A 143,576-nucleotide genomic window follows, 5' to 3' on the forward strand; every position below is an offset into this window, starting at 1 on the left:
TTGTAGGTTTCTGTTTGCTTTCAAAAAGTAGCATACCCATTTGCTATTTTTCTGAGATGTCTATGTTCTTCTTGGTAATGCCTTGCTTGGTTTTGTTTGTTTGTTTTCATCCAGGCCAGAACTCCAGACAAATGTTTGATGAAACCAACTGTAAAATGTGACAGCAGTTCTCAAACTGATACACATATCTTGCCTCCAACCATTGTGACATCCTATGAGTGGAATGAATGGGAAATGAGAAGAAAAGCTATAAAATTGGTTTGTATTGTTACTGCCAGATTTTCATTGCTGGATAACAAAGTTCAGAATGAATTACTGTAAATTTTTGTTCCTTGCAACATACATCTAACCTTATTCAAAGACACACACTTGGTTACAACTCGTTCAATTTTTTTTTCCCAGGTATTTTCTCCCCTTATTTCTAGACTTTCATATTCTCTCAGTTCTCCCATATTCTTCCCCAGTTTTTATGACCAGTGCTTCCACTGCTAAGTCTATTCATTCCAAGTTTTTCAGTTGCTTCCTCTAAGGAATAAGAATGTGTTTATTAGCTTGAATTCTGAAGTTGATTCTCTACACTGAAATAAAACAGTTTGAAGCTATTACTATATACTTAATGTGTAAAAAAAAAAAAAAGCCAACAAATCAATGACAAACAACAGGTTGCAGAAAGGTAAAACTTTATTGCACATTAAGTAGTTCATATTAATATTCATTACCATCAAGTAAGAGGAGGAAAATATCGTAACTGTCAGACAGAATGGTTAGTCATAACTTTGGATGTGTTTGACCCTGCAGAGGCTTTCTTTGTGCTAATATATCCATCCTGGGAAGGTATCAAAGCATGAGGCCTCTTTCATATAGGACTGGAGTGGTAAGAAATGCAAGTAGGTTTTCTGTTGTATATATAAGCCAGAGGAAATGTTTGTTATACTATCATGATGATTTACTTATGGATTGGAAAGCAGTCTGACAACAGAAGGTTGGCTGCATACATGAAAGCTTTTCAATATGAATATCTTTAAAAGGTTCTTTCTAGGGTTTGCCAGCACATGCAGAGGCCCATGTATAGCACCTGATTTTCAGAATTCAATCAAAATGAACTTGTGAGTACAGGGAATACTGCAGTTACCAGTATTCACTGGGCACAGAATACTGCAGGATTGACTACATTTTTTCTGTCAATTCATGCACTACAGAGGTCTGTGGCCTGCTGTGCTGCTTATTTCTTCTCTGTTGTTCTTTTTGCCATGGAATCTTCAACATTATAAAATGAAGCCAAAATTCTGTACTGAGAAGTCTTGCCAGTGTTAACTGGCTTGTGAAGGGTTCTAAGTAATAGTTGTTCCTGAGGTATGTAAAGAAGCCAATTAAGTTACAAGGAGCCTGGCTAAAAGCCTCTTTGCTTCTCTAATGGACATAAAGTACATAAATAAATGTAAGATGTGGTCAGTGATTTATTTTAGGATAAGCAAAAGTGGATGTTTCCCAATAGCTGGGCATTAACACCATTCACAGGCAAATGTGTAGCTCATTAGTTTGAGATACATAAAGTACTTTAAAGTACTAAGGATGTTTTAGCCTCAACTGTCCATATGGGAGATGAGTGATGCCGAGATGAAACAAAAAATCCCAGATGCATAGAATCATAGAATCATAGAATAGTTAGGGTTGGAAAGGACCTTAAGATCATCTAGTTCCACCCCCCCTGCCATGGGCAGGGACACCTCACACTAAACCATATCACCCAAGGCTTCATCCAACCTGGACTTGAACACTGCCAGGGATGGAGCATTCACAACCTCCCTGGGCAACCCATTCCAGTGTTTTTCTCTAGTGACTACACTGAATCTGTAATATGGAGCTGATATAACATTTAGAATCAAGGTGCTAAAATAACAGGAAAACTTACCAATGTGTGAGTTTGATACTTTAGGGGAGCATTGGACATGTTTTGGGGTTTGTTAGAAAATGAGCTCATATGTCTTAGTTTTCTTCCTGCTGTTCATAGTTGGCCAGAAAACTCACAGTGATAGTGATGAAGTGTTACAGTATAACATCATTAGAATAACTATTTGATGTCACAAGTAAAATTTTCAGCTCACATTTGTTTCTCTCTGCAAGCAGAGTTCCATGCAGTAGCATGTATCTGGTTTTCAAGAGGGGTAAGCATAAAAGAGAGACAGTATCTCATGCCTGCTTTTGTTTTAATTGTCATAAAATCCTTTGAAAAAAGGACTAAAATACTGTCTTTATTTCTATGCTATCTCTTCAGAAACTTCTTTATTGTTCTTTTCTATATTTTCCTTGGTGACACTGTGCATAAGATTCTATTGTAGATTGAAATGTGTCTAAATACAGGTGCTTTAACTTCTGCTCTAGCTGAGAGGGACCTAGTTAGTGGACTCTGGAGGACATTTTGACTCATCCCAATACAAACACTGAATTAGGCCAACTTAATCACTCTCCAGCTTCCTCTGACTTCAGTCTGCTGACTGGACTGGACTGGACTCCAGGGACTTTCTCACTTATATGCAGGGGCCTGGATCCCACCACGAGAGTGTATTTTTGTATTTTGATGACATTATGTCATAAGACTTACAGTGTGTACATCTGCTGACACAGAAGGACTAAGGAGTATTTTGTTGTTTCAAGTGCTGACTTTGTAATATTAACACTATGAGAAGTGTCTTTTGTTATTGCATATACAGCAGTTTCTGTGATTAAACAGAACTTTAATCATAAATTATCTTAACTTTTGCCCCTTGCCAGGGGATTAAAGAGCACTGTCTTGAAAGAAGGCATTTTTCCCTTTTATGTGATACTTAGTGACACCAACCCCCAAACCTCATCGCATTTGGTAGAAACCAAAAGACTTGATCCCGTAGTTGGCTTATCCACAATATTGTGCATCCTGATTGCAGATGCCCAGAGGGACTTACCCAAACCTGACATTGTGGTCAGGGTGGTTTCAGACCTATTGAAATTAATTTGAAGTACTGAAGAGTTTACCATGAAACCAGTATTTTATTCTAACAAAACAAAGTCTTCAGCATTTAACAAAATACGAAGCAAAATGACTAAAGGAAAATAGGAAAGCAGTAAGAGGCTGGCTTAAAATGGTGTTGGTACATACATACATGTGTGCTGCTCACACATCCAGTTAGTTCAGGAGTTATCAAATAACAGTTGCAATTGTGTATTGACAGTGGACTATATTGCAGGTTTGGGAAGCCCAGAGATGTAAAATACACAAACACACCTAAAATATATTAGTGTTAAAATGCCAAAGCAGATTTTGCTTAATCTACTATTTTTTGTGTCTTTAGGCCAATTTGCGCCGCAAATTAACTCATGCCATGCAAACTGATCTCAGCAATATGAGAAGACAGAATTGCACCCAAGTGTACTTGCCAAAAGATGTTAGCACCCAGACTAAGCGTGACAACTCAAGCAATGTACCCAGACCACAGATATTCCTGGAAGGTCTCCGAGGACAATCATCTACTACTGATACGGTCAAAGTAAACTTAACAAGAGCAGTAGATGAAACCTAAGTGAAAATGAGAAATCTGAAGATGTATATTGAATGTATAAATAGAATTCTCTGCATATATCTGAAATATGATAAAAAAGATTTTACTGTGTCTGTTGATTCTGGGAACAGTTGATTTATTTCATTTCTCTTATCTGCTGGGGCTGCTGACTGGCACCAAGTGATAGACATTATAAGCTTGAAGCACCCACATTTTAAACAGCAATTTAGAATCAAGATGTTCCTAAAGATTTTAGCATAAACTAACATGTAAATGTGTTGTGTGTGTTCTTAGATTTTCTTGAGGGTTTAATACAATTATTTCTTGATGAAACACTGTTGCTGAGAGCCATGTCTTTGGTACATGGGAAGAATAATATAAGACAAGTAGTTTCTATGAGGTAGGAGGCAATGCTGCAGCTCCTGTGCAGGCATAATTCCCGTTGGTGTGAAATGAGAGCAGCACCATGGAGAAGGTCTTGGGGGTTTTGGTTCATGAAAAGCTTAATGTGACCCAGCAGTGTGCACTTGTAGCCAACTGTGTCCTGAGCTGCATCAACAGGAGCGTGACCAGCAGGTCAAGGGCAGTAGTCTTGCCTCACTGCTCTCATGCAACCCCACCTGCAGTACTGCATCCAGCTCTGGATCCCCCAGCACAGGAGGGATGTGGCCTGATAGAGCAAGTCCAGAGAAGGCCACAAAGATGCTCAGGGGGCTGGAGCAACTCTCCTGTGGAGACAGGCTGAGACTTGGGCTTGTTTAGCCTGGGGAAGAGAAGGCTCCAGAGAGACCTTATAGCAGCTTCCAGTGGCTTAAAAGGGGCCTACAAGAAAGCTGGAGGGGGACTTTTTACAAAGACATGTAGTGGGGGAATGGCTTTAGACTGAAAGAGGGTAGATTTATATTAGATATTAGGAAGAAATTCTTCACTGTGAGGGTGCTGAGGCACTGGCTCAGGTTGTTCAGAGAATCTGTGGCTGCCCCATCCCTGGCAGTGTTCAAGGCCAGGCTGGAGGGACCTTTGAGCAACCTGGTCTAGTGGAAGGTGTCCCTGCCCATGTCAGGGGGTTGGAACCAGATGAGCTTTAAGGTCCCTTCCAACCCAAACCATTCTGTGATTCTATGAAATAAAACTGGCATGTCGAGAGTCACCTGAATGTCACAGCTCCACCCCTACAGCAGAACTCTCAAGAAAGTAAAACCAGCAAAAGTAAATCACTCTCAGTCCTTGGGCCTCTCCATTCATTAACCCAAGTGTTTCTGCAGGGTAATAGGCATCACAAGTGTAGGCCAAGGCAGGGAGGTGGGGAAAACTGACTTCCTATGGCTCTGGCAGCATTTTAGGTCTCTAGCAATTTCTGTATTCACCAACTAAACAGTGTGATGGTGAGCACACTGAAACCCTAGGACCTTATCTCCAGGGTACCTTTTCAAAAGCTCTGTTTCACTTATGTTTGAAAAACTAAAGCACAACAGGAAAAGGTTTTCAGCTTTATTTCATTGTGGCAGGGAAATATATGCCAGGCCTTATCAATGCAACTGCAGCTATTATTTCTGCTTGTGAATCATGAGCTTCAAGATGAAACATTTCAAATGCAGGTAGGGGATACTTTAAAACAGAGATGCTTTTCACAACAACAAAGAGCTCCAGAAGCTGTTATCTGCAAAATGTCCAGGTGTGCATCTGTGATGGCGCACGATGTGCTAGGGTTTCCAAATCTCTTTTTCAGTCAGGTGCAGCGTGGTGTAGTGTGGTTTCCACTGTTACACAAGCCTGTACAATGAAGCTTGAAGATCCAAGCTGCTGGGTGACTCTCCTGTGGCATTGTGCATGACAACATTCTCCTTTTGTTTATCTGTCTCCAAGGAAAGGAGCACAGAAAGAACTTAGCTAAATGGTTTTCCACTATGTGGTTTTCACTTATGTGAAAATAAGCTGAGCACTAGCAGACAGATGTGCTGCTCTTCCATGTTTTTAAATTACGAGTTGGCACCAATTTTCAGTTTTATTATAAGAAATAGGAATGCTATTAGCAGCTGCAGCTTCTTTCTCATCAAGAAGAAATACCCTATTGCTGCTTTATTAAATACTTTTTGTTGTGACGTCTGTATTTTTTATCATTATTTTGAACCCCTCATGTTAAAGTTCTTATTTTGAACCAACAAACTTCTATCTCAAGAATCCATAAATACATTTATTGTAAAGAAAACTGAGGAGTAAAAATCCCTTTTATTCTGCTTGTTCTTTTCCACTGGCGAAGATACTGCATAATTTAAAATACTGGGGAATACAATTGTAATCTACATCTTGGTTTTGGTATGGCAGAAACATGTTGGTTAGCTATGAACTTACTCCCAGCTATGAGAAATGTGTGTGTGAACTCACAGGTGTTTACTGCCAATAAAATAGTTGAGAAAAAAGGGAGAGGTTGCTTTTCAAAATGCTTTAGTCATGTGAAAGGAGAGACAAAGTTCAGCTGATGCCCACCGGAACTTGGGTTTGGTTTTTATTTAATCTGGTTCTGCTGGTGCATGGGTGAGTGTATTCGTGAGGACAAGACCATACACATACAGTGCACAGACTCATGGCCTGGGCTTTGGAAACAAAGTGACACACTTGCAGTTACCAGGTTTTATTCTTTACAGAATTACAGAATGGTTTAGGTTGGAAGGGACCCTAAAGATCACCTGGTTCTAACCCCCTGAAATGGGCAGGGACACCTCACACCAGACCAGGCTCCTCAAAGCCCTGTCCAGCCTGGCCTTGAACACTACCAGGGGTTTTACTTAGGTACTTCTGATCAGAAAATGGAATAAAAAGGACTACACCGACTACTCATATGTAGAAGTTAAATGCAGACACCTAAAATCCAGATGCCAAATGAAAACAGAGAAGACCAAAACTCACCATATGGCTTGTTTTGGAGAACAGCGTTAAATTAGCTCCTGCTTGAGCTCCACAGCGATTAAGAAACAGGGGAAGTGCTATTTCCTGAGCAGGCTGAACTGAACTTCACACAGGTGGCACTGAAAGGGACAGTCCCATCTCCTCCTTTGTTTCTGGCACAAGTTCCTGCTACTTCCCCATCAGCACTACCACCCTTCACAGCTGGGGTTGGGCTTTTCATCCTTCTCGGGTGTTGCTGTTTGAGGAGTACAAGACTGACACACCGCACAGCCAGCAGGAGATACGGACTGCAGCGTATCACTGGGCTTCCTTAAGCACCCCTGTGCGGTCCGCAGGCACCCATACGGTCACTACCACCACCCGCGGTGTATGACTGCCCGTGCCCCTGCGCACACTGAACGCGGAGCCGTTCCCAAGCCGTTCGGGTCTCCCCACCCTCTGAAGCGAGGCTCGTGCTGTGGTAGCAAAGCCGCTGCGCTGTCTGTCCCTCACCTCACCCTTTGGGGATGGCCTCACAGCTTCGCCCCTCCAGGGGCTCGGCAACCACCCCAGGCAGGCCTCGCCGCTCCGAGGTTACCTTCGGGGTACCTTCCGACCGGCTTTCCCGGTTTGTTTCCTGTGGAAGGGCCACACTCGGTAAAAGGGGAGGGTAACCAGCCCCGGCCGGCGGGGCAGACAGCCACCGTCCGCCAGGGGGCGCCCCACACACAACACGCCGCCTCTCCGGCAAGGCTTGGAATTTGGGGAAGACTATCCAAGCGGACGGGCCTCCGACTCGATGGTGAAGAGAGGGAGGCGGGGCGCTCTAGGCGGCGGCGGCGCTGCACTCTATGGTGTAATGGGAGGAGCGGCGGGCCACGGCGGACGGCTCTGGCCCGGCCAGTTTGGCGCCTTCCGCAGGCACGATGTCGCCGCCGAAAGGTGAGGGCAGAGGCGCTGGTCAGTCAGGGGGAACTGTGGCTCTCGGAGGGAGGTGCGGACATAGAGGGGGGGCAATCCCGCCCCCACCCAAGATGAAGCGGGACCCGCGAGCCAGCGGCTCCCCCCGGCTCAGGGGGAGTGGAATCATCCTCCCCGCCGGGGGTTGCGGCGGCGGGCGCCACCACCGCGGTAACGGGGGGGAGAGGGAGAGCCCCTCTCCCTCCACGCCTCCCTTGTCGCCCTCTCGCTGTCCGGCGGGGCTGCGTGGCGGAACCGCCGCCTCTCCCGCTCCGGTGTGTGTGAGCGGCAGGCCGGCGGGGCAGCCCTGGGCGCCCCGGCAGCGGCTGAAGGTGGCTCTAAGGGCGACGGTGCCTCTGTGGGCCGGTACCTGCTCTGGGGGTGTTTGAACGTGGTGAAAGCGCATCGTTTTCGGGGGTGCTGGTGGTGGTGTGGAGACAGACCCCGCCGCTCCTCGGAACCCTCCCTGCAGGTCACTGAAGCCACCGCCGGCCCCTGGCGTCCGCTGGAGCGTGGGCAGCGGTGCCAGAACCCCGGCTCTCCCGCAGCCCTGGGGCAGGCAGGGTGGGCTTGAATGCTGCAGGAGGTCGTTGCCTATCCCTCTGCTTGCCACCCCCGGTAGCAGACTCAAAGGAGAGGGGAGCCCCGGGAGGACACGGGTGGGAGCAGGAGGGTCTCTCGCAGCCTATGTAGGGCCGGTTGTGAGATGCCACCGCTCCAGCCGGCCTCATGCTGTGTGTGCACCCCGTGCCTTGGGCTTCCGTTTACAGTAGCGGTTGTGTGAGCTCTGTCGGAAGCCCACATGTGTGTCCTGAGGCTTTTGGCCTGTCTGGTCCGTTTTGCTGGAAATCGTTCCATAGAATCACAGAATCAACTCCGTTGGAAAAGACCTGTAAGATCCTCAAGTCCAACCATTACCCCACCACTGCCACGACCACCAGTAAACCATGTCACTAAGGGCCTCATCTACACGCTTTTGAACACTGAGGAATGGTGATTCCAGCACTGCCCTGGGCAGCCTGTGCCAATGCCCGACCACCCTCTCTGTGAAGACATTTTTGCAATCTAAACCTCCCCTGGAGCAGCCTGAGGCTGTTAGCTGTTGTTCTGTCACTTGTTACTTCGATAAGAAATCAGCCACCTCTGTCCATTTCATTCGAGTGGAATTTCCTGAAGCCAGTGAAAGAAACTTTGAGAAAGAAAACAGCATCTTCTCTCAACTTTAAGCTTGTTTTCATTTCTCAGCTGGTTTAAGTTCAGACTTACCAGCAAGAAGATACAGGTACCCCAGCTAAGCTTTCCTTCAGCCCTCAGTGCTGCATTGGTACTGATGCAGACAGGTGAGCCAGGCTGGAGAAACCAACCACAAGCAGCTTTTCACATAATGCTATAACTGAAAGGGTGGTCAGGCATTGGCACAGGCTGCCCAGGGAAGTGGTGGAATCACCATTCCTCAGAGTGTTCAAAACCATGTAGGTGAGGCCCTTAGTGACATGGTTTACTGGTGGTCTTCGGCAGTGCTGGGGTAATGGTTGGAGCTGATGATTTGACAGGTCTTTTCCAACCAAGCTGATTATATGATCATGATCATAGCTTTGTTATATCCTGCTGCATTTAGTTTACAAACCACTGCCAAACTGGGACATTTGTTTATTTATTTATTTATTTTCAAAGAGTAGTTAACATAGGCAAGGCTTAAATTTAGTTTTAATTTGGTAGTGCATAGACTTAAAATCTTGACGTGTGAAAACACGTTGTCATCATTTCTGTTAGCATTAAAACATCATTAGAAAATGTGTTCTTGTAAGGTTGGACTGGGTTAACTTTATTTCCTGGCTGTTATGGCCTTGGGTTCCCACCGCCCCTCCCCACAATCCAAATGTAATTTAGAGACAGATTACAACTTGTAAGTCTCTCTTAAGCATTGTTAGTCCAAAAACTAATTGGCTCTACCTTTTAAAAGTGGTTACTGACGTGGGTGAGATTTTTATCTGTAAGGAAGTAGCTAATTTAAACGATGGCAGCAGCAGGAGGCATTAACTGTACCTTGCAGAAATGTTATGCAATACGAGACATCACTGACTGGAAAGAAAAGTGAACCCAAACATCAGTTGCACTGAATTCAGCAATTCATTCCCATATTAAATGAACAAAGTTATTACAGATCTGCCTGGAGCTTATCTGTTAGCTCATTCCCTAATCAGCACAGGAATATAAATTTATGCCAATTAGAATTATGTTTCTTTGGAATATTCAGATAATGGCCTGAAAGATGCTGCTGAGTGACCAACATCCAGCCATCAGATGCTGTATGTAATCAAGAACAATTTACCAGCTTGAAAGATGGTTTTGTAGACACTACCTATTTGCTAATGTCTCATGTCACAAAGGTCATACCTTTGTGCAGAGCAGTCCTGTTTGGGGTTGCCTCTGTTCTCTTTTAATGGTAGGGATGCAGTCTGAGCTGTTCTCTGAACTGGTCACATTCACCCAATGGAACTTTCAAGCCACAGAGGAGGGCAGCTGTGTGAAAACTGCCTTTCACCAGCTGGCCTGGGACTGGCTGACTCCCAAATTATGCGGGATAGCAGTTGATCTGGGGCAAAACTGTTACAAGGATTGCTACTGTTGTTCCGGTGTAGCAGAGAGGAAGATACTGGGGATAACTCCAATGGTACATACTCATTGTATGGTTTAATTTACTTCAATAAGTAAATAATAACCCCTTGTGACAGGAGGGTTGGAACTCGATCTTCAGGTCCTTTCCAATCCTAACCATTCTGTGATTCTAATAGCCTCTAGTGATTCTAATAATCTCAGTGTTTTCTACTGTCCATAATTTTTCAGGAACACCTTTTGTGTCAAGTTCCACCACTGTTCTGAGCAGAACTCTCTTCTGCTAACTCAGGTGGAAAATAAGGCTGAAAGAAATGCTGCTTTACTTATCAAGAGTTGCTAGATTGAATCCCTTCTGTGCTGATACTTCTCTTTGCTTTTAATAGTCTGCCAACGCTCTTTGTGTCAGACTTCAATACGCTACGTGGAGAGAGAGGGTCAGAGCAAGCTTTTACTGTCAGCTGAAGAGCAGGAAAGGAAAGGAAGATTTTTTGATTACTATTACATGAATATTAGTCTATGACTAGTTTTCTAGAATGGAGGATGATTGTGAGGGCAAGAGGACATCTTATTTTCAAACAGCTACCGTTCCTATGCAAGATGCTTTGAGAAGGGACTTTAAAATTTGACTTAAACTGTTTATAGGAAGCATTTCACAGCACTAATTATTGTATGCTGCCACAGCAGTGTTTGACACAGTGCTCCAGCTGGAGAGCAACCTGTTTCAGTCCTTAAGTTAAAATGAAGGGCATGCTGAGTGGTCATCTTTGTTTTCTTTCAGAAAATGTCAGCTTACTCTTCAAGTTGTACTGCCTCACGGTGATGACCCTGGTTGCTGCAACATACACAGTCGCGCTGCGGTACACAAGGACAGTGGGGACAGAACTGTACTTTTCAACGACAGCTGTGTGCATCACTGAAGTTATCAAGTTGTTCTTGAGTGTGGGCATCTTGGCTAAGTAAGTGTGGGAATGCCAGTCAGTATTTTGAAAACAAATCCTTGCTTGTAACCTCAGATTCTCAGATAGTGAAGTACAAATACATTTGAGAATGTGGCTGGATAGTGATGCTGTGGAAGAGTCATTTTAGAGCGGGTTAGAGCTTGTGACTTCTCAACTGAAACTGCTTTGTAAACACCACAGTATTCAGGTGTGTCCTTTCTGCATATTTTCTATTTTTGTATTATGCTTTGGAATAGTTTCAAAATGTAAGCATGGATTATCCGTGATGTTTTGGGTCTTCATTGGTGTAGGTGAAAGCTGAACTGTGAGCCGTCATCTGCTGAGTTATACAGAATTGTAATGTTCCTGCTCATAAATTTCCCAAACAGTGTTGCAGACAGGCATTTTGCTGTCTCTCTTAAGATGGGGAATCGATGCTGAAAAACAGTGGTCAGAAAATATTTAGTTTCTCTAATCCCAAACTGTTGCTAAGAACTAGAACTTCAGTCCACATGTGAGCATCTAAAGTAGGGAGGCCCTCAGCTTGCTCTTTTTCCTCTCTGCTTTCATGTGGTACATTCTTCTTGGAAGAATCTTTATATTCTGTACTTTTCCAAAGCCCGGTTCTTGCTGTTGTAGTAGAATTTGTACTCTTAGGGTCCCTGCTTATCTCTTTGTGGCTTTTGGTACATCAGAAGGCTGGTTGTTTTGTGCTGAAGAATCATAGAGTCACATGGTGTACTTCAGGTTTTTATCAGAACATGTCTACTTAACATCAAAACAGCATTTTAACTTGCTTTAGAAATGAGACAATATTTGGATTTGATAAGGCAGCTGTGGCAAGCTGCCTTTTGTTTAACCTTTCATTAAATGTAATGTCTTAGAAAAGGCAAGTGTGACCACTGGCAGATTTCTGTTTTCCTTTTTATGCACCCTGGGCTTCTCCCTCTGCCAGCACAAAATGTTGGCAAGAGGGTCTCTGCCAATGAGTGGTTCTCCTAGTGTTGTCACCAGTGTGGATCCTGATCAGCCCACTTTCAGGAGATTGTAGCAACCCACATTTCTCAATAGTGGTGGTTACTTTTAATTTGGAAGTCTATTACATTTTTAGAACAGCTCTGCACAGCCAAAGATCCATTTGGCCCATCGTCCTCCCTTTGACAGTAACCAGAAGAGGATGCTTAGAACAGAAGTATAGGCAATAGGACAAGCACTTTCCTTAGCTGTTGGCAGAAGCTTGTGGATTTCCCAGCCTGGATGTTATGTGCACACTGTGGCTGTAGCACCTAACAATCCTGTCCTCTGTGAGATTGTCCTGTTTCTTTTTGATCTGTTAGTCCCTAATGTATCTGTGAAATGACCTCTGCAGTGTAACTACATGGTATGTGAAAAAGTACTTATTAATGAGCACTTAATCTAGCAGTGTCACTGGATTCTGTCTTCTTGGGTTGACAGACATCAAGAATAATTCTTCTCCCTTCATTTTTATTTTCTTATCTCTACAGGTATGTTGTGTTTTCAGAACTCATTCATTTTCTAAGCTGAGAGTTCTACTCTAACTTTTCCCTGATCATCCTAGTAGTCATCTCCACAGCATTTCCAGTATTGTTAACATCCTTTTCGTAGCAGGATCCAGAGCTGCATGAAACATTCAGGATGTGAACATGCCATGGCATTAGGCAGAGGGGTTTCTGTCTTGGTCTCAGTCCCTTTCCTAAGGATTCATAATGTTCTGCTCATTTCTGTGAATGTAGCTGAGCCTTGATCTGGTACTCTCATAAGGCTACTCACATCTTTTTTCCAAATGCCTGTAACTGGTTTAGAGATGGTTGCTGTATTACGGAGTAGTTATTTCCTATGATTCTCATTTATTGACAACTGAGCTTTATTTGCCAATTAAAATGGGATGAATCTGATTCACTGAGTTGTTGAAGGTTATAATATCTATTCTGATCTAGTCAGACAGTGGGGTGTTTTTCTCTGTAGTGGGGAGAGAGATGGGCACCAGCAGACACTATTCGTCAGGCCATGCTCAGCTCTTAATGGCAGGATGTCTCGGTTGCTGGTGGGTCTGGGTGCCTTCCTTTGCTGCCCAAGTAACTGAGCTGTTTCTCAGATGGCCAAAGATCTAGTGAATTCTGCTTGGTGTAGTGAAAGAACTACTGAAAGTTTCTTTTTGCGTATCATGTATAATTGAGTATAATCAGCAAAATTTGCCAATTTCCTAGTAATCTGCCATTTTAGCTCACTTACAAATATGCTCAACAGCACAAATTCCAGCATAGTTTCTTTCAGTGACTCCTTTGCAGCTTCCTCCAGTTTCAAAGTCCTAACCAATTTGTCTCACCCCAGACAAGGTGCCTTTGTAGTTTAAAAACCAGTTAGGAGATAGCATATGATCTGTTTTTTTCTGTACAGAGGGATACATTTGGGTGGGTACTTTTTCCTTTTTGAACCAGCCAGCACTGATAACTGCAACGTACAGGATACTGGGGTATGACTCTCATCTTGTTCCGCCTGCAGAATTTGTTTTCTTACATCCTTACTCCACTGTGTTTACTTTTAAGGTTTCTCCTGGAAGGCACATTGAATGGATGAATGCCAAAAGATTGTCTTTTAAAAGAGGTGTTTATGATAGTTTAAACTGGGTTAATTGTTTACTCAGCTTCCCATATGTATTTGAAGTCCAATTCAGCATCTGGTAATTACATTGTCTACATTCTTAGAGGGTACATAATTAGCAATGGATGAAGAAAAGTAAAGGAAATTTGCAAACTCTAGTTTTAACTTCAGCTTTTCTAATGAATGAATGTTTCTGTTGCAGAACTGTTATCAGTATCTCACACATTCAGACCTATGAAGAAAACAGAGTACGTTTTTTAAGTTGAATCTAGATCATCATCAGAAACATCCAAATCAAGCTAATTTTTTTATTTTCTTATTTTATTTTGCAGTGTAATCTGTGGGCACCTTATTTTGCATTTTCAGCTGTTCACAGAGGCTTGTTTTAAATTCTTGTTTGTGTAGATTTATATCTATCTCCACATGATCTTTATACTGAATTCAACTTACAGTTAAAGACTCTTGACAGGTGCATGCTTCAGAAAGCACACCCACTGCAAAGATGAACTAGTTCATCTTCTTACTCTCGAAACCTAAAGTAAAAATGGTGCTTACTGGGCACCTGTTATTCTTCATTGCTGAAATTCCATGCTGGAAGTCAAAGTAGACAGACACTACTGTTTCTGCTGTGACTTGACTTTAAATCAGCTAATTCACTGAGCATGGTCTGAACAGAAGGCGGTATAGTTTAAATACTGTTTTGTTGTTTAACAGTCTCCCTTAGTATCAGCAAATAGAAGAAGCCATTACTGTGTGGTATTTTTTGACTTCTTAGTCTCACAGAGTAGACCTGTATCTCTGATAATTACATGTTATTTGCAGTTAGATATTTCAGGTAGAAGCGCTTCAGTCCAGCTGCACTTGGTATCACCAGGAACTCTTGCTTTTCTTGTACGTCTCTAAGAGAGAAACTCAGATGAAAGGGTCATGAGAAGGTAGAGTACCTAAATCTTTGGAGAGAAAAAGTTAAGAATCCAGAGCACAGAGTCAGGGGAACAGAAAATATGCAGGAACAAGGTGGTTAGTGAAGGAGCCTGGGGCATAGAGGGATGGCTAATTTTGGTAATTGCTTATAAGAGTTTGGGGCAGGTAGATGACATACATTTGTGAAAAAGAAAGAAGCTGGGTTGTGGTTGAAATGCGGGGAACTGGGCTTCTGGAATGCTGAGGAGAATGAGCCATTTGTTCATATGCATGTGTAATGGAAGCAAAAGCAGTATCAGTATTTCAAAATACTGATTTTGGAATTCAAAAGCAATACAGGTTGCAATACAGGTTGCAATACAGGTTGCATGTTGAGAGGCCTGTGGGAGGGGCCAGGATATTGGTATTAGTCAGTGACCAAGCAAGAGAGGAATGCAAAGGGGGGACACAGGACTTGGGGAGAGATGGGAAGGGAACTGGAGGACTTTAGTGGCAGTGACAAGTAAGCAAGAATGTCAGATTGATGTGCCAATGATAAGGGAGAACTAACAGTGCAAAGGTCAGCTTTAATAAGCTGAGGAGCAAGCTGCAAAAGGGGACAGAAGCAAATAGCAGCATGTTTTTCCCCACTGCCTGCTCTTTCACATGCTGTAATTGCATGTGGGAGATGTGTGAAGGTGCAAGGTGACAGGGAGCTGCCACACACTCTGCCAGAGACCTCTTCAGATGTGGGCTGGTGCTGGTCCAGCATCTCCTGCACCACAAGAGAGAAGAGGAAAATGGGGCTGGCTGAGGAATGAGAGGTGTTTCCAGCTCAGTAGTGTGCAAGGGTGCAATCTTTTCTGTCCGTGAAATCTCTTCTGCTGTGAAGCCTGGTTTAAAGGGGATCTGGAAAAGGACAGGCATTCGACATCACACACAGCTGTTAATATCCCCCCAAAAAAGGGTGGAGGGGAAACAACAGCCTTCTGTCCCACTGCCTGTATGCATAGTGACTTATTCTACTGTTTACAGTGTTCACGGTTGTTGTTTACTTTATTACACATTAATGCATCTAACCTCCTCATTCCAGAATGCCTTCCTCACCTTCAGGGGTTTCTATTTGTTGATAAACTCACTGTTTTTCTCTGTTAATATATCTTTAATAAGCAGATGGTAAAACTGATTGTTGAGAACAAATTTTCAGCCTTCCCATAGGACTCATTGATTTGATTTCTGTTTCCAAATATCAGTTTAAGAGAACCCTCTATTATACTTCATTTTGCAGAGAAACTGGAAGTCTGGCAAGGTTAATAACATCCTTAAAAGAAAATGTATTCGGAAGTCCTACAGAACTGCTAAAATTAAGTGTTCCATCTCTGGTATATGGTCTCCAAAACAACATGGCGTTTGTGGCTCTTAGCAACTTGGATGCAGCAGTCTACCAGGTAATACATGTTTTTGTCAGTAACTGGTCTGTAAATGTGTTTCCTGTTCCATGAGGCATGCGTGCTAGGTATTTGTCTGCCTACCACGTGGTATTCTCTTTAGCCTTAATGTTAAAAGTCAGATGATGCTTTGTTATATTCAGAGCATACACTGTTTTAGAGCTGTCTGTTTTAGAGCTCTGGTTTGCTCAGCTAACCCACTTACTGCTGGAGTCGCTTCAAAGTCACCTTATTGTAATCAGCAATGATACCAAACCCAAGGCACCAGTAGGAAGTCAATATGAAATAGTATTTGTCATTCTGTAGTTGAATTCTCTATTTTGTTTTCTTGGTTTGGAGGAGTTTATAAAACCACATCCTCTAACTTATATTTCCACCTTCTTTAGGTGACATACCAGCTGAAGATCCCTTGTACAGCTTTATGTACAGTCCTAATGCTAAACCGTACCCTTAGTAAGTTGCAGTGGTTCTCTGTCTTCATGCTGTGCGGCGGTGTTACCCTTGTTCAGTGGAAGCCTGCTCAGGCTACAAAAGTACAGGTAAGAGTTTACATTTTGCCACTTCACAATGAAAAATATACTGGATTATACTTTATATTTCACTTCACAGCAGCTGGGATTACAATGAGGTTTATTATATCCCACAGAGCAGTGTCTGTTTCTTATTTCCAGCCACTTTATCTACAATATAACCATCAGTCTGCTCATTCTTTTTCACTTTTATTGCATACCAGTTGAGGCAGGCTTGTGGTATTGCTCCTGTCTTGCTGGTTGGAAAGGCAACTGATTGCTACAATTAGTCTAAATTACTACAGTCATCATAAGCAGCCTAATGCACCATCATAGGGGTCTCTGAGTAATATTTCCAGCAGTTGGCCCTGGTATCAATTGTAGTTGTTGGAGCAGAGAACTTGAATCAAAGCACTTGGCAAAATCAGGAGGGAAACTCCAATGCCTTATGGGTGTGGGTATGTCATTTAAACACACCCTTCAGAGGCACTGACCTAATCCTGTTCAAGGAAGAAACAAGTGTCTTCAGCAGCTGAGACATAAGCAACAGGTCAGTGGCATTAGTGGGAAGGGCAGGTCCAGCAGCTGGGAAGAAAACCCACCTCGAAGGAGACAGACCTGTGAGCATGGCAGGGGTTGCAAAGGGTACACATGGCCAATGAAACATCACACGGCTACCCCAGGCTAATTGAAAGGACAGCTCTAGCTAAGCAAGTACATTTTACACTGTAATGAAGTGCTAATCATTTTGCTGTACTTAACAAAGGAGCTCTGGAATTGATTACTGTAAACTACTGAAGTGTTGTGTCCTTTTTAAAATAACGGTTAATGTTGCATGCAGGTGGAGCAGAATCCGTGGCTAGGGTTTGGAGCCATTGCTGTTGCTGTGTTGTGTTCAGGATTTGCAGGTATAGTATTATTTCTGTATGCAGGGTACATTAAAAGGACTGCATTAATGATGTTCAAACCAGAACTTTCTACATTAGTTAGCTGTCTTTGTTGATTAAAAAATAAAAAATTACCCCCCTACTCATAACTACCTTCTACATGCAGTAATTATGGAAGACTCATGACGTGATCACTCACGTAAAGCAAATAACTAGGAGCATGTACTATTGGTTTTATGCAGTGCAGTTTAGAAGGCTGGTTTGCATGTGGAAGCATCTTTCAAATGGTTAGAATAATAATGTAGGGAACATCCGTAATGACTTGGTACAATTAATGTACATCAATTTTATAAATTGGGCTTTACAGTGAATAGCTGCCTTATGGTGATTACACAAAACAGGTGCATTCTTTTATATGGGGAATGGTGGGACTTCTTGATCTGTTCTTGCACTTAGCTCAGCCCCGGAATACATTTTGTCATGGTCCTGTAGGTAGTAAATCTAACTGAGATGCAGAGGGAGCATGAGAAAGGCAGAGAGGAAGGTGAGTACATAGACTTCATGAAGGAGGTCTGGCTTGGTTTTGTTCTACAGCCAGCATTTCCCCTTAGAGTAGTTCTTCCTTGGCTCCTGCAGAAGGAGACAAGAACTTCAGGACAAGTGAGCTGGTGCTGAGAAATAAGGAAATGCAAATTACTACTTAATTTGAAATCTGGCTCACAGGGGCATATATCTCTGTCTGTGAACTGGATTCTTCCCCTTCAGTCTGTAAGAAAACAAGGTACTATCACTCACCTCTAGTACTGTACAATCCTGCAAAAACAATCTTGTGCTGTGCATACACGGTCATTACTTGTGGAAAACATTCTGGTTGAGAGGGGAGGAAAGGAGGAGTGTGTTGTTCTTCTTTAGTGTCTTCCCAGTGAAATGGTAGACAGCTTTTCTTCTAAAGGTCTGCAAATTCAGACCATGAAAAGGGCTGATGCAGGCAGCCTTAGAGGATTTAGACACAGACAGCTTTCTTCTCCCACAGAAGGATCGCAGGTTGGGTGTTTCCTCACCAACAGCTGTAACTTTGAGGCAGCTGGGAGGACAGAGCATTTCTTCGTGGAGCTCCTTGTGCCCTTGGGGCTTTACATGTTGAAAACATAAACACTGTTCAAACTCCTTTCCTCTACTTCCTTCCCACACCCACATGAAGAAGCCATTTTGGCACTGAGCCTTCAGTTTCTGGACTGACCATGTTAAGTGTTTTATATTATTCCAGCAAAGTCTACAAAGTTATGTGGTTTTTGTCCCTCAGAGACAGAAGTTTTTTCTTCAAGCCACCAATCCTGTGATAATGTCCAAGCATCTGGCAGACCAGCAATGCTTATAAAAGCATTCGACGAATATATAATGGCAGATCCCTTGTAACTTGAAATAGTACTGAAGAGTAGTTTCTCCTAAACAGCACCCATTCCTTCGTCTTGCCTAGTGGGTGATTTACATGCATTTTCAGGTATCTGAAAGCATAGTTCCATTGCTTTGCTTGCCCTTACCTTAGTTTATAAAATTTACAAGTATGGTTGATACTCAAGCCAAATCTCTGGTACCTGATTACATCTGCGTGTGCTTTGTGGGCCTTCTCAGCAGGCAGAAATCTCAAGATAGATTCTTCTGGGTTCTTCTAATCACTGCAGTCGTTAATGATGCTGGGGTTTTGTTGAAGTTAGACTTCAGAAATCTGTATTCATAAGAGATAATAGCATGTTTCCTTGGTAGATTTTTTATTATTTGTACCCCTGAAATATAAATCTGTTCTCTCATTTATTCCCCATCCTGTATTAAATTATAAACTGCATTTTTCATGAATAAAAATGTAGCAAGACCTTCCTTGAAGCTACCTCAGGGATTTCGGGAGGTGTGCTTAGGGCTTCTGACTCCCAGATCTTCTCTCTCTGCCATCTTTGTCAGTTCTGTATACTTTTCTGATACGATTATGAAGGCTCTTGGGCAACATTAATCAGCAGTAATTAGTCAGGAGGGCTTACAGCAGAAAGTCGTGGAAGTAAGTGGCTGACATGATCTGAGTCCTGCAAGCTGCTGTGTTTTCAAATCCTGAGGAAATTCCAGAGATAAGCAGAGTCCTGGTGTGGGAGCAGTGGTTAAAAAGGCAGGTAGCAATGGCTTTGTAAAATGTCAGCCTTTAAGCCTGACATACACCTCCCAAGTAGAGTAATGAAAAGGTATTTGGGGAATTTCATTGAGGCAGAGCATAAAAGTAATGCTGAGCAGTGTGGCACTGTGAACAAGAGCTTTAGATTAAAATGAATTCCATTTCCTCAAAACCAATCTGTAGTTTCAGTTAGCAGGAAGTGTTGGTTTTGATTTGCTCTTGTAATCCCCTGAAGCTGTGGTTTCAGAATGTGGCTGGTCTGCCAAGTACTTTGCAAGCTCAAGGCTTCTGAGGAATTCTCAGTCTCAGCACTGAGCTAATACAGTCCCACCCCTGTTTTCAGTTTTTTACTGCTAAGTATTCCAGTGGAGGGGAAAAAAATTGTTCTCCATCATACTGAAATACATAAATACTGCCCGGGCTATAAAATACCAGTGCCAGGGTGAAAGGTTTGGTTTTCTTTCTTGGTATAGAACTGTACAGAAGAAACTGCTGGACAGAAACCTGGCAAATCAAACAGAAATGAGGTGTAGTTTCAATTGTCAATGAGTTGTTATAACAGCCATAAAGAGAAATAGTATCTGTTTTTGACGTTCCATACCCATTAAAATCCTGTTGTGGAAGACATACGTTGGCAGGATGTGGTGTTGGGTCCTTGACATTTGGAGCAGTGTGTAGGACAAGATGATTGCAGTAGAACCAATGGTTCATGGTTCATAGTGTTTGAAGGATGGCACTTCATCTCACTGAAACCCTTTTTATTCTTTTCTTTTTAGGAGTCTATTTTGAGAAGGTCTTGAAGAGTTCAGATACTTCCTTGTGGGTGAGGAATATTCAGATGTACTTATCTGGGATTGTGGTGACTTTATTTGGTGTGTACATGTCAGATGGAGCCCAAGTCCTTGAGAAAGGGTTCTTCTATGGCTATACATACTACGTCTGGTTTGTCATCTGTAAGTATCTTGTGGTTTTAGGATCTTGTTACATGGTTTTACTTTTTTTAACTATGATATAACTGATCGCACAAAGCTACAAATCCAATCTGATGCATTTTTTAATGTGCTTTGAGGGATTTTATTTAAAAGTATAATTTTCTTGGAAATTATTCACTTGTCCAATTTAAAATTGTGCTGAAGCAGCAGTCTAAGTGATCATCTTTAAATTAGTTATATCTGAGCTACTAGATGCTATGCAGACATCCCATTTTGCTGAATGTTGCATTAAATCATCAATGAGGTCGACCTAGCCTAAATAGGGAGTACACCACTGGAGTAAAATGCATCATTTGGAGAGTAACCTACTGCACCTTTACTAACAGAAACCTGTTTATCTGCTTTCCAGTTCTCGCCAGTGTAGGTGGCCTCTACACCTCGATCGTTGTTAAGTACACAGATAACATTATGAAAGGCTTTTCTGCAGCGGCAGCCATTGTTCTTTCAACTGTGGCATCAGTTGCCCTCTTTGGCCTCCAGATAAGTAAGTGCCTTTTTGCCTTTGATTTGACTGTAGGTGCGTGTTTCCTTCCTGGCCAGCAGGCTGCTTGCTAGTGGGCTGTATGCCATTCATACCAAAGCAGTCTTTTGCATCTCCTTTGTATTTTTCTGGTTTTAACTTTGTCTTCTCCAGGACTCCTGTGCACTGGTGTATTGCATAAGGTGCCTGATGATCCTGTGCTTTCAGAGGCATTCATGGTTTGCTCTTTTAGAGGCATCCTACAACCTCAAAAGGAAAGGTTCTTTGTGTTTTAAGCAGCTTATGAGCTCATACAGCTTTATCATAGAATGGTTTGGGTTGGAAGGGACCTTAAAGATCACCCAGTTCCAACCTCCCTGCCATGGGTAGGGACACCTTCCACTAGATCAGGTTGCCCAAAGCCCCATCCAACTTGGCCTTGAACACCGCCAGGGATGGAGCAGCCACAGCTTCGCCAGGCAAATTGTGCCTGTGCCTCACCACCCTCATAGTGAAGACTTTATTCCTTGTGTCTAATGTAAATCTACCCTCTTTCAGTTTAAAGCCATTCTCCTTTGTCCTGTCACTCCATGTCCTTTTAAAAAGGCCCTCTCCAGCTTTCTTGTAGGTCCCTTTAAGCACTTGAAGCTGCTGTAAGTTCTCCCTGGAACCTTCTCTTCTCCAGGCTGAACAAGCCCAAGTTTCTCAGCCTGTCTGTATAGGAGAGGTGCTTCAGCCCTCTGATCATCTTCATGGTCATTCTCTGGACTCACACCAACAGGTCCACATCCTTCTTATGTTGTACACTTAGCCACTGACCACAGCATTTTGAGTGTGACCATCCAGCCAATTCCTCACCCACAGAGTGGTCCACCCATCAGATCTATGCTTCTCCAGTTTAGAGACAAGGGTGTCATGCAGGACAGTGTCAGATGCTTTTCACAAATCCAGGTAGATGATGTCAGCTGCTTTTCCTTTATCCACCAATGCCTAGCCCCACTGCAGAAGGCCACCAGATTTGTCAGGCAGGATTTGCCCTTAGCAAAGCCATGTTGGCTTTATTCATGAATCACTTTCGAATGCAGTTTAGTGTGTGATACAGCTGCTTATCCAAGACTGCTGTTGGTATTTTATCATTTCTTGTTGGTTTTAGTACAGCCAGTACCAGTTTAGTTCCTTGGCTTGCAAGGGCTTTATACATCCCTGTTAAGTTGTGCCTACTACTGCATTAACTTCTGCCATTTGCTGTGGACATCACCACATGAGAGCAAGTCAAACAGGAGCTGGGGGCTTGACTGATACGTGGTGAATATTTTTGAGAGTAAAGAGCAAATTGCTTTGGGCTGCTCTGCAACCACAAATGATTTTCTCTCTGATCAAATCTGTGTGTTTCCATACCTAGTAGCTCCTGCTCAGGCCTTTGCTCTTTAGGTCTGGGTGTGTTTTGCTTTCCTGAGATAATCCAAAGATGGAACTGGTGATCTTTCTGAGCAAATGTTATTAATAGTGTTTCTTAATCCTGGCTAGATGTGGAAAGACAAACGGTGTTATCACACACTCTATCACACCCACTGTGTCTCTATGATTAAGTTTATTGCAATGTAAGCCTTCTGGATGGTATCTGGAAGTGCAGGAGATGTTTTACACTTGCTTTTCTGACGACCACCATGTTCTTGCTGATAGGAGACTAATTGAAAGGGTGTGGGGATTGAGCAAATGCTTGAGTCCTCAGTGACAGAGGATGATCTACATTCTGTGAATTATTAACAACTCATTGTCCTGTTTAATACTGTCATTCAGATATCATAATTTATATAGATTAATCTTCTGAAGGTTTCTTCTTCTACAGAGGTGTTTATTTAAACTGTTTTGTCTCCTTCCAGCTGTTACCTTCTCCCTGGGTGCTCTTCTGGTGTGTGTTTCTATTTACCTCTATGGATTACCTCGACAAGACACCACAAAAATCCAGCCATCAGAGACAAAGAACTCAAAAGAGAGGCTTGCTGCTGTGTGACATTGTCCATAGAAATGGACAGGCAGGCAAGAGGGAAAAACTGGACTTAAAAACCTGCATTTTTTTAAATTAGCCTTAAGCTAGTCGTGGAATGGTTGAAGTGGGATAGACTGAAAGCAGAAGTTAATTCTGTTTTACATGGGGAGTTTCCAGTGGCTGACACTGAGGCTGCATCACAGCCGAGGAGCCGGATGGGTGTTTTACTGAAGACATTCTTCACTCACAGTGAACTGGAAAAGCCCGTTTACAAGGAAAGAAGAATGAAGGAACTGAATACTCAATTGTATATAATGTATATAATAGAAGGAAATTAGTTCTTTGTGTATTTGATAAACTGTCTTGCCCTTTGAGGGCAGAAATGCCCAAAAGCTTCATAAAAATCTATTAAAAAGAGCAATCACTGCCAGCATTTTCTCTTAAACTAGTTGGCAGTTGCAGTTTGATTAACAACAGGAAAAGTTTCTTTTCTGAGTGATACATATGAGATGACCTAACTATACCAGGAAGAACCAAGCTTCAACCACCACTTACCTATCTTGAAGTGATTAGAAGTAGTGTTTGCTGTTTGGCTTAAAAAGCCAGAGTGAAAGACTGGTGCTTTTCTCAAGTCCTAGATTTTCTTAGACTTTTCAAATGTTTCTTATACCTGCTGTAGCTGGCAGAGGGATTTTCTCTTCTGTGTGTTTTCTCAAGCCCCAGTTGTACAGGGGAAGGTTCATGTGTGTTCTTGTATCCCTGGCTTAAGTACGAATGAGTCTACTCATTGTCAGATGAGATTTTTATCTGTACACTTTCTCTCTAAACCTCTTTGTGCATAGCAAGTGATGCTTGAAAGGACTTCCTGTAATGAATGTTAGGCTTTGATTTAATGTAGGAGTGCCAACTATGTAATTTCAACCTCCTCCCTCATTTTCTGAGGCCTCATTTAATTCAACCCTTACAGAAACTGCAACTCTGCATTGAGGGAAAAATTAACTGGTGTAATTTAGGCAACTTATCCACCTTCAAGGTGGAATCAGAAACATGACCTAGTTCATATCCTGGTTAGATTCCTTCAGGCATGAATTAACCAGATGGATTTTACTTGAAAGTGGGGTACATTAAGCACAGCAAAAACAAACACTTAAATTCTGTTGCAGTAGGAGAGGGCACTCCTCTCCGACTTTTGCCAACTGTGCAGCTGGAACAGTGTGCCACCCCCATGCTGCTCTGAGGAGTGAAGGCTTTGGTGGTGGCGATATTGTCAGTCACCTGCACTACCTCACATGTAATGCCCCACCTCTGTTCAGTGATGTGATGGCTCCGTGTGCCACGTCTGACTGCTTGTACAGCGCTGAGGGAACATGGCAGGTCCTGTTCCACCAGCTGGGCAGCAAATCCTCTTCTTCCCTGTTGTCAGATCAGTGACACAGGGAGAGGTGAGGAACAGGTGACAGCTGGCAGTTGGACTTGGCTAAAGTTACAGAATGGAGAGTGCAGTACAACACACACGGAATAGGTCTCTGGCCTGATCTGACTCAGTTTGTTCCAATATACAGAGCACCTGCAGCTGATGTACTACTAGGCCTAAGTACACAATGGCAACTGCAGAAGGGGAGAACTTTGATCACTTAGGGCAGCACACTTAACACCACTTCCTCCACCAAAAGGCTGTTATATTTGCATGGCAAATAGAGAGCAATTCTCTTTTATGGGAAATACCACGTAGATTAATGTCTTAAGTATACTACTCCTACCAAGTGCCTGGGAGAAGGTGACTGTGCTCCCCTGGGCTCCCCTACATGGCAGTCAGTGTGATGGAGCATATAAACCTTCAAGAACACGGAGAGAGGTTCTAGACTGCATTAGCAGGGACACACAGGAGAGTATTTATACCATCTTAAAAAACCCTTTTACTGAGAGACATGGTATACAGCCTCGTTACATTTGAGTTACAGGTGTGATGCCAAGAAGTTTCATCCCGTTGGCTAGAACTGAGCGAGCAGCTTGAAAGAGACAGCACCTTGCCTGGAAAACAAGAAGAGCCATCAGCTTACCCTATTGAACGGAACAGAATGTGCTTCTCAGGACAGGAGTTAGGAGCAGCCTGTCAGAGGTTAGAACACTGTGCATCCTGTACCCATGCAGAGCACTAGGAGTTGAACCTACACATGATCTGAGTAACACACCAATACTGGCAGAATTCATACCCGCTGATGATAGCCCATTGCAGGGTCAACAAAGGGACACTTCTGTCAGGGGCTGCTTTTGAAGTGAAGCTGAAAAGGAGCATCCTGCCCAGCCCTGTACCCTCAGGGCAAGGTAACCAGAGGACCTGCCTGCAGATGAGCTAACAATGACTAGAGAGGGAAAAATCTTGCCCAGCAGCTTTTACAGCCTGCAGATACTGCTGGAAAACCTCCCCTCACCGTGCCTGGGTTAGAGGCTGTCAAGCAACTGTGAGCTGATTTGAAAATTTCACTTTTCCTTATCAATGCTTGTCTTAGCTGTTACACAGCTGGCTGTTGGGGGAAGGCTCCATCAACCCTGCTTCAGAAAAACAGCTCTTGAAAGCTGTCACACTGTAAGATGTTTACAATTTTTTTACAGGATAAGGCACTGAGATTTTCCTTGTAGCTTGGACTGGCTTAGTCTGTCTTCAAAGGCAGGAATACCCACAGCACCTAAGCTCAAATACAGAGCACAGCTCCATCCATTCCACTGAACTGAAAAACTGAAGTTTTCCCCCCACCACACAGCTCAACACTTAAATGTGATTTTGTACCAAAATCAGATACATACTTGCTTTTGAAATAGATTAAAGAGGCAGTGTAATTAGTATATCATTTACTGAGCTGTTAGATGGTCAAACATTGCCTGGGAGATGAGTAGAAAATAATTTTTATATACTTGGAACTGCAGATTAACAGCTGTCAGCCTCTGCTTTAGCTGGAACTCCCATACTTGGGATATGGAGGTGGCAAGAGGGAGGAGACTGAGTCAGTTTTCTTCTCAATCTCTTGTTTTCCCACATAACCACTAAAGGAAACCATCAGAAATTCACCAGCAAGATAACTTGCTCAAATGTTTACTTCTGACTGGCTTTGGAGCAGCTGTCCTTATGGAGATTGCTGTTTTGGGAAGTTAGGCATAGCAGACCCAGCAGTGACAGCAGTTCCTGCCTTCCCAAAGCAGAGCCTGCCTGCTGGATGATTAGCCTGCAGGTGTGTATTCACCCCAGTGAATACACAGCTACGCTGGCAAAGCCCAAGGGAGCATTCATCTTGGAAGGGACACCCTACTCAGACCCCAGCCACAGAACAGCCCCGTGCTGTGCCATACCTGCGCTACTTCAGGGGCGCTGCCTTTCACAGGAAGGGTTTTATGTGCCACAGCTGCAAGATGGCTGAAATGGAAAACACAAGGAGAATGTTGAGAACAAGCAAGTTTCTTGACCAGAGGAGGGCTATCGGCCACAAAAAGCAGCAGAACTGGAAGAGCCACAACTGCAGCAGGCCAGAGACTTATCTCCACCTGGCTGAAGGAGGGCATGGTTTTCTGTAGTCTGCATATTATCAGGGCATGCCATCAACACCTTCATGCTTGTAAAATAACCCCAAAACAATCCACCCCTGACACCTTCACCCCCCAAAAAACCAAACCCCAAACCAAAACCAAAACAAACCAACCACACCCACACAAAAACCCAAACTGGGCTGGAAAGATCCTCAAAAGCATGTCCTGTCATTCCCAAGGTGTGAGATTCCTTATGCAATTTTCCTTAATTCATTAAGGCTTTCCCCATACACATGCCTACTACTTGTTCCAGGTCTTCTCCAGTGTTTCACAGTGCTGTTAAAAGAGACAGGTCCCTATGGAGGCAAGTTAATATGCTGCATAACTTACAGTAGTATGCTTCGTTCATCTCAACACACAGGTTGAGATCAGTGATTAAAGGGATTTGGACAGAATTTCCTAGCTGAAATTTTGAACTTTGAGAGCACTTTTATCACTTAAATCTGCTCTTTAAGACAGGATTAGTCTGAGTTCAGACACCGAGTTACAGCAATGTGATCCTTTTTTGTTGAAAGCATTTAGTTTCTGCCTCCTTTGTACCTGGTTCCAGCCTCAATCTCTGTTACATTATTTGCTAGCCTCAATCTCTGTTACATTATTTGCTAGCCTACTTCATACCTTACCTGCTCCAGAGAAACTGTCCCACAAATTTACATCTTCCCACTGCTTTGCTCTTCAAAGCAGTGCAGATGTGAGGATTGCAGAGCCAGCTCAGGAACACCTGTCTTTACCAGAGATAGATGGCCAGTATCAGCAATCACCTTACCTAAGTGTGAGCAGGTAGCTGACGATGTGCTTGGGTTGCAGATCCTGAGAAGATTGATACAGAACCTCATCATACCTGTGAAGAAAGAAGAGGGTTGTTTGGTGTTAAAGGGATTGAAAGGTGAACTCAGATAAAAGGCTCATCAGACAGCTTAAGTAAGAACAAATACAACTGCAGAGTTGACATGAACAATCTTCCCAACCATGTAATTAGTCCAGAATTGATTATTTCTTCCTCATTCACTTATTAAAGGAGATCACTTGTACTTCTCATCATGCAAGCACTGTAGATGGCAGAGCTCAAGAAGGCAGGCTAGAGCAAAGAGAATACAAGAATTGTATTTGCTCCTGGAACACTGTCTGGTTTTACATTTCAACACTAACTGTAAGTTCCTAGCAGCAAAAAAAAACCCTATTAAATAAACAAGGCAATCAAAATCGTCCCTTAGAGGATGTTGCATTTACCAAATGCAGATTAGAATTTTAAGCAGCTAAAGGACTCCCTTCAGCTTGCAGCATTAGAAAATACAAAACCAAAGTGGATTTACATAGTCCTGGAATAAAATCAACTTTTGTAAGATGATATTAAACTGGATTATACAGGCAGTCATGGAGATCCATTTTTTCTTCTTCATGTGTTCTGCTGTCCACTTGTACATATCCTCTTTTTCCCAGCCTGCAAAAAGCTACCAACACTTCTGGGGCTGAACAGATTTCCAATTAAAGTCAGGAGTGAACTTCTTTGCTCAGCTTTCAGGCCCATCCTGTGAGAATGAAGACCTTATGCCTGCTGCAGGGGCGGATCAGGTTTGAGATCATCTTAAAAACCTGAACATGCACAAGTCCATGGGACCTGATGAAATCCATCCATGGGTCCTGAAGGAGCTGGCAAATAAAGTTGCAAAGCCACTCGCCATCACATTTGAAAAATCGTGGTCGACAGGTGAAGTTCCTGACAACGGGAAAAAGGGAAATATAACCCCATTTTCAAGAAGGGGAAAATGGATGACCTGGGGAATTACAGACCAGTCAGTCTCACCTCTGTGCCTGGCAAAATCTGGGAGCAGATTCTCCTGGAAGGCATGCTAGGGCACATGAAAAACAACAAGGTGCTTGGTGACAGCCAGCATGGCTTTACTAGGGGGAAATCCTGCCTGACCAATTCTGTAGCCCCATTCTATGATGGGGCTACAGAACTGATGGACAGGGGTGGAGCAGTTGATGTCATCTACCTGGATTTGTGCAAAGCATTCAACACTGTTCCACATGACATCCTTGTCTCTAAATTGGAGAGACATCAATTTGATAGGTGGACCACTCGGTGGATAAAGAACTGGCTGGATGGCCGCACTCAATGAGTTGTGGTCAACAGTTCAATGTCCAGCTGGAGACTGGTAACAAGCCGTAAGGAAAAAGTTCTTTACTGTGAGGGTGGTGAGGCACTGGAATGGGCTGCCAAAAGAAGTGGTAAATGCTTCATCCCTGGCAGCGGTCAAAGTCAGACTGGACAGAGCCTTCAGCGACATGGTTTAGTGTGAAGCATCCCTGCCCATGGCAGGGAGGTTGGAACTACATGCTATCAAGGTCTTTTCCAACCCAAACTATTCTATGATTCTATTCCTGCCAGCACACCCAAGCTGAACATCCCTTCCCCGAGCTTTTCCTCCTTTAAAGGCAAACTGCAGGAAAAGTGGGAGTTAGCTCTGATAGTGAGGGTTCAGTGGTCACGTAGCAGCTATGGCAGCAGGGAGGGAGCACTCCTCATTCTCTTAGTAAGCTATAACATCTCTTGCTTATGCATTCAGCAGCTTATCTTGGTCAGCATGTCCCAGGTGGGCACTGTTCAAAGAGGAAGGATGCCTGCTGTTACAGAAATGTACTACAGACGTGAGAGACAAAAATCAGGGGAACCTCTGCACTGTCTCAGGGACAATGGTATTTTGTTCCTGGTATTTGTAAAGAAAACTAGACCAACCTGAGAAGATGCTGAAGAACAGAGATGGCATCTGGCTCTTGCAAGCACGCCACATTAACGTCAGTTAGCTGCTTATTCCCATGCATCTCTTCTAAACTAAAATGTAAGAATAAAAAAACAAATATTGGATTAAAAGCTCTTGTTAGCAAAGCTGGACAAGAAAAACAGTAATTTGTATTTTTAAAGGAAAAAGGGTAGGCATCTTTTGCTCAAGCTGAGTAGAACATTGAGACAGACTTGCTGACTTCAACCCAAGATAACAAAATTTGTGCTAGCCATTTAGGATCGACAAGATTAGAGACTAGGGACAGGAAAAGACTAGGGAGGACTTACTATTCCCAGTAAGGATACCTCAGCACCATCAATACCCAGATGATAAGGGAGTAGAAAAGGAATGGACTACAGAGAGGGATCAGGCTTGCATGTTCTCCCTGAATACTGTCTTCTGTTACTACTGCCTCAGATAGAATACCAAGCTGGTACAGGCCTTTGGCCTGATACAGCAAGGTACCTAACATGCTTTTATGAAACCCGTATCAATGTCTGCATTAGAAATGCTCTGAGAGATCACTGCAATCAATACAACTGTTCAAACTGGACTCTTCTGAAATTCTTTTTAGAAATAATTAAATATGTCAGGTGTTTGACCTGAGTCAAAACAAGTTGGTTACAACAGTGAGAAATGAGTGATCGAAAAAGAACCCACTAGCTACAGTGGTAGCCTAAAACATCTAAGTTCTGTGATGTGGTATATCTTACAAGTACAGCATTTTGTTTTTTAAATCAGTTTCCTTAATCCTAGGGCCACCATTCTTCATCAATGACACCAAGCACACAGAAAGGCTGTTCCTAAAACTGAAGAAGTACATGGACACTTATCTCAACCCTGTGGAAATGAGGTAGAAATTTCATTTTAATTGGTTTGCTCTTCTGGAAAGCCTCGGTGATTCCTATGATAAACTTACACCTCTGCTGCAGAGTACATATGTATCATACTTAGGGAAGGAGTTAACACGACCAATTGACAAAGAAGTTAATAAGGTTAAAACGTATGTCAAACTATACTTCTGCACACAAATGCTCCTCTTACCTATGGAGTCTGGCATGGGTGTACTGCAGGAACACACCTGTATCTCCACGACTTTGAAGAGCTCGGTCCCAGCTAAACTGATAATCAGATGACAGAAGGCCCCGGAAGTCCTGGGAGAATAAATTAACATCCCCTGGATATGGCTCTCCGTCTCCATTTTGAACTTTTCACAAAAGATGCAAACACCTCGGGAGGCAACTCAGACTCACTTGAATTATCAGTGCTGCAAGGCCAACTTTCTCTGCTGTCTCTATAGGGTCTTCTATCTCTTTGGTTGCTGAAGAGGAACAGAGAAAAAGGACTCATAAGTCTGTAGCAGCATAATGGCTCCCTTGCTCAGATTGGAGATGCCAATAAAACAGCAAATCTTCCATAACAGTGAACTAGCAATTTAGAAATTGTCAGGATACAAACAGCAAATAGTCCAGGATATAAATCCTTCTTAAAAGCTGGGATACAGCTGTTTCAGATAGGCTTTTTTCCACTTCTCCTAGTATGTGTAATGCACATTTTAATGTTGAAAGGGTTCATTACAACCGGATAGACTACACTGAATTCCTCTTCACAACTGAGACAGACAATCTCTAACATAAGGAAAAGAATGACAGGGCAATTCAGATTTTATTTAAAAATTGATAGAAAACATCTCCAATTGATGTGGAGGCATAAACAGTCAAAGAAATGGCTAATGGAGCATTCGGATGTCATTTTGGGAGTATTCACACCATCCACCATAGATATTTAAACTGCTTATACTCAGAGAATCTGAACTGAATCATAGAATGGTTTGTGTTAGAAGAGACCTTAAAGATCATCTGGTTCCAATCTCCTGCCACTGGCAGAGACAACTCCCACTTGAGCAGGGTGCTCAAAGCCCCGTCCAACCTGGCCTTGAACACTGTCAGGGGTGGGGCAGCCACAGCTTCTCTGGACAACCTGTGCCAAGGCCTCACCAACCTCACAGGGCAGAACTTCTTCCTTCCAACCTAAATCTACTCTCAGTTTGAAACTACTGTCCATTGTCCTATCACTATGGGCCCTGGTAATAAAGTCTTTCTCTGTTTTTCTCATAAGCTCCCTTCATACAATTAAAGGCTCCTCAGAGCCTTCTCTTCTCCAGGCTGAACAAGCTCAGCTCTCAGCCTGTCTTCATAGAAGAGGTGCTCCAGCCCTCTGATTGTCTTTGTGGCCTCCTCTGGATTTACTTCAATACGTCCCTCTTGAATTGTCTGCCCTAGAGCTGGACAAAGGACTTCAGGCGTGGTCTCATGAGAGGAATAGAGGGAAAAATATGTGGGGACAGTTCACAGCCCTGAGAAGTCTCTATGAGTGGCTATTCTCTCAGCCTTTCCTCAGGATTTACCATGTCTAATTTAGGAAATGGGAAGTAAGGCAGGAATTCAAATGTAAGGGGAAAATTTCTACAAGCACAGGTAGAATTTAGGAGCTAATGGATAAGCTCTGGTTATGCTACAGTGCCACCTGAATACATTGCTTCTTTTAGCAGTTCTTCTGCCTACTAGCTGTGCTATGGAATGTGGGTCTGCACCTCTGCTATGTCAGTAAAGTAAGTTTGCTTTGCACTTAGCTATGCCACTAACCTTTAAACTGAAGTTCTAAGCGCCATCTCTACAGTAAAACTAGTTTGAATATAGGGTGGTCACCTTTGTATCATTCTGCCTGCCTGCCTTCCTCTTGTCCACTCTACAAGCAAAATTATCTGGATTAAAAAAGCAGAGGAGGCAGAACAACGAAGATGCACATTACCTAACCTGTTTGATTCATCCAGCACATTCAGTAACTCCAGAAAGCACAAGAGGGGGCAGCATTTCACTGGGAACTGCTTGAATCTTTACTGTGTCAGAAGGAAAGGGCTCTAGAGCCACAGCCCCAGATGCAGGCAAACATCCCCTTCAGCAGTCTGGACTGCAGAGCAGCGACCTCCTGGGGCCTCCAGAAATACTCCTGAGGCTGGGAAGATGACAAGGCAGTAGCTGCAGACAAGCTACAGTCTGTCTTGCCAGAGAAAACTGTCAGAGCTACAAGTCCTTTGGTTGAAATCTGACTGCTCCCTGAACTCCAGCCCCAACCACACCATTGACTAGTTTGTCCCTTCAGAAAAAAAGCAACTGTTGTCCCGCAAAGGCAGGTACTTCCTTCACCGTGCAAAAGTGTGATGGAATAATGCCACTGGATATTAAAATCTGCAAATCTGTAATTTAGGGAAGCTCACAAAGTAGCAAAGGATTATTTTAACACTCCTTATACTGTGGGAGATACAGAAAGTGCACAGAGCATATCACTGCCATTAATTTGAGACAGGAAAAAGTGAAGAGTAGAACAGAAGACACAGTTTTGATCAACACAGAAAAGAAGTTAATAAGACCTGAAGTAGCTAACTTTTTGCAGAAGCCATGTTTTGTAACATCCTTGAGCGAACTTCATTTAAAACATCTTCGAGGAAAACTACTTCTCCTCTCCGAGTCTTCATCCCTTGCACTAGACCAAAAGACACATGCTGGCACCTGTGGTGAAAAGCAGCAGGACCTAAAATTACATTTTAATTAAGAGAAATGTTTGCAGTGTGTTTGTTCGGAGCTGGATTCTCTATCAGGAAATAGCAGTAACAGCTGAATATACAGTGCTGTGACGTGGGAAGCTCGGTGATAGAATCAGTAACTCACATTTCAGCAACCAAAGCTCCATACTTACTATATAAGGGGAAAATTATTATCAGAATTATGATAACCTGGTCATTTCTGTGCTCTCGGGAACCTCTTTTGCTACCAGCTTTAGTACAGAGGACTCCATGCAATAAACTACAGTAAAATGAGGAGAGGCAGGATGCAGACAGATCAAATTACTGTGGCAACACAGATCTGTTAATAAGATTAGAAAGGGAGTCATAATAATTCTATTGTGGGCACATTAAGCTAAAAGTGTAATTAATCATTGCTAATAATAAAACTTCCATTGCTCCTGCTCACAATAACCCCAAGCATTACTCTGGATCCATAACCCAGGGTAATTTTAGTGCAACTTTAAGCACTGAGAAAGGAGGCAGACTAATATTCCTGAAAGCTAAAACCCTATATTTAACCACAAAAACATGCAGTCTATCAGAGAGGAGTATGATTTAGTCTGCAGATCCATGACTGACCTTTGCTCAAATTGCTAACAAGGCCAGTAAATACAGTGAGTAACAGCGGGGATACATTTCCCTGCAATAAATATTTCAAGCCTGAAGCTTGACGCAAACTCAGATTCAAATTGCTGCTAAAATGCTATACTTTAAGAAGTAATAATTTAATATATGATCACACAATACCCCAGAAGCTATGCCGTAATGCCTCTGAAAGATCGTTTCTCTTTTTCACATTAAGCAGTTAAGAAAGACCTATGAAATGAGAGGGCTGGTTTTCACAGCCAGAGCTTCACAGTTAAAGCAGACCAGAGGTATGGAATGAGAAGGCTGGTGTCACATTGTACACAATTCTGAGGGTTTGTTTTCTGATGGCTGTTTTCCCTCCGTATTGCTTTATTTGGGTCCTACAGGCCAAACATCTGCTTGTACTCTATGGTTCATAATTTGCACAACATCAGCACACCTTGGAGCTTAGTTTCATTCAAATTGCCCACATGATGTGTGCTACAGCACAATGTTAGGTGGACAAAAGAGCACTCTAAAATTCCAATGCACATACTACCCATTCTTAAACAGAAAAAAGGTATATCAGTAAGATTCATAAGTACATACCTTTCTGCCCAGTCATAACCCATAAGCTTCAGTATTTGGAACAAGTGTTGAAAGTGACTGCTTTGACTTTTATCTGTCTAAGGAATGGAATAGGTGCATATCAGAAAACACTTCAAATCTGACAAGGATTAGCTTTCAACATACAAACACATAACACCACAGAAACTGTGCTAGTAAATCACTGCAAGCAGAATTAAGACCTATGAAGTCAGGACAGACTTGGAAAGTGCAACAGCTGAAATCTGTGGCAACAGGATTTTGCATCTGGTTAGAAAAGTAATTTACTTTTTCAAAAACTATTATTGAGGGGAGCAGTCTGCAGTCTCACAGTGTGGATTACATTTAATTCTGCATATACGTAAGTGTTTTCATCTGCTTGGAGTGCAACATTCAATGGAATCTTAGTTACCTCTTTAATAATACATGTCACCCATTTTAAATGTTTTTAGCATTTGCTTTATCATTACATTTTTATGAAACAAGTCAGATTTTTTTTAATATAAATTACTGAATGCACTGATTTACAGCACTACAAGTAAGAAACCAGTTTGATGTTCTTTTAAACAAGTGGACCTGATGAAAATAAGATGATCTTATGAAGTAAGACTCAAGAGCCTCTATCTAATTTTCTTGTAGCAAGATCAGGATTCTGAAATGCATTTGTATTTAATAATTAAAGACTAAAATCACTGGTGTTCTCACTTACACCCTGTCCTGGGTTTAGCAGTAGCAGTCAATTTTTCTCCTTAGTAGCTGGTGCAGTGCTATGTTTTGACTTTCAGCCTGGGAACAGAGCTGATAACACTGATGTTTTTAGTTGTTGCTCAGTAATGTTTACTCTGACCAAGGACTTTGTGAGTCTCATGCTCTGCCAGGGAGGAGGGGAAGCCAGGAGGAAGCAGAGACAGGACACCTGACCCAAACTAACCAAAGGGGTATTCCATACCACAGCATGTCATGGCCTGGGAGGTAACTGTAAGTTACCCAGAAGGGCATCATCTCTTCTGGGTTGGGCTCATTTCAGTGGGTGGTATCATATTCTCTTCCTTGTTATTTCCCTTATCATTATCATTATTGGTGGTAGCAGCAGTGGTTTGTGTTATACCTTGGTTACTGGATTGTTCTTATCACAACCCATGGGAGTTACCTTCTTTCGATTCTCCTCCCCATCCCTCCGGGAGCGGGGAAGGGGAGGGAAGGAAAGAAAGAGGAGGGCAGTGAGAGAGAGACTGTGCGGTTGGGTTTAAACCACGGCACACCCATGAAGTCCTAACCCAGGACAAAGTAGTGCCACAGAACAGCAGCAAAGCTCAGCCAGGTGGCAGCTCCACAGTTCTGTCCCGCAGACTCTCCTGTCAGTTTATGTTATTGCCTTCTCATTTTATGATCCACATTCTCAGCCCTCAGAAAGCCAGAAGTCATAAAAGTACTAACAGTGTCATAGAAACACCTCTGCAACCTATGCAAGGTTAAGAGAAACAGGACTAGACAGGCTAATCTATCATTCCCAACTGGAATGAGACATTGATAGTAAGGGACACATTGGTTGCATCACAGCCCCATTTTGCCACGTATCTGGTTGGACTGGGAGCAGAACAAAGACACCCAGGCAAGGAAGTAAACAGTTACTGGCATTCAACTATAAACAACCAGCCAACTCAAGACTATTGCTTCCACACTAGCTCACCCCATTCAGGCAACATTCTCATTTGTACAGGACACCTACCCAACTACTTTCTTTCTTTCTAACTGTTCCTTTTACCTTTTTCCCTACTACCCTCATAGTATAACCAACACAAATAATTAGCTGCCCATGTGAACTACACAGGAAACAGTCTTCTTAATTCCTAATGCATTGCACTTAAACAGCCACACTGCTCTCTGATGCCAGTGAACATTTCAATCAGGAGAGGCAACAAACTTCCCACCAAACCCAACCAACTCACCCCAAAAAATATCCCTGTTCTATGACCACATGTGGGAATGGTAAGCTACTGGAAACTTCCCGAAGACTGAAAGTAAAAGGAAGAATGTAACTTAACTAAAAGTCACATGTTAAACTATCCATGTATGTAATTTCATGGTTACTGATCTCTCCTCTTCCCCTGAATCATGGTATTTGCCCCATTTGAAAAAGCTGTACCAGAGAAGATACATGGGCATTACCAAACACACCACAAACAACATGCATTTTTTCCATGTTAGTAACTGACTTCACCTAAAAGAACATGGTTTTCAAAATATGATATTCTTCTAAATCTGGGATAAAGAAGATGTAAAAGCATTGTGAGATACGTCCTTGGTAATACTGGAGCAAAAAAGAGTTCTACACAAATGAGGACATAAACCTGCTACTCATTCACATTGTGTGTGAATTCACAGGGTGAGGTGTCCCTGCCCATGGCAGGGGGGTTGGAACTAGATGATCTTAAGGTCCTTTCCAACAGTTACTGTTCTACGATTACTGATAACTGTTGGAATTATTAAAAAGCAAATAAAATCAAAATGAGAAATATAACCAGATTCTCCATCTACAACTGCTTATCTGTCCAGACTGATTAAGCTGCACTTCATGTGCAATTTCTACATAATGAAATCAAGGCACTGTTCAAAGCTGTAAAAATTTACATTTCAGATAAGATATTAGGACTTCAGATTTAGATTCATTTTAGATCATTACTTTCTAAATTAATGTTTTACAACCCTTTGTAACACTAACAGCTTTTCCTCACTTGTTAAATATTAATTACAACATTTTATATAGTGTCAATTGAGTGCAGGTTTCTTTAACAGCAACTGCAATACATTTTTGTAATGGAGAATAACTCCAGAACTGATTTTGCAACCATTTTGTGCATCCATTGTGAACTGAAACAGAACCAAGAAACACTGCCACACTGAGGCACAGCTGCTGGGCAGTGAGGGTGTCTATTTCCCTGCCAAAAATACTATGTGCTGAAGTCACATTGCAAGCAAGAGCCCCCCTGGATTATTGGAGAGTCAAGCTTGAAAGCGTTCAGTCAATCTAGAATTACTTACCACATAAATCATGGTATCACAGCTATGCTTATTCATTCGGTCTATAGCAGCAGCCAGATCTCTGAAAGAGGTAATAAGAAACTATTTGGATTTTCACTCAAACATACTTCACTCGCTGCCTCTTGGGAAAAGAAGCTACTCTTCTGCTGGGGAGAGGACTGCCTGATTAAAGATATCTCTGTAGGGATTACACAAAAAAGAAGACATGTATACTTTCTTTATGATGTGTTTAAATGGTGGAGGCTTTTTGTAAACCACTAGCTATGGAAATTACTGAAGAAAGTATTTATGTGCAGAGCTAAGTCTGGTCTCTGCCTACCGGCACTATCAATCTACTTGGACTTGAGAGAAATTACCTTCTCTTGGAAAACAGTCAGGCTAATCTTCACACACACAAAGTAGTACAGAGAAAAAACACCTTGCTCTAGACCCTTCCAGGACTGTCACGGGAGAGCCATCAGCCCCATGTCCCAGCCTGAAACCAGCCCCAGAGGTCACCAGGAACAGCTCTCCAGACCACCTTCTGACTGAGAGACATTACTGCCTAAGGGTCATGGGACACATGGGATACAAGGGAAAAGCATTTTGCAATTGTACAAGACTAATTATGGGATGCTTAGGGGAGTAACCAAAGATAGGAAAAGATAGGGAGAAGGTATCAAAAGGACAAATGGTTTGTAAACCAATTGCTCATCAGTATGGTCATCTGGTTGTGCCCTACACCGGATCAGCACAGTTTGTCCTGTCTTTGCATTAAACTCCATTTCAAATTTTTCCTGGGCAAGGGGGTCTGTCATCTGCATTCATGCATGTTTGGAGATCTGAGTATCAGTAACTGTAGTTGCAAACTACAGCTCGGAGTAGGCCATGCATCTGTGGTGCCAGCAACTGAAAGGACTGGAACTAAGTGAAATTAGGTGATAGCAACTGAAATCTGAGCATGGGTCAGTTACAGGGACCAAAGTGTCTCTGCTACCAACAACTGGAGTGAGGAAACACATACCCATATGTGATGGACAGCAAATATCATAGACTCATAGAACAGCTTGTGTTGGAAGGGACTTTAAAGCTCATGTAGCTCCGATCCCCCTGCCATGGACAGGGACACCTTCCTCTAGACCAGGCTGCGTAAAGCCCCATCCAACCTGGCCTTGAACACTGCCAAGGATGGGGCAGCCACAGCTTCTCTGTGCAACCTGTGCCAGTGCCTCACTGCCCTCACAGTAAGGAATTTCCTTTCATCTGATCTAAATCTACCCTCTTTCAATTTAAAGCAATTCCCCCTTGTCCTGTCCCTACGTGCTCTTATAAATACCAAGCTGAAATAGCTTTGCTGTGCCTGGAAGCCAACTTAAGTGTGTGCTTTCAAAGATGAGGAGTCGGGGGGTTGACTGAGACCTGTCTGTTTACATGTGTCTATATGTAGGAGGCAGCAGCAGAGGGTGAGGATCCAGGGCCAGCTGCTGGATGGACTGCGTGTCTAAGCTCAGTTACTAGAGAAATACACTGTGCCTATAGTAGCAACTATAGTGGGGATGTGGGCCTTGGGGCTCACATGCCTGGGTGCTAGCAACTGAGGAGACCTGGAGATCCTGAGGCCAGCTGGAGTGTTGAAGCTCAGCTACCGGAGAGTTACACATTGTGCATACATAGTCTGTACATACAACACATATGTGTATTGCTTACGTAGATAATCTATATCACATACATAGGTGTGTGTATATAGGCACACACAAAATACATGTGTATTTCTTCACACTAATAAATTTTCATCCTACTGAGACAGAGAGGAAAGAATGAAGGCAACTGTGCTGAGTGGTTTTGTCTGTGATGCCCTCTTTGGCTGGCTGTGGGTACGTATGTGCATGAGTTTGTGTGCCTACTGGAAACAGGTGCTCAGCCTTACTACTGGTTGAACCTGTGGGCATGGATCTGTGGCAGCCTTGCCTCTGTCAGGCTACAGGATTCAGCAACTCCCCAGTGTTCAAGATCGACTGCAGCATCCCTGTAACACCCTTGCCCTGAAAAGGCTGTACACACTTTACCTCAAGGGCTAGACATCTGATTTATTTACATTAATGGCACAAAGAAACAGTTAAGGCTTCCATATTAAAATACCCTAGTGGAATTTTGATAGTGATGAGAAGGCAAGAAAACAGTGCTAAAACTGATGTTACACTGCTGATGGTCCACTGAATCAATGAAGACATGGCTGAACAAGCCATTTTCTTCTGCATCACACTGTCAATAAGCATTTCAAGCAAAGATGTTTCTAAAATCTTAATTATTTGGCAGGTATTTATTAGATGAAGAGATCCCAGCTTTGTTTTCAATTTCAGTAGCTGGAGAAAGTATGAAGATAGAGGAGATTTACTAGCAGACTGCTTGAGGAGAGGAAAAATACTTAAAGGCAGTTGTTTTTCCTGAGCCATTTTTATCCCATCATAGTTACATTTTTAGTTCCAGTTACAATTACTCATTAACAAAGGTGTTCTATCCCAGAAATAAAAAGCTTCCAAATCTGTACTATCAGCTACAAATGTACTCACATACAAAAGCTTACCAGCAAAATAAGTGGCAATAAACACAGATGGGCTTACTTGCCTTGTGATATAAAGAGATGTCCCATCACTACGCATGACAGTGGAAAACAGTGAGAGGTCTTTCTTTTCAGAAAGATCCACAACTCCTGTTCCTTTTCTGTAAGTTGAGAGAAAACACAGAAGTAACTGCAAACCAGATCCAATATGCAGGTAAGTTCAGGCAGGGCAAGCAAAACAAAGCCTATCGATATGGAACACACACACACACAGCCCCCTTTCCCCCCCCCCCAGCCTGCCCACATTCTGGTGCCTTCCATGACTACAGTTTCTATCCCAGTTCAGCCAGGCAGCTCCTTCAAGGCAAGAACCTTGCCTAACTCTGCTTGTTAAATGGCACATGCAGCTAACAAACTGATTTAACAGCCTAAAAGGCCATTAGGAGTTGAACGTTGTCTTTGTACCTGCTTTATCATGGGCAGGCTTCTGTGCTAGAAAATTCAAACTTTATTTTTCACCAACTGCACAAATCCTACTGGTGTTTCAGTAGAACAGCTACCAAAACCATCTAAGGAAAACTCTACCCCTTAGATTAGGTACAAACCTCACTCGTCAATATCTCATTTGAAATGCAACTGAGATGTTAAGTAAACTACACCAATAAATGGAATAACGAGTTCATACACTGTTTTCTGAAGGAGTCCTTTATCCTCCAGCATCTTTAGAACTTCCTGGGACTTCTCCTGGTAAAATGACTCTCCGGAATATTCATCAAAGTGCACTCCTAGACGCTGCAAAGTTCCAAGAATATCAAAGAAGGGTGACATTGTTAAGAACGAGACTAATAATTTCTTCACATTCTGTCAGATGTAGGTTTGTGTCACAGGTCACATAGAGTGCAAAGATCAATTTTCTTCCAGGAAATGTGGCTTCACTGGCAACAGGGATGTTTGGGTTTTGATTTTATCCATTTTTGCATTAAAATTAATCTCCCTCAGTTGAATAAACGGTGTTGGATATAATGTTCATGAGAAATCAGGCATAAACCGGATACAGCAATTAGTGCAAAAACTCTGAGGCAGGTCTCTAACTTGCTGTGCTGGAGGCAAACCACTGGACTGCAGAGTTGCTGCTTAGACATGAAACCAGTCTTGTTTTAAAAGGATACTAACAGACATTTTACAAAGCAGGAGCTGCTCACAAGCATTGCTGAGCACACAGACATGACCATTACTAGGAAGGCTGAGGGTACACCTAGGAGAGATAGTATGACCTTAACTGTCAAAACTGCCTGAAATATAGTAGTACAAAAGACAAGTTGCTTAACTGAGGGCAACAAAACTGTCAGTCCAATAGCTTGATATTTACTAGTTTGAACAGAATTGGGAAAGATCCAGCTGTGCCAGCCATTATGTGATCAATGAGGAGTGACCATCATGATGCAGCTGCATACACAGCCCAGTACCCCCTTAACCTGTCAGGTCAGATTTCCACTGGGATTACAGAGGAGCTCTCACTTAGGAGATCTTAATTTACAGTACTTGGCAAGAACCCAGTGATATGCTTCAGGGAAGAAATTAAAGCACAGCCAAGCAATCTGGATTACTGAGGAAGGGGCTGCCCACTTAACTTTACAATCAAGGATGAAAGAAGACATGACCAATTTCCACAAATATATCAAGAGGAAGGAAATGGAAAAGTGCAGTTTTAAGTGAAGAATAATACTAAAAGAAAGATGTGGTATAAAACAAGTCACAAGTTCTTTGGAACTGCAAGTTAGGAAAAGTGTCTAAGCCCATTAAAACTGGCACCCATTCCAGAATTTCACAGCAAGAATGTGGGAAAGAAAAACATGTGCTTGTTTTCAGACAGATTCAGTTGGTTCTTGAGTAAGACTATATAGTATTAATACTAAGAAACTGGATTCAGTGACAGAAGGTGTTCTCACTCCTGTTTCCCAAATTCTCATGAGATTAATTCTGTGGGCAGTGGCACAAATATCTACCACAAAACAGTGGACACTGGCTTCATTCTTGAGATTACAGTATGCAACAGATGGCTGTATATTAGCTCAACTCAACCTGCAGGTAATATATGCACTGATTACTACTGTAAACTCCTGCTGCTATAATTTCTTATACTTGATTTAATACGCAACATACACAGCTCTGCACTATAACATTAGATCAGAAATGTGAAAACAGCTATCTCCTAATAAAATTTATTGCATGGAAACAGTTAGGGTTAGTGGGTTGCTGCTGGCTACAAAGATAAAGCAAAACTGAACAACATTTATCTAATACTGATTTACTTTGTTGCTTAGCACCATACTCCCAGCTTCAGGGCTTCTAAAAAGGGAGAATTAGTCTAAGGGCCAATTACATGGACCCCATTCAATAAAATGTATCCAGGGTGTCAGCAACTAAAGTGATGGGCTGTTTGGATGTTAAATCAACTACTGTGCTTTTCCAAACAGAATGAGGCATAATCTGGAATACTGGGAAATATCTTTCCCACAACATTGTAAAGTTTACTGGAAAAGCAATTAATTGACAACATTACAGCAACCTCTGTCCCTAAATCAGTTCACTGCTTGTCAGCCTCTTGGATGGAAAGGTGCTGTGTACTGTCAAGTAGACTGATGGAACAATAGATTACAAAAGACCATTTTATCAACAACACAGAAAAAAGCAGTAGATGATCTGTACCTTATAAATTCGGATGTATTCCTCAATACTGAAGTCTCTAAATTGTTTCCAAAGTGACAATGCCTGCTCATCATGTTCTTCCAGTTTTCTAAAGAAATCCTTAGCCAGCTTTTTCACGTTTTCATCATCTGCTTCTTTGTTAATCTGCACATACACCTAAAATATAATGGCACTGAAAATGTTGAAGAAGTATAATCCTCTCCTCCAGTAAATATATGCAAAGTTCTACAAGAACAATGCAAATACATTTAAAGATGACATTTGTAATGTCAAAATTTTAAAGACATTTTAAAGCAATACGTTTCTCATTTAAAGGACAAATGAGTAGTCCGAACTCCATTAGGAAAATGTGCAGCTTATCATGAAACAAGAACAATGTCATAAAAATTCCTTATTGGTGTTGCTATTGTCCTCTTCATAACCTTGAGACAACTGCAGCAGCAGAACACAGAAGAACTAATTTATGCATGAAAGGGAAACCATCACAGATTTTTAAATTAGAGACTTTTCCTCAGAGGACCACAAAGTTGATATTTATAACAACTGCACTACCTAAAAATGAGATGGCAGCTGAAGCAGCAAAGTCCTAGCTAGAAACCCAGTTCAGATCCAAAAGCCACTTACTTATGGTGCTCTACACCCATACTAACACATACTCATAAATACATATACCCTGCTAGTATGATTTCTCTACTTCAGATACAATAACAATAATGTATTAGACATCATGAGAGTAAGCTAGTTTCATCCTTCAAGGTGAATCTTGTCCTAATGTTTGATATGCAAGAATGTTATCAAAGCAGGTCCACATTATGATTTCCATACCAACACAATTCAACAACATGCAATAGTACCGTGTGAGACAAGACTTTAAGCCCCACTTAAAACCCAAGAAAATGATTTACTAATTAAAATACTTTTTAAAAACAGGTAAAAATACAACACCAGGCAAAAGTAAAATCACTTCAATCAATGAGCAACAATTATTTCCAGCAGCTTTAAAAATTGTCTATTACCTCATGAACACAGAGTGTTCAGCCTGGAGAAGAGAAGGCTGCGTGGAGACCTCAGAGCAGCCTTCCAGTATCTGAAGGGGGTCTACAGGGATGCTGTAGCCCTACAGGGACTATTCATTAGAGACTGTAGTGATAGGACAAGGGGTAATGGCTTGAAACTTAAACAGCAGAGGTTTAGATTGGATATAAGGAAGAAATTCTTTACTTTTAGGGTGGTGAGTCCCTGGAATGGGTTGCCCAGGGAGGTTGTGAATGCTCCATCCCTGGCAGTGTTCAAGACCAGGTTGGATGAAGCCTTGGGTGATGTGGTTTAGTGTGAGGTGTCCCTGCCCATGGCAGGGGGGTTGGAACTGGATGATCTTAAGGTCCTTTCCAACCCTAACTATTCCATGATTCTATATAAAACTCAGCCATTCAGTGGCTCAAATCAAGCATATGAATGTCCACATTTGGCCAGACGCACATGGAGGCACTGTCAGTTTGCTAAAAGCATTACAAACTCTTGTATTAGCTAACTCTGCCTCTGTACAGCAAATTGGGCTCTGCTGTTCATTAACACACTCCTTTATATCTAAAGGATAAATATTCAGCCAGACAATAATTCCTTGCTTTCCATATGCATCTTGAACACCCATGGAAGTGTTTTTAAAAATACTGTGTAAAAGCAATTAAATTAACTAGTCGCTACACCATGTATTTTGACCCAAATAGTTCACTGCTGCTTAACTGTTAAGTCTCTGTAACAGTTTTGATTCCCAAATCCTTACACTCTTGATAAAAAACTAAATAATCCTAAAAACTTCACTCCTGCAATGTTCAGCCAAGGAGTTTGCCAACAATGCCTTGCTCGAGTGGGTTCTGCCTATTAAAGAAAATAAAAAGAAAGAAAAGGAAAAGCTTCCACAGCAAAACTCTTGAACTTTTCCCCTTCCTTTTATGCCCCAAGACTTTTAGAGATTTAGAGGCAGTTCTGCTGACAAGCCTCAAAGATTAACGTTTGCTCAGATCTGCCACAAGAAAGAAATTTAAAGGGGAAATTTAACCCTTTCTCAGTAGCTTTGTGCATTCTAACACCCCCCTGCCTCAAATCTCTGCTGTTATAAAGCAAAAATACTGCAAAAGGCATGTTTGCATCTGGCTCGAGCAAAATAAAAGGAGCAAAGATGTTTGAAAAGGTACATCTGAATATACATTTATTTATATGAAAAGTGCGGAAATTTTCAAATGAACTACAGGAAATATTAATTTCACACAAAAGCAGAAAAAATCCAGCACTTTGAAGCATCTTGGTATTTTATACAAAATAGGAATGCAGCTGAACAGTTAGAAATCAGGAATATTTGAGAAAAACATGCTGGTGGGCATGGTGGGCAACCAAAAGAGCAACCTCCTGAAATGAAACAGTCCTCTCTACAGCTGGAAGGCATTCCCCGAATGCTTGTCAGCTGAAACTGCACCTCCTAATCCTTCTGGCTTTCACACTGATGGAAGAAAGAAGAGCATTCTGCAGAGCCAGCACAGTATTCCAGAATGACAATCTCTTCTCCAGCTAAGGCTCCATCTTAGATACAAAATGCTTTAAAGATCCTTTTGCTCAATGACAGTGAATTGTGTACTGAGCAATGGAAATTAAGTATTATGTATTCTAAAAACACTAGCAAGAAAAGGATTTTTACACCATACATGCAACTTTGGTAACCACATACTACAGCATCTGATGTGAGACTCCATTTCCACTTCAGTCACCTCAGTGAACTCAGTGGTCCCCTACGGCCAGTTAAGATGGCTGATAGCAGTCAAGCCAGCTGGTAGTAGCAGCAATCAATGCAACCTAAGTACCCATATGATTACCTCCTTTATGAGAGGTATTTTTCAGCCTAATGAACCCTATCTCTGCTGCCACAGCCAAGTAAAAACTCTCTCCTGCCATGGCCCAGGCTAGAACTGGTACTTCAATTAAGGTTGTTCAAATCCAACATGAGTCTCATAATGACCCTGCAGAGCATTCTATACAAAACTGACAACCAAGTTAAATGGACCATCATCTGAAATGCCTAGTTGAACTTACCTCAAAAAGATGTTGCAAAGGACTGGATTTTAGCTTTTCTTTGTTGCCAAAGCACTGGAAACCAACACCCAATAAGCCTTGAATAACAATTAAATACAGAGTTAGACAACAGCCCAGAGTATTGTTTTGTTGAAGTCTAATCTTAACACTGTACATAATAAAACAAATGCCTTTTTGAACAATATAATGGTGTATGCTAGAAAAAAAAAAACAACAAAAACAACAACAGCAAAAACCCCCACAACAAGTCAAAAGCAAAACCTTTTTTCCACTGCATGATAAACCCCTGAAACTATAATAACTAGAAACTAGTAAGAAATACTGTGTTGGTTTTTCAGTTCCTCATAAATGGAATTTATGTTTCTGAACTTGCAGAGAAAACTATGTTTTACACAGTAAATAAGTGAGAAGCAATACAGTGGCAACTGTCCAGTAACAGAACATGCTCAAAACTCCTTGTTTTGCTTCCTCCCTTAATAGTATTATCATTTCAAGGACAATACTGGGACACAATATGGTATTCCGCATACCACACATACAGTATTTTCAAGGAAACTTTTTGCTGAATGCTGAGAATATGCAGCTCTTTTCACATATCCAATTTGGCTTCAGCACTTTTTGAAAGCCATCTGAAAGGGCAACAAACCCAAATCATAATCTAAATCAAAAGAGCTCATTAACTCCTTCAGTAATCTAGCAGTGTTAACCCTGCAGCCTCCTAAGATTATCTGAGGCTGCTTTTAAGCAGCTCATTCCTTTGAGCTGACAAGGACCAAGACTGATGTGAAAACAGCATCTGAGGAATAGGTATGCTTTGAAAACCACTCTGCAACTAAACAAGCAGCACTGTCTCAAGAACTTTCCCTCTTGGAAACAGTGAGTGCTTAGGAGCCATGTCAGACTTAGGTAAGAAAAACATGTCAGGGTTTAGCAAATAAGATTAGTTTAATCCTATTTAAAGGGAGTTTCTTTAAGGACAGCTTGTTCTATGAACAATGAGAGCTTGATTTCCTAATGATCTCTCTTGGATATTAGCACACCTACACATTCCACTTTTTGGTGCTGGCTTCACACTCCAGCACCTAGCAAGCCTGACAGTTTTTATTCTACCCAAACACATCCTTCCACACATTCCTGTCTTCCCCAAACTATCCCCAGCGCTTGTTATACTTGCCAATTATTGGCAAGATGTAGCATGTGTTGGGACTGATTCCGACTTAGATGTGCTGACTGGTTAGCCGGCAGGCTAAACACAGAAGTTAACTTTCTCTCCCAGAAGGCATTACATTGTATTTCTAGCCCTACCCAGCTGCCAACTGTCACAATACCAGAAGAAATTTGTTCTCTGAGACATTTTTCTTTGTCAGATCTGGCTAAAGTTGGCCAATGGGTTCAACATTTATTAGGAGAGAGTGACAGGAAGACAGATGGACAGATAGTATGATTGCATAAGATTCGTTACCTTAAGAAACCTGCCCCAAAACTTCCTAAAGGTTGAGGAATTCTCTGCCACGTTTCAGCAAAATATGTTTTCAATTATTATGTTTTAAAGTCTTTGACAATAGGAGTTGTAATAGAAATGCTGACAGATCATTAATTATAGCACTACTTCTGGGAAAGGACCATTATAATAATAATGCTATACTACAATTTTGTGAAGCATGACTATATTATTCGCTGTAAAACCTGTCATGTGTGAGCTGAGCCAGCCCAAACAAAGAGCACCCATTGTGAAAGAAACAGTTGGAACTACTAGGTCAAAAGCATTATTCTAACACCTGTGTGCTGCACAACAGGTACACATGTCAATAGCAGGCATTGTGATCTTTATAGCTTCAGGAAACTTAGTATGAAAATACACGAAATTCCTGATATTAAGATTTTAGGAGTACAATTTTTCAAAGACAGAATAAATGAGGTCAGCTGAAAAGCCCTTTAACTACATTGCATTTCATAGCTTAATTGTCATTGCCACATTTGTTATACAATAGTATAGCCATAAAACCATGTCTAAAGGGCAAAAATGAATGAAATATGCAATGATGAAATTTACTGAATTTTAGAAGAACTCATTCTGCATTCAATTCCTATGAAGCAAATCCTAAGTGAAGCAAACCTCTGCTAAAAAATACTGCTTGATCAGAAACAGAATCAGAAAGGATGAGTTGTGAAGGAAGGAAATTAACAAAGGAAAAAATACTCTGTTGCTGCTCTCACAGTCATAAGAATGTTATTCTCTACCATCTAAACCCAAGGAATTTACTCTTAAAGAAGAATAGGTGGAACTGAATATATTTCAGTTAGGTTATCTATGCTGATGAACCTGAATATATATATAGGGTAGACATAGGGTATTTATCCTAAATTTTTAACCCAGCTCTGTTCATAAAATGGATTCATTAATGTCCCCATAAACAGCAGTACCAGTGAAACTGGGCTGGAATGAGCTAAAGTGCCCACTTAGTACATACTGCACTTTGTGTTTGCTATTTAAAAATAAACATATGGACACTGTTTTCAGAACCTACTGCAAAAGACGTGGGGGAGTTTTATAGGGTTCACAGGTGTCCCAGCTTTCAAAAATGGGGAAGTGGGCAAGACAGCTTTTTTTAAATGCCTTTGATATGTCAAAAACAGCTTTTGGGGGCAAATTGGAAAAGGAGAGGAGAATGTGGATCAGTTCAAAATGCAAGTTTAACAACAGAAATCAGTGAATTTGCGAATTCTAGGGGTTAATCAACAGTCATATCAGAGCAGTATTTAGAGATCCAGCAGTCAGACATAAATGATCTCTGGCCAGGCAATAAATATCAAGCTATGCTAGGCTGCACACAAGAGGATTTTTCAGTCCTCACTTACTTGATGGACATTTCAGAAGAGGTGGGAGTGTGTATGTGTGCGCATGCAAATGCATATGCATGCAAGATGGATAGCCTTCTATGGCCTATTCACTTGCATATTCTTCATCTACCCACCTCTCTATTGCTACATTTTAAAGGGAAACTGAATATCCTGGGGGAAGTGTTGATGTATCTTTAAAGATACAAACTCCCCAAGCCTCAACCTGCCAAAATACAGTTGCTGTGGGAGGTAATTACGCTCTGAATAATGAAGTAGTTTCTAGAGGGAACAACAACAAAAAAAAAACAGATAAAACATACAAACACAAAGACAACCTAATATAAACCACACATTTTGTTCTAATTATTCTATTGTTGTGTGTGTGGCATAAGTAAGGTAGCAAGTTTACTTTTCTACAGCTCTTCCACATGCAAAATCTGAATAAGACAGTATCACAGCAGACAGGCAACAGCTATGGTAATATGTACACATTCTGTCTGGAGGCAGCAACAGAAGTCTGCTGAGCTGTGAGAACTCTAAATGTCTAACAAGGACACTCAGAAAATATTTATACTGCCCTTTAAAAATAAACCCCAAATTACATATATGTAATCGGAGAGAGAAGCTACTGAGGGACAGAGGGCAAATTTCCTCCTGTTATTTCTTGTACAGCAGCACAGATCATACCGCTGATGTATCAGTCTGGATTGTTTTGTTCCTACTTTAACGAGATTAACTCTACAGTACATGCAAAGAAACACAATATTACTGTTTATGAGCCCAGAACTAATTCAATGGACCTGTAAAACCCAAGGCTGGAAATCTAGACCACAATATACAGTAGGAAAGAGAACAGGAAAACAGGTATTAAAACATACCGAACTGCATGCCCCAGTCACCAAGGTAATTCATTCTGATTACTTCATGTCCCAGTGCAACTTTGAGATTTGCTATAAAATTCCCTAGTAAGGAGACAAAATCAGTGGTATCATTATTATTCAGATGCAGGTAGTCTCTCATTACAACAAAACAGTTTTCTGGTTTTGTATGATCTGTATTCAAAAGCAAGAGGAAAAGCAATCAGATGAACTACTCTCAACTAAAAGCAGGAGCATTCTGAGCAGGAAAAAAAAAGGCTGTGCATTTGAAAGGTGCCATAAAGTGTCTCATACAACAGTGATAAAAACATACGCATGTATGTGCATGCACATACTGAAAAGTATATGAATACAAAAAACACTTTTTAAAGTCATCTTGTACTCTCACAAGTATATAATTGGTGAGTTATAACTCCCATCACAGTCAGGTAACCTCATACCAGGAAGTTAAGCAAGTATTCAAAATTCAGCAACTGCTGTTAACTGTGACGGTAAGTAGAGAACATCAAGTCCTGAATCTCTAAATACTGCCAAACAGTACTGAGCTCTGCACTTTAACACACTGGTTGTCTGGTATGCTCCAAACTTACCATGTCACATAAGCATGTAATCTTGCTTCTGTTATTACAGAAAAACCCCTTAATCTTTCTCCCAAAATTAGCTACAACCATAGAATTACCAAGAAGAAATACCTATATCCCCTTCTCTATTTTCCTGTTATTCAAGGGTACCTTTAACTACAATACTGATGTAAAAGAATACAGAAAGCTTTGCTGCTGCTGCTGCTATTATAACATCATAGTGTAGCTTGAAATTACTTTCAATTCCATTCTCTATAGCCAATTCATCCTCTTACTATTAGACTGAACAACAGCACTGATCTATAGGACTATTTTTGAAAGTAGAGTTTTTTTTCTATAGCAAAGAGTCCAGAATGGAACATAAAAAGGCCAAAATATGTAATTTCACTCACCTATCAGTCCATGAAGAGGCTGAATTATTAACTTTATGTAATTAATAACTATACATTATACACTAAATATAATTAAAACCTAACACATTATTAGCTGGTGTAGGATCTTCTGCTAATAACCTAACCTACTAGTTTTTATTGTGAGAGAGGGAAAGGAGGGAGAAATAATGTTTTCCATATGCCATTACAGTAGCACACCATAAACTTATTAATTATTCCATTACAAATTATAGCAACTGTGTTAGTAACACTGGCATAAAGTAATTAACATATAAAAGCAAGCTTTTTGCAAGACAGCCACCAAGACATAACTATCTGACTGCTCTGCAGTCCAGTGCAAATTGGAAATTCAAAGGACTCTCATAACACCTCCATGAAAACTGCCCAGGCAACTTTGCAGAATAATTTTAAACTACTTTGTTTAATGTTCACAGTCATAAAACTATATTAGGTGTGACTTAATAAATCTGCCAGCACCACACCATGCTCTTTTCTTCACTGCATAATGAGCAAAAGGTTTTTAATTAGCAACTCAAGCCTGACATAGTCACTCCACTAGAAGAGTGAAAGGTTAGAAGTGTTTCCCATCAGGTGGAACAGGAAAACAAGCCTCTTCAGAAGGCAGTAAGATGCATACTTACCTATTATTGTGGATCGCAAATGTCCTATATGAAACTTTTTGGCAATATTAGGGGAGCTGTAATAGATTTTTATAAATAATGTTAGTTCAATGTACAAGACTGCCAAATAGCTTAGTCAAACAAACTCAACTCCTGCATATAGCAGAAGAACTGAAATAAAACTGCCATTTCCAATTTTTCCTTAAAATTCTTTAACTTCTGCTTTATCTCACCAGCTTTTCCTCCAGTATCAGTTAAGAACCAGTGTTGTAGGAAATAAAAAACCCACAAACAATCCCACAATAAAACAACCCTCCAAATCCCAACTATACTAGTGACAAAGGACTTACACTATCTTCTCAGTTTTTTATATATTTTGGACATACGGGTCTTTCTCCCCACACCTTTGCTAGAGATGTATCTAATACCAGGACAGGTACTGTGTATTATATCATGTACAAGAACCAGTAACTAAAAATCACATGATCTTCTACCAACAATTCCCCCACCTCAAAGGAAAACCACCCATAACTGTACCCACAATTGTTTGCCCTGGATAATAAAACGGAACCTCAGCTATGGAAATCCATCCTCCAAATTAAAACAAAGTGCTCACTTTCTGTGACTACAGAAGTCTGAAAAGCGAGTATAAGTGAACAAAAATATTTTTACATAAAGAGGTCAGCCACTTTTTATTTCGTGCACAGGCAACTGGAAGCAAAACTGCACTGGACAGCAATTTTGGGGCCAGCAACTGAGAAGATTTAGCAAGAAAAATGGACAAATGCCTGGCTGCCTTCCCCAGCCAGGAAGGAATGTATTAAGGGGAAAAAAGAAATGGGTTAGTGGCTGACAATTCAGGTCATGTTTCTTGATAACAAAATAAAGGGAACCTACTGAAAAACTGAGTGCTATTATGCACTTAGTGAGAATATTCTTGGTGCAGGACACTGTGAGACATGAACTCTTTAAATACCAAAAAAGTATTCTGGGAAAAAAACCTTGATTTCCTAAATATAACTTATATTCTACTTGTATCAAATACATCTGAATATAACACTGTAAATATGGTTTCATTTCACAGGCATCATACATTACAGCAATGAATATCACTCAGCAGACAAGGCAGTTTCTTCAAAGAACTCATCACATGTCCTTACCTGAACTCAATTACTGCTTTTTGTCTAGGCACTGTAGAGAAAAGTTCACTTTTTACTCCGTACTCTGAGCCATCTTTCAACACCTGCTGCAACACAGTCTAAACCACAAGGAAGATTGAAAAATTATAATTTAAAACTAGAAAATATTTTTCAACAGAAAGCTTTATCAGGAAAACTGTTTCTCAATCACGCAAGAGACTGATCCCAGAGCCTTTATTCACAATAGCAATTAGATGGCTGATCTGCCAAGGAAGCAGTGTCACCTGTGCAGATGAAAATGTCCCTATCTTTTGAAAGCTGTATCTGATCAGTTAAAAAAGTTGGAGAAATTATAGGCAGAGTTTTTGGTGAAAATCCAAGCTTTAAAATTCTTCTACTTACAGATACTGAACTTTAAAAAAAAAATAGGAATAGCACGTGTAGAAAAAACTTCAACTCTGCTCTTATTACAGTACCAAAGAAGGTAAGCTAGACATATACATAAATCATCTTTTCTACCCATAGACTTATTCTTACCAGTGAAAGTTAAAGCTAGGTCTTATATCCTACTCTCCCCTCAGTGACATAATGCAAAATTACATCTCCTAATTCCACATCTCCTAATTTACTTTAATGCACCTGAAAGACAGTACTCACCTTTGCTAATAATTCCCTGTTTATCGTGAAGTTCACTGTTCCTGGACCAGTACTAATTTCACTCACTACAGCATCACATTTTAGCTAAAGGAACAAAGCAAAACAAATTGGGTGAAAACTGGTAAACTGGAAAACTGTAATTCAATCCATTATAAAAATTAATTTGATCCATTACATTAAATGTTATTTATTGGCTTGAACCAATCACAAATAGGCTTATACTGATGTTCTTCTTTACTATTACAATTGCTCTTCCATGTAAAGGTGTAGGTCTAAATGTCCCAGATCCATTTAATGAGCCACAAACAATAAAGGAGAGACAACTTGCAGCTTTCTTAAACACTAGGAACAGCAGCGGTTTTAAAGTGACAGAATAGACACAGGAAAAAACAATGTTACCGTATGGTAACAGTTATTGGAACAGATTGCCCAGGGAGGATGTCAAATCCTTGGAAGCTTTCAACACCTGATAGGATTTCAAAACCCCTCAGCAACCTCATCTGAAAATCCTCAACAACCTGCACTAAGGAGGAGATAGGAACAGATAACTCCTTGAGGTCCATTCCAAACTGAACTATTTTATGGCTCTAGAACATCTCTAAGTTGTTTTATAACTTCTGGTTGTACATCTGGAATTTGAAAGTCTGGTCTGTCTGTCCCACAAACAGGGCCTATGTTTATCCACTGCCACTCTAGTGCTGGATTTTGTAGTCTTTGGTTTTCTAAGCCACTGTATACTCAATTTCTTTCTCAAGTGTTGGGCAACAGTACAGACCACAGCATATCCTTTAGATACCTTTCTGACTTCAACACTATTATTTACTCTCAAACTGTTTGAAAACAATAATTCCACAAGAGATAGAGACAGGACAAGGGGTAACGGGTTAAAACTTAAACAGGGAAAGTTTAGATTGGATATAAGAAAGAAATTTTTTACCATATGTTAGAGTGGTGAGGCACTGAATGCCCAGGGAGGTAGTGAATGCTCCATCCCTGGCAGTGTTCAAGGCCAGGTTGGAAGAAGCCTTGCGTGGCATGCTTTAGTGTGAGGTGTCCCTGCCCATGGCAGGGGGACTGGGACTAGATGACCTTAAGGTCCTTTCCAACCCTAACTATTCTGTGATTCTATGATTCTTAGTTTAACTAAAACCACTTCTCAAATTCTTTGTGAAGATTCTGTGTGCAGTTACAATAGATGCAATCATTCAACTACTCTGACCCACACAGATGCTTTGGAGAAAAACTATTTACCATATAATGCCTGTTAACACCTATAAGTTCATTATTGCATAAATATATGATTCAAATGCATTAGCATACCCTTTCAGCTAGCTTCTCAGCTTGAAGATGAAGGTCTTGTGCTAAGCTCTCATTAGAAGTGTCTTCTGTTACAGAAGCAACAGAAAGCTGGAAATCAGCAACATGCCTGAAAAACAAAGGAACATACCAAAAATCCTGTTGAACCAAGCCTACTTGCCAGAGATACCTGAAAGTTCACTATGTTTACAAAGCTGAGATAGAAAGCCAAATATTCCTTCTGCTCCAATACAAATAAAAGTAAATATGATGAGAACACCATCTCAGAATAAGCAACAGTTATGGTTGTTCATAAATGCAATTTATTTGCTAACATCATTAAAACACTCAAGCAGGCCACTGAAAAAAAAACTGTAACTTTACACTGGTTCTAAGCAATTTCACATCCTGATCATTAATGCTGAAACATTTGCATTTAAGCACCGCCTGTATTTCAGCAATTATGTTAATTTCAAGCTTGCTTGCTTGAAAAAATACAGCTATTTTATTAGATTTATCTTCTATTTGGATTGGCATATTAGCTTAGGTTTGTTTTTTTTTCTGAATTTCTTTCCCCTATGCCTTGTTAAGCTCTTGCAATAATAAACACAACAATAAAATATGACATTGTAAGATAAAATGTATATGCTACCGTTTTTTGGAGACAGGAACTGCAGATATGGACTTTATTAAATTTTCTGTTGGCAGATCCAAAACCTTTGAAAGCTAAATTTGAAAGAAAGAACAAAGTGGCTTAAGCAAAAACAAGATCCAAGTAAAACACTGCTCCCTGTTTAAATGCTCATGGGGGATACATCATTTATGTTTGAAAGCAAGTTTCAACCCAAATAAACAGGCAAACATTTATTAACTATTATAAACAATATGCAATACACCGAATAAAAGTTAAAGGAACCTTAGGGAAGCATGACAAAACACCCCATATAGCTCATTGCTTGTTTATTTACCTTCCCCCATCAAGGATCCCAACAAACCCCCGCTTGCCTTTACGAACTTATCTCGTCTCTACTTATTTGGCTTATCCCGCGCCTAGTAAGCAGGGGACAAGAAGGCCCAGGCCATGCGAGGGCCTCACTAATTAAGCTACTAAATGCTAGCTTCTTGCCAAGGGAACGAGTCCCTGGAAGTCACGGGTTTCAACCCGCGGGGTGGTGGAACCTGTAGCCTGGTGTGGAGCTGGTGGCGTGTGAGGCCCCCTGGAGACAGCGGCCGCCCGAGAGGGGCGGAGCGCGGCAGCGATAGGAAGCCCACATCGAGCCCCTCCAGCAGCGGGCCGGACATACTGTAAGACGCCTGGAGAAAGTGTATGTGTGTGGAGGGGGATCTGGTTAAGGGTGTGTGGGGAATGTCTTGGTTATGGCGCACCCCTGCCTCCGCGCAAGCTGCGGGAGGAAGCGGCGTACCTGGGAAGCGATGCTCCTCCGAAAGGAACAAGCCGCCATAGTTGCAGCTCCAGGCGGAAACCCACACCTACCCCCTCCCCACCCGTTTCCGCCCGCCTAGGGGCGGGCTGGGTCGTACCATTCTCAGGACAGGGGTGGAGGAGGGAGGGAGGGAGAGCTCATTGGTCCCCCTTCAGGGGGAGGAGGTGCGCAGAGGCAGAGGGGGCTGTCTCACTGTGCTGGGGCAGAGGGGTGTTCCCGCAGTGCGCGTGCGCGTCCTGCTCTGTTGTCGGCGGGGCGGTGCGTCCGGTACTGTGGGTGTTTGTGGCGCGAGAGGGGCGACATGAGCACGTGTTCCGTCTCCAAGGTGAGGGGAAGGCGGAAAGGAAAGGGGAAAGGGAAAGATGGGGATCGGGGGCGGCCGCCGGGTTCGCTCCTGCCCTGGCACTGCACTGGGCCGAGCACCATGAGGAACAACGTGGCTGTGCGGGTGCTGAAGGAGCTACCCTGTCCCTTTGTCGCGATATGCGGTTGTCCTCTCTCCCGTCCTTATCTGCTGTTCTCATTCCCTGTGCCCAGGCTCCTGTGTGCCCCATTTCCTGCTGTGTCAAGTCTTGGCGGCTCTTCATCCCTGCCCAGGTGCCCGCTCGGTCCCGTTTTACCTTTTTTCTCCTCACAGCAGGTAGTCAGTCCTCCTGCTCTGCTCGTCTGTCCTGTCAGCACACTAAAACCGCTCATACTCGAAGTAAACCTCACAGCAGTGCTGTGGCTGTAGGTATTGTCACTTTTGGCTCAAGTCTGTTGACATTGCCTGCTGCCACTTTGAAACGCTCATTGCATCTCTCCTCGGAACTAATGGAATGGAGAAATAAAAGCAGAAGTGCTGTTACTCACAAGTAATGTTAAATATTTATTACTGCCTTGATATGAGCTGAAGGCTTTTATCTGGCCTTTAGTTGGGTTGGTAGTAAGCACAGGGCATTCATTCATCAGGGTGTCAATATGTAGTGAGACTGTAAATGTTGTATTGGCACGTTTAATTTGTGTTCTGTCTCACTTGATGCTATAATGAGCAATAGTAGTGGTTTGCAGCAGAAGGATGTATTTTATAATTGGAATACTCCTGTCCCTTATATTGTTTTGCACTGAATCGTGGTGTGCAGCTGTATCCTTTGGTGTGGAAGTTGCTAGTTATTACTTTCATCAGTAAAGGGAAGTACTTCCAAAGTGAAAATTCAAACCAGATGTATTTCCCTTAAAAAAATGGCTGTTGCCTTTAACTAGGTAGTGAAACGTGTCCCAGTGCCTTGCCCTTGTGTCTTACAATATCATAGAATCATGTAGTGGTTTGGGTTGGAAGGGACATTAAAAGTCATTCAGTTCCAACCCCCTTGTAGGGAAGGCCACTAGACTGGGTTGCTCAAAGCTCCATCCAACCTGGCCTTGAACACTGCCAGGGATGGGACAGCCACAGCTTCTCTGGCTAGCTGTCCTCACAGTAAAGAATGCCTTCCTAATATCTAATCTAAATCTGTCCTCTTTCAGTTTAAAGCTATTCTGCCTTCGCTACATGCTCTTGTAAAAAGTCCCTCTCCAGCTTTCCTGAGGCCCCCTTTAGTACTGGATGTCCTCCCCTGAGCCTTCTCCAGGCTGAACAAGCCCAACTCTCTCAGCCTGTGTTTGCAGGAGAGGTTCTTCAGCACTTGGATTGCCTTTGTGCCTCCTCTGGTGTCACTCAAGCGGGTGTCATTGGCAAACTTGATGAGGGTGCACTCAATCCCACTGTCCATGTCACCAACTAAGATGTTGAACAAGACCGGTCCCAACCAATCTTTTATATATATGATTTATAGTTATTTTTGGCCAACTCCAGCTGTGCCAACTCTCAACTTACTGTTCTGTTGCTTACTGTTCTGACACGTTGTGTGTAGTGAAATTGTTGCAGAGTGTTTAGGATCTGTAGAACAGCCACAACTTTTGTCCAGCTGGTTTTAGATGGTTGTTAATCTACATTGTAGCATGTAAATTATCTGAAGGCATCTGCAATTCATAAGGCTGTTTTTCAGAGAAGCTAATATTCTGATTAGTGTTTTATTGCAATCTCTTATTTGCACAAGAAAGAAAATATAATCTTCAAAGTCACCCAACAAAGTAGTGCCTGTGATCAAAATTAAATATACCTCTGGAGTTTTAGTTTCACTAGGTCAATTATTATGCTAGTTACTGAATTATCCTAGGCTGAGTACTGCAGTCATTGCTTGTATAAGCATCTTGATTGAGAAACAGAGGATTCGGCCAATTTCTCTCTCTAGAATACTTGTGTGTTTCATTCCCTCTTGCTGTACAGCTACAGTTGGGGAATGCATATGTTTTCTGATCCTTAAGGAATTATTATAACCCTTCAAAAGAGATGAATTTTTAAGAAGATGGAGGGGGAAACTTCAGATTTTCTAAAATAAAATTAAAAAAATCTTCCAGAATTCAAAGCTTGATTCTTGTGCTTTATATCCTCCTCCTTTGTGATGAGATAGATCTACCTGGGAGATTAATTCTATCTGGAGGGCTTTCTTGGAGCCAAGGTTTTTATTTGTCCGAACCTTTTCCAAACCATTTGTCATTCTGCTTCTAAGCGTCTTTTTTAAGTTGGGATGCCCTTGTCCTCTGTAGCTAGGGTGCATCATTGGCTTCTGTAAGTGACTTATTAATACTCATTACATTATTCTAGATCACCTTTTTCTATGTATCTCGGTCTCTTGCCTTTTTTGTTGTTGTTTTTAACTGCAACTGTACTGAGAAAACTTTATTGATGTGTCCCCAGGGGATCATTTCCTCTTAATTCTAAACCTGTTGGAGGGTGTAAGATATTTAAAGATTCTGCTGCTGTACTAGTTGATGGTTGAATTGAAGAACATAATAGGAAGATGAAAAAGTTACTCCCAAATAAGCTGGGATACTGTTTCCATGGGGTTTTCAGCTTGAAGCAGGAATATAAAGGGGCAACATGCAGATCAATATCCTTAAGATTGTAGTTTAGTTCCAATTGTTGGTTTAATGGAGCACTGAAATTAAAGGAGAATAAAGTGGCCTGAGGAACCAGTCAGATTGATGTTCATATTGAAGTTTGTATTTTTTTTTGCTGTTTTCTAGGGCTGCTTTGTTTTTAAACCAAGTCCCAAGAAGAGAAGGGTGTCTCAGAAAACAGGTCAGTGCATTTTGGTATTTATTTCTATGCTTGTGGTGAGCAGGTTCACCACATCTGATTGAGTTCTGTCATAGCTGCTTGAGGATTTTCGTTGCACCTTGATGTCGATATTGCTGAAAACTCATTTTCTGAGGAACCCCAGCAAATTATTGGCTAGTGTGAATGTTTTTTTTATCTTCAGCAATGAAGATTAAATAGCTGTCTTTGTCTCTGCACTTTTTTTTAACAAGAGAACTTCTTTCGATGTGACTAGTAAATTGTTTAGTGGCAAATTGTTTATCTGAGTGAGCCACCTTTAAGCTACAGGAGTTAGAAATTATATCCCATTCCTAAGTCTCATCATATGCTTGGCTGTTTGCCTAAATTTCTTGAGAAAAGAAAGAAAAGCTGTTTGTGAAGATCCCATGGCTTCTGTCCACTAGTATTTATTATATATATTTTCTCCAGCCTATATGCAGTGTATACAGGTCTCTTGTCATTTGAGGAGGACTGAACAGGACTGACTCTTATTGGAGCCACAAATAATGCTGCTTAAATAGTTGCTGTTAGAGATTTGGTTAGGAAACTTACCCTTCTTATTCCCAGGTTAAACATTTGGCAACCAGAGCTGTCAAAAGATGCGACAATTTGTATAAAAAAAAGTGGAGAAGAAAGTCATAAGGCCAGATTTTTGTGGACATCACCACAGGCTCATTCATTACTGTACCACCTGCTTTAAAAGTAGTCTCAAATTATTTTTCAGTGAGAGTTGGCACATTTGTAGCTCAAGGAATGAGTGGCAGGAAAATACAATCCAGGCTGTCATTCCAAGTCATTGCAAGATGAGTAAACCAACAACCAAAACCTATGCACTTAAAACATATTGAAATTTTACCCCTTACTGGATATTATGTTTTAATTTTTGCAAAGTTAGCAATGCTTGGGTAAATCCTGCTAAACATGTTGTTAGCAAATGCTATAAGATAGAAAAATAAATTTGGCTGAACTGCCCCTAAATAAAAGGCAGAGGTGAACTAGTTTCGCTGCTCACAGCAGTTGGTTAGAATGGTGTTCTAAATAATCAGTGCTTTGATGTGTGTCATTAAATGTTTGGAAGCCCAAACCTGTTGAGTGTGAGGTTTCAGTTGTGAAACTTCACAGTATCACTAGTTGATAGTGCTCTCGCACCCCACGAAAGGCCTTCTGTGCACATTTGCACCTATAGCTTGAGTTTTGGTAATATATATGTATTTGCCAAAATGCTAATCTACCAGTATGACCTCATATGTTACCTGTAATGTGGTTTCCTTCAGCTGGAAAGCCTATGACCTATGTAATCAGAGTGGGTTATGTATTTTAAGAGATTTTTTCCTTAGGGATGCAAATGAGGTGTCAGGGGAGACAATGAAAATAGAGGGTAAGGAGTGCTTCTTGTGTGCCCATCAATTGGTTCTTTGCTAGAGATCAGTCTGGTGCTGATGCTCCATTGAATGGCCACCAAATGGACAGTATTGGATAGCAAATTAATTTTTTTTATATGCATATGCTTAGAAAAAGTAATGGTTATATTTAATATATTTACTGTTGCTGCATAGCAACAGTTAACAGGCCTTCAGTTTCTGTGTGCTTCCAGGTGGTGTTAGTGAGGCCTTAAACCTACCCCAGGCCTGCTAAATGTATGCTGGAAGGATAAGAATGGTTGGTTGCAAGCCAATACCCTTTTTTTTTTTTTTTTAAGAGAAACGTAAGCTCTGTGAGTATGGGAGAAAAATGACAAGAAAAAGCTCATTCAGTTATGGAAGTTTCCATTCAGTCTCCAGTTTTACTCCCAGCTCTGTTGTTTCTCCTTGGTTGGAAGCAGGTGGAGAATTTCTGTACTCACATCTGTGAGGCAGAGCAGCACCTGGGAAGCCAGATGCATTCATAAAATGTGCCAAGACACTGTTTTATCAAAAAGGGTCTGATTCTTCTTTTCTTTTTCATAAAAAGTGTATATAGAAGTGAGATGCAATTTTGAGATGAGCCAGAAATGTAGGCGTAGTTTGTGCTTAAAAGTTTTGTTGGCATAGTTGTGTCAGTTAAATGTATTTAAAAATAAATACCTTTCATGTAAGTTGACAGTCCTTTCCCAGTATACCTTATTATTTTCAGGAAATTGGTGTTATCTGCGTCTTCCCTGTGGAACAGAAAGAGTTTTCATGTATTTATTCTTGCAAGCCTTCATATCTGACTGTAATAGTAAAGGAGGACTGAATATTTAATAGGTGAAAGAGACCCACAAAACTTTCTGAAGCAAGGGAAAGATTTTTTTTTTAATTTTTATTTTAATAATAAAGGCTCTTTGCTCTGATTTAGCCTTTAGATCATGTGGCAGCCAGTTTACCTTTTCCCTGCATATCCGGGTAACAGATTCTGCTTGTTCCCATGCTTATTCTGTCAGATACCAGCAATTAAGTAACTGGTTAAGAGAAAAGTTATCTCCCTCAGATATGTATGTATTTTAAGATGTTCTTGTTTCAGTCAGATGCTTAATTTTCTTGTTAGCAAAAAATGTTTTGTTTCAATAATCTCATTTGTGCTTGCCTTTGCTTTCTCTTTCTAGCTGTCCATTTCAGTGAAGGAAAAAATGATTTGGAGGATAGTGAGTTGCGGTTTTATACTTGTCAGTCGTTATGGAATCAGATCAAATTGGAAACAGAGGTGAGTGTTACATCACATACTAAACCGGTGTTTTGCATTTCTAACAATGCTTCTTTGCTTTGCTTCTTTGCTTCTAGAGATCTTGTTTTACACACTTAAAAGGCAGATTAGCTAAAGCAGTAAAACGGCCAGAAGTACTGACTGAGACTGAAATTGCTGTCCAGAATATCCAGAGTGATAATAAATCCATCAATTAAACATTACTTTTAGCCACAGAACTACATGCTTCTAATACTTCAAGCTGCTTCTTCTAATTTTTTCTTATTAATAGTTCTTTTTATTAATTCCTGGCATACTGCTGTTCTCTACCTTCAATTCAGTTACATACTTGCCAGCCCTCTGAGGATATTAGGCTGCTCTTGAGCTCAGTGTTACAGAGTTCATAGCAGCCTAGAATTCACAGTGGATTTATGTGACTTACAGTTGCACCAATGTCAAATACTGAATGACACAGATGCAAGTATAGTCTATTGAACTAGTACAGATAGTGTCAGTGGGGTTGTCTGATGAGGATCAGAGTTAGTTACATACTGAACTACAGCCTCCTAAGTGTTGTGTGTTAGATGGCATGCTGCTGTTGTGTCCCTATAGCCAGCTGGCTTGCACTATGGGTATGAGTAGTTGCTTCCGTACAGCAGGGATTTCCTCCTCTATTCAGTGTCAAGGATTCTGGGCAAGTATTCCATATTCCTCTACCTGCTGTTGGGCTCTAGACATTATGAGATTTTTTTTTTCCAAAGTTTGTTTTGGGATGTGAAGTAGAAGCCAGCTGGATGTAGCTTAAAATCTGGACCCTTGGGCTAAACTCATAAATTCCTTTAATTCTGTTCTTACTATTCCATGATCCAGCTCCCTTTGACTAGTCAGCACCCTTTTCAAACCATAACTAGCCAGTCTGTGCAAAGCAGTGCACTAAACTGCAATGGTGCTTGTAGAGAATGAACAAAAGTTTGTGAAGGTATATTTAGTAAATTCCTGGCAACTGCTTCAGCTTCACAGGTTAGCTGCCAGCATTGCCAATAATGTTGACAGCTGCACCAGAAACTGCCTTGTCAACTACAAAGTGGACTACAGCAAGGATGGCATTCTGTGTACCTACTTCTGGAAGACCTTTGCTTGGATCTTTTTCCTTTGGCACAGTGTTGTCAAGGCTTTTGAGATAATGCTTTACACTACTGAAAGTGGCTACAGGATTTTCAGGTTGGAGAAGTGTTGGGATTTTTTCCCTAGTGCACTGAAAGGATTTTTTCCAGAGCAGCAGGCACAGCCCATCATAGTACAAGACTCCTTTAATCACTCGGAAGCACAGTGTCATTGTCATCTGGAAAATCATTGTTCTTTCTTGTTCAAAATCTCCTACCCTTGTTTTCTCTGAGACTGCTAGGAGTTTGCCAGATACTTTCTTCTGTTATTCCTTCTCCTGATGAAAGACAGTTCATCCTACACTGACAAATTGATATGGGCTTTGCCTTAAGAGTTTGGTTTGCCCAAAGGCAGATTGCCTGCTGTACCTGGAATTTTCTTTGTCCAGCTACGGGGGTATCTCTGATATTTTTTCTCTCAAATTTTGAATTATCATCTTTTTATCCTGCTGTTGGCAAACTTGGGGTGATGATTGTTCTTACATCTAAAATAGTGTGATAATTCAGGTTGAAAGTCTGTAGTCTGAACTCCTGCTCATAATAGCGTCATCTGTAAGGTCAGACCAGGTAGGTGGAAGTTTTATCCAGTCAGGATTTTCTTTCTTACTTACTTTCAAATTGGTGTAGTAAGCCTGAGCTGTGGCAGAATACATATCTACTTGAGGTGTTGAAGAGTGAAGAGGATTTCACCTCCAGGTACTTTGCTGTGGAGCACTCTGGACCTTTGTATGTCCATCATAAACTGTGCTGTGATTGTAGCAGCACCATCTGTCATCTGCTCATGACATTCTTTCAGGCTTCTCACAACAAGAAACGTTGGCAGAAGTACTGCAGAAACTGTCCTTAAGTTTTTGGAAGGTGGATTTTGGAGCTTTTCTGTTTTCAGTATTGCAAGGTAAACCAGTTTTGACCCTTGCTGTCACCAGTGGTCTTGCAAATGTTCTTATTATGATGCATCTCACCAAAGGCTTTCACATTCATTTCCTGTATGGTGAGGAATTCCAATTGCCAGTCTACCTCAATCTAGGTTAGAAACAAAAGCCTAAGTATAGGGTTTATAATATGGTAATTTTAGCTCTAATGTGCCAATAATGGTTTTCAGACCACGCAATAGATAATCTTGACCAAACCTAATGTAGCTGCAGGAAATGAACTTTCAGCATGACTTTGCCAGAGTAAGCAGTGCAAGTAAATGAGCTGGTCCCTTGAGATTCAGAGCAGCCTGGCATGCTTTCTGCAACACTACCAAAGTAGTGCCAGCAGTGAGTTTGTTTTGATGAGTAAAGACCGGTGAATTTTAAGAAAACTTAGCAAATGTGTAGTGCTGTGGCAGCCTGAATTACATCTTCACAGGTGTGCATTGGAAGAAATAATATATAATGTAACCATGCTTAGTAAAGATTCAGGTTATTGTTTAGGACAGCTTAGTGAAAACATGTACAGTAATGATCAGAAGAAGCTCAAGGTCTGATGACTTTTGAAGAAACAGCTCAGAGGAGGTGTGGCAATACAGGAGGTGTTAAGATGCTGTTATAAAGCTGATGGTGTAAATTCTTTTTAAAGTGCCATGTTACAGTTTCTTCTAAGTTGCCATAGAATTTACTGTGTGGGAGCTCAGAGGTGTACAATCAACATCAGAAAGGCCAGAAGAATATTTTATAATAAGCAGAGGGTGAAAGGACTAAGATTATTTTGTATACAGTTTTATCAGGAGAGCAAGAGGAACTCCTCTGTATAATGGAAATGGAGCTCAAGCTTTTGAGCAGGCATCATGTGCAGTCTCCTGGAGATGTCCCCTTAACTCCTTTGATAACTGTCTCATCAATGCTGCTAGGAATGGCCTCTACCACTTAGTTTAAATTTAGGTTCACTGCTGTGTATGTCACTTCCTTGATGACTTTATTGGGGGCAGGGGTTTAATCCAGTTTTTAACATCTGTGTTCTAGAGTATATATTGATATGCTGAATTTAAGAGTAGAGGGATGTTTTCTTGTGTGTTCTAGCAGAAGGAATACCTTGGATTAGAGACAGATTTTCAAAGGCACATACATAATTCAAGAAATACATAATGCTGCCACTGTGTCTCCTTTTAAAAGTTTTATCTTTTCCTGTTTTCTCTCAACTTTCTATATATTCCTATGTATACATATTCTTATATGAAAAATATCCTTGAAGGTGAAAAGCCAGTGTAGCAAAGGTAACAGTTATGTATTTTTCCTTATAAAACATACTTAATGCTTTCCTTTTTCTTTTGTTTTGTTTTTTCTCCTTCCATCCTGAATTAGATTTGGAGAGACTGAATGTTTGCTTTCATGTAAATCTCTCAAAAAATGTTTTGTAAGCCAAAAGAGAATAATAGCAATTTTCATGAACATTCTCCATAAACTAATTATATTGGTTTATTCCTCCTATGTAATTTACACTTTGTCAGATGTTGGGATTTTTCCTCCTCCTTTGAAGCTTGTGGAGTGACAGCACAGTTAAGCTCATTTGCTTTCCAAGTTGAGGCATTTGACCAGAAGTTCCAAGATTGGAAATGGCTGTGTTTGCCACACAGTGAATAAATTAACATGTTCATAGTTCACAGGAATACTTAGTATTACTTAAAACTTTACCCTGGAGCTTTGAGGATTAAAAATTATGCAGGGAAGTGGTAGGAACAGGAAGATACTCTTGTGTTTCTGCATCTTCATAAATAAAATCTCTCTGTTTGTTTACAGCAAATACAGGAAGACTTGAATAAGCAGTTACTTGATAACCTAGTAAGTTTTTTGGGGCGATCTCATTCTGAGTTCCAAGGAAAGACAACAGACTGGACTTGTCGGATGAAGTCCAGAGAAATCCCCACTGCAGCTCTTGTCTTAGGTAATTTTTTAAGGTACATTTTGTTGTATAAATATGCTTAAAAGTGTCACAAATATCAAGGAAAAATACAGTGGTGACTTCTAGCAATTATTGTGAGCAATATAGGCATAAGAAATGTTAACAGAAGAGGCTGGGCTAGGAGAAGGAAGCAGGATAAGACCTCTTTCCCCTTTTGTGCATAATAGCATATGCATAGTAAGTTAGCATCTTCCCTAAAGGTTTGTCTTAGGCAGCTGCTAGTGATGTAGAGGGATTTTTTTTCCTGAGGCTCTGGAGATGGTTTGATTTTGTTCCTGTTTCTGCCACAAACACACTTAGTGTTGGCTAATGGTGGAATTACATAGCTTCTGTATTCCTGATACATGTTCTTGCAGTGCATCTTTACCTGTAGGAGAGCAGTGTAATTATCTTGGAAAAGGAGATGGTTAAGAAAATAGTGGAAGATCATATTACTGAAGTTGGTAAAGTTTGGAATTGTTTGGTGCTTTTCTTCCCTCCCCCCTGCTTTTTTCAAAGGGTTATAACAGCAATCCCAAACCTGGTTCAAGGCAACCTGACTGCATTTTCAGTGCATCATTTTAGGGAACCTAAAATCAGGCCTGTGCTTCAAGTTTACTATGTAGGCACTAACAAAGCGTGAAAGTTAGTCTACTTTTGTGGGCAGTAGAAAGTGAGAAGCTCCTGCTCCGTAGAAGCTGTGAATTGCCTTCTGGAGGGGCTTTTTTGTTGTTATTGATTAAGGATATTAATATTTACCTCCTTACATAAGCCATGTGAGGATCCAGGTCTCGGGTGTATGCAGTGTTTTTCTTTTACAGAGGGTGAACTTTGTTTTCTGGTCCACAGGCCTTAGATGACTGTGGATGGCTTTTGAGGGTTTGTACCCCTGAGAAATATCTCTTAAAAAACATCCAACCAACAAAAAAAACCCCTCCCAAACAGTGAGGGGTTTTTGCAGAGGTTCCCTGTTTGTTGTTATCAGGTAGTATTCACATGTGTTCTAATCTTGTGCTAGTTTTTCATCTTTCATCATAGATGATGCAATGCTTTTCATTCCTTCTTTAAATATTTGAAGTGTCTTCTGGGTTTTGTCTGCTGTTCAGTTTATTACTAAATCATGGTGGTCGCAAATCACAGGAAAAAATGCCCTTAAAAATTTGTCTTTTTCTAGGTGTAAATGTTACAGATCATGAATTGACTTTTAGAAATCTCTCAGAAGCCCTTCAAAATATTACTCCTTATATAGCCTTGCTGGAAGCCAAAGATTGCCCAGGTAAATACTGCAATAGCTTTGCTGCTTCTTCTGAATAAGTTAACAACTAACTAGAAATTCTATCTTGTGCACACAAATGTAAGAATAATCTTAAAATCACAGAATGGTTTGGGTTGGAAAGTACTTCAAGTTCATCTGGTTCCAACCTGTTCCCATGGGCAGGGATGCCTCACACTAGACCAAGTCGCCCAAGGCTCCGTCCAACTTGACCTTGAACACTGCCAGGGATGGAGCAGCCACACGTTCTCTGTGCAACTTGAGCCAGTGTCTCACCACCCTCACAGTGAGAGGGACCTTCGAGACTTTCTAAAGATTTGCTCAATCCCATGTTAACGTAGCAGTAATGCCTACTACTGTATTTTAACAGTTGTCCAATTCTGTTTAAAAACAATGAAGATTGAAATACTGCTTAGTTATAGCATAAACATCAAGAGCATGCTGCTCAGTCCTTGGCAGATTGATGTTGTAGGTTGGCTTTTCTGTTGTTTAACTGGATAGTATATGTATGCATTCCACATTTTAAATGCTTACAGTCATGTTATTAAAGTGGGGAATGGGTAGAAAAAAATGTTGTCCCAGTCTCCTTGTTCTTTTTTTAATTTCTTAAGTAAAAAGACCAGAAGTGTTTCCAGCAGCATCCCCAGATCCATGGATTGGCTGCATTGTTTTAGTTTTATGTTTTAGGTCACTCCAATGGCATGTGGCTGGAGTTCAGGAAAGGTGTAGGGCCAACATCTTGACCCGAATTGTTGCTATCTAGGCAAATTAATAGCATAATTTTTCTTGCATTAGCATATGTATCATGAATATTTTCGAGCTTTCTGTAGCATGAGATGTGCATTCTGGGTAAAGAAGACACAAAATCGGGAAAGTGAACATATAATAAGGGATAATGGGATGATTTTTTAGAGTATGAATTGAATAACCAAATGTCTTTACTGTGTGTCTAAAAATGTGAAGGCATAAAAAATCTGATGCAGAAGCTGATGGGGCAACTGATGAACTGCTCTACTGATGTGGTCTCATTGGAAGATGACGACTATGTGCAGGTTTCCCAGAATAGAATACGTTGTTCAATGAAATCTGTTGTCGACTGGTATGAGAGTGTAACAAAGGTATGTTTTGGGGTTTAACTGGGAACTAGAAGTTTAACATGCAGTATCAACTTCATGCCAGGAGTGCTTTTCTCCCAGGAGTGCTGAGATGTTTGTTTATTAACACTTTATACAAGAACAGCCATCCAGGGTAAAGGCACCCTATTGGTGGTAATGTCCCATTCTGTCACCTGCAGCCCAAACTACATTGGCAATCAGTGAGAAAGTAACTTTCAACATGTTTTTGCATCTTTGTGTTTAATACAGCTAATGAAATTTAAAGTTTTGCTTCTGTCGTGAAGTTAAAACTGATTTTATGATGACTTCTTCACAAGCAGTGTGTGTTTAAACAAAAGTTTAGTGACCACATTTTTATTACTGGATAAAGATATAAGAAATGAGCAATGTCTCATGTGTGCAATGTATGAATTTCATCAGTTCTGTCTCACAGAGCTATTCTTGCCTTTCTTGGTATGTGGGATTTTAAGATTTGTTTATGCTTTGTACTTCATGCTATGCCAAACAGAAGGAAGAAAAATTGCAATTCTGGATGCTAATAATAAATACAGCTGTAGCACAAAGTCGCCTCATGTCACTTTCAGACATTATAATATTGTAGATGTGATTCAATCTTTTTATTTTATTGTCTTATGGTTATTAACGCATAACAAATGGCTTTAAAGAAAACAGATTCTGAAACTCTGAGCAAAAAAAGAACTTCCTCTGCAAAACACCAGCAATCTCCTCCAGTTGTAGTTATATTCAAAGACATGGAAAGTTTCACCACAAAAGTACTTCAAGACTTCATAGTCATCAGCAGGTAATGTGAGCTGAAGTTTAGTTCTTCCACTCTTTTACCCATTTTCTATTTGCAGCTGGTTTGAAGTGTAACAATGAGGCCAGTGGAGAATTGGAATCAAATATTGATGCTGCATCTTTGCTGCAGTGATTGTGCAGAAACTTATTTCTGAAGTTTTGGGGATAAGGTATCCTAAGGCTAACCTGGGACTCTGGAGCAGTGTGCCAAAGGGCTGGGTTGAGATATTGGGTGGCTGATTTAAGTCTTTACATAAGAATATTTATTGGTACTAGTTGTTACATAATTAGTGATTGTGAAACTAATTTTTCAAGATGCCTAGATCCTTCTTCTGTAGACTTTTACAATTGTATGTCTACTGATTTAATGCTGTTTAAGGTCACTAGCTTACTAATGGTAGGATATAAAACTTACCCAGAGAATTTTTGTGTCAGCCAGGATCTGTAATGGGTAGCTGACTACTTCAGGTGCTCCTGTGCTCCTGTCAGTCCTTAACCTGTCTTCCTTAATATAATTTCATGCATTCTAACCAAAACCCATGCTGTTCTCCAAAAAGAGCATCTTACATTCAGTCCCCAGCTTGAAACTACAGGTGCAGCAAAATTGTGGCTGCAGTTATACAATGCAGCTGCAGCATGCACGCCTTACGTTACCTCTCGATAAGGCTAGGCGATTTCTCTTTCTGAGAGACCCACAAAACCCCCCATTTTTCTACTTCAGATCTGGCAGATGGGCTCTCTAGGGAACATTTGAGGAAGTAAAATCAGAAATGCATGATAATCTGGAAATAATTAGGGGGTAAAGCAGGGGGGAATAAGATTTTATTCATTAAGTGTTGTTTTTGATTTTTGTGTCAAGGAGAAATAACTGAGTATACGGAACATAGCTGAAGTGCTGTTCAAGTCTGTCTACTATTTGCAAATACACTTTTTTGATTGGTTTTGTGTCCCTTCAGAAGGAAAGATTTAGAGGATTCAAATGAGCTTATAACTAAATATTGTTTTGATTATAGTAAACAGAAGATGGGTAAAATAGAAGCTTGGCAGAGTTGCATAATACATTGAAAACAGGCCTCTGAGTAGTGGTAGAGTTGGATTTATTCTCTCCATTTCAGTCTGAAAAATGTTTAATAAAGGGTGAAGTTGGGTGAATATGAGAGGTTCTTCTGATTGGTTCATCACAAGATTCAGTATCTTGCCAATATTCTTAGGTTATCAACAGTGGACAGTAATAGATGAAGTTTATCTGTTTTATGTTTAAGCCTCTACTTAATGAAATAACTGTGGGATAACAATTAAAATACCAAGGTCAAAAAGTTGCTGTGGTGAAACCAGAAAACTAGAATAAATTGACAGTTTTAGCCTAGGAAGATATTTAAGATAACAGAATTTGTATCTCCTTAACATGATTAAATGATGATTAAATAATACTGAAAGCACTGCATTTTGAATAATTTGATGCTGTTCACAAGGAATACAAGCAATTCAATCCTGATTATCAGTTCTCAAAGCATATACTAAAAAAAAATCTGAAGATGAAGATTAAATCTGAAGAAGCTGGAATTCTTTATTTTTTAAGTCTAATGAGAACACAGAACATTAGGGGTGTTTCATATTTATTTTACATGCATTAAATGGTGCAAAATCTGTACATTTTCTGGAGACTGTTAGCTCGTTTATGTCTCCTTTATTTCTTTGGGAAAAAAAAGAAGATTCAGTTATCTGAATATAACTTTGGGGGCATATAGGAGCAGTACGATACGCTAACTGAAAAGATGCTTTTTATGTCATTTCTTGAAATTTGAATCCTAAAATATAATTTAATTTCCTTTTCTGCTTTAGGACTTTAAATAGCTTCCATTCTTTTTCATTTTACTCTACATCAAAACCCTTTTAGTTTACTGGCAACAAATCTTTTAATTTACCCATTTCTGCGTCTTAGCTTAGTGCTGTAGTAGGAGCATAATACACTTGTTTCATTATTTTCTATAATGTAACTATTGTGGTTTTTTCTCCTTTCCCCCTTGATCTAGTCAGCATATCCGTGAATTACCTCTAGTACTGATTTTTGGAATCGCTACATCTCCAATGATTATCCACAGCTTACTTCCTCATTCTGTTTCCTCTCTGCTGTGCATAGAGCTTTTCCAGTCCTTTTCCTGTAAGGAGCACCTGTCTACTATAATTGACAAGGTAATTCCCTTTCTGAATAGGAGTGTTTGTGTATTCAAACACAGTATAATACATGTGGCCTTTAGGTTTGTCTGAAGCTTTTGAAATGAAATCTGTTCCTGAGAGCTGTGGATTTTTGATATTTCTATTCATAGCTGCAAAGTAGCTTAATATTGACATCTTCTTTCTCAAGTTGAGACACACTCAGGTATCTGCTTCCATTTGCACTGACATTGCCCACGTGTGCTTCGGCAGTTGCACATTGACATTCCCACCTCTTCATTAAGGCAGTACTTTGATTTGAGTTTTACTTTGATTCAGAAAAACATAGCTTTAAACATAGAAAAATATAGTTCAGCTTGAATTCTGCTGCTTGTCAAAAATTAGCAGAGTTTTCCAAATGATCAAACCACGTAGATGCTGTGCCTGTACAATTCTCAGTACGCCACTTTGTGCAGGATTTCCAAAATCCCAATTACACATGCTGAAAGTAGTGGTATCCCTGGTGGTTAAAGTACCCCCTCCTCTGTTATTAATTTTAACAATAAAGACAAAAATAGCATTAAACAAAACTAACTTCAAGTGTTGCATATTAGCAAAAGGTATTTACAAAAATGTAGTGAAATGATAAACTGAAAATCAATCTTTGCATGGATATTTTAGCAGAAGTATTGTTTTTAGAAGTTAGTGTCTTTAGTATCTTGTTTAGTTGAATGCTGACACATAGTAAGAGTTGTATTAAATTGTGTATGTAAATTTTGATGAGTTGAATTCAGGAAAGAATTCCTGTTGTAGCTACTTTTCCTTTTTGTCTCCCTTAGCTGCTTCTAACATCCCGGTTTCCCTTTAAACTGGGTGAGAAAGTTCTGCAGGTTCTCATCAACATATTCTTGTACCATGATTTTTCTGTCTGGAATTTTATCAGAGGATTTCAGGTAGGCAATGGTAATAAGAACTTACTGGCTTATATAGATCTTCATCTCTAGATGTAGCTCTGTGTCTGTGTCTCTTTCAGGCCTTTGTGGATCATTGACAAGAGTTCTGCAAAGAATTTGTAGTCCCTGTAGTCTGTTCTAATGCAGGATTGTGAAATTGTTTCTTGCCTGGCTCTGTGTGTGAACCTGTTAGTAAAACATGCCCTTTTAGTGTCATATACCTTTAGAGTGTTTCAGATTGTTTGATATCTAAGATTCAGTGATTACACATGGCCAAGAGAAATATCCTGTCTCTAGCACCTTTTCCTACAGACAGACCTGCCTGGCCTTTGGTAGGTTTCAACTCCTCTTATTTGAACGAGTCACCAGGTTTTAGTGAGCCCATGTTGGCCTGACACGAAAATACAAGTCCTGTCTCTGACAGGATATGTCTGTGTCTTTGTGCCTTAAAAGTATTCAAGGATGAAGCAAATTTGGATCAGATTTCCTAATTGATAGGTACAAGGAACCACCATCATCTCGTTATGTCTAGCAGTGATGTTTTCTGACAGCAAGCATCTTTCCTCTTTGACAGTTTTCATGTTTTAGTTCTTAGTGAGGTAGTCTGATTGGGGGTTTGTTTTGTTTTTAAGAATAGATGTGTGGAGTATATGCTACTATCCTGCAAGGCTCTGATGCTACTTCTAGTACAGCTGAAATCAGCAATAAAGCCCGTTTGTGTGTATGCACAGTGAGAGCTTAGCAGTGTATTTGAAATGGTACATGAAACAGAAATTGAAATTAGGATGTGCAGTAAGTTTGCTTCTGTACAGTAGTTGCTTTTAGTATCTCTAAATATACTCTTTGTTATTTGTGAGCATTGGAGCTGAATATATAACCTGAAGAATGCAGTAGTTCACAGAACTGAATAGAAAATATTTGACAAGCAATAGTTAGCATCATATAAGAGGAGGGAAGGATGAGGTATTGAAAATGAATAGTGCATACAGCAAGAAAGGTAATTATGTGACTGTATTAAGAAGTGATTGATGTGTCCTGTAGTGACTTACAGAATATTTATCAACTGTAATGAATTCTTTTTTGAAGGAATACCATTACTACCATTGTAGTATATGCACTGTAGTAATAAGAAAGCATTAAAAGGTAGATATAGCAGGGAGGATAAATTTTATTAACTTCAGTGTTTCTTGCTTTGTTTTTCAGCTCTGTATTGTTGAACATTTCTATTCCGAGCCTCTTAGTGTACTGTGCTGCCAACTGACAGACGCTAAGAAGAGAGTAAATTCTTTATCACATGAGCAGTGCGAAAATGTTCGAAGACTGCCCTCTTTTAGAAGGTAAAAGGCTAAATAAATTTTGGACAATCTTGTATTTAGTCAGCTTTTTTTTAAAAAATAAATATGTAAATTTAGCTCTGTGACAACTGGATCATTTGTGCATGTGTTTCTGTTGCAAAGGGAAATTGATCAAAAAGAGGTCAGTTCTAAATATTTTCATAATGCCTTCATCTTCTGGTCTACAGAGTTCAACTTCTGTGATGTGTAATCACTTGAACTTTTCCTCACCCTCTTTTTCTTAATGCAGAAACAAGCTATTATGACATATAATCATAAGTTACTTTTGAACCTGTTAAGCTGCCTTGGAGCACGATCTCTAGGGTTTTGGAGAGGCCTTTCAACTTGCTGGATTTGACTGTCCCTTTTTGAATCTTTCCAAAGATATCCTTATAGCATCATAAACTATTTGAAATTTTTAGCCCTGTAATCTTTAATCATACTTTACAGTATATTTTTTATGTTCTTGTTTTTTTTCTTGCCGTCAGATACGTAGAAAGGCAAGAAGCAGAGAAACAGATTGCACTGCTCACAGCAGACAGCTTCTTAAAGGTAAAATTTCAAGAATGTCTTTGGAAAGCACAAATAACTTTCCCAATATATTACTTCATGGAGTGTAATAAAATACAAGACTAAGATGTATAGTTCTGTGTAACATCTTTTGTACAGTACATACTGTGCTTCATGTGCAGTAACGGAGAATTGGGATTGGGAGGTCAGAATTGCAGATCTCTAGGGCTGCCACGTTATACTGTTATACAAAACTGCACGACTTATCTTACATCAACTTTTAGCTATGTCTAGAAATATAACTGTTTGAAAAGAAGGTTATAAGCTTTATTTATGGCCTGGTCTTTTAATGCTTACACAGATTGACTTTCTTGGAAAGTCAGTGAAGTGTTTGAAGAATGAGTAAGTAATCTTGGAGGTTATTTCATAAGCTTTTAATCCTCCATACCCTCTGTGTAGTTTCTGATTGATCTCAGTGGGGCAGTCTGGGTCCTGAGGCAAACATTCACACTAAATGTCATACAGGATTAAAACTTTAATTTATGTTACATGTTTATCTGAAGGTTTATCAAGTGATTAAAGTCAGGTTACTACTATTGTGAGCCCTTCCGGAGTTCACCAGCAAAACTCTGCTGGTTATTTTCACCAGCTGAACCCCTCCCAGAAGCACTGCTCAGGGTAAAAGGTTTCTCCTAACTGTTCATCTCAAGTATAGCTAACCTGTCAGGCAAATAGTATTACCAGAGATAAAGCAATTAATTTATCCTAGCAGAGCTTCCTGGTCCGCAAGGACTTTTCAAGTGTGAAGAATGGTGATGGCTGGAAGAGAGGTTGGTAGCACACAAGTTTGCAGCTGTGGTGCAGTTATACTCGTCATGGCTAGACATGATTTATACATGATTTTTTGATCCTTAGTCTTCAGTGGCAAAAATAGATTAAGCTACAGCTGTTCCCTTTCTGTTTATTCACACCTGAGCAAATACGCCAGCACAATTCATCATGTGGCTGTGTAGTTAATATCATCAGAGAAACAACCCAATTGAAGTAACCTGACAAAAAAGACAAGACATAAGAATGTTTTTGCTGGATTGTTTCTGCAGAATTATTTCCCTTCTGTTGAAATAACAGGAGGGAAGGAGTGGGAATGGGCAGCTGAGACTGTTTCAGGTTTAAAGACCATGTAATGTGCTGCTACTTTGAAAGTCTAATACTTATCAACTTAAAATTTGTGTATGTTAAACTTTGTATGTTTAATAATATATACCCCTTATATCACAAGCCTCACCCTGTGAGTTTGGGAAGGAAGCCAGAATTTTTTTTGCTTATGTGCATATGATGCTTCTGACAAATTTTAATTGAAGACACTTGTTCTAATCTGTGCAGCAGGGTTAGGACTATCACTGTACTGCCAAGCTGGCAATGTAGTCTGCTTGGGGACACAAATCCCTACTTCTGTATTAATGAGGTGCGGGTTATTCTATTTGTCATAGTAATCTACAGTATCATTCTGAGCTTTGGAAATGCTTTCAAAGTCACTATGGTGACTGTTCATGTTCAGGACCAGGTGAACTTACATTTGAAGCTTAGCACCTAAACCTGCAATACTCTTTGTCAGCTGCAGTTTATGTTCCATGTTCTTGCCACTTTTTGTTTAATAATTATAAGTACAGTTCCACCTATTTAGAATAATCGTTTTAAAAAACAATTGTACATCCTGATTACTTACAACTCTGAAAGTTTTCATGGCAAATTTAATTTGAAGTTATGTAAATGTGGCAAGCTATTATTTAGCAAAATAATAATGCGTAGTCTTCTAATAACCAGGACATGTTTAAACTTGATCTGGGAAACAAGATGAGGAAATACAGGTGCTCTGATGCTCCAATAGATGCTGTAATGCTCTGGGTTCGGGGGAATAGGATTGATGTAGCATCATTAAAGAGAACTTATTTTCTTTTCTCAGCTTTTTTTTGTGATGAGGATATGTTTTTTTTCCATGATTCTGCTTAGAATTACAATACAAACTTGCAAGCTTCTCCCCTAAGATCTTAGAAGTTGTTTAAACAATTGTTGTATCAGTCACACTCAAACTTTAATAGGTAAAACTCTGTGGGGAGAAATGTCTTTAATGTTCTTAATCATCTCAAACTTATTGTAACATCAGAAAGCTCTGTGCAGCACTGTCTGTTACTTTCAGTCTTTGAAGTAGGATACTTAATCTTTACACGTGTTAGTACTTCCTCATATTGTCTGCAGATAAGGTTTTGCCTTTTTTTTTTTTTTTAATCTTTGATACTCTTTGTTTCAGTTTAACTGTACAGAACTTCAGTGGCTTGTTTTGGTTTTTCCCTTTTCATTTGGAATAGTTCTCTCAGATTTGAGCAAAATAGCAATTAAGTATGTAGAGAATCCTGTTGGAAAACCCAAAGATAAAAGGAAAAAACAAATTCTGTTGGGTTTTTTTTCCTCTTTTTTCTGACTAAAGACAGATGAGAGAAGATGTGATTCACAAACTTTAGTGGAATGAGCCCAAAGTACTTTAATACAGCTACCAGAAATTTTCAGAAGTGTTACATATGCTTCTGTGGGAGGCTCGTGATAATGAGGTACCATCCAGTAAATTCAGTAGCAATAGTTAATAATTTCTTTTTCTGAATGTGTGATTTTTGAATGCATTTTTTCCTTCCAGTTCTCTATGAATAAATGGAAGTTCAAATTAAGATCACATAGGAACAGCAACTGCATATTTATTTTCTGTGAACTGGTCATTTTACATATACCTAACTAATAAAAACAGCAGCCACCTGCAGTATAAGAAATAAGGTTTTAAATGCATTTGTAGAATTAAAATGCAAATAAGGATTTGAGTAAAAGTAGCTCTATACTTTCTCATTGTCTGCTGAATTTATAGTGTACAGTCTCCTTTTTGCTAGATGACATACCAAATCTAAAGTGAAATATAGTTGAAAATGGTAAAATAATAATGCTAATCAACAAAAAAACTCCAGTGAGATGGAGGAAGAAAGTGAGATTTAACAACATGCAATGCGATTGCAGTGAACTGTTGAAATACAGCTTTTTTTGCATAGTGGTCTTAATTTAACACTGGTGATTTAAATCATAGCACACCACAATGTCAAATCTTCAGAATTATTTGTAGTACTTTATGAGAGTTTTAAATAACTGTATGTCAGAATGACTTACAAAGCAATTATTTTGTCACTGTAGGAAACAACACAGAAGTTGCTGGAGGACTTGCATGTTTACCATGAAAATTATGTTTCAGTTCTGAAATGCCTTCATGTTTTCACATGTTCTCTTCCAAAGTATCCTTTGGGCAAACAGGTGATGTACTGTTATTCCATTTCAGTGAAATATGTTTTGTTTCATTTGTTTGTTTGCATGGCATCTGAATAGGTATTTTTTCTTTCTCTTTGCTTACTATTCTGCTGCTTTGCTCCCTGCTTAAAATGGAGACAGATGCTTTCTTGCTATGGGCAGAAGGCAACAGCATGTGATGTCTTTAGTGGCATGGATGATAACTTGTCAATCAAAAGGAAGGCATTTCCATGAAGAGGCAGATGTGCAGATCAGCAATAGAATGCACACATGGGCTTTCCCACATCTGAGATTAACTGTATGCACTGCAGACAATGTACACTCTTCTGCCACCTATTAGCTCACTAGTCAAAATCACGTGGAGAGACTGAGTTTTAGCAACTTTCTGTATAGAATGAAGTGATAGTAAGGGAACAGTGATAATGGCTCTTAATAGCCATATTGCTCTAATGTAATTAAATCTACCTTCTCATGCTAATCAGTTTCTTCTTCCACTAGTAGAGCAAACTATTCTGTGCATGTTCACTTGTCTCTTTGTTCTCAATGTATTACACACTGTTACTAGAATTTGTTCCTAACTGCAAAATCAGCATGAACTGTCCTAGTATTTGAAAATAAAAATATGTTTTAGCTGTGGCATTTGATTGGAGCTCCTCTCTGTTCTCTGCAGTTATCTTAATCTGAATGTTAGATGTTTGAAACCTGGTGCATGGCAACACATAAGATTCCAAGATGCTAAGTGCTTTAATTTCTTTTGCATTCTTTCTGCATCTTTGCAAAAACAAGCTCCAAAGGAATTACATATCGCTTTGACAAGCTTCTTGTAAGAGTTTCACATTACTTTGTTTGTAAAACACTTTATCTTTTCTTCACCTTGTGCATAACAGATCAGGGAGCTGCACTGTGCATGTTTGGAAAACCGGGTGTGGGAGACAGAAGATTATGAGACATCTCTTCAGCTAGCAAGGTGATTTTTTTTTCTTTCCATTTTGTTTCAATACCATTGTGCACATGGAGAATATCAGTCATCAGTTATTCTGGAACATAAAGCTGAGGATGTTACCTGTTCGAAACTACTTGGAGACTTGTTTGTGAATATAATTGTCTGCTCTTTTCATTTTGTCTTTCAACTGTTTTCCATGAAACTCAACCAGCTTCTAGTATCTCTTTTGCCCTGAGTCATTATGCTGACACCACAGAGGTTACTGTGTGTGAATGAGAACATTAGTTGGGTTTAGTCTTTTATAACTATTACTTTTAGCTGGCCTAAATTTTAATCTGTTGTGAAAATTAGAATCTCTTCGAAATTAATAGCGAGGCCTTTCTTATCTCTTTAATTTACTGCTTTCTTCCTGCCTCCTTTGTCTGACAGTTTGTACAGGGACTCAGTTAAATTTTTGTGTTTATTGTAAGCTTAGGACTTCAGGAGAGCCTGCACCTGTGTTGTCTGACTGTCAGTGTTGAAAATGGAGAAGTTGTCCAAGCTATTTTTCTTAATAGAAGATCATTCAATTGCAATGCTGCAGCTATAGACTTTTAAATGTGCTTTATTATGGCAAGGGGCTGTTTACTGATAGCTGCATTCATTCCAGTAATACATAATTTCTGACGCAACACTGTTACTTTAACTGCCTCTTCCAGAGCCTCCAGGCTTGTGAGGTTTTATGTGTCTGACACTAAAATTGCCTAGAAGAATATATCTGGGCTCATATATAGAAGGAAATGTACTCCTATGCATTACCACTGCACCATACTGTTCGCATTCATCCCTTTGAAAGGATTACATTCTTGATTTGTCATTTCTACAGTATTTCCTCTTTAATCCTTCTCTGACTCGCTGAATATTGACAGCACTCAAGCACCTATCAATCCTTGCCCACCAGTGTGTTGTTTTGCTTTCCTGTAGTCTGTTCTGTAATGTCTAGTAACTGCCATATTTTTCCTTTTTCTTTTCTCCCCTATGTTTAGTTTGCCTTCTTGCACTTTTAATTCATCTGTCTCTTTTCTGTCAAAGTTGATGGTGCCATCAGGTTCTGGCTTGCTCCCCATTTATTCTTATCTGTTTAATAACAAAACTGCTTCAACCCAATTTCTTCAAATGCTTGGGATGCTGTGATTGTTTTTTCTTCTTTCAGCTTTAACTCTCTTCCATTTTACACATACTTGTCTCTGCTTTTTCTGCATAGAATCTTGCTGTTGTCTTCTATAAGAAAATGACAAAATGTGGTCTTTCCCTTTCTACGCAAAATCTTCTTTTTTCTCTCATTTGCTCAGGTATGGAAGTAAGTCATGGTTCCTTAATATCTCTGTCTTCCAAGGGGACGCAACACCTGTTGATATCCTTATGGTTGCCTTTTCCCATCATTTATTCTTCTTGTCAGTATTTTTCTGGAGTCCATCTTTTTTCCCCTTGTATTTAGAAAGTAAAAAACAGAGAAGCTTTTGATCAGCTTATTTCTGAATTTCTAACAAAGTCTCTCTTTCACCGTTCATGGATTATGTTTGAGTGTGGGGTTTTCAGTTGTTGGCATTGAGTTTCTTTTGTGGTTGGTTGGTTGGTTTATACTACAGCCTTTCCTTGGGCTGGATTTTATCCCTTCTGCTAAAAGTGCTCTCTCCAAAGATGGTGTTTCAGGTTACTGAAGTTTAGCAGTCTAGACAGTAGTTATTCTACTTTAGTTCTCTAGAGTCTTAAAATATATAATGGGGAGACAGAGAGTGTGTGTGAACAGTAGTTCACATTGGGTTAATCTATAAAATCAGGAGATGTTGGAAAGTGTCTCACCTGACACTCTCCAGCACCCATCTCACCTGGTTATAGGGAGCTGACTGGCTGCAATGTCTGGTCAGGGTTTCAGGTGGCAAAACTTGGAGGACTGTCCGATCTATTGTCTTCTGTCTAGACACTGTACTGATGCTTTTGTATGTCAGTCGTTGAGGCCGTTCATCACATGCTGCTTATCACAGTCCTGCCCTTCTGTGACTGTTGTAATTTTGTTGTTGACCAATCTCTGTAACCATGTCTTCAGATGATGGCCCACTTCAGTATTCAGAAGGAGTTTCTATGGACTTCATCCTGTCTTCCTTTCTTCTCTTTCTTAACTCATCTCTGAATAATCAGAGACAGATTTATTTACTGTCTTTGGATGATCTGAGATCTTCCTTTCTGCTTTAAGCCTGTCCCCTAACTGAATTAAAATCTTAACCCCACACTCTGATACCTGGCATACCTTGCAGTAATCTCAAGACCAGAAGGTTTAAAAGGATCCTTTTCTGTTTCTGATAGGCGATAACCATCCTCGTGCTTGCTCTTTGGGCCCTGTAATCCCATTGTTGTTGTAAATATTTATTTCCCTTGAACTTGCAGCTTCTTTTTGAACAATATTACTAAAATAAATTTGTTCTTTCCATTCACAGATCTCCAAACCTGGTTATCCTCTCCCCATCTTGGGTGTTTAATTGTTGCAGTGTTTTGTCTGGCCTGGAAGAAGGCTATCTTGTTTACCCCTTAGTTTATACAAGACAGTTTTAAAATGTTTTCTAGTCATTTGTGTGCTCAGGGTCACGCCTTCTGTTGTACTCCTAATGCTTTTCTGTACACAATAAGTGTATCTGAAGGCATCAAAAGACTTACAAAAAAAACATAACCCTGAATCAGATAAACTGAAGTTTCAAATTCCAGCTTTTACAAGCATTTAGCATCAACTGCCATTTAGACACTAGAGATCAATTTGCAGTTGTTCTTCCAGACATCCATAAAGCTTCCCCAGCTTCTTCTAAATTCTTCCTTAAATCTCTCTTAGTCAATGTTTAGGTAGCTGATATGGAGACGGACTCTGACACACTGATCACCATCATTTAATTCTTTTGTCATGCTCCCTCTTTTGTGTAGCTGGTTTTTTTTTCTATCTTATAAACTAAAATCCTTAGACTATTAGCAGCTTTGGTTTGTATTTTTATATTAGCACCTTTGCTTTCAATAAGACAAAGCAAAACCAGAAGAGTAAGGCTGGGAAGGGCTTCTAGTAATAGCAGATACTACAGATGTGTGATTGTTCAGAACCAGAGTCTCTAGCAATTGGAGCCTCTCACATTGCATGAAGAAAGTTCCATGCCTGTGTAATGGTCCTGGCTTGATGCAGTGTCTGCAATTCTGGATTGCCTTTATGGATGTTTGCAAGGACCTGCTTTGGTATCTTTTAAATGAAGATTCTGAGATTGAGTAATGCTTGGTGACACTTATAGAATGCCCTAATACATAATTAAAAATAAGTAAATGGCTGGATGTTGAGCTAGATAATCTCAAGGGGTCACTTCCAACCTTAATGATCCTAGTGGTGGTTAGGCTTTAGGTTTACAGTGACCAAATACAGAAAACTGCAATTAGGGTTTTGCTTGTGAGTCATTTTGAATACAGAGTAATGGATTTTTGTGGCTGTGTGAACACATACTAATCTGATTTTCTACCATGTCATGAACCATTCTTGGGAATGGGTTACAAACCCCACCATACTTCTTTTTAATCAGAGTCACAGTCTCAAACATTTAACTCTGTATGAAGGGAGTATTTTTAGGTAGCATATCAGAAAAGTTTTTATTGTCAGTTCTGCAGGAAGCTGTAAAGGGCATCTGTCCAAGTTGCTTTGCTTCCTTCTGTCAATGACAGCAATGAAAGAAATAACTGAAGAAAGACTGAATGCTTGAAAACTTGAAAGTTTTCTCTTTTAAAAGGAGTTTTCACAATTACTTTTTTACATTTTTTCCAACTAAGAACATTGAAAGCTGTTTCATCATTCTGTGTTTCAATTTCAGCCAACAATTGTGTCTTTTAGGATGCTGAATAAGTCTGATTTGGAAACCATGCTTCAACAATGTGTGGAGATACTTGTGTCATCTTCTGGAAACGAGCTTGATAAGGCAGTGGAGAAGTTGAAGGAGTTCTTGACCCAGTTTCAGAAACTGGAAGGTGGGTGTGTACCATCAAACATTCCATTGCAGATTATAGGAAAAGTTGGTTTATAATCTGACCAATGGGTATAATTTTACCTGGTGATATCCTGTCTTCATATAAACCATTGGAGTCTTCAGGATTGTTTTAAATACATGCACAAAATTAGGAAGTGCTTAGAATTCTTTATTGGTATGTAGTTCATGCTTTTTATAATACAGAAAAGCAATGGGAGGTAAGAAATTGGACAGATCAGCAAACATTACTCACTAAATCTGTCATATGTAGGTCTTGAGCATTTTACCAGATGTTGCAATTGTTTAAAACATTTAACAAATAAAACCAGATAGGGAGAGATACATAGGAGCAGACTTCCTTATGACACAGTATGTAATCCACATATATATAGTGTTCTTTCACCCGCATGTTCAGTTCGATTCATGTAGGAGCCAGGACACTAAGTGCCAGCTGTCAGGGCTCTGCTGACAGGGTGTAACTTGTCAGGCCCATATATTTGATTGTTTGTATTGTTCATGGTATCTGAAAGTAAAGCAAATGAGTAGCAGCCTTCCATCTTTCAGAGGCAGATTAGTCCCCTATTGCTTCTGAAATAGGAGTATGACATATTCCAGCATTCTTCTGGAATAGGAATTTCATTGCTTCCCCTCAACTACAGGAGTGCTCCTCTGTGATTCCCTTTTAAAGATGAAGTGATTATTACCTGTTCTGCTTTATGCCTATTAAGTTCATTATCAGGGTGATTGCTTGCTACCCAGCATTTGGACAAGTAGGCAACAAGCCCCATGAAATGCAGTCTAATATTAATCAAAGTAGTCACGTAATGCTCTGGGGTTAACTGAGGCTTGTTTAGAAGAATTTGCTCTTGTCTGTACCATGTATTTTGAATAGATGTAGTGACAGCAGGGCTGTGGTACAAGAAATGGGTGATCACTTTGAAAAAGCTGTATATGGCACTGGGGACAGCAGCACTGAAGGATCTAACTATGATGGAAAATCTAAAGGTTCATCTGGTTTAGAAAAAAGAATTGAAGCAAAAGGCTTTTAAGTAGCTTGACTTACCTTGAGGTAATAAATAAAAGAGAGCAACTCTGGGAATTCAGGGACATGTAGAACTATAAAAGGAAAAAAAAGGCAGTATTTATTTCCATGTAGGATTTGAAGATATTTTTAAAGCGGAGGTGATCTAATGAATCCATGAAGGGTCTTAGTTTGTTTTCAAAGTGGACTTCAGCTATAATGAAAAGGTGAGATGAGGAAGTTCGGATAAACTCTGCGTGAACAGGTTGCTGAGTTAGGTGACTTCTAATATGTTTCTGTGACTGTGTTGATCTTTAGTGGGAGTTTTCAGAAGTCTGCCAAAAATGTTATATACCCACATCTCCCACAGAGCTCTTGGAGTGAAAGGATAGTCCAAAATTCTTTATTTTCCATTGTTAACAACAACAAAGTCCATCTTCCCAACTGCCTCGTGAACTGGAAAAAATGAAAACATGAAGCTTGAGGAAACAAAATACCCTTGTGCTCAGTCTATTTTGAGCTGAAGGATTTGATAAAAAGTATCTTACAATGTATTGGTGTATTAGTGGAGAGAGCAAGTTCTCTGTTTTGGAGTCTTCAACACAAATGCAAATGTCCGCACAGGGCACTGGAAAATACCAACTCATTTTATGTAGGTCACCAGAAAGCTTTTATATGCAATGATTGTCACAGCTGATTGAGCTCTACCTGTGATCTGTAGGTGGAATCTCCATGTTATTACCATCTTCACAAGTAAGGCAAGAAATCTAGTTATCTTTTGTTTTGGTTCTGGTTATCACTCATCCTGCCATTGATTGTGATTCCGGAGTTTTTGCTTTGTTTTTACCTAAAACTTACTAATTATTGGTGCAGTCGATCAACAAACTACATGCCTATGAAAACAAAGCTTTGTTATAAATTAAGATGAAAATAACACTGAACAATGAAATACCTTACCATGCGTTTGGTTTGCTGCTCTGGTTGCAGTTTCTGGGTTAAGTACAGAGAACTTATTTCTGACATTGTGTTTTTTTGTGCGTGAGAAGGGGTATGTATGCAGTGATTGGCTTTTTGAACACTCCTAAGCATCAGTGGTATCTAGTACCAATCTGTTCAATTTACAGATATTAAGAGTATGACCTAGGATGACATAAGCAGAATTCAAGTGCTGTGCAAGGCTTGTGCTGGATCTTTGCTCAGGGCTAAATTGCTTCAGTTACTTAATTACCATTAATGAAGCTGCACTGCAGAGTCCTTGTTTAACTATCTGTTACAAGGTGAAATACTCAAAAGCTGCCTGTGTTTGGGTCTGTGTTAGCTGAACGCTTCTCAGATTGCTTCTAGGGGCAAGGGGGCTATATAGGTAGTCAGGAAAAGTTTACCCCACATATCAAACATTAGTTTTGTTCTAGTAGCAGAAGCTTTCCAAGAACAAGATGTGTCCGTATCGTCACAAAAGGAGCTCCAGAAGAAGACAGACCTTTATCATCTTCAGAAGGTTAGGCCTGCATAGGCTTTACTGACTAGTTCCTTAACTAAATCTTTTAAGATGTACTTGTCCATGGTTAGTTCTTCCCAGCTTGCTGGAGCTCTGAGTGGAGGTTTTGTATAAGTAACTCTTCTTAAAAAATGAATGAATAAGTACCAACTGTGTATGTCAGGCCCACCTGGCACAAAGACAATTATAGAAAATATCTGTCATAAACTAGGGTTTTAAAATGCAAATTAAGGGGTTTCTTCTTATTTAACTTGTAAATGACACTTTCTGCCTAACACATAGTTCTTTGAATTTCCCAAACTCCTACCACTTTGAGAACTGAATACACTGGCCTAAATAAAAATAACTGCACAATCACACTTTCAGACATCACCAGTGAAGACATGCCAGCAAAGATTAATTATACATGTTAAGCATATAGATTGTGTTCTGCAGAGAATAACTACCTCCCATGTAGTTTTATGCACCACTCTTTTTTTAAAGACCTTGTTGGAGTTGAAGGATTCAAGGCGGTCTAAGAAACTGACGAAGTTTGAAATGCTTCGTTTTGAAGTTGTTGACTATATAGACAGTCTCGTAAGGTGAGCCTTCCTGGTTTATATTCCTGCATTAGCTTGCACCATAACTTGCAACAGAAATCTTGCTAGCATGTTAACCTTGCCAAAACTGTGGTTTGGTCCCTGCAGCCTGAAGCACATTTTTTTTTCCTTTCTCTTCTTTCTTTGTTGAGGTTTCTAAAAGTAATAATTAAAAAATATATAATCTCTTTTCCATAGATCAGTAGAAGTAATTGGCTGCAGAAGAAAGCCGAGGGAGGACTGGGTGTATGTGGCAAAGTAGAGTTGAGAGGTTTTACCCTAATCTTTGCTGATCTGTTCTACTTACAAAATTATAGATGTCAAGTGAGATATCCTGTGCATTTTGGGAGCTGTTTTGGCGAGCAAGGCAAAGCAGAGAGGGGTTTGGAGGCAGCTCAGTGGCAGAAAATGTGAAAGGCTTGGCATGGGGGATGAGATGAAGGCACTTGTTAATTATAGAGCTGGTGGGGGGGAGGGGGGCAGAGAAACTAACAGAAGTATGACTGTGCTGAGAGGAAAGCTTCACATACAAAGACAATGACGGGCAAAGACTCAGCACAAAGCTCTGAGATGGCTAAGCAAGATCTGTGGAGTATGTGACTGATGTTAGCATTTCAGCTGCTGCCCTTCAGTGGCCCAGCTACGCTAAATCCCTTAGATGTAGAGTTGCTAATAACAAACTTCCCTGCTTAAAAGTTGATTTCAGCACTTTTCATTGGTTTTTCAGAGATCTGTCAGTACTGGTTGGGAAACATATGTTCTTGTAGTCTCTAACTGCAGTAGGCTTCTGTTGTTTCCCGTAAGGTAAAGCTTTCTATCTCCTTCCTTCCCCCATACCTCATGTTGCTTTTTCAGGCGTTACCTTGTTCCTGCAGATCACAAAACTCTGCATGAGATAGTGTATTTCAACACAGCCAGTGTTCTCCGTGGGCACTTGAATGCTGCCCCAAGGATTGCACTTCATACAGCTTTAAATAACCCATACAGCTACCTGAAGGTAAGAAACAAGTGAGTTGTTTGTGGTGCCGGAGTGGTTTCTGAAGGCTGCACAGGAGGATGATGTGTTTAAGGCTGAATTTTGCTGTTTCATGAAGCTTGGCACAAATTCAGCTGTTTTGCAGAGAACTAGCAAGTTAGTGTTGATAAGCAGCTGGGGAGTTTGCAAAGAGCTGGGGAATCTGTCTGGCTGAAATAAAGCACCTAATTATGGAAAGGGTTCTATGTGGGGAATCCATTTTTCCAGAGCCTGTTCTAGTCGTGATCTTTTCTTTCTCCTGTTGCTACAGCAGAAAAGACATTTTATCCCCCATTATAAATGGGATGACTGTCTGTGGGGAAAAATACAGTGTCTGCAGCTCTTTCCAGGGACTTCCTTTTACAGGGCTGGTGCTTAGTCCTCACTGTGTAGACTCGGTATAAGGTGAAGGCTTTGTTCAAGGGGCAGTGATAACATTAATAATAGCTTAAATAGAGCATATTTAAAGAAGTATGTTGATTTTCTGTTTACTATAATATCTATTGAGTATTGGGATTATATCTTTTCAAAGACCAAGAAAAAGATTGTCATTGGTTCTGTTACTTAACCCTGCCCTTTTCTAGAGAACAAAATCACCCTTTTTCCATTTCTTTCTGAAATCAAATTCCCAGGATGACCAAAAGAAAGAAATAGAGCAGGGTTTGGAAAAGGAGTAACCATATGTCGTGGTTTAAGCCCAGTCAGCCATGCAGCCCGTTCACTCTCTCCCTGCCCTTCCTTCCACTCCCACTCCCAGAGGGATGGGGAAGAGAATCGAAAGAATGTCACTCCCATGGGTTGAAGTAGGAACAGCTCAGTAGCTAAGGTATAACACAAACCACTGCTGCTACCACCAATAATAATAATGATAAGGGAAATAACAAAGGAAGAGAATACAACCACTCACAACCCACTGACCGATACCCAGCCTGACCCGAGCAGTGATCTAACACTTCCAGGTAGCTGCCACCAGTTTATATACTGGGCATGACATGCTTTGGTATGGAATACCTCTTTGGCTAGTTTGGGTCAGGTGTCCTGTCTCTGCTTCCTCCCGGCCTCCCCTCCTCCCTGGCAGAGCATGAGACTCACAAAATCAGAGTAAACATTACTGAGCAGCAACTAAAACCATCAGTGTTATCAGTGCTTTTCCCAGGCTGAAAGTCAAAACCACAGCACTATACCAGCTATGAAGGAGAAAAAATGACTGCTACTGCTGAACCCAGGGCACCATATGTTTCTTTGTTTTGTCCTTAATTATAGATACTACTTGGAGTTATCCTTGTGCCCTAACATTTCCCTTAAAAATGTGATTACAGTTTTGAAATGAAAACAATTGGTTGTAGATGAAGCTGAGTGATTATATGTTACTTGAATCAAAGCCAGCACTTACAGGGAGTCATACTTGATAAAGATCAGTCTTTGAAATCTACAACCTGATTCATACTGGTTTTGTTGGCACCGTGCCTCTATCGGAACGATGGCTGTCAGTTTTGCTGGGTGCAGGAGCTATTTCTAAAACCACTTAAGAGCTTATTTGTGAAAACAGTAGTTAGCAAGTGGGTACCATTAAAGAGACCTAATATGAACCTCAGTCATGTATAGTTTTTGAAAACCTGTAAAAATACAGATCAGGAAAGCAAGCAAAATCTGCCTACAAATGTGTTTAATAAGTATTCTCTTTGATGAGTTGACAGGGTTTAAAGCCCTCTGTCATCCTGTACTTTGTTATTTGACATGCTCTAACGTATTTCTGATGTTTTCTGAGTAGATCATGGAGGTTTGGCATAGTTTCTAACAGCAGCAGTACTGGCTGAGTACCTTGCTTTGCATTTTAATCCGTGTGACTAAAAGAATGTTTTCTTGTTTGTATCCATGACTTCTGCATGGCTTGTACTTTCCTGGGCCATAACCAGAGCAAAGTTCTCTAGAGCTGTTCCTTCCATGGGACAATGATAGAAAAGGATCTGCTTCAGTGGAGTACCAGCAAATGATTAATATGTGATGCCTTTCTTACAGGAATCCAGTCCAGTTATTTATTTAGCAAATTATGAGCCAAGAATCATGCTTATCCTGAAACAAACAAAAAACACTGCCAAAAAATCCCCAAACCAAAAATAAAGTGTAATTCTGTTTTCACTGAGCCCTTGAAAATGCAGCAAGTTGTCCCTTGGAATAGCAGCATGGCACTGCATGAGGAAATGTGATCTTGGATCTTCCTGGAATTTAGATAGTCATGCAAGTTTTGATCGTGACCTTGGGTAGGAACGGCAATTTTCACACTGATCTCAAGGAATGAGCCCTGTTACCCACTAATTCATAGCACTTTGATTGCTATGAAATTAAAATCTTCAAGTTGCAGTTAAGTTCTCTTCTCAGGGAAAGGAGATACCATATGCATTTGATGCTTTGGAAAGAGACTGATACTAATTCCACGGCAAGGGATGTTTCTGTCCTCTGTCTAGCTTCTGAGTTCTGGGCTCAAGGTCAAGCAAGAGGGAACCCCTCATCAACAGCATTCTGGGTTGTGCGCACTGCCTCGCTCTTTCTGAAGCAGCATCTCTGTGCTGCTGTACTGGTGGTTTCACAACTGCTGCTCGTTTTGGGGCAGCTTCCTGCCCATGTGTGTAGTTATTTCCTCTCGGCACAGAGCATGTTCTGCTGCCTCAGGAAGCTGAGGTTTCCCTGCATGCAGTCCCTCGTGCTCTGCTGTAAAGACTTGGCCTTGTTACCACAAGTGATGCTGAGCCCTTCCAGGTGCTGGCAGAGCCCCCACAGTGCCAAAGTAATACCTTTCCTGGGTTGTTCTCACCACTTATGTGTGGTCCAGCTAGATACTAATTTCTATAAGTGAACCTGCTCCAGGAGAGTGCAGTTGCTTTAGAAGTTGTATCCTCTCATGATAGTGGTAATCAGCGCAAAGTGCCCAGCAATGCCAGCATTGGCACAAGGTGAGTGGTAGGAAGCCACTGACTTAGGTTGAAGTAGCAGGAGGGAAAAGAGATGGGCTTGGGGTTATCCTTCTGGTCAGTGTTGAGCCACTAGATCAACCAGAAGGTGTAATTTCACCTGTGCTGGTTACTAACACAGTAGTATTTGAAACTACTATGGTACACTCCCAAATTATAGTCTGGTAAGTTGCTGTCTGGAGTGTCTCATTTTGAGGGCTCAGCCATGTTACTGTGAATTACCTGGAGACCATTTAGATTGAGCTGACAGATGTTAACCTGATCTCTGCAGCTTTTGTGGCCCTTGTAGAGTTTGACAATTGAGAGGCTTTCTGGATATCATGAGATGCCTCCTAAGTGCTGGAGTGCAAGCTGAACCTGAGTCTCACAAATTGCAGGGCTTGAGAGCTGTGAAGGGTAGGCTAGAGCTTCTTGAGCAAAGTCGCGTTCTTGGCTCAACCTTCTTTTCCATCTTGAAAAGCATTTATTTATGGAGGCATCTTGCTATGGCTTCACAGGCTTCCCAAAAGCAACGTGCATATTTTACTAGCATGTAAAAGCATTTTAGCCAGAATTTCTGTGAGCTGACAGGAATGGTTAGTGGGTGTTTTCGTTCTTAAGAGGGCATGAAACTGAAAACTGGAATAAACCCCATGAACCGATCACAAAATGTTGCTGCAGTTCTTGCTTCTGGCTCAAGTGGCTTTTTCACTTCTCAAGTAAATGGTTCACTGCTGATGACATGAATTTCCTGACATACAGAAGAGTTTGTGAGAAATCTGACTTTTGCCTTTGTGGCAGCTGAGTTTCAAGCCAGAGAGAAATGATCATTACATTTCAAGGACAGAACTCTGAGATGAGAGAAGTAATTTTGCTTTCTAGTATATCTGATAGATCTAAGATTTCCTTTTTCCTTTAGCAGGGTGGAGGGGAGGAGACACTTTTCTACATGCTACAATCTGAGGCAGATCCTGACTAGTTTCTTTTCCTGAATCCATAGAACAGAGTATTTCCCTCTGATATGTAAATAGAACTTGCAAAAGAATTGGGGGAAAAGCCTAATCAGATAATCACTCATTAGAAACTCTTAAGTGTACAAAGCTATAGCAGGAACGCCAGGACTGAAGTAGCTGCGTGAGTTTTTATTGGTGTTTGTTTTTAATGGTGTGCTTGCTTATTTTCCTGTTTTGTTCTTTATTTCTTTGTACCCTCCACTTGCCATTAACCACACAAACAGTAAACATCTGCTTAGAAAACCTATCCTGTGAATTTCCTGAATTAATGTTCTGTGTAGCCCTTAGAACTGTTCCACATTCAGAACTGATCCAAGTTACTGTGTTCTTTTCATCAGAACCAAGCTTTGAAGTGTGACAGCGGGAGCATTTCTAGTAAAGCCCCTGACATTTGCATCGTGTATAAGCTTCATTTGGAGTGTGGCAGATTGATTAACCTTGTTGATTGGTTAGAGGTATGTGACAGTGCAAACAGGGCCTTCACCTGCTCTCAGTGTTCTGATTTATCCTTTTGCTGCATGTCTGCTTTTCTTCAGTGCCTCTTTTGACAGCTTAAATCATTGCACATCTCAGTCCCTCCTGTGCAAGAATCCGATTGCCAGCCCACAGAGACTTCCTCTGGCTACTGTGGATCATTTATTTACAGATTGTAATGAAAACGTTCTGCTTTATGCTCGGCACAGATCAGATCTTATGCTTCACAAAGTTACCTTTTTTTTTAATTATTATTCCCTTTTAAGTCTTCTGTGACGCTTCCCTGGAAACTTTCATGCAAATGCTGCTGCTTGCTAAGTGTGGGGCTCTTAGAGAGAATACCTGTGCTAAGGCAGAGCAAAGGTCCTTCTAGCCTGATATCCCATCTGTGCTGTGACCAAAAGCAAGGAGTATAACAAGAGAACATACATTAATAACAGTCATGTTTTGGGGGAGACCTTACAGCAGCCTTCCAGTACCTAAAAGGGGCCTACATGAAAGCTGGAGAGGCAGTTTTTACAAGGGCACGTACTGATAGGAAAAGAGAGAATGCAGAAAGGGTAAGGAGGAAGTTCTTCCCTGTGAGGGTGCTGAGGTGCTGGCACAGGTTGCCCAGAGAAGCTGTGGCTGCCCCATCTGTGGCAGTGTTCAAGGCCAGGTTGGATGGGGCTTTGAGCAACTTGGCCTAGTGGAAGGTGTCCTTGCCCATGGCAGGGGGTTGGAACTGGATCATCTTTAAGGTCCCTTCCAACCTAAACCATTCTGTGGTTCTGTGTTTTAGTTCTAATGTTTCCTAGACTGTACTTCATAAGCATATCTGGATTATATTACCAATATACCTTGGTAGACACCACAGCATCCTCTGGCAAGAAATGCTGTAGCTTAACTACAGGCAATGCTGAGGACATGCCTTTATCTGTTTTGTTTGCTGCTGCCTTGTTTGTGTACTACAAATACAAATGGACAGAAGCCTCTTGCTGTCCCTCACTCTTACAGATTTCTTCATAGCTAACAGATCTGTCTCCATTTTTCCATGTTTAAGCAGTCTTGCTTTGAGAATTTTTTTCAGTTCTGTATTGTTTCTGAGAACAAGGCAGGGACCAGAACTGCACTGGGATTTAAAATGCAGGCACACGAGTTCAGAGAATGAGGTCTTTCATTCTGTATTCCTGCCATGCTAATGTGTAACCTTGCTTGCTCTTTTGATGGCTGCTGAACTGATATTCTCATGGAATTGCCATTCCAAGATCTCATTCCTCCTGAGTGATAGTCATCAACTAAGAGCTCATTGTTTTATGTGTAGCTCTGCTTATGAAACGTGTTAAATCTGTACTGCTTTTCCCTTTCCAGGCTTTCTCAACAGTGGTAACAGCAGTGGATGAACCAAATGCAGATGCAGCTTCCTCAGACCAGGTGGATGATATCATCCAGTATCCTTTCTCATTGCTCTCATGCTTGACATTTGTTAATCACAGGAATAATCAGGATTTTCAGAATTCACCTTCATGTTCACTGATAACTAATTCCAGAAAAATAAGGCTGGTTTAAGCAGCCTTAATGTACTGGAAATGTCACAGAAATGCATCAGGTGATCAGCAGTTGGGCTGGGTGGGTTGAGGTAAGAGAGCAGCTGTTTGGGTCTGAAACAGCCAACAGACTGTAAACCAAGTTGAAGCTGTTCTAGCTGGTTAAATCATCTGAGAGTTGGTACAGCTGGTATATGGGGGAGCATTGCTGGGGAACAGAGTGTAGGATAGCTGTGACCTAGAGAGCAGATGGAGAAATAGAGGTGGGAGTTTATGATGAGGAAGATGCTTACACAAGTAGTGTCCTCAGTAGAAGCCATGAGCTCTAGCACCTGAGACTTAAGAATTTTTGTTCCCTCAAAACACACATTTTGCTTCTCACTTTGTACTGATTCTTAACTGAGATCTGAAAAATACCTAAAGGATGAGCATGAGAACCAAAACTTAAACCCTAGCTGCACAAAAGGAGGTTTAACTACAGGAAGAATACTTCCATGCTGTAAAACTTCACCTAGCTTTCCTTTAGTATAAGGCCTTTCCTTTTTTTACAGTTCTGCTGATAATTAACACAAAACTAAGTTCTGTGTTTAACTGAAGGATACAGAGTTGTGTGTCAGGAAGGCAGCAAGAAAGGTGGAGCAAAGAGTATAGAAAGGGTGGTGCTGTTTTATGAAACTCCCCGCAAAAAAATCTCTGTAATTATCTAACTTCCCATTCTTTTGTCAGGAGACACAGAAGTAAAAATTCTTCTTCTGAGAGACTACAAAGTTACTATCTTTGTAGGCTTTAAGTGTGTTTTAACAGTGGGGAAAGGAACTCCCTGCCTTTGTTGCCACAGCGTGCACATAGCAAAAGAAATACCGATCAGATTGAAGATTTGTGCTTCTGTAGGCAAATCCTTCTCTGTCCCTTTTTCCCAGCAATTTTAGTGTAATCAGTGCTTACCATGACTTAAGAGATCCTGCCCTCCCCTACAGCAAGTGCTGTCTCCATCAATACATGTCATTAAAAGTGCCGTTTCCTTAACTGAAACATCCAGTGCTCGTTTTATTCGTGCTGTTTCTGAACTGGAACTCTTGGGCTTCATAAAGCCCAGCAAGCAGAAAACGGACCACGTGGCACGGCTGACATGGGGTGGCTGTTAATGTGCCACCAGGATCTTAGCAAACCTGTTCTTTCTCCCACTGTGCAACAGCTGAGTTCCCACTAACCCAGTCCTTGTATCTTTGCATACCGAGTCAGTGATGAGCAAATGTTGTGAGATACATTCTGAGTGCCTGGGTAGGCTTGAATAGCAGTGTTGGTTTTTAATGCTCACCCTCCCTGTGTGATGTACTGCTCTCATAATGCTCATGTTCCAAATACAGTTGCTGTGCCAGTTTTCATCTTTGATGTCTGATATTTAATGCTATACTGATGTAATTCGGGCTAGCAAGCCAAAAGGACAACACTGGCTGTGTAAGCTCCAGACCTGATGAAGCAGTATTAAGTAACTTGCTCATAAGCTGATAGGAATTGAGTTGTCATGATAAAATGCCTTCCAGATCCTTGAACTACATATTCAAAAATAAATAAAGCCAGTATGCTAAAAGGACAGTAAGCTTCTATGTTCTGCTGCATGTTCTTGAAACCACAACTGCTTATAACACCCTGAAACCTCCTTCATGAGGAAAGGGATGGAATTATTTTGAAGGTACAAGTTTTTGCTCTTTGAGAATATCAAAAGCAAACTGTCTAAATCATTCCCTTCTTCTACTGAAGGTGATTAGTAATGGGTGACTTGCTGTAAGGGAAACGTGGGTCAGCACAGACTAAATGAGACCACAGCACTCACACACCTTAGGGGAAGGTAGTAAAATCCACACCTGAACTACACATGTCCTTTTGCTGAGGATGTGTACTGTAGGAAAGCAAAGGAAACAGCTATATGAAAAATAACAGCTATTGGCTTAGAGTGTGAAAGCAGTGCTCATCCAACTGATCTTCAAAGATCTTTCCCAGCTACCCAGCCCTGGGCAGCAGCAAGCCCAAGATGCCCCCTCTGAGCTTCTGCCTGGACAGAGCAGAGCCTACACCAGGCTATGGGTTGCTACTGCTGCCCGCTTTGTGGAACAGGACTGGAGTAGCTTGTCTGCTGCTGATCTGGTCAGGGGAGACCAGAGAGCTGCTGGTCTCTGCCTAGAGTAATTTGCAGATTCAGTGCCTGATACTGTAACAAAAGCCATAAAGTTCTGTGCTGAAGCACTGGAAAACCATGGTCAGTGCTGGAATTGCTGTCCCCCAGGAAGGTTAAGAAAAACTTACATCTGATGCCACGTATCAGAGCAGCATGAGGGTGTCTAACCAGACCAGTCTTCAGAACTTTGCAATTCTTACTGCATTATGCATCAACTTCCCTCGGACTCTGGGCAGCAAATTCGTCCATGCTTATGTCAGCACTCCATGTTTTCCAACTGAGGCAAAAGCCTTATAAACCAAAGGGAGAAAGCTGTTTCCCTGCAGGAGAGGATGCATGTCTGCCATACCTTGCTAAACAATCCTGCAGGCCCTGACACATGCATTTCAGCAGTTTCAGTGGAGACTTAAGGTCAGTCCTACCACCTAGAAACAGGCTGCAGTTAGAGAAGTGTTTAAATTTTGTCCCTCCCAGCCCACTTAAAAGTTGGTGATTACTTAAGTTTATGACAAAAGAGACTGTATTTACCTCAAAAACTTCCAGCCTTCCTCACGTTCCTTAAAGAGGATTACAGGCTTCATTTCCCTGCTCTTTGACCTGTCAGTAGAATCCAGATGCTCCCACTTGCTTGCACTGGCACTTCAGCCTGCACAAACAACTGAAAAGGACAGCCTGGGGCACTGGAGATTAAATCACTTGCATAAACCAGATCCCTACTAGGAGGGGAGAAGTGCTATTACATTACAGGAACCTGTAACTTACCAGGCTGTTACCCAGGAATGTGCACAGGATGGGTTAGGCTTGCTTTAAATACCCTCAGAGAGGGTAGAGTCATGCATTTTCCAATTGCTCTAATTGCAGAGCCACAGTCACACCTGCTGTACTTAAGGGAGGGCCTGGTTCTAAACGTTGCCAGGCAATCAGGACAAGTAGTTTATCTGCCTTTATGCTGCCTAAACATACAACATGAAAAACATCATGATCAGCAAGAACTTTGAGGATATCAGCAGAAGAGCTTTTGCAGCTGCTCCACCAAGTCTCAGGGGGCAAGCTAGAGGACCTGTATCCTAGTGGCCTTTGCATGCAAGGCTTTCAAGCAGTGGAAAGGGAGGAATTTCACGAGGAGGGGAATGCTGATCAGCTCCATCCTGAACTGCACCTTATTTATCTTGCAAATGCACCTCACAAATGAAAGGGGGGAGCAGCAGCACAGACTTCTCACCCATCTGCATGAGGACACAGAGCCAGCTACTGTAGCACCCTCCCTTCACATCACCCAGTGCAAAACAAGCCCACATCAACTTACACCTCTGGAGGGTTAAGTATTTGGAAAGAAAGAGAAGCCAGCCTCAACAGTGTGTGCTTTTAATCCCCAAATGCATAGGCAACATGACATTAAAACAGAAAAATTAATAATGTCTGTTTCTTCTCTTGAGCTACTGATCACTCTTGAAGCTTACAGTCACGTTTGCTATGCTAGATATGGTTTCTCAGGATCAGTTTTAATTCAGTACTTGGCACTTCTGACACTAAGATGTATAAAGGGGAAACGACTAAAATTACTGTGGGATTTGTCTTCAGCAAGGAGGGGTAGGGAAAATGGACAGGAACAAATGGAACAGAACTGGCCATAAACTTAATTTAGTTTGCCTTTCTTTGCAGTCCTACCTATCTGGAAAGTGCTTAACATCACTGCATTCTGAACCAGCGCCCAACAGGAACGTATGAGACACTCCAGCCATGAAAAAGCACCTTGTGCTTACTACCAGGGGGTCTGGTAACAGCAGGGTTTTATCTGGGAATACAGGATCAATTTTACATTTGGCTCCTCGCATATAACTTACTTTACTACTTTTTACTGCACATACTGCAAACTCACCCACACGTACCCCAGCTGAAATACACACAGATTTCAACTGCAAATACTATGCAATTTTAAAATGTTAGTTTCTACAACTGCCTGCATAGTAACCATCACGCTCTGCTGGTACTCCAGGGAACCCCTCCACAAATAGGACATACACACAACACCCAGAAAAAGCCAATGTTTGTATTGTGGTACTGGATCTCAAACCGTAACACAGTGTAAAGCCTCACCTCTGGATGGGGAACTGTGTTCCGCAGTAGCCACACCTTTCCACAGTGCTACTGCCAAAAACTCAGACCTCAAAGTAAGTTAACTTGTTTGAATAGTTTGCCATTCTTTACCACTGCAGACAGATGCTGTTCTCTGACACCGCTACCACACTGTGGTTTCAAACACAAACTTGGTAACTTTTATCTTGGAGCCCACAACAGCAGTAAAATACAACAATCAGCCAGGTGCCTCTAGGAGCCAAACATTCATCCCCACATTTTTCATCTCAGAGAATGGCTTCCAGTAAAAAGGTCATGAGCACTGGTTCACAACAAGAGCATAAACTCTTTAATACTCCCTTTTTTCCTCCCCACTTTGCAGTCACAGAGCTAACCCCTTTCCAGTTCCCAACTGGGGAAGGGAGAGAGCTTTCACAAGACAGCTTCTAACCAGACTGTGCTAATGGCCTTGCTGTTCAAGGGTACACATGCAGACTGCAGGCATCAGCACACAAGACTGAAGCAATTTTCCTTTTCAACCTTGAAAAATGCTGAATCATCTTACGGTTACATGCTTTCACATCAAGGCACAAAAAACAACAGTCAGGATGTACATGCCGCTTTTTAAGTAGTTAACAGAGAGATGCTTGAAAACAATTTCCATACCATTGTCTTAAAAACAGGTTAACCCAGATCTTCGGTTTCACTCTGTGAGTTCGCCATTAACTGTCCTCAGCTTGCCTGGCTTTTGGGCAGACTCCAGTTACACACAAATATCCTCCATGTGGCCACCACAAAAATGCAGTGCCAAGAATCGAGCAGTTACAGAATCTTACCCATTTCTACTTGACTTGAAAGCAGGCTTCTTTCTAAGCACCCACAGCACCCCAATTTTCCTGATTTGTTCAAAAGTAACCAAGCAGCAAATAATTTTCCTACAACAGAGTAAGTCACCGGTTAGAACAAGCCTTTCATGTGAAATTCATCATCAGACACTGGCACCAACATTAGGAAAAGGAGCCAGTTTAAGGTCCACGACAGAACAGGCAGCAGGTTAAAAAAATATGGAGTATTTCAAAGAATGCAAACTCATTTCCAAACCAGGCAGAACTTAAGCATACCACAGCTGTGATGCACGAGCACCCACAGTGGCACTGTATTTCATCTGCCAGAAGACTGCTCATTACGCATTAATTTGGAGCAGCATAGGAGTGGCTGGGTGCTAACATGACATCACTTCTTATTTATAATTCTTAATATCCCAGAGGAAAAGATAAGAACAAAGATAGAGGAGATGTATCAGGATGTTGGAATTTTGGGTAGTGGCCCACCTAGAAGTGGTGGCTTTCCTACCCTGGGCAAGTTAACAATAAAAAGAGGGCAAAAAATGAGGAGCAGGGAGGGACTGAGAACCCCAAGGCAGACACCCAGGAATTACAGCCCTTGAAAATCTTGGTTTTACCTTCAGATAAAACCTGAGAAGGGAGCCTAGCATATATTTCCCATTTCTGAGACTTGGAAAATACAGTAATAAGAATCCAAGTATTTAGGTAAGCTGAGTCTCAGGAAAGTGAACAGAAAATACTGTGATACTGTGGCAATGTGCCCAATTCTGAACCTGCAACCTCCCTAATGAGTGAATAAACCTTCACGAAGAACTAGAGTTCATCACAGCTTCTATGATACCATAAGCATCAGCATGAGCCAATAAATGCCTGCATCTACCAACTGAGGTTTCAATTCCATTTCAACTAAAACTCTCCTGTTAATTTCAAATGGTACAAAGACCTATTACACAACAGACTTGCATTTAACCAGAAGCTGGCAGTAAGTTAGAGAAGACAGTTTATAATTGAAGGATTACTTTGGAATTGCTTTGAAGTCCTCAAAGCAGATACCCCGAGTCCCTTGGTAAGCAATACCTCTACCCCACAGCACACAGATATGGACTTGCCATGTAGTAACTTTGCAGTAATTCACTCTGGGACTCAGAACTGCACAGACAGCAGCAGCCAGCTCTGATACAGCAGTCTGGAAAAAGCTGAATGCATCCAACAACAAACTCCTCGACCCTGAACGCAAAGATTACACACCTTTAGCTCTTCCAGTACCTACACAGTTACAGCTTGTGGTATCAAGTGCCTACCCTATCTTACAAACAGATTTCCTTTAATGCGTCAGTTCAATCTGAAGGAGGACAAACACAGCCTTTTGAGTCAGCTGCAGCAAGCTAAATCAACAGTTTCTTATCAGTTCTGTACCAAACATGCTTCCACAACAGGAAAACACCACAGCCAATCTAAGAAAGACTTCTTTGCCTCTGAAGAATTACCAAAGATTTTCACCCACCTCCTTCTCCTGATCTAAAATTCTGACCCACCCGCTACTGCCAGTGAATAAAGTTTTCATTTAAACACTCAGATTTAAGTTTATTCGAACACAGCAAAAGTTCCACCTGCATATTAAAAACAAACAGATTAGAAGTAAATGTTTTATTCTTCCAACTAAATTCCAGTACTACAAGGGCAGTAAAACAATGATACACTGAAAAATTGCAGCAATAAACATTTGTTAAAGACTGATAGAATAAATAAAAACTACAAAAATGAGAAATCATATAAACCCATTCTTAACCCCCAAAAAAGTCATGGAATACAGAAATGCCCTCCTTCACTATTTCACAGGCAGTACTGTGGGCTATTTGCTTAAAATTGTCCTGGGATTACATTCTAACTTAACTGTGATTACAGCTTTGTTGTAGTGCACAGTTATGAAAATCACACTAACTTCAGTCAGAAGTGTCATTCTACAATTTTATTTACACAACCAGTGAAGGGCAACTTCTAGAACACCAGCTTTAATCCTTTAACTTTTTCAAACTTATTAACATAAGAAGCCAAATTGTAATGATACAGCAAATGAGGCCACTGGTATTATTACAGGTAGCAAAGGTCCACATCCAGGTGGTACTGACATCAGGGAGCACTCCAAAACCAGTTGCTGCATAAGAGTGGTTGCCACTGACAAAAGCTTGAAATAACCTGTGTTCACAGGGGGAAAAATATGGCATTGCTGCAAGTCTTTACTGGGACAGCTTGCAACAATAAAACGGGGTGTATGGGGCAGCCCACATATGCAGAAAGTGTGATTCATGAAACGTCTGCAAAGAGAAAAAATAGCAAGAGTTAATAATGGAGTTAATACATGCCAGCTCTATCACAAATCTGCCATGGCTACATCAAACCCTGCTTCAGACATACAACATCAACGTGTTATGGGAGACAGCCCCAGAGTTTTAAAACTGGAGTGGCATTTTATCCCATGTCTTCCTTTTGACCTTGGTCGGCCTTTCTTATTACCAATTTAAGATACTTTAACTTAGGGCCTAGCTGTAGCTTAACAACAAAGTCTGGCCATTTCAATTCCTGAACATTCCACTAATGTAATAGTGCAAGAGGAACCCAAAGGAATCAATACTCACAACTGGCAGGCTGTTCTCCATATCGTCGCATGATTTGATCATGCGTGAACTTCACAAATGCGTCGTATTGTTCTGCAACCATGAAACAGAAATGTGAGTACATTAAGTGAAGCTGGAACATATTGAAGGCTACTCTTTTATACATACAAGGTTAAACACACATCCACTAACAGCAGTTTTAAGTGACTTCGCACAGTTCATACCTTTTCATCCCCCAGAACAACAATGCAGCAATGTCCAAAATCCCCATTCCTGACCATCCCTAAAACAATGTCCCCCTAATTAAGAAACTTTCCCATATAAACATCTGTAATGGGAATGATGGTAATACGCTCAAGGAGAACTGTGCTGCAGACACACACAGACCTCAACATAACTAATGCCTGCTAAGCATCAGACACTGTATTTTGAAGTGATCAAATGTACTCATTTCACAGATCCATAATGAGGGCAGAGTAGTTAAGCAAACATAGCATTAAAGTCAGTGTTGGGGTTGGAAACACAACCTCTGCTCTTATCAGTACCAGACACAAAGTCTATTTAATGAAATGAAACACCAAAGTAGAGGAAAGGCACTTGCTATGGAACTAAGATACACTTTTTGTTGACTACCAGAAAATCAAACACAAGTAACAAACTAAAGAATGAAACACCAAGTGACTAGCACTTGACTAACTCCAAGCACAGAAGTAGCCACAATAGAGACATGTAGTTGACTGGGGACTTCATGAAAACAGCCACTGTACAATCCAAAACGAAATTTAGATTCAAATGTATCAATTTGGCTCTGAACTAAGTATGGCTATTTTCCTGAAAGATTATTCTTTCTGTGCACATACACACAAATACATTTGCAATATTTTATTCAGTTTAATATTGTACTCCTTAGCAGGTTATCACCTTTCAGAGTTAAGAAATTGAACAAGGAGAGTAATATCTACCAGATGCTGCTCTTCTCCATTCCCCTTCCTCCCTTGTGGAAAAATACATGTGCAGCAATGTGGGGTGTTCTGAGAAAGGGGCAAGGTCAAAGAAGGCAATCTTCAACCAAAAATGCAGTTAGATTTGTAGTGGTTCCTAGTCCCACAGGTTTGCCCCATTAAAGCCCCCATCCTGTTGCAGGGATGAGCTTCACCTTTGAAGTAAACAGGGTATCAGTAATCAGCAAGTAGTTCAGCAGCAGCCCAAAGTTTGGATCTGACCCCAAGACCTAAGGACATCCATCCCTGGCCAAAGGGGCTCAGAGCCATGGCACTCAATTCCCCTCTGCCCAACAAGAAGGACCTCTGTTCACTGCAGTTCTGACTGATGGCTTTTCAGCAGCCATGCAAGGATCTTAGCCAAACAACAAAATAGCACAAAGAGCAGATTGAAGGATCTGTTGCCCAGAAACCACTTCCAAAAATAACAGAAACTAGAATTTTTCCTCAAAGTATGTATTAAACGCCAGAAACCAACTTGCAAGCTTTCTTCTTTAAAAGTTTAAGTCAACATACACAGCTGCTAATTTTTAGCATCATCATTGTTAAAAACTATGACTTTGGAAATTTAAGGAATCAAGTGTTACTAAAAATCCCTCTTCTTGTGGCATTCAGATTCTGAAAGTTAAGCAACCTAAAGGTCTGAGCAACCTACAAAGAGTTGTTTGAAAATTTAAGTGAATACTTGTAAGGACACTTACACCACTGGAATCCTGTATCATATATGTTCTAACTATCTGTTTTCAATCAGAAGGTGGCTGAATAACATGAGTACTAACATGATTACTCTGTGACCTGACCTTTGGTATAAAAAGCTGACTTTCACAACAGGATTCTAGAAAACCTTTCAAGTGAAAGCTTCACTTAGTCCCTTGAACTCCTCTGGTTTTCAAATCTGCACAGGATCTTGCAAACCCAACCTTGTGCTAACACAGCAGTTTCAGGTAACAGGCAGGAAGGGAAATCAGGGCATTAGCATGATCTGAGTTTTCCATTTATCAAACACTCACTCTGTCTGAAAGACAACTCCACTCACAAAAAGCATGGGAGAAGAAAAAAAATTAAAAAAAAAATAAATAATCAAGCAGCATCTGGTTATCTACCTACAAGAAAATAGTGATTCAGAAAGGAATCAGGAAAATATCCCAGATCCAAACATTCGTTAAGTCATTTGAAAGAAGCTATTCAACTGAGATTTAGTACAGAATTCCCAGTTACATTTCCATTGAGTTCACTAGATTGTAAGAATGAGTATCACCTTACAGTACAAAGTTTAGAAAAGGGCATAATCATCTGTGGGCAGAAAAATATAACTGGCCTTCTATGTAAGCAGTTTCTAAATTCTTTTGGATGTCTCTAAAATCTCCATGTAATACTGAAAATGTAATACTGGCTTGATATATGGGATGCAGTAACATGATCTTCTCACTCTTTTGATGACCACCATCCTAAGAACCTAACCCATCTCACTCTAAAGCACCCCCCCCCTCCAGAAATCATAAATACAGCAAAAGAAAATGTTCCCTTTGGGACTGAGAGATGGAGCACACATAAGGAACCTGCCAGAGGGTTTCCTGCTTGTAAAGAACTCCAAGTTTGTACTCGGAAAGTGTCTGGAACAAATGTAAATATATCTGGTCTTCAAATGGTTACTGTGATCACTTCTAACTGAAAAGTATTTAAGAGAATGCAAGAAGTGACCCAAATCCTAGCATACACAAATTAGAAGAGTAACACTCTAAACAGTCATAACTCATCAGTCTGAAGCAGGTTACAAGCACAGAAATGGAGTGTTACATCCAAAACAACAGAAGTATTTAGAGCTTTAGCTCCAGTTGTAAATAGATGTAGATTTAAGAGGGACTCAGAACTGTAGGTGTTTCTTACACAGTAATGGCAGGTCAGCAATACAGAACATGAACACAGGTTCAGGTGTAGAGACCACACTGTTGAAGGCAAACCACAAGGATTATTCAAGTCTGCTGACACTGCATGGCCACACCACTCCTGCCACACTAAAAGAGATCTGCAAACTTTAATTCTGATGTGTTTTTGAGGTGGGAGGCAGAACAGCTGTGGGGATTCAAAAGCAGGTTTGCTGCCCAAAAGTGCACTCAGATGTCCGTTATAATCACCATAAATATTACATTAGACACTGAATCATACTGTGAATGCACCTACCTCTGAATGCACCATAATTTAGATGCTCAAATGCTAGCAAAGTGCTTAGAAAGTAGAGGACTTCAAGTAAAGAAAGGTCCTATTTATAATGCTGACATTAACATGACCCTTACAGAAAGGTAAGTTGGCATCACACACCAAACAATTCAACAAAGAGCATCAGCTGAATGACTGACACTCAGGCAGATACCAAACACTGCTGGCAGCAATATAATGGCAAGTACTGGGAAGAGAAAGGGAAATCTTAGGTGCTGTTATCTTGCCAAATTCCAGAAAAAGGAAGTCAGTTCCTAAGCAGGAAAAAAAAAAATAAAACAAAACAACAAAAACCAAACAAACCTTGGCAAAAGTCTCTTAAGCCACTAAAAGAGAAAGGCTTTTCTAGCAAACAAAACAAAACCACTAAAAAAAAGAAAAAAGAGGAAATCATCAATTCAGACATCATAGCAAGAAAAATTTCCATGGGACATAAATCCACTGTTTCAACTGATTAGTAATACCCAGCAGTCAGTTTCTACCCAACACAGCATAGAATTCAAAAACCTATCAAAGAGACTACACACCATTTTTTTTCTGTCCTGTATGCAGTCTTGATCATGTTAGGTCATAAAAAAAGTAGTGTAACAAACATAATAAACATCTTGAAGCTTTCAAACTCATTCTAACACATTATTTTGAACTATAATATACCTGCAAGTTTTGTAGTCAAAATTTCTTCATACTCTTCACGGATTTTCTCTTCACGTTCTTTCAGCAAGCGTTCACAGATCATTCCAACTTGTCTGAGAGTAAACAGGGGCTGTTCTTTTTTCAATGGTGATGAGGCTGCAGATGAAGTACCTAAGATTAAATATTCAGGCACACAAATTTACACTTAAAAGTAGTTCAGAACCACTTTAAAATCAATTCTCTTCACAACTTTGACATTCAGAGCTTTGCAAATATTTTGGAGAAGTCTTTCTCTGCCATTTGAATGCTTCTAATTACTATTAAAATTGGACCCTCAAAAGGAAGACTTTTATAATGGGCAATATGCACAGGCATCTTACACAAACACTGTGAATGACATTTACAAATTTAAGCTTCTATTTCATGCAAAACTGACAGAACAGTACATCTGTGCAAAGACAGATGCTTTGCAAAAGCCTATTACAGTATCAGTGGCAGGTTATGCAGGATGATCTCTTGAAAACAATGCAAGCTTTGTGTCCTACTGATTCTTAAAACAAGAAGCTACAATCCTCCAAATCAATGTTAATATTGCCAAAAAAAGCAACAGTAACTGGTGAGAATGTGCCATAAACCACCAGATAATCGGGGAAAATTATTTACTCAAAAAAAGACTAACAGCAAATAGCAGAATTACGCAGCATTAACTGCCAAAAAAAGCAACAGTAACTGGAGAGAAGGTCCTATAAAGATAACTAGGAAAAATATTTACATAACAGAGTCTAAAAAGACAAAGCAGAATTACACAGAATTTTCCAGGTACCTGGCAAAGCTGGTCCAGTAAGGAGAAATGCATGTGGCTGTGCATCAGTAGAACAACAAGGATCTGTCTGCTGGAAGCTATTTTCTAAGTGTCTCCTCTTCTGCATGCGTTTGTACTCCTGTTTTATGTTGTACAGAATTTGTTCTAGAAAGAAAAGCAATATAAAAAATAAGCCTAAAATAATTACAATCCAAGGTTTTACTTGACTTGGTTTCCAATCAAGCACCAAACACTGCAGACAATTAATAGATGATAGATTCTTTAAACATGGCCTGCAAAACCCACCATGTTTTACCCAAGACACAAAGAATGACTCTAACTGAAAGTTACTCCAGGCTGTTTGCACCAGAACACTAACAAAAATGTTGTTAGTTAAGGTCAGGTATCAGTGCCAGAGTGCTGCTAACAAAAATAAACAGCATAAGGTTAAAATTTAGGAACCATCAACAGTATCAATATACATGGATAAAATACAGTCTATAGAACTTCTACTGGTATTTATAATCTTCCCTTCATGCATTTAATTTGCAGTCATCTTTCTCCCCCAGACAGCATTTATCATTCATACTGTTATGGGTAACAAAAGACTCCAGAATAAAATACGTACATGAAGTACCACGCACAAAGCAACTACTTCTTAAAATCTCAAAAAATGGCAAACCCACAGGCAAAATACAAAAGCATTCCACAACATTTCTGACAACCTCAGATCTATCCAAATAAAGACAATGGATGGATCAACAGCCTCTTTTGAAGGAGTATAGCAATATGTAGCTCAGCATTTGATCACACTGAATAAAATACAGCAAGTGTTTCTAATAATATCATTTTCACTGTAGAATTACAAGAGAGGTAATCCTTGCAGTAAAATTATCCTGTGTGCCTTTTCTGAAAAGTTTCCTACAGAATTAGCTTCCACTGAGACTTCCAGACCCTCAGCAAAGACAGCTTGCCTAAACTCAGGCGCATATGTGATCATGCAAGAGCTGCAAAGTACTCTAACCAGTACCTTTCTACTTCTGTTCAGCATTTTGCCAACACAATATCATGAAAAATTCTCAACTCGTTTTCAGGTTTGCTAACAGTATGCTATTGAGCTTCCTTATTTGAATGTTTTCGCATAAACAACCATGTGATGTGAACAAGTAACTTCAGCTACCAGCACGGTCAGTCAGTGAAGGAAGCCTATGCTAGGCCAAGCAGAAGCAAACATTTGCCAATTTCTATTTCAGAGGTTTAGCTGTTGTGGTGGTTCAACTCTGTAAATCAGTCCAGGAGCTCCCAATACACAAAAAAAGAAGGAACTGTTTCCATAGTCAACAGGAATACCAGCTTTTGTCAGTGAAGGACCTTCTTCCTTTGATTTTGTTCTTTGATTAAAGCCATACAATTTATACCTTTTCAGTCCAATGCCTACAGCACTTGTACAATTTTCAGCTCTGTAAAGGGAGATCAATAAGTTGGTTCAAAGCAGAAGCAAATGCAGAAGACACAATAAAGCAGCTCAGTAGAGAAATAAAGAGAAGGAAACTATAAGGGAGGAAAAAAGCACTCAAGGATGCCTGGAGGATTCATACTTTTTGTAGGACGAGATACATACTATGCTCCAGCATGGTACAGAAATAATAAATCAGATTAAATGAACATGCAGTCAGGCTTCCAAAATTTAACAGAATCCCATGTATAATTAGTCACATGCGTATACGCTGCAGCAGTGGGAGAATGGCCCTGCAATAGCTCTACTCAACAGCATTATGGTCATAAAACAATACTTTCCCTCAGAATCAAATGCTGTTCTAGCTAAAGCAACAGTGCATAATTTTGAGTGGGAACGGAGTTAGCTCCTAAGAGAACATCTATCCTGCAAGTGTCTACACTATGAGAAACATTCACACTGTATTTATGTCAACTGAAAAATGTAACAAACCATGTGACTACCCGGTGTTGGACACACTTTCCAAATTCCATACAAACTACAATAGCATCAGCCAAGTTCTGGGCACAACAACTTTGATGATCATCTTCTCTATAGCTCATCTTTCTATTATCTTTTTGCAGACACATTCTCAAACCACATTAGTCACCAAAATAATTAAAAAAAAACAATAAACCCAAACAAACAAGCAAAAATGAAATGAAACAAACAAACAAACAAAAAAACCCAAACCCAAACAGACTCTTGTCTCTGGTCAATGGATAAAACTGCAAGAGTTAAAATAACAATCACCAGCCAGGTTTCCTCCAGTCCTATCAACCCCTGTAAATTAAATATGGAGTAATTCAGAGATGATGTTAAAACAGCAGCCAGAATAGAAGGAGTGAGAGCAACTGTGGGGTGGGGGAAGAACATGGATAGAAAATTAAGATCCTTACACCAATGATACATGGTTCTAATCCCAATTATACTGAATGGTGAACACAGGAGTCTCAATGATATTGCAGTAATTTCTAATCTGCTTCTAATTTGACAATACTTTTAAACTTGCCATCTTCAAATCTTGCTCTGAAAATAAAAAATTAAAGATACACCAGTGGGAGTTCCCAGTCCTGAGAAAAACCACTTTGACAGTCTGCATTACTGTAACTTCAGGTAAAGAAATAAAACTAAGCAAAGTGAAACGGAGCAGGGGACTATTTAAATGTGACAATACACTGTCCACATTGCAAACAACCACTGGCAGAAAGAGAAAAGCATGAAGTCCTAGCTGAACACACTTGCAAAACATGTACATAACTTGCTCTGGTAAACGGTATTCCTCTACTTAATCTAATTTATGAGATTTAAGTTACTACTGCTCAGTACAGAGAACTGGAGTACAAGCTCTGCTCAGTTCTGTGCTGTTAGTAAGTAAGATGACTATGAAAATGACTCACATTGCACTTCCCAATTTCCACCACTGGTAAAATGGAGATTAATAACCAAGAAACACAAGTTTAATGTGGCACCAAACTGTTCAATAACTTCACACATGAATGATCAAACTAGTAATCCTTCAAACTAAGCAGCCACATTTTTGCAGCAGCAAAAACTGAACAGGCATTTTAATTAACATAAAGTGGCGTAAAATCTTTGACTTAAAACTACTTCATTGTGAAGTGAAATGTAAGCTTGCAAATATTCATGACTCATTTTAAATTAAAATCTGAATGTCAAATTGAATTTCTTTGTCTTTTTTTTTAACAATCTAGCAAAATAAGCTGTTTAAGTTCACCTAAGTTCTGGCATTTACAGTTTTGCTTAATAAATCCACAAAACTGTTTGATGAACAGATTCTGTTCAAAACAATTTCTATAGCATCTCAGCACTTGAAAGAAACCATTAAATATTAAGGCAGCTCAAACCAAACTTTTGAACAATACTTATATGACAGACAGCTAACTGGCAAAGCCCTTTAAACCTCTGGCCCAGTTAAACAAAGCTGAGCATTAGTAGATGTCATTCTCCAACCTAGTTTTAATTCCAGAAAACCTTCCTGCTTTTTCACGTTCATTTTCTTAACCTTTCTTACTTCCAATTAGCTCTGACTATTAACTCTGCAGCTGACAACTGAATTAAAATGTGCATTTAACTGGTGTCAAACACAGGAGAGAGGTTTTTTGTGTGCTCCTCAATGTCGAGGCCCAAATTGCCTTTTTCAACAATGACATCTCATAGGTGCTTAAGTTCAAATGAGACATTGTACGTCAGGCAATAATTTAATTTATGAGATTACAAAGGGAATATATTTAATATGATAAAGCACATATCTCTGAGGCCTACCCTCAGTTTCTTTTTAATTTCACCTTACCGTTTTTGCTCAGTTTTCCTTACTGGTTAGGGATACCTCTACCTTAAGGTAGTAGCAAGAAAAAGCCACGCTTCTAACATACTGAAACAAATTAGTACTTCATAAATGATGTTTCAATTTCAGGATGATTATGAATCCCAGCCTGTTATACAAGACTATTATATTGCCCTTTCTCCTCCTTCAAGTTCACGGCTAAGATAAAAAATGGCAAACAAAGTCTGCTACTTTCTCACCATGACCACTAAAGGTATAGAGGATTCAGTCAAATACACATGAAAATAATAAGATACACTGATATACTCTTTGTTTTACCTAGAGCACAATGTACTGAGAGCATAAAGTTGAGTACACAGGTTCATGAAAGATCACACTAGATGAAGGACAACATTCACACCAGTCTTCTTACAGAATAAGAGATGTGACTCGGGGAAAGAATGTTTCACGTCTCAGCTGCTTTAACTCCCAATGAGGAGAGAATAAAACGTGAAAGGGCAAATCAGAATATGATCTGTCACACTAATGGATTACAAAGCCAAATGTTCATTTCCAAGGAGTGATGTTGTCTTCTTACTTCTATTAATTCATGATAAAAGGCAAGTTATTCTTTTTCAAAGTTCTGTCATCTAATTACTTCATCCTGACCTGTAATTACCTAGAAATTACGTACAAGAGAAACAGCAGTTCAACTTGAAAATGTAACAAGATAAACAATTTTCTTCCCCAGTTTAATAATTGCTTATCAACTATGAAAGTGCTGATTGTTTCTCCTGAAGGATTTTTTTTCTTTTGCCTTGGTTTTTAAACCAGCAATCTCTCATCTTAGTTCCTGGCTTCTCTCTTTTAGCTGAAGGAAACTTTGGCAAAATATATAGGAAGGTGACTCAATAGGCTGAAATCAGAGCAGCAGTTTTCCTGGCCTGAAATGGAAGCTAAAGCTCAGGTTTCAGTCTGCAATGTCACCATTCAACATATGCATTCAAACTTGAACCATGCCTGAGACTTCTTCTAAGTGAATCAAGCAAATGCTATCCTGACGTCAATCGCATACATTTTCTGGGACTTCAGCTCCTGTCAAAGCAAAACTGTTTCACTGTCCTAGTTCAAATTTGTAACTCTTCCATCAGGCCATCACACTTACTCAACATCTAGTTGATGCTACCAAAATTCCTAGTTCTGGTCTTCCCACCAAACTACTGACAATGTTAATTTTAAGCAGCTAGCTTTCACTAAGGGCAGCACTGCAACATGGCAATGGATAACTATTCTTCACTTTTTCTATCTACCTAACCAGGGTACCCATCTACTTAACCAGGGTATCAACAGACACATACAGAAATTAAAATAATCCAGATACTCCTCTTATTCTCCTGCTTTGGTAACAGACATCAACTGTTCCAATTATGTTTCTTAATTAGACATGGACTGTAAGACTTCAGTAATAGAATGCATACTTCTGGAAAAAATGCTCACCTCAGAGGAGCATGCTCTAAGAGAGAACACTGATAAAGGGTACATACTGACACTTCACAGCCAGTATCTCTACCTAATGAATGGCCAGAAGAAGCAGGTCGTAATGGGACTCTGTGGCACAGAGCTGGCCACCCCACCAGATCCAATTACTCAAAGTCTAAGGCTGACAAAGGTTCTGGTTCTCCCACAACAAGCTAGATGCTCACATATGCATTAGCTCATTCTGCCAATGTGTTATTTCAGGAAATCCCAGTTCTCCTGATCAAGGGGCTGAGGAATGAAAAATAAATCAAGCAATGCAAAATGTATTAGACACAGCAATTAGATCTTTCTCTTCACGTAAAAAAGTATGTCACATTGCATTTATCAGACTTGCCAATGAAACAAAAAACGGCTTCAATGTTTCAGGACATCTACAACCAAGGGTATTTAACATTTATAGGTACCACAGGCATCTATCGAAATTTCTCATATAAATTAAATTATCAACTCCAGATGCAGACATTATGTGCTGCCTTTTTTTTTTTTTGGTAAGGGGTGGGAATGTTTTGGGCTTTTTTAATCCAAATGATTTCTGCAATACTGGAGCACAATGAGAAACCTGGCATCTTGCCACGGTAATTTAGCTATAAATACACATGCAGATAAATGTTAACAAAACAGAAATTAAGCAGGAGATACAGCACTACTAATATGTCACTAAGCTGCTAGATATGTTCATTTTAAAGCCAAACCTGCACCTGGCCATTGTCTGACCAAGTTCCAGACAGAAACAGTCAGTCTGCTTAACAGGGCAACTGAAAGGTCACGGGAGGACAGCCTGATGGGAAGACTAACAGTTCTCCCTATTCAAATAGGTCAAAGTCATTTTCTTGCAGTAATTTTGAAAATTTGTGTTAATTAGATCCTTTTGGTTTTTTCTCCTCAGATTATGCTGTGAAAGAAAAAGGTATACATTAAAGAGGAATTTAGCTGCCTTCTGTTTGTAAAGAATCCCTCGTGAAGGACTCTTAGAAACAACTCCATTTGCCGTCTTTACCCAGACATTTGCCTTATGACTGTTTGAGCAGCAAATATGCACAAATATGCACTTATGCATACTTATTATTCAATACTGCATAAATTTTGTAGTCTCCATATTCCATCAAACATTTGTCATTATCTCTCCTTGGATTTCAACCAGTGTTCTGAGTTGAAAGATTGTTCTCAATAACTCAACCCAGTACAATTTTTGGTTTGCAACATTAATTAGTTGCTGGGGAAGGCAGATGAATATTTCAGATGGAGGAAAAACTGCATGTACAGATGAAAAAGTTTGTGGATTTTTAAGTAATTTCACAAACTGTTTTTAAATGTAACATTCTGATTCTACAAAGTTCTAGCTGCAAGTTAACCCCGAATTTCAGACAAGGAGTACGGAAGCAAGCTGCTGGTCTCAGAGTTTGTCTTTTCAGGTAGTATGCAGCTCGAATTAGATTTAAATCCCTAAGGTCAACATTCCATCTCCCTTCTCCCCCTCTTCCATTTCTTTGGACTGTATTTCCCATTGTTGCTTCAGTCTCAGGAATATCCAGACATTAAGGCTTTCTACGCTGACCTGCCTTTGAATTTAAAAAACTTCAGGATAATTTATTCTTCTTTTTCTTTCTTTCCTTCTCCTCCCCTCCCACCCCAACATAATCTTTCATCAGGGTAAAGCTGCAAATAATGGTTCTAAAGCATTCAGCAGAGCAGCAAAATAATACTGCCACTGCTTCCTCCTTTCACCCTCTAGAATTCATTTAACAGCTTTGAAACAGGACAGCACTTAGGGCTTCAGTGGAAATCAAATATGTACAGTGCATTACACGCAGGCATCCAGACTGAAGTAGTTACTCTGATCATATACAACAGATTCATTTATAGCTAAAATTTACATGAAAGTAAAACTCAACTGTAGTATTCACGCAGCAGCAAACTTCTTAGAGCCATTTTTTCAAAACTGCACCCATCTTATGCCAGGCAAGTATGGGCTGCACCACTTACAGTGAACACTGTTCTAAAAATGTTCTTTCTAGATGCAAACAATGGCATCCAAAAATTAGCCAACACACACATGAGCATGCTCAAAAGCCAGTATTCACAGTTCCACAGAAGGTATAGCCACAACTGCAGTCTGGCTGAGAAACTGGAAGTAACTTAACAGCTGTTCAAATAACCACAAAATATTAAACCACTCTTGTTAGAGATAAATTTTATCTTGAATAAGCCTGCCCTCTCTCAAAGAGACATAACGTTTATTTGTCTATGACCACTCTGAAGACAGCTGTTTTCTCATGACTACCACACTGTACTCAGTTCTCAGCACCACCCTCCATCAACCCATATTCTACTTACAAATAATTCATGTTCTGAACAATTCACCATGTGGTAAGAAGTTCTGGTGCTGATACTGGCAGTCTCCACTGGGTACAGTTAAACACTACCAGGACAGAGTATCAGAAAAATGCTGAAGCATGAACTTAAAATGAAGTAGCAGCCTCAGGTTTTATATCCAGAGCTCTGATTTTGTATAACCATTAACTTCCATTAAATAAAATTCAGACGGACACTTTTTCAGTGCTGGAACCCTAACCATTGCAGTAACACTGAGAAAACCATCACTTAAGTCAACTGAATTCTGGCTATTGTTACTAAGTTTCCCAATATAAGAACTGAACAAAACAGTGACTCATCTGGCAGCACTTTTTTAAGTCAGGCTGGAATTCCTTTCACACAGGGCAAGATTTATCTGGTCCAAATGTAGACATCTACATCACAAATGGTCATGTAAATTTATTGTGCAGTCAACGGAAAGCAACACATTTTTCTATAGCAAACTCTGTCTCATCCTAAGCCAGAGCTTTAAAACAAACGGTCTGTTTCTTCCAACTATCACGAAAGCTAAGAATTATTAGGACGTAAGTACATTTACAAAACTGGATGAGATGAATTCCACGCAATCTTTCAAGTGGCCCTTTTAAAATTACAGCTCTGTTTGCTGGTCGAAATTAAATACACACAATGTGGTAATACCTATGAATTAAACTGCAAGTAAAACCTAAGCAAGCCGCTTAAGAGTCACATTTGCACTCCCACCATACAAAGGTATTTCTCCTTGTAACAGACCCCCCAGAGGGAGCTTTTAAGCAAAATGTGTAAATGCAAGCAATTTCTAAATGTTTCAAGTTTTGCTCAGGAGCACTCAAGTGCTGTAAAAGCCATTATGATTTACTGTCCTTCACTTTTCACTGTATTATACAAATGGCTTACATGAAATAAATACACCCTTGTCAGTACAGAATCACCTTCTCACATGAATGACCACCTACACCTCTGATTTTCTCAAGGTAAGATGAAGCCTGTATTTGCTTAACTTCAGTAACATTTTCAGTTACAAGGCCTTTAGAATCATTAACACAGAAGTTTAGGTATTGCCTCAAATACTGCTGTGGGTTATCTCTACTGAAAATTTTATTATCTCCCTTTAGCAATACACATTTACTGGCCAGACAATATTTATATTAAATTTTCAAAACCTAAGCTCTCCAACTCCCAAGGAAACAAGCCAAAAGTAAACCTTGCAATGAAGCCACACTTACCTTCTAGAAAGAATCAAATCAATCGTCATTTTAAGCATCTATCTGAAAGTACATGTAATGCCTCACTGTACCAGGGAGTGCCATCCATCACAGCTCCCATCCCAGACCGCTGACTCATTCAAGATCTTTTCCTAGAGGTTCAAAAAATATCGAGGCACTGATGCCAAATTTAAGTAGTCCGTATGCCCTCTATGTGCTTTCACCATAGCAATTTACTATTTAATTAAAAACTGTAAAAAACATATTCTACTGTACAGTTTTCAGAGTCGAGAATATAAAAACAAGGCACTGTCCTACATGGAGGAGGTGGTAATTTAAAAACATATTCAAACTTAATGCTCAGTAATAACCAGCAGTAATCCGGAGCTAACTTTTGTTTAAAGGGAGTACCGAAAGCAGCAGCAGCAGGAGGAGGAATTCAGCTGCAACAACTGCAGAGGGCTTTTTTTCCCGCACACAAAAGGCCACAGATCCATACCTCAGCGCCACAGCCACTCATGGCTGCGAGCTTAGCCGTTCTTAAGTGCATTACTGGAAGCTACCCACTAGACTAACCGTAAGGAAGGGCCAATCAATCCCGCGTGCCCGGCCAAGATTAATTCCTTTCTTCTCTCCCTGCTCGCTGGTAAAACAAACTCGGATGATTCTTTGCTTGACAACACTTACACAAGCAGACCCAGAGCTTTTAGGGGCACCGGTTGACTCATCTCTCACACGTTAAGAATGTAGAAAGATTTTGCGCTCGCCCCACGTCTCCGGGACAAGGAGATTGCCCGATTCCATTTTATCTGCCCCGAAGGCAACTCTCACCCTTGCACACAATCGCTTTCATCTCTCGGTTTTCCTACCAAACTTTAAGGATGCCACAGAATGGGTGATCCGGGACGGTGGCACGCATTAAGAGACTGGAAGCGAAATTACCCCTTTGTTTTACCTGCTTTTGCCTCTTCCCACTGGCGTTTTGCGGGTGATTGATGACAGGCCGCGCTCCCCGCCCTCCCCCCGCTTCCCTCCTCCCTCACCCCCCCGATGTCTGAGCAACGGGAGGAGGTGCCGCCGCCTCGGCTCGGGCAACGTTCGACCCACCGATAATGGCTGCAACGGATCGATGGGGGCCCCACCGAGAGGGGCTCCGGGCGCCTCCTAGAAGGGAGCACCAGCCCTGCCGACACCACGGTCACCTCCTCCCTCCCGCCACCCCCAGCGTTTCTGCAGCCTGACTCGCCCCTGCGGCTCTCCTTGCCACATCCAGGCACCCGTGATAAAGAGGAAAAAAATCCTCCGTGCCCGTCCCCGACGCTAGAACAGCAGGCCCCCACTTTCCCGGCACCGGATCAAGTCTCCCCCACCAACGTTCCCCCCCCCTTCTTCTGCTCAAGTCCCTTTCTCCAGTCTTCCCCCCCCCCGACCCTTTTCCTATAGCCACCAGCCCGCATCGGCTCAACCCGCCCCCCCTCCTTCCTCCCAGTCCCTCCTCCCCCTCTCCTGCTGCAAACGGCCATTTCTATTGTGTCTCCGCCGCGGCGGTGCCAAGCCGAGCGGGGATCGCCCCGGCCCCCGCCGCTGCCAGCCGTGTAGCCCGACAGAAAATGGCTGGAGGGGAACGCCAGACCCACCCAACCTTCGCCCTTTCGTCTTCTTCCACCTCCCCCCCATCCGGGTCGCCTTCCCGGCTCCCTGCCCCACGCACCCGTCGCCCCCCTCCCCGCTCCCTCACCCTCAGCCCCCCACCACCCGCCGCCCCGGGTGGCTGCCGGGTACAGCGGGGCCGGGTCCCTCACCTGTGGTGAGCCGGGACGACACCTCTCCGAAGGGCGAGGGCTCCATGCGCAGGTATTTCTGCGGGGAGGCGGCGGCGAAGGAGGAGGAGGCAGCGGCTGAGGCCGGGGCTGACAATGGCGCACATCGCCTCCGCTTCGGGGACGCCGGGCTCAGCAGCGGGTCGAAATCCAGAGTCCTTTTCAAAGTGGCGCCGCAAGCCATGGCGCAGGGCGGCGGCGGGGAAGAGGAAGGGGGCTCAGAGCGAGAGGCAAGGGAGACGACGGCAACGGCGGTGGTGGTGGCAGCAGCCGGCCCTGCCCAGACGCGCCTTCCCCGCTGTCTGGGGCGGGCAGGGGGGGAGGGAAAGGAGGGCGGCAGGGAAAGGAGGGGGCAGCTGCGTCAGGGCCTCCACCGCCTCCCTGTCGGCCTCTCTCTGGGGAGCGGTCCCGGCCCCGTCAGCAGCTCCGGCTCGGCCGGCTGGATCTCCGCTCTCGCCGTCCGCCCTGCCCTAGCCGGGCCAATTCCGCCCGCAGCTGGTAGCGGACTAGAAGCTGGGCCGAGGAGCGCGGGGCCGGGTCCTGTTACCCGGTCCGGGGCCGCCGATGACGACCGATGGTGGTGGGGCCCAGGCGGCAGCAGCGCTTCCCTCCGTGACTCCCACACCAGCAATATGGCGTCAATAACAACGCCGCGGATTCAAAAACCAGCCTTCTCCACTGCGCCTGCGCTCCTGGGGCGGTGGCGGCCGCGGAGGTTCATGGGAGTTGTCGTTTCTCCGGCCCTGCCTCGCGCTCAACGCCCGAGGGCCCGGAGGGGCGTGGCGACTACAAATCCCGGCGTGCTCTGCGCCGGGCGCCCCGGCTTCCGGGGTCTGATTTAAATCCCCCTTCGGAGGCTGGGGTGTGGGTTAAAGGATGGGGGTGATGTGGTGGTGTCTGTGGATGGTGGGGAGCAGGGCTCAGACTGCGGGATGGCTGCCATCTTCAGCGTCCTGGGGGGCTGGCACAGCTCTGCGGAAGTGCGGGAGGGTTATTGTCCGGTCCCGGATACACAAAGATTGCTAAGGAAACCCCGCCGCCTGTGCTAGGCCCTGTGCCCTGCGGCCTCCTGTGACCGCAGTGCCGAGCGGGTCTGCCGGCGGCTGTGTGTACGCCGGGAGACTGTCTGTGAAATAAGGGCAAAGTGCGTTTAGTGGCCTCCGTGCTGAGGGAGGGCAGCGCGGGGAGCAGGCAGGAGTCAGAAATACGAAGTGGGTGGAGGTGACAGCTAAGGACGTGCCAGAGAAGGGCTCGTGGAGTCGAGAGTTGTCTCTCTAACCAGCCGGTTTCCTCGCAGTTGTGTAAAGGGGTTTCTTCCTTAAGTAGGGCGGTGGGGGAAGAGGTTCAAAGTGCCATAGCTGCTTGTGGGAAAAGCGGAGCTCTTTCCTGTTCAGCTTCTGAATTGAAATAAACTGGGTCACAGTTCACCCCAGTGGAAAAGTTAACAGAGGTTGATAGGCCCCAAAATATCTGTATCTTTCAAGCTTTTCTGTATCAAATCCTGTTTATGAACATAAAGAGAGGTTGTCTTTGGAAGATAAAAAGGAATATGCCCTCATAAAATTTTAACACTTTGGTGTTTTGTTTTTTTCTTATTGCCTTGTGAAACAGAAGCTAGCCTTTCTCACATGATAGCTAAACCAGAAATAAACGTTTCTATCATTTGGAAGCAAGTTTTTGTTTCGTGTGTTCAGTGTGTGGTGCGTATTGTTAATTAAGCTGTAACAGCACCCTGTCAGTCTAAACACTAACGTGATGTTTGTGCTGGCATTATGGTTATGATGCTTAGCGTAAGTGGGGTTTGGGTTGATGGGGTGACGTATCTGAGCCTTTCTGTAGAACAGAAGTAGAAATAGTAATTAATATATTATTTGCTTTCTCTGATAGATAGCTTCTGACAATGTCGGAACAATTAGGTGAAATTCAGCTAGGTTTGCCTGACTTGCCTTAGCCTGAAACCAGTTACAGAAAATACCAAAATGTTTCCTCTGCTGGTGCCTTTTCCTCTGTAGAGGAAGCACTTGGAGTGCTTCCTTGGTAAAGAGGATGCTGACAAGCCTTTCTAAAACTAAGACAAGTTCTGGTTCTCCATAACAAGGCTCAGGAAATGTGCTGATGTTATTAAAGTGTTATAATTGTCTGACTATTACTGTACTGGTATAACTCCTTCTGTGGACATTCTTCTGTGGAATAATGATGGCTGGTTTTCCATTAATTTAATTCTTCATTTCCATGACATTTCCCTAAGCAGATAAGTGTTCATGCAACAGTCTTAAGTATTCTTACCAAGCACTTCACCCAGGAAGACTGAGGCAAAATTGTTCTTGTAGGCTTTGAAGTAGGGAAACCCTGGGTGTTTCTCTCAGCATGCGTATGATGCCCTTGCTTAGTTTGGAATGCTGTGTGCCCACACAGAATGGAGACAACCACTTTTGCCATCATCTGTAAGCTGAGAAGTGCCTGTGTTTGGGTGCAATATAAAAAAATATACTAAATTTTAGAATAACCAGCACTTTCCCACTGAACTTAATATTTGTCCCGCTGAACTTAGTATTTTCTATATGTGTATATTCTGCTTTCAGCAGCAGAGAAGACTGGGTTACATTAACTCATGTGACACCAGATCCTAAGGAGCATTCAGGCACAATTTAAGTTGATTAAAACAGTCTGGGGAGTCCGGAAAAACTTCATCAAGATAAGCTACTGGAAAAGAAGATTTTGTCAGCTCAGGCAGCACTGTAATTGTAAGCAACTGATTAGAACCACAATTGTCCTAATCAACAGTTACTCAGCCTTTATCGGACCTTTAATTTGTTGAGTTAAACTGAAGTAAGTCTGATTTAAGTCAAATGAAGATTTCACACAGCCCTTTGCAGCAAATTAAACACAGCTAAACCAATGTAGCCTTGCATGTAGACAAGCCCTAAGGCATCCAAATGTCCAACAGTAGTGACAAACTGCTTGATGGTTCTTGGGGAGCATGTGTTTTTACTTTCATTGTGGCAGGAAACACCATAAGGTCAAGGCTGCAAACCACTGTTTATACTGTTCTTTCTTCCACTTAGTTGTTATATAACCAATTTGCAGTGTCCCATTATGTGCTACGTGGGGTGCCATTAAAATTATATATTAAAAGCATATTTTTAAATAAATAGTATTCACAAATTTTATTAATACTGGGAATGGGAGAACTTATAACTGGTATCATGCTAGTTTTCATTGGATCTGCACTTCAAAAATGACACCTGTTAAAAAGACAAGTCCAGACACAGAGCACCATTTTAACCTCTGTACGGCTGTTAATGGGGTGAGAAAGTAACCCTTTCAGTGTGTTGCTTTGGGTTGTGTGTTGCTGTGATGGAAATGTCCCAGTTGACTTAAGGTTAGTCTTTATGCATTCTCTTTTCTTCCTCTTCCTCCTGCCATTGCTCCATTTCCCCATTGTCTTTTGTTTTGTTGGTTTTTTTTTTTTTAATGTCTTCCCCTCATTCTCTTTCTTTACCATCTTGACTCTGTTTCCTCTTCCTTTTCCTTGAGACAGCCTACTCATTTGGTGCAGGGTCCACATCACAGTCCTTTTGTGCCATCTAACCATATTGCTCCCACTTCACACAGTGGCTCATTTCTCATTAACAGTTTGTGCCAACATGGGACGACTGGTTGGCTTAACTGTTTTCTAGAGTTTGTTTCACCTCATCCCAAGTGAGCAAAAGTCATTTTAAGCAGTGTCTTTCCACTTGAATTTGGCCATGCATGCTGAAGGTTTTTTTACCAATGTATCAGGTGCACATTGTGGTTGTAGATTTTGAGGACAAAATGCAGTGGAGGTTATCTGTGAGGGTGTTGGTGAAGTGTTTGTGTAATGCCAAGTGAAAAAGGATTAGTTATGTTGAAAAAATGGAGGTTAGAGCAGGAATTGTAAGGTGGGTAAATCAGACAAAAGAAAAATGGAATAAATTTTTCAATCTGCTTTGCTATACAAAGCAAATTGTATAATAGTCCTGGCAAAAGGGAAGGGTACACAGGAACAGGAATGAAAGGCAGAGGTCAGTGAAGGTCAGCTCTGCCTCTCCAGGTTCTGAATATCACTGGTAAACTGTATGAAAAATTGTGACCTGAACCTGCAAAATACAGTGACCTTCAATAGGACATAGATGTTTCTTAGGCCTAAGCTATTTCCAGCAAAAGTACAGAAGTATATAAGAGACATTTGAAACACCTATTTCCTCTAAAATACTGCATATACTTCCACTCACATATATTCAGGAAAGATTAATTAAAACCAGAACATGTCTAGAAAAAGGTAACTGAACTGATTAGGAAAATAGAAATGGAAAATTCACCTATTACAAGAAGTTAAAGGATCGTTACTTAAAGGTGATTGGCCCAATCAAATAACTGTTGAAGTCTATGATTTTTCTCCTAAAGTGCAAGGAGATAAGTTCAGAAGATTTTTAAGATCCATTTTAGCAATGCAGACTGTGGTGATACAGGAACTGTCCGTTACCTGACCCAAACTGGAAATAAGAGGAAAATTTATAACTACCAAAGAAATGCGTTTCAAGAGCACTCTTCTCGAAGCAATAGTATAGGTGAAAATGAGCAAAATCAACCCCAAATCTTTAGATGAGGTTTAGGTGGTCTTTAAATAAAGCTTAATATTTTAAGAAAAAGCATTGTATGGTACGGTTGCTGTCGGTGGCATGAGACTATCTTGAATGACCCAGGAGATCCTTGCAGTTGTTTTGTAATAGAAGATGGCAACAACAAAGTTACAGTGGAACTGAATTTTTTACACCTTGTGCTGGGTTTGGCTGGGATAGAGTTAATTTTCTTCAGAGCAGCTGGTAAGGGGCACTGTTTAGGATTTGGGCTGAAAACAGTTTTGATAATTCAGGGATGTTTTAGTTACTGCTGAGCAGTGCTTACACAGAGTCAAGGCCTTTTCTGCCTCTCACACCACTCCACCAGCGAGTAACCTGGGGGTGCACAGGAAGCTGGGAGGGGACACAGCCAGGACAGCTGACCCCAACTGGCACAAGGGATATTCCGTACCATATACTGTCATGTTCAGCAATAAAAATTTGGTGAAGAGTAAGGAAAGGGGTACACTGGGAGTAATGGCATTTGCCTTCCCAAGCAACCATGATGCATGATGGAGCCCTGCTCTCCTGAGATGGCTGAACACCTGCCTGCCCTTGTGATGTAGTGAGTGAATTCCTTGTTTTGCTTTGCTTGTGCAAGCAGCTTTTGCTTTACCTGTTAAACTGTCTTTATCTCAACTTATGAGTTTTCTCACTTTTACTCTTCTAACTCTCCCCCACTGGAGAGAAGTGAGTAGTTCCTGGCTGGGGTTATAGCAAGATAGCCTGCAAGAAGGTGAAGCAGTAATAACCCATTTGAGTCAGTTCACCTATATTCAGAATAACACATCAACGCTATAAAAGGAAAATTACTAAACTCACTAGTGTATATGCATGAATTGTGCTAATGGACCTGGATATAGAATAATTAGGAAGCAGTGAGCAAAATTTTGCAGATTTGACAACTGCAATTGCCTCCACAACTTCATTAAAGTAACACTAACAAAGTGTGGATCAGTGCATGCTTCCATCCATAGACAATCATAACCTTGTATAGGGTTGTGATTGTCCAAAAAAATGATGGGGTATAAGATGGGGTATAGGGAGAGCAGTGTCACAAGGTACTGGAAATACTACTGCAGCCTAAAGAAAGAATATACAGCATTATCCTCCACTGTCAAACAATTTAATACACAGACATTTATGTTATGCCTAGTGTCTTCCTTGCTTTTCCTGTTGTAAGGAATTCCCTGCCTGAATTTTGGAGAAACGCTGCACCAAGCTAAACAGTGTTTTGCTCTTGATTTAAAGAATCTGCCACAGTGCTTTAACAGAAAGGAAAACCAAACTTCTTCTACAAAGATGTTTTTCCAAAATATTCTCTTATACCTTTGTAGGGCAATTAAATTTTTGTAAGTAAATATAAGGGTAAAGGAGCAGCCTGGTGTTACATATTAACAGGAGAGTAGAATTGAGCCAACTAAAAATACATTGAACTGGAATGGTGAAAAAAACCCTACAGACCAAATATGAATCAAGTGAGTAATACGCAACATGTGAATTAAGAGGCATTGAAGTAAAATATGCTTACAGTTGTGAACGTCTCTCCACTGTTGCAGTGGACTGGAGCCTGGATCCTCTGTGAGCTTACACAGCTGTGTCAGGCTGAGATGTAGTGAAGGTCAGGTTTTTCTTATGCACTGATATGTTAGTGAACAAACCAGTATAGGACACAGTGACAAGTGAGACATACTGACAATTTCATACTGATTTCCTTAGGTCTAGAAGGTTTGAGACACTGTCCTTTCTGTTCACTCACATCATGTACCTCTGTAGTTTGTTGTGCACACTGAAGAAATGGGCAGGTACTTTTTGTTGCAGACCTGTTGCTCCTCTGGAAGTTTTGCATGGAAACTCAGTGGAAGCCAGCTGAAAATGTTGCTTTTGTTTCCCTATCTCTGGCCCCCTCTGCCAATCCTATGCAGCATCTCTCACTTAGCGTACCTTTTCCATTCACAAAACAAAACAGGATGACCGTTGTCTTCTGGCAAATCCCTTCTTCACCACCACAGGTAATTCTGTCATCCTCTCAGGTTGTTTACTCCCTTTTCTCTCCCATATGAACACTGGTTTTAGGCCATGCTTGTTCTGCTATGAAGTATTTTCAATGACCTGTTTCCCAACCTCAGACCTTGTTTCCAAAATTGTTACCCAGACTTAGCTTGCCTCTAGCCTGAAGATGCTCATAAATTATCAGCTTTCTAGAAGTTTCTTGCAGGGAATCTTTGGCTTCTCCTTTCCAGTCAGCTCAGAGTCTTTCTGTTACCCATTGTAGGAGATAAAGCTTTTACTACCCTCCTCCTTTTTTTCTCACCAAGCAGCAGCATCTCACCACTGCTGTGCCCCTTCTTGGTCTTTCTTGGGTTGTTAATCCTTTGGTTTCAGGCTTCATCTTCAGGGCTCACCATTGTTCTGCTGCTGCATTAATTCAGGATTTGTGTCATTGCTCCCATGCATTCTGGTCCAGGCCAGCTTTCCTCTGATCATTTTCTTCCCTTCTTGCTTTCCTCCAAGGGCTTTCATTCATGCTGCCCTTTTGTTTAAGCTTGGAACAACTGCACCCATCTTGTGAACCAAATCCATGCTTTCTTCATTCAAAAATCCCCATAAAATGTTCTTCTGCCATAAAGTCTATCCAGCTCAGATTCCTCTGCTGAAATATATCCCATTCCTTTATAATAAAAACAAATCCTGTTTCATAACAAAACAAAAAGAACTGAGCAAGAGACTGACTGCGCAATTAATTTTTGCCAGTTGCTTTCTGCCAAGAGCAACATGCTTGTTCTTATCCCACTCCTTAGGACTGTCCTCCCCATGTGCCTCCTGTTTGGCCTTTTGTTTTGTTGCTGGCTTTCGAGTCCTTCCTGAGGGCTCCTAGCCTAATCCTGTGCTCCCATTGGTGTGAAACAAGGAGTAACTGCTGCAGCAAACAGGGCTTTGCCAAGGTGAAATTTCTGTGGAAGGGAATCAGCCCTTTGTTTTAATATTAGCTAATAAAGTCTGTGCACAGCTCCAACACAGCACTCTGGTTTTAATTAATAAGAATTAGCATATACGTCTACATACACTCTTTTTTTTTTTTTCCCTTTGCGGGCTTAGCTACTTTGAAGAAAACCTCTTTGTATGTCTTCCTGGTTATTCTATATCTTGACATTAAAAAAACCCAGATGAATGAAAACCAAAAACCAAAGTAACATTAAGCTCCCATGCAAACAAAAGGCTTAGCTGCTGCCGGTGGCAGGGAGCACTGGGAGCAGCCCTTCCCGCCTGCTGAGGGGAGCCAGCTTCCAGCCCGTGCTCTTCAGTGCTGGGGAGCCATCCAATTCCCAGCCTGCTGCCCTTTCCTCTGCCTTTGCACAATGCCACTGCAGTGACTTCCCAGTCCTAATTGGAGCCTCTGGGCATTATTGTATTACTATTATTTAATAAACAACCACATGAAACACAGGTTGACATTTAAATAAGAGTAAAGAAAGGAAAGCTCTGACTCCTAGACTGTTTTGTTTTCCTGTTGGCTCGTGTGGAAGCAGGAGCAGGTTTTCTATGCAATACCCACGCTCACACAACATATACTTTAATGTTTTAGAAAAGGCACTGCTAACATGGACCTGGTGTGGATAAGAGAGCCAGATCTACTGCAGCTGCCAATCCCTGTTGCAATATAAGCTGTAAATACAGAGTTGTAATCTGGACGTTCCTAAATAAAATACACTAACTGCTTTTCTTGCCTGAACTAGGACAAGCAAGGATTCGAGATGATTTTCTGCATTGTTACCCCCAGCATGTCTTTTCAAGGGGTTATCTGAAACGTGCAGCCATCAGGATGCTGTTAGAAAGACTAAATGGAAAAAATAGTTTTGTTTATTTGCATTTGATTGTAAATTTGAGACATTTCAGGGTGAGAGTTATCATGACAAAAGAAAATGTGGTGTCCTTGAAGTGAACGCAGAGGAGCACAACTCGTTCAATAAGGTTTTGAAAGAAAACAAAGAGCTGAAGGCCAGAACTGACTCCTTTAGAAACAGATCTAAAAAGAGACAGGACCCAAAGTACTTAAAATACTTTGGTGACAAGCAACAAAGAAGTGTCTGTTACTAGAATTGATTGAATTAAGGGAAGGGAGAGAAAATCTTGAGAACTTTTTAAAAAACAGAGATTTGATGTGCAGAGAGTATTAGAACAGAATTCTTCTGGTCCATGACTGGAGCCCTGAATCAACATAACCCTTTTCCTTGGAGAAATTGAAAACTAGACAAGGGTGAGTACATCCACCCTTATTATCCTTTTTTCATTGTGGATCAAAGAGGAGGAATCCCTTGGGCTGCCCAGCTCACTTTCCTGCAGTGAGTCTGGAGCGCGGGCTGAGTTTATTTCTCTTGGTTAGGCAATGCCTCTCTAATATTCTAAATGATCAGGTCTTATAAGGAACTTCTTGTGAGATATGCATCTTATTTACTGGTGTGTGTGTGGTATAAATGTTTCTAAAGCATTCAGTAGGAGTGAAACATTCTTGCCATTTGCAAAAATTATGTACGCATGTGCTTTAATACTAGGGAGTTCACCCCTCATTCTTCCTACCATTTCATTACTTTTGCTCTCCTGTATTATGTATTAAAAACTACGTGCAGTGGCTCACTTGCATTTACATATGAGGACTGTAATAATTCTGTGATGTTGCTTGGAACTTCTGTATGAACATGTTATATGGAGTCAATGTGGGCATGACAAATGTATTGCAGATTTTTTGTAGATAAACACAGTCAGTGAATGCAAATATGAGTGAATTTGAGTGCAAGTTTTAATATCTAAGCAGAGCTTATAAGAGCATAACACCTGTAACCACAACTGTCAGCGCAAACAGGCAAACTAGTTTTTAGGCATTTGCTCTGATTTAAAACTGCTGGACTTTGAAATACTTCAGCTGTAATGGTGGAGATGCGTTCATCCTCTGGCAGGTATTTAAGTGAATAAACTCTGTTATTAAAAGAACTTTATTAGGAGTTTATATGCCTAAGTCCTTGTGAAAACAAGTACCAAAATAGTGAGGACTGCCTTACAAAGGAACCTGTGGCTTTTAAAAACATTATGGAAATCTTACTGTGAAATGCATTAAAAAGTGCTGGTTGATGGTCTTAGGGAGATGGGTATTAAGCATGGAGAATTTTTTTGGAAAGCAAAATAGGAATTTGCCAGGTGGGTGCTGGATTTGCATGTGTGGCTGTGTAGCCGGTAATAGATTGGGTCTAGAAGCAGATTGCTTGCTTAAGAAAGGCACTGCAGGGGCATCTAGCATAAGGAGAAAATGGAATCTGATCGAATATGGGGTGCAGCAATCTTTTCCTGAGGGGAGACCAAATGACTGCTTTTTGTCAGAATACTGAGAGAAGAATATATTAAATTGTAACCGAAGTTGTAAAGAAATATGTTCTGTAAAGTTTTCTAATGCATTTTATCAAAACTGTTCACATCACAAAACCAAAGAGGTACATGCAAGTCCAAGCCTTTAATCAACAAAAAGGCAAAATGCACCTCTTTCAGCCTTTTCTTTATTCATGAATACAAATCTTTGCTTTTTACCATATTTAGTGGAGGTAAAGTTGTCCTTAATTGGCCTGCAAAATATTTCCTAGATAGAATTCAGGTTCAACATGTGAAGGAAATTTGTTTTGAATTCACTGGAAGGTCTACCTGCTTGTTCTAAACACCACCTTAGTAAGTAGCTATTGAGCTGATGTAAGACAAGTTGTGTTTTGCAGAAAAGAAATGAAGTTGTCTTTGTGTTTGCATTTCTTTAGAGGTCAGTCCAAGTGGTTCGTTCATGGAAAATCAGGAGACAGTCTTCAAAATGGTCAGTAAACTGAAGAAGCTGGGCTGGGACCATCCATATTTCTTCCCATTTGCAAACTTTGCCTATTGTTCCTACAGGGTACCTGAGAACACTGGTAAAAAAAAATTGTGTTAGTCCCATTGTGTTTTAGAAACTCTGTTGTCTGTATAACATTAAGATGATGTCAGAGCTTGATTATGTATTAGGTTGTTCCAATAAGAACAATTAATTTGGGAGCAAAAGTCAGTGAGGACCCTGTCAGACACTGAACAATGTTTTTGGTTTTCATGCACTGAATCATCAGTGTTTATAGGCCTCCAACATGTAAATCACCCTGAGGTAATCTGGAAGGGAAGGATATGAATAAGCCAATTAAATTGGCAAAGAGCCCAAGGAACACCCTGTTTAGGGATAAAATCACATGCCTGCCCTGGTGCCAGTAGTTTTGGATAAAGAAGTAAAGTTAAAATGTTTGTAGTTCATTTCTTTGCAGAGAGAGATGATCTAGTGAACTTTGGTCTTCTCATTTTGTATGTGTGAGCTCATGTGACTGAGATAAGGTAGTAAGTGATGTGTTTTCTGCAAGTAACTTCTATTTTGATGACACAGAGGGATGTCATCCAGGTTGCAGAGGGTGTTGGAACAAGTTGCCTCATTTATGGTAATTATTTCTTATTCAGTTTTATGATATGAGCATTCAAAGGACTGAATTGCCCTTTATCTTTCCTTCTCCACCCAACTCAGCAGTTACTAACATACATTAAGGTGTTCTGTATCTAAATAATAACAAAACCAACTGCTTTCTTCTTCCCATCTGCCAGGCCTGTGCCTTCAAAAGTATGATGTAACAGGAAAAAAGGCAGAGGTGAAGAAAGCTTTTCATTGCAAAAAGTACTTCCATTCTTAGTGCTTTACAGTATAAATGGATTCTTTTTGTGTTTTTAAGAGGCTTGCTGTATTTGCTGTAAGACTGACTGTGTTTCTGCCATCTCACCCAGATCTTTGAACTCATAGGCCAATTCCAATCAGGAAAGTAGCTGTCTCTCTGGAAGACATACCCTGCATATGCCTTCACTGGAGGAGAGGCCTAGGCAGAACTCCTGGCTGACACCAGACATTGCGTGGGAGTGGATCATTATGACCTCCCCAAGTGCAGGGGAAGCTGTAATTGGCATTTGTATGTTATTAAGCATCAGAGAATTTAACCATAAACAGAAATCCATCGGAAATCAGGAGTCACCAGTCACACTGCTCACAAAGCTATTCATTTAAGGGCAGCTTTGGGGCATTTTTCAGACACCATTAAGAGCGGGGGAGATGTAATCTCCTCTTTTTCTCCTCCATATAGCCCATTATCTTTGGACTTCCATAATTATGTTTCTGGTTGAAGGAAAATAACTTCCTGAGAACAAAAGCAAACAGAAAGCAAGAGAGACATGGGGGTCACTGGAAGCACCACCAAACAGACCTCTGGGTGCTTTGGAAGTAAGCACATCAGGAGATTCTTGATACAAATGCACAGACTGGAAAAATACCCAGATAAACTTAGTTGTTCAAGATGTTTCAAGGCCTCTCACCTAGCCCCAGCTATCTGATAGCTCGGCATCTAGGCCACATGAGTATTTACTCCCTTTGGAGGCAAACAGACACCTGCCAGGACCAATTTGTTGCAGCCCAAAATAGGTATGAAATGGGTGCGATGAACCCTTCCTCTTCTGTTTGTTTGCACTGTGTGCTGAGGAGGCCTGGATGACCGTGAATTTTTGGAGAGCTAATGTTCATGGAGATGAATCCCAGCCTTAGTGTTCAGCTCCTGTGCAGTCTGACCATGCGCTGCTGGCAGCAAAGCAAACTCCCATTACTGGATGAGGTCTAGAAGTTCTGCACCAGAGGGTTAATTAAAGGGTCCCTTGTGTTTTGAGCTGTAACTGGAGGTTCAGTCTGCTTCTTGGACATGTCTCTGGCTCTTGTTCACTTTCAAGTATTCAAGTACTGCTCAGAGCAGTGGAAAGGAACAGAAAGAGCTGCTTTCACTTCTCTTGTTGGTTTATGGACCCTGCAGAGAAACAGGAACCAAAGTAAGGTTAAGCAGGGTTTAAAGGAACAAGATAATGTTTGGTAGAGGAAGGGAAAACTGCATAAGCTGGCCAGGTCTTGAACTTCAGAGCAGTGTACATAAGCTGTTGCCGTGTCCCCAGGAAAACAAGAGATTCAGGAAATAATCTAAGGCTAGGCTGCATGAAATACAGAGCACATGACACAGCATGAGTCCCTTTGTCTCGATAGTCAGTGCTCTAGAATCGGTATGACCTTACTCCTGCCCTTGCTAGTCTCAAATATGTAGCACAGCTGTAGGACGTAGTTCATCATTTATCAAGGGTAAATACAGTTCTGGATGGGAACATGGAGGTGAAAAGTGTTCTGCACACAGCGTTTGCTTGCGTGTTGTAACCTGCTGCCTGGAAAAAACAGAACACTTTGTCTTCTTGTAACACTGGTGAGTGACTCCTTATCATAACCTTGTAAGAGGTTTCAAGTGCGTTCATGAATAGGAAGATGATTAAGATGACACATCAAGGTTTTCTGAATACTTACTCCTGTTCAGCTGCATCCTCATATTTTTCTTAGTTTTCATTCCAAAACATGCTGTTTCTAACCTCTGGTGTGATTCTTAGACAACATCCTTTCACTCTTGGTGGTCCAGCTTGCTGTGAAATTCAAGCAGAGCAGTAAGAAAGTAAGTTTAAATGAGGGGCTGTCAGAGGTAAAGCAGATAATTTAGCTGAAAGGCCTTGCAGTGACCTCTGCAAAGGAGGCCTCTATTGCTCTGAGCAGTTACTGTGACAAAATCCAAAGCTAAAAATGAAGTGAGCTGACTAAAAAGTTTAGTGAGAAAAAAGCTAAATGGAGGATTTAGAGGATCTAATTTGTAGGGTAAAAAGAGGAAGATGTAGGCTGTGTAGCTGGGGAGCAGTTGAAAGTCTTGTTCTGAACACATCTATAAATCATCATGCCAGGTAGGGTATTTTCTCTTCCACCAAGTATTTCCCAATCTGGGAGTCTGCTTTGGCCACAGCTGCTTCTCTTCAATAGTCCATTAGAGCCCTGAGACTGGGTTTTGAGCAGGCTGCATAGGAAGGATGTAATACTTGTCTCTATTATGCATCTGAAGTGTTACGTCTGTGGCCTGACTGGTGTGCCTTTTTTGAGGAGAGGACTCATATTAATTACCCTACATCTAAGGAAATCTAATTTCAGAGCACAAGGACACAAAGGGGAAAAGGAAGCCTGATTTTTCTAGTGTTCAAATGATTGTATCAGTGCAGAGATTTGTGTCATGGGGAAGTGCCTCTGGGCCTTCTTGCCACCAGGATTGTTAACAGAGGGCAGGAAGGCAACTGAGACAGTGACTGCATTCAGGTGAATACAGGTTATATCATCTTTGCAATTAGGCTGAGGGGTCTGCAAGTGACAGTGCAAGGGCTGAAAGTTTTACTCAGTGTCTCATTTTTCCTAGGGCTGTAAATCAGTGCTGACCATAGAGACCAACAGCACAAGTTCTACCACACTAAAAGTAAAGCAGCTCTGGTGGTTCCCCTTTCTTCAAAGTGTTTCAAACTTTCTGCAAAGCCACATTTAGGGTATGCTTGGTATGGGCATGCCCAGTTCAGAGGGGGTAGAAGTAGTAGAGGAGTGTCCTGGGTTCAGCAGTAGCAGTCAATTTTTCTCCTTAGTAGCTGGTGCAGTGCTGTGTTTTGACTTTTAAGCCTGGGAACGGCACTGATAACACCGATGTTTTTAGTTGCTGCTTAGTAATGTTTACTCTGACCAAGGACTCTGTGAGTCTCGTGCTCTGCCAGGGAGGAGGGGAGGCCAGGAAGAAGCAGAGACAGGACACCTGACCCAAGCAAGCCAAAGAGGTATTCCATACCACAGCACGTCATGCCCGGGGAGGTAACTGGGAGTTACCTGGAAGGGCTCGCTCTCTGCTCAGTTGGGCTTGTTTCAGTGGGTGATATCATATTCTCTTCCCTTGTTATTTCTATTATCACTATTATTATTGGTGGTAGCAGCAGTGGTTTATGTTATACCTTAGTTACTGGATTGTGCTTATCTCAACCCATGGGAGTTACATTCTTTTGATTCTCCTCCCCATCCCTCTGGGAGCCGGGGGGGGAGGAAAGAAAGAGGTGTGAGAGAGAGACTGTGTGGTTGGGCTTAAACCACAACAAAGAGGTAGGTTAAATTGGCATTGTAGCCTCATTTTCTTGATTTGATGTGACAAGGCAAAGAGCAAAATCCCAGAAGCCGTGTATCCTGAGATTTACTCCAAGTTGGTTACAAAGACCAAATGTAAAAATCAGGTATGCTTTTTGACTTTGCCATCCTGACCTTCATGATAAGCAGCCCTTCTTGTCTACTTTCCCAGTTCCCCCCCCGTTTCTACCCTCTTAGGTTTGTGGCCCCAGAGACCCAGTTAACTGCTGCTCCTTGCTGACTGGTGCCCTCTGGTGCTGTGAATACCTGTCCAGGCTACATCACACCTTTATACAGTTGTGGGAACCGGACTGTACCCTATGAACTCATGAACTCGTAACTGCTTTTTCCCCACTGCAGCTTGGCTGTGGCAAGAGCCCTCTGTTATGTCATGGAGCTGGTAGGACTAGCCTGGGAGGTAGCAAGAGCTAGTCCTAGCTTTGCCAGTCTTGTTTCAGTCCTTAAAGGGGGAGAACAGGAAGCAGACAGGCTTTCACAGGTTCCCACCTCCAAGTGTATCTCCCTTGCTTTAATCCCTCTCCTTATCCAGCTTTAGCCCTCTAACTTTTATCATCCATACTCTTATTACTATTACTTTCAAATGGTTGCCTTGTCTCACTGCTGAAAACCTCTCTTCCTCCTCCAACATGCAGCTCCTCTTTCCTCTGGATACTATTCCTGCACTGTCTCTGATCTTGCTTCAGACACCATATATTGCAGGGTGCATGGCTCTGGAATACTTGGAGCTTATGCATGCTCAGATCCATTGTTCAGAAAAGAGGATTACAGTATCTTCATTGTCCTTCATCTCCCCTCTAATAAATCAATGCTAACTGATTGATTGATGGTGTCTCTTTGGTGTAACAATCTCCCAAGTCCAAGATGCAGCCACATGCCTGTTATTCTCATGTATTTATCCAGAGCATATGGAATGTATTAACTTCCAGAAATCAGCTAGAGCCTCTTCTAAATTGGTTTATAATAATTGGCAGGGCTCGTTTCTCTGCACTGAAAGGAAACTGATGACAGTGGCAGATAGCAGTGACAGGCAATGAGCTGTAGACAGGCACTAAGCTTGAAACATGTGGACTGATAAAGGGTTGGCAGAGCTGTAAGCAGTCTGAAATGGGACCTTATAAAGAGAAGTTGGGCAACCTTCAAAAAAGTGGTGCTACCAGTCCTGTCAATGAATACTTGGATATGGCCCTGGCAGATTGCAGGTCCCTTGATGCAATGCTCACTGTGAGTCATTTGGAAGATCACTAATTGAAGGATAGGAGATGGCCTGCTGCAGCCTGCAGCCATTATGAGCTGCGCATTTTTGAAGAGATGTTTGTTGCAATCCCCTCTATTTTTTTGCAGAACGGCATGGCTTTCCCATTCCTGGCAAAGTGGTGGTGGAGCCTTTGGTTGGGAAAATACGGGTGCTGTTGCATGACAGGTTAAGCTTTTCCCAGCAGGGAAGTCACCTTCTCCCACTCCAGCACAGTATCAGGGTGTGACAATTCCTTAAAGCACAATGGAGCTGCACAGAAATCCAGCAGATTTATCCAGTTTGTAGTTATATGCATCTGGATCAAAACCCATGTCTGAATCACATTTCACACTACCTAGCTAGCTATGTAAACACACCTGGTCCTTTTCTTAGTGTCTTAGCCTTATATTTTCAGACTATGCCTCCTTTTACTTTTTTCATCAGAAGTCTTGTGACCCTCACTCCTTGCATAACTATTTGGGCTTGCATGAAAGCTGCTGTGTTCAAATTCCTCAGCTTGCAATCAGAAGTGACATTGTCACTCTGTGTTCATATTGAATGAAGACACCCAAAGTTTCTTTGACTGCAATGCATAAGAGAACTTACTCTTCATGCAGGATGGGAGGGACACCACACTCAGATGACACTGACATGGACAGGCAGCAATCCTGCAGCTGAGCCTGTCGTGGGTGGGACAACCCCTACACTGCTTTGACTCCTTTCTGCCTTTCTACCATTTCCACCACTCTGCCTTCCCAGATCCACTCACTTTGCCGGCTGAAGACTGCCCTGTCAGCTCTGCTGGAAGCCTGGGGTCATAGAGCAGGAGACAGATTATGGCACTGTGCTGCCAGTGTGGGAAGCATGGACTTAAGTTTGTGGAGGCTGCAAGGAGGGAGCAGTCTGGTAAGTAATCACATAGACAGTGCATTCAGTCTGGTAGACTGAAGAAGAAATGCATCTTCCATATTTATAGGAAGATGGGGGTTGCTGTGCTAGGCCAAACTGATTAAGTCGGGTATCCTGCTTCAGACAATGATGGGCATTGGCTGCTAGTGGTGATGCAAGAAATGCTGTAGTAAAACTGATAAAATCACTCAATGTGCACATTTCTCATCATCCTATGGATATCTAGGTCAGGAGTTAAACATGTCAACAGCTAGTGACCAGCATGAGGTGGGAAGGATGAATGCTTTTTGCTAAACTATTCCAGTTGCTGTCCTACATGATTTCTCTCAGCTGAAACAAAAATGGAAAAACAATGATATCCTCCTCATCCTGTTCCTTCTGAACTATGTGACAAACCCCATATTGTTATCAAAGGTGCAGGATGAAACCTGTCATTATCTCCTGCAGAGCACAATAAATATTGTGATTAAGAGTTAATAGTGCGTCAAATATGGTAATCTCTAAATCTTGGCAGATTTTACATGAACTGAACCAGGTTATCAGGTGCCTTCTTCAGTGACAATGCAGCAACTACCCTATATAATCATTTTCTGTCACTGTATGCTACAGGTGAAAAATGCAGGTAAACAGTATTTTACATACACAGATATGTAACTAATTATATGACAAAGAACTGCAAGAACAAGGCATTTATTTTCCACTTTTAGGAATTTGAATGAGAAGATCACATTACCCAGAATCAGAAAGTGGCTTGCTTGGCAAATGCAGTAACAAATGGATTCTTCGAATCCTGAATTCACAAGCGTTTCAGAGACAGTTCAGCAGCACAAGCAAGATGATATATTATTCCTAGAAATCTGACTCAACTCCTGTCCTGTATCTGTCAGCGACTGAATAGCATGGCAGTTGTAATTGAGCACAAACACACTTCTGTCGGCAAACAGGAAGAAGCTGGGCAGAAGCATCAAGGTGGAAATGGGCTGGGTGGGTGCCAAACTAGGAGGTCACACCTTGCTGGGGCTGTGAGGTATGTGATACAGGTAAGATGGTCAGGCTTGCAGAGGGAAATCTGAGTTGCCTGTCACTGTGTGGGAATAAGAAAGCAATATGGGCAAGGAGGATGATAAGCTTGGCTTGATGGACACTTAACAAGGCAAAGCTGATAAGCTTGATGGGCACTTAAGGTAAAATTAAGAAATAACAGAGCTTCATTTCTATTTCTTTGCCTAGTAATTTGCTTACCTTTTCCTTTAGATTGAATACTTTGTATAAGAAAGCACTCACTGCAACACTTAGTGTGTAGATTCTGTAGATTTACAGCCATTGTAACATGGCTGGAGAAGATGGATTATCAGCAGGTAGCCAGCAGCCTGGGAGAAGGTTCTTGAGATTTTGAGTGCTTCCATATGCATCTCCTCAGTTCCACCTAGTCTGCTGGAGATCTGATAAAAACCCAGGACTGTTCTCTATTTATGAAAGAGGTAGTGACTTCAGGACAAGGATACACGTTCCAGGTAGCTCCAGAAATGAGGGATTGTGCACAGGCTATTGCTTGGGATATCAGGTAAAGATTTTAAAAGTGGGTGTAAAAACTTCATTACAAGTCTGTCTTTAGGAACACAAGGAGCGGCTCCTATTTTCAAAAGTGTGGAATCACTGACAACTTCAGCTGCTTTGTTCTTCCTGCTCTTATTTTGTAAATGGTGTAAGGCTCAGTCGTTAAGGCTTTGTGGGAGTCATTCTACTTGCCTGTATTGGTCATATGCGTGGCAAACCGGTAGGATGGGCAAGCTACTTTTCCTGTTTTTTATTTGAAGTTCTTTAAAATGATCAAATCTCTGCAGTTACATAAGCCATCAAAATATAAATCAATGGAAGAGACAATTTTCTGCTAAATGCCTCCTTCCTCCCCACTCCAACCTCCTTGTTGGAGGTTTCTTCCTATCAGTCAGCTCCCTGCACCATCCAATGTGTGGACACATTCCACCTGCCTCCCAATGGCTCCCTGGGGAGAGAAGAATTGGTGCAAATTATCCTAAAGAAAGATTATGGCTTCACTGATTAAACTCATTGGGGTAGTGATATGTCCAACAAAGCTGATAACTGCAAGTGATGCTTAGTTTCAAGTAGAGTTTCAAGGGCAAAAAAGGCTACTCCTGCCAAATTTGGTTAGTTTTCCCAGCTGAAATATTTGTTGATAACTTGCACCTGTGAATAGGTCTTGTTATAAGCTATCTTCCTCGAACAATCTGTGTTACATTGCTCTTACTGACCATTTCTGTTGACAGTGTTTTGGAGGGAGGAGAGGACTTAATGAATGCAAAAGTGCATCTTCGTTAGTTAGGTCTTTTTCACATCACATGAATCTGAAAAGGCCCTGCTGTCTTGTTGCTGTAACTTAATGGCATGGATCAAAATCTAATTCAGATTAATTTTCTGGCCCCAAATGTTTGAAGTCTAGAGCTTCAGAGAATAATTGAATTTCACAACAGCCTCACTCTTACTGCCATGAATGTTTCTTGATCATCTCTATTTCAGTCATATAGAGGCACATACCTGAGCTATTCTTTAGGTGGTAAAGCAGTTTCTGCCAGTCAGTGCTAGAAGACTTTTGGAATAAGATCGTTTGTAGCACAGAAACATCAGGAAGTTTGGGAGCCCACTGGGGACCTGATTGCAAGACAGTGTTGTCCTGATTCTTCCATTTTGTAGTCTGGGGAGATCCAGCTGTTTGACAACCCCAAATCACACTGAAGTTTTGGGCAATATAATTGATTTCCTGGTGTGCTTGGGGTCATCAGTGTCTGTGTCTTTTCTCCCTGTCTGTGCTTTGTAGGGCTGTGGGCTTCAGGGATCTCCTCTACTGCTGAAAGAATTGACTTTTTATACAGTTAAGTTCAAAAGAGGACCTTAGTTTCCAGCCAGATATGTGGGGCACATCTGGGTGTGTATTGAATGACCACAGAGCAGAGGCTGTCATCTATGGGCCTGTGTTTGGAAAAGAGTTGTAGGAGTGCTACCAACAAGCAGCTGTGTCCATGCAAGTGCTCTTGGGTGTGCGTACATTCTCCCCTAAGCAGCTGAGGCAGCAACCAAAAAGATAGACAGATGCTGTGCAGTGTACATCACTGCCTAAACATTGCCCAGTCTGTAATCCACAGCTGCTGTGGACTTTCAGCGTAAGTTCACTTTGTCTGAATAAGCAACAACGGCATCTAAGGAAGCAATAGATTTTGAGACAACTGGAACAATCATACTTTGATCTCTGGCAAAGCCCAGGGGCTTGATTATTATCCAGTCAGCAGAGCTGACATAAATGAGTTTTCAGGAGAAAGGAACTCATAGAGTTCAGACTGGAGGAGGGTTAGAGTGAAGGGTGAGGGGGTCCACACTCCTCCCAGGATAATGAGGCTAGTCATCAGAGAGCCACAGGGTCCTCTTGGAGCCCAACACTTTACAGGGCTACATTTTCTAGGAGCAGGCAGGAGTGTTTCTTTCCATAGATCTCTGCCACCTCCTTGGAAGGCAATCAAACCTCTTTTATTGAAAACCACTCTTCGACTTCTAATGTTTCTGTACTGATTAAGAACATTGCCTTGGCTGGCTGAACAAGGGAGCCGGTTGTAGCTCAGCTGCTTCATGCTGGAAAAGCTTTGATCGGACTGAATGGGAGTTTATGTTTAAGGTACTCTATAAAATTAATTTTGTTGATAAGCTTATAAACTGAGTCTGAACCTTGTGCAGGCTCTGGAGAGAAGGAACAACAAACAGCTCAATTTATGTTCTCTACAGATACACACCAAGATGTCCCTTTAACCTTTGGTTATTTTACTTAGGGGGTCACACTCTTTCTTAAACTGTTTGAAATTATTTGTCCAGATTAGCTGTCTTTGCTGAAGATGGAGAGCTTTCAGGGTGGCTCCCAAGAGCCCTGAAGCCAGCTATAATGAATGAGTTTGGTGTTTTACTCAGAGGAAAAAAAGCTGAATGTGTTGCAGAGCTGCCAAATAGCCCTAGCTCATTCACACAAGCTTGAGGATAATGTGCTTCGCTTTATCCCAATATGGTATCGTTATAGTACCTTATTTCAAGGGCATTTGTGTCTGATATGTTCCCTCGCTCATTACTTATTAGCTTCTATAGTTACACACAACAGTGAACTGCAATTAGAAAATGTTGCTATCGGACAGGAAATCCTGGGTTCATCTCCCCTTTCTGTTGAAACTGGTGACCAAACTTGCAGGGGATCAAGTGGAAGCAAGGTCAGGTGGTCATCCTGTGAAATCCTCTGGTCCAGTACATCTGGGGAGGGTGTACATGCATAGGAGTCTGTCTAAAGAGTTTGGTAACTGGTCAAGTAATTATTCATCACGAGCAGTGTGTGCAACACAGATCCCAGCACAGTCATCACTGAGAGTCTGAGGCTACCACAAACCTCAGGCACAAAGGAATTGCTCATTGCTGCAGTGATGGGGTCTTTGCCTGGGAGATATTTTCTTTAGATGGGAAGGTTGTGATCTGTCTGAACAGATGCCTAAATATTTTATCAGAGGAGTCATCCAGCTGATATGTAAGTCTCACAGCCATAGAAAAAGGGAGACCTTTGTTTGCCTTTTCCCAAGGCTAAGGGCTGGAAGAGAGAAACCCAAGGTCTGCCTCTGTGATGCCTTCTGCATTCCTGCAGGCAAGTCACTCTCCTGCAGTTTCCCTGTGTCTGTGCTGAAAGACAATTGCTGAGACCTGGCAGCACCCTGAGCTTTCACAGTCATTTCCTCTTCCCTGCTTCAAGTGTTTAGTCCTCAGTGATATCAAAGTTACATTAAATTTCCATAAAATTGGGAGAGCAAATAATTCAGACGTTGCCTCTGCTGAGAGAAAAGTCTTACCAGATGTCAGAGAATCCCAGTGGGAAGGTGGAAAAAGGGACAGAGAGGAAGGCGTGAGAAACGAGGCTTCATTTGTTTGTTCTGTTGCACACACTCATTTTATTTTGAGTTATCTGCTTGTTTTCCCCTAACTTCTAGTTATCTAAACCTTACTTGGGATTTGAAGTGTACATTAGTATACTAGCAACCAAAAATTCCTCTCTTTAGCACCCAGTTGCTCTCAGCAGTTTATCCAGAGAGGACTAGAGCTCACCCAGTGCTGACTCTCCACCCCTGACAGGGGTAGAACATAAATAAGCTGCAAGGTCACTGAACAGGCCCAGGGCACAGGTCTGCTAGAAGGTCAAGCAGGTCCATTCATCAACCAGTTTCACTATATGAGAAGGGAATGCAATAATATATGTCTAAATTGGAGACAAATTGCAAAGACTAATTTGTGAACTGGGGCTCCATTCCTTGGAGTAAAGGTCTTTTGCTTTGAAACTATCCCCAGTGGCTTTCCACGTATAGAAATAACTATGGGAAAAGGCATCACAATCAGGTTCTGAAAGCCTTCTGAGGGCATTACTGACTTCTTGACATGCTCCCATTCAGGAATCATAGAGTCCCTGAACACTCAGTTCCCACCTGAACAGCTTTACTCACAACCTGCTCTCTTCATCACACATTATTTTATTCATCTTCTCTAAAATAACAGAGTTTAATTGGTGATCTGGATCTGATATACTAATATCTCCTTGCGCATGGAAGGAGACCTCAAATTCTATGTACTCATCCTCAATCAACGTCACCTTGGTATTAACTCAATGTTATTACATTATTGATTTTATTCATCCCAGGAGCTACATCAATTTATCATGGAATTTACACTTCTTTAACAACCATCACAAATCAGGAACATTTGGAGGGCTTGCCATGTGGACTAGAGGGTTTTTTGCAATCTGATCCTCATTTTCCTTTACATTTATTTAGATTTCCAGTTAATCTGAATTCCTATCTTGCCCCTTTGAACTTTCAACCAATTGTAAATATATTTGATAAATTTCTGTGCTAAAAACTATATTGCAACATAGTTCTGGAAAAAAAAAAGAAAGAAAATTTAAAAAAAAAAAAGAAAAAGAAACAGGAAAAGGAAAAGGAAAAAGAAAAAGAAAACCAACTGCAAAATACCCAGTGCCTTCTGATGTATTGAAATAATTATTTGGGGGAAATAAATGGTTGGGTGCTTTAGGTTGTATACTAAACAATAAAATCTGTTTGTAACTTCAGTCATGCAATTGCTTCTGCTATATAGCATAACCATTTGTAGTTTTAATTCATGTCTTGAAGACATGTAGCAAATTAAAAACATGACAAAGACTTTGTCCTGTCCCATTGCATTTTACTGGCTGACTTATTTGCAGCAAACAAAGCAATTCTGGGAAAGTTCATTGTCTGCTTCTGCGTTTGTTCAGCCTCTCTGGCTGGACTCTGTGATGGCTGGAGAGATACTGAAAAGATGCTGTCAGAAGAGTGGGAAGTGAAAGCTGAAGGGAATATCAGTCAGATGCTTTAAATTGTTGATTTAAAAAGAAATGCCTAGTGGTTAATGCTGACTGAGCATGTGGGAGAAAGGATGTGGGGCACCACAGCAATCACAGCACTGGCTGGTGTAAACAGAAGTACTTTTTAGAGGGCTGAAGCACCTTTACTATCTTCCTTTGCACCACAAAGAAACCCACCGCTGGCTGGAGTGCAAAGTGCAATTGTAAACTTGCCATGCTGTACAGTATTTTTATCACTGCAGCTGTGTATTGATCCCATTGCTTGTGTTGATCCCATTGCTTGTGCCTGCATACAGTAAAAACAAAACTTTAAGGACATACTATTGCTTAATAGAAAAAGGATAGAGACCAGCCAGAAACTCAGAGATGGCCTTAATTGAAAAGAAGAGGTCAGTTCAGCTGCATTCAACTCAGAGGGCATGAGTAGGCTAGAAGAGGGAGGATTGCAAAATCTGTTTGTGTCCACAGCAATGCCACCCCTCAGTGTTACCTAACACAGTTGGGATTACATAATCAGAACAAACTTTCATCAGTTCATCGCAGTTCTGTTATGTGGCACTATTTTGAGTTCAGCATGGAAGTGTTGCTTTTATGCAAACTTGTCGCCTTCTGGAGAATTGTAAACACGGTCAGAAACTCTATTCAGGAGGTGCACTGGGAGAGAAGGGCACACCACCCAAAAATATCAACTGACAACTTCAGGAGCTAGAGGATTTGTGTGGACTTTCCTTTGAAGTTACCAAAATGGGACTTTCTTGGCCAGGCTGCTCAGAAGAGTTTCAGGAACATAAAGTACTAGTAGTTCCCACATCAACATCCTTCTGGTTTGGGTCTTACTGTTAGATAAGTTAGATACCTAGGTACCTGAGTGCTTTTGAGGTTTGAAATAGAGACATGCAAGAGGCAGGGAAGAGGAGACCAAGAACTTGTTTTGGATTTGCCTGGGTAGATAAATGTTTCTGTTATGTTTTTACTGCTCTGATAGAACAGCCAGCTTGCATCTATGACAGAAGCCTTATGCGTGAGCTGTTTGCCTAGTGGTAGCTGTGATGGTCAAAGGGTAGGAAGATCAAGTTGCGTCTCTTCTCAGGGTGAGCAATACAGTGGGAATCCTCCCACAGGTCAGAGCATGGATCACTGAAAGGCCAGGGAAGCCACAAACCAGAGCAGTGCTGTAGTGCTGGAGGCAGCAAGAGGAAATGGAGCAACTGCAAAAGGTGTGATTCAGTTCTGCCGCTCCTCACCCTCCTGGCCAGGGCAGGGTCTGAGCGAGAAGCTGGTGTGGAGCTGTAGCAAAAGGCTTGGCACTCTTGTATAGAGATCAGGCAGCACATGGGGTCTTCAAGAGTCGAGATAGTACCCCAGCTGCTCCTTCAAGTGGCACAGAGGAGTGGTAATTTACCTGTGTGTTTCCTCATACACCAGCCAGACGCACAGGTAAGCAAGCTCTGGCCTTTGCCAGCTTCTCACATCAGACCGTGGGAAACCCTGAGTGCTTTTATAAACCCATGCTGAGATTCACAGGTCCTGGGCAACAGCAGGCGCATGACCACTATCAGATTAGTTGCTGACTATATGCTGCCTTTACACCGCTCCTGAGAGGATGCCTGAGAGGCAGAGTGGCACAAGCAAGTATCTCATCCAGCACCCAGCACACTTGTACAAGGTTAACCCACCAATAATTTTAAACAAGCTTGAGTAGCCACAGCAAACTTACTAAAGCTTTGCTCCATGTGGCATTTGACTCAGTGCTAGGCACGCTAACGCTGGCTTCAGTGTGTTACTGGGTGCAGCTCTGACCTGTGGCTTGGCTGGGTGTTTGGATGGGTTGGTACAGGTGCTTAGCTGTGTGGTGGAGGTTTTGGCATGTTCGCCTTGGCTGTCAGCACCACAGCATCGTGTGGGCTCCAGCTGCTGCAGCTACAAATCACTGTGGCCCCCAGGCTGAGCCCTCGGGCTCTGCAGGGGTATCTGACTTTCAGCAGCTGCTCTTTGCAACCTTGAGCATTGAAATATCTTTGCTCATTGCTAAGATTCCCTCATTTTCCTTTCACTGGCTCTGTGCAGCTTAGTGCTGTCTCAGGAGTCCATCTCAGCAAAGGTTGCCCAAGTCGTGTGTCCATACGCAGGGAACACTTTTTTCACCCTAGACTGTAACCATGGTTATTTGTTTTCTTTTAAATTCCTTTCCCTTAGGTTCAATGCTATCTTTAGACATCATGCTGTTTTGACAGATGTCCATGTAGTTCCTGATACTATCGGGGAACTGTGGCATGACAAGGACTGGCTTAAGTAACAGCTGCATAACTCTGTCAGGAATGAATGATGCAGCCGGTGCCCTTTCTGGAAACGTTCCCATTTTCAGTGACTCTGGCCCCAGCGCAGCGTCTGGCAGCCACTCATGGCCTGGCTTGCCCAGGTTTTTGTCTTTCCAGTTGCTCTGACCTTGTGCAAGCATCTTGTTGCTGCAGAGTTTTGCTCACATTCCAGCCTGAGAGACTGGACAGTTGGGATGTACAAGGCTGTTGGGATGGGTAAATGGGCACTGAAGCCTGAAATGGTTAACCCTGCTGGGAGCTGCGCTTTCACCCCTGCATAGTCCCAAGGCATGTGGCATGTGTTTCCTTTAGGGCAACAGGGCTGGACTCTGGACCTAGAAATGCTCTTCCAGTCTCACAGCATGAGCCAGTTGTATTTTAGATGCCGGTAAAATGTTCTTCCAAGCAAAGGCTGTGGAAATCAAGGGCAAATGACATGTCCCCTGAGATTTTGTGGCTGGCACATAGTTTATGTATCTTTATTCTTTAAAAAAGAATGACTGCTTCTGCTTTGTGCTCATATTATGCACAGCCTGGCAAATGTGAAATCTACGGAGTTTTGTTGTCCTTTTTTATCGAAAGAAAACTCTAAATTTGTGGTACTCAAGCTATGCAAACTTCTTTTTTCATTTATTTCTTAAAACATTTTGTATTAAACCATTGATGCTCTCGATACAGTCGCATGTCTCTCCAAAGGCATGTGTTTACCAGAGGTAACTCCAACATAGCTCATTAAAAAGATGCAGTTTTCCTGATGGTTTTCCCTCAGTGATGTGGGTGCAAGCAGGACACATACCAGCTCTCAGGCTTCCTATCACCTGCTGCTCAGTTCTTGCTGGGTAAGGCTGTTATGTGCACCCAGCTGTTACCCATGCAAATAGAGCAAATGCCACCCCAGAGATCTGTTTTGCCAGCTTGAGGAGGTGCATGGGGCAGCAAAAGGGCAGCAAGGCTGTGAGCCTCTCCTCTGATTATCTCTGACTGTTTAAGCACCCTATGCTTAAGGGTGCTCAGGAGTCTGACCATTCAAGTTCATACTTCAGAGTCATCAAATCAGAATATTACTGGAAATCTGGCCTAAATTATAGACCATACAGTCGGACATCGCCTTCAGCTAGGTTGTAAGATGACATTTCCTTCCTGTAATGGACTGTATAAACCTCAGCTTAAAATGGTGAATGAAATTATCCCATCATTACCCAGCTGATTTAATGCCAGCTTGCATTCAGAGGTGCAGAGGTGATCTTTGGCGTCACACATGAAATTTATGTTTCTTTAATTAACCATATCATACTGCATGTTGGCAAGAAGCCATAATGATACTTCATCCTTCCACTGACTGATCAGCAGAAAGTTACAGGGATAATACTGTCAAGAGGCAAAGCCTTGATTTAAGAAGTACTCTAGATACCACAAACAAAAAGCCCTTTTGATAGTTTGATATTATATACTCAAAATACTTAGTCCACATATGATGGAATTCCTTATTATAAACAGTGGGGACCAAAATCAGTGCTATAGCTGGGTCAAACACAGCTTTCTGAACAATTTTTTGGATCCAGATAGCTATGAGCCTTAAGCTTTGTGCAGGTTGTTGCAGGTAGGAGGTGCAAGTATGACAATGTTACGTCAATTGTGTTTACTTAGAAGAACATATTTGGCTTTTCCTACGACACAGTGAGGGTTCCAGATGTGTCAGGTGTCCTCTCCAGGGATTGCCCACATGATGATTCTCAGCTTTTTCTCTGTCTGGCAAAGCTTGGTATGTGCCTGGGTCTAGCTCCTTGCTCCATCTCCAGCCCTTCTCCTCCCTCTTTTTGCTGCCCTTCACTCAGCCCCAGGAGCCATGCTGCTATCTCATGTGTATCTCCTAAAGATGACATGATGCTGGGCCAGCCAGTCCCTAAGCCCTTGGGCATCCATGAAGGTGCTCCCCTGGGTTCCAGCAAGGTGGTGCTGAGGCAGCCCAGGTTGGCTCCATCCAAGGGCAGCACATGTCTGGCAGAGCTCTGTGCCTCACTCCCCCCTTACATCTCAGGATGTAAGACCAAGATGTAACCCACATCGTAGGAGCTGAGTACTCCTGGCCTGCCCTTGAGTACCAGCATTAAGCAAGGCTGGCATGGTGGCAGTGCAGCCAAAGGCTCCAAAAGCAGTATCTATAGTACAGCTATCAACTATGATCTCCTTAAAAATAAGCTGACAAAAGCTCTCTGCTAATGGAGTTCCTGTGTGCTCACACTGATTTGCTCCAGTAGGCTCCATGGGCTGGGAAGCATGAGTTTTTTCCTCACCCTGAGCCAGCACAGCTGTACAGGCAGTTATATTTTCTGACCTGAATCCAACAGGTCTGCTTCCATGTGTTGCCTCCCTGCTCCTTCTCCTTACCCACACACTGTGTCCAAGGTGATGAGCAGGGTGCAGTGCCCCGCATGTTCCTTTTCCTAGGAAGCCAGAACCAGATATTCCTCTGCCTCCTTTGCCCCTGGTGGCTTGTTCCCTGTGCCAAGCCCCAGGCTGATGCCCTAGAGACACCAGCCTAGGGCATGGGAAGGGAGTTTCAACCTTCCAGAAAATGCATAGGCAACTCCACCCTTGGCCCATCTTCTCTGCCCAGAATTTAGAGCAGCTTTGTGTGTTTGCTTTTGTTTTGGGTTTAAATATGTGCTTAGCTATCTCTCAGAGTTATCTCAAATGCAGGGGTGTGGTGAGGCTGCCTAATTTAACCCAGCCTGTGACATCTGCAGACAGATGGCCCATAAAGCTCTTTTATCTTTTTCATTTCAGTTGGTTAAAAGCTGATATTCTGAGTCCTTTGTTGCCCCTCTTCTTTTGGCTTAGTGAGACAGTCTTAAGTTTGCTGCAAATTGAGACAAAGAAAGTAAAACCTCTCCGAAAGAGAAAAGGTCTCTGCAGAAGTTTGCACTGTGTCTTTCAAAACACCACTTCAGTTGTCTTCCCAGTGATGCAGTGTGTCATGCTTCTAGGAAAGGAGAAGAAATGGCAGGATGTTCTGCATGCTTCTATGATGGCCCAGTTCCTCCCCAGACTTTCATCATCCCCTTTGTTGTTTCCCATCCCTGGGTTCCTGCAAAGCCTGATGGCCAGGCACAGTACCTGCAAGGCCAGCCGCCTCCTCCACACATCAGTGGAAAAGCTCAGGTACTGAATGTGAGGAACTGCATTTCTGACCCACTGGAGTCACTGGAAAAATGCCTTTGGC

The 143,576-nt window shown here is 41.2% G+C and overlaps 5 protein-coding genes across 8 annotated transcripts in view; 3 read left to right on the top strand and 2 right to left on the bottom strand.

Moving 5' to 3' along the window:
- The window catches only part of CFAP206 (cilia and flagella associated protein 206), a 16,805-nt gene extending 13,248 nt beyond the window's left edge, over positions 1–3,557 (top strand). The window contains exons 11-12 of the mRNA XM_005153124.4: positions 115–258; positions 3,330–3,557. Coding sequence (XP_005153181.2) covers positions 115–258; positions 3,330–3,557 — 372 coding nt within the window. The remainder of the gene's footprint in view (positions 1–114; positions 259–3,329) is intronic.
- Positions 3,558–7,262: 3,705 nt separating this feature from the next.
- Positions 7,263–23,384, top strand: SLC35A1 (solute carrier family 35 member A1). The gene is made up of 8 exons (XM_005153122.4): positions 7,263–7,364; positions 10,780–10,957; positions 15,753–15,912; positions 16,299–16,451; positions 17,263–17,329; positions 20,243–20,419; positions 20,808–20,942; positions 22,802–23,384. The coding sequence occupies exons 1-8, from the start codon at positions 7,349–7,351 to the stop codon at positions 22,930–22,932; spliced, it is 1,017 nt and encodes a 338-aa protein (XP_005153179.1). The 5' UTR covers positions 7,263–7,348; the 3' UTR covers positions 22,933–23,384.
- Positions 23,385–24,778: 1,394 nt separating this feature from the next.
- Positions 24,779–55,332, bottom strand: RARS2 (arginyl-tRNA synthetase 2, mitochondrial). The gene is made up of 20 exons (XM_005153121.3): positions 55,274–55,332; positions 54,502–54,575; positions 53,874–53,979; positions 52,554–52,637; positions 51,918–52,015; positions 50,779–50,834; positions 49,165–49,248; positions 45,446–45,522; positions 42,362–42,517; positions 40,338–40,444; positions 39,718–39,813; positions 37,114–37,174; positions 34,075–34,151; positions 32,718–32,842; positions 30,527–30,594; positions 30,318–30,427; positions 29,228–29,323; positions 27,254–27,328; positions 26,254–26,317; positions 24,779–24,939 (listed from the first exon to the last, which is right to left on the bottom strand). Exons 1-20 carry the CDS (start codon positions 55,310–55,312, stop codon positions 24,853–24,855), a joined length of 1,740 nt encoding a protein of 579 aa, XP_005153178.2. The 5' UTR covers positions 55,313–55,332; the 3' UTR covers positions 24,779–24,852.
- On the top strand, positions 55,144–93,251 carry ORC3 (origin recognition complex subunit 3). 3 transcript variants are annotated; one of them, XM_031052624.2, is made up of 20 exons: positions 55,144–55,174; positions 58,400–58,454; positions 61,036–61,133; positions 64,996–65,140; positions 66,312–66,413; positions 67,374–67,528; positions 68,191–68,327; positions 70,357–70,516; positions 71,317–71,430; positions 72,634–72,767; positions 73,253–73,316; positions 76,503–76,619; positions 77,501–77,580; positions 81,446–81,579; positions 84,012–84,097; positions 84,581–84,678; positions 85,531–85,672; positions 89,990–90,106; positions 91,476–91,555; positions 92,691–93,251. In XM_031052624.2, exons 4-20 carry the CDS (start codon positions 65,101–65,103, stop codon positions 92,794–92,796), a joined length of 1,866 nt encoding a protein of 621 aa, XP_030908484.2. In that variant the 5' UTR covers positions 55,144–55,174; positions 58,400–58,454; positions 61,036–61,133; positions 64,996–65,100; the 3' UTR covers positions 92,797–93,251. The 3 variants fall into 3 exon arrangements, with proteins under 3 accessions (XP_030908484.2, XP_030908483.2, XP_005153177.2); XM_031052623.2 differs by lacking the exon at positions 55,144–55,174 and adding an exon at positions 55,516–55,619; XM_005153120.3 differs by lacking the exon at positions 55,144–55,174 and adding an exon at positions 55,516–55,619 and having other exon boundaries at positions 84,015–84,097.
- A 5,129-nt stretch (positions 93,252–98,380) lies between these two features.
- Positions 98,381–115,377, bottom strand: AKIRIN2 (akirin 2). 2 transcript variants are annotated; one of them, XM_005153118.3, is made up of 5 exons: positions 114,697–115,377; positions 104,038–104,181; positions 103,236–103,370; positions 99,385–99,456; positions 98,381–99,063 (listed from the first exon to the last, which is right to left on the bottom strand). In XM_005153118.3, exons 1-5 carry the CDS (start codon positions 114,896–114,898, stop codon positions 99,053–99,055), a joined length of 564 nt encoding a protein of 187 aa, XP_005153175.2. In that variant the 5' UTR covers positions 114,899–115,377; the 3' UTR covers positions 98,381–99,052. The 2 variants fall into 2 exon arrangements, with proteins under 2 accessions (XP_005153175.2, XP_005153174.2); XM_005153117.3 differs by having other exon boundaries at positions 103,236–103,385; positions 114,697–115,371.
- Positions 115,378–143,576: the final 28,199 nt, after the last annotated feature.

Source organism: Melopsittacus undulatus, chromosome 3, assembly GCF_012275295.1.
Source record: "Melopsittacus undulatus isolate bMelUnd1 chromosome 3, bMelUnd1.mat.Z, whole genome shotgun sequence".
NCBI lineage: Eukaryota > Metazoa > Chordata > Aves > Psittaciformes > Psittaculidae > Melopsittacus > Melopsittacus undulatus.

Excerpts from the sequence above, each read along its gene's own strand:
- SLC35A1 (XM_005153122.4), top strand. Across the intron at positions 10,958-15,752 it reads AGTGTGGGCATCTTGGCTAA|AGAAACTGGAAGTCTGGCAA; the intron begins GTAAGTGTGGGA and ends TTCATTTTGCAG. Across the intron at positions 15,913-16,298 it reads TGGATGCAGCAGTCTACCAG|GTGACATACCAGCTGAAGAT; the intron begins GTAATACATGTT and ends CACCTTCTTTAG.
- RARS2 (XM_005153121.3), bottom strand. The coding sequence starts at position 55,312 with ATGGCGGCTTGTTCCTTTCGGAGGAGCATCGCTTCCCAG. Across the intron at positions 49,249-50,778 it reads TTTGCGATCCACAATAATAG|GGAATTTTATAGCAAATCTC; the intron begins GTAAGTATGCAT and ends TCTCCTTACTAG. Across the intron at positions 32,843-34,074 it reads GGTTATGACTGGGCAGAAAG|GTGCCAGCATGTGTCTTTTG; the intron begins GTATGTACTTAT and ends TTTTCACCACAG.
- ORC3 (XM_031052623.2), top strand. The coding sequence starts at position 55,596 with ATGAGCACGTGTTCCGTCTCCAAG. Across the intron at positions 66,414-67,373 it reads GGAAGCCAAAGATTGCCCAG|GCATAAAAAATCTGATGCAG; the intron begins GTAAATACTGCA and ends AAAAATGTGAAG. Across the intron at positions 81,580-84,011 it reads CCAGTTTCAGAAACTGGAAG|TAGCAGAAGCTTTCCAAGAA; the intron begins GTGGGTGTGTAC and ends GTTTTGTTCTAG.
- AKIRIN2 (XM_005153117.3), bottom strand. The coding sequence starts at position 114,898 with ATGGCTTGCGGCGCCACTTTGAAAAGGACTCTGGATTTCGACCCGCTG. Across the intron at positions 104,182-114,696 it reads GTCGTCCCGGCTCACCACAG|AACAAATTCTGTACAACATA; the intron begins GTGAGGGACCCG and ends TTTTCTTTCTAG. Across the intron at positions 99,457-103,235 it reads TTTGACTACAAAACTTGCAG|AACAATACGACGCATTTGTG; the intron begins GTATATTATAGT and ends TCATGGTTGCAG.